At 43.1% G+C, this 125,479-nt stretch overlaps 1 protein-coding gene across 1 annotated transcript; it reads right to left on the bottom strand.

The window, feature by feature from the left end:
* Positions 1 to 69,696: 69,696 nt before the first annotated feature.
* Positions 69,697 to 121,607, bottom strand: CHRFAM7A (CHRNA7 (exons 5-10) and FAM7A (exons A-E) fusion). Its single transcript, XM_058156314.1, has 10 exons — positions 121,553 to 121,607; positions 116,117 to 116,256; positions 91,993 to 92,037; positions 87,380 to 87,489; positions 78,146 to 78,225; positions 77,367 to 77,534; positions 75,479 to 75,673; positions 72,675 to 72,761; positions 71,773 to 71,882; positions 69,697 to 70,335 (listed from the first exon to the last, which is right to left on the bottom strand). The coding sequence occupies exons 1-10, from the start codon at positions 121,605 to 121,607 to the stop codon at positions 69,820 to 69,822; spliced, it is 1,506 nt and encodes a 501-aa protein (XP_058012297.1). The 3' UTR covers positions 69,697 to 69,819.
* Positions 121,608 to 125,479: the final 3,872 nt, after the last annotated feature.

Genomic DNA, 125,479 nt, shown 5'->3' with positions numbered 1-125,479 from the left:
AGCCTGTCCTTGGTTGTGAATAACCTTTCATATTGACTCAGCCTCCTCCTGGCCCATCGATCTCTTACCCCTCCCAATTTCCTATCAATAGTTTTATTACCTTGTAAATCAGCAGAAGTGAAATTGCTCTCTTCTTGGAGGACGGCTGGGCACTGCTGTGTCCCCTTGTCAGATCCATTGCTGGATCTCAAGAACTTAATTAGCCTCTGGCTTAGAATCCAGATGTGATGGACCAGACTCCAAGGCCGACAATTATGGGTAGCCCTCAAGTTACAACAGTTTGTTTAGGGACCAAAATTACAACAGCACTGAAAAATGTGACCCATGACTATTTTTGCACACTTTGACTGTTGCAGTGTGTGATTTACATTCGGATAGGATAGGATAGGATAGGATAGGATAGGATAGGATAGGATAGGATAGGATAGGATAGGATAGGATAGGATAGGATAGAACGGAACGGAACGGAACGGAACGGAACAGAATAGAATAGAATAGAATAGAATAGAATTTTTTATTGGCCAAGTGTGATTGGACACACAAGGAATTTGTCTTGGTGCATATGCTCTCAGTATACATAAAAGAAAAGATCATCAAGAATCATGAGGTACAACACTTAATGATAGTCATAGGGTGCAAATAAGCAATCAGGAAACAATCAATATCAAAATAATTCATAAGGATACAAGCAACAAAGTTACAATCATACAATCATAAGTGGAAGGAGATGGGTTGGATAGCAATAGCAATATAATTTAGACTTCTATACCGCTTCACAGTGCTTTACAGTCCTTCTCTAAGTGGTTTACAGAGTCAGCATATATTGCCCCCAACAATCTGGACCCTCATTTTACCAACCTCGGAAGGATGGAAGGCTAAGTCAACCTGGAGCCCGTCAGGATCGAACTCCTGCCTGTGGGCAGAGTTGGTTTGCAATACTGCATTCTAACCACTGTGCACCATGGATGGATGGATGGAAGGAAGGAAGGAAGGAAGGAAGGAAGGAAGGAAGGAAGGAAGGAAGGACGATATAGCAATGACACTTAGATTTATATACCACTCCTTCTGCTTCTGCTTGCAGAGACAGTGTGAGGGCTTTCACTGAACAGGAAAAAAAAGGGAAAGGAACTAGCATTTCCAATTTCTCATTCTCACCTGGAAGAGCATGAAAACAGCTGTGATGGGCTTTTAGAGGCTGCAGAAAATGCCAGTCGCTGTTAGCATCAAGAGCCTTAGTCCTCATTATAAGGTGGAAGGAGGAGCTGTTCTAGAATCCTGGATTGTCCTCCTTTAATCTATGATTTATTTCATGGGATTTCTCCAGATTTTAGGAGGAAGGAGGAAGCAGAAGGAGGAAGGAGGAAAAGGAGGAGGAGGAAGAAGAAGGAGGAAGCAGAAGGAGGAAGCAGAAGGAGGAAGCAGAAGGAGGAAGCAGAAGGAGGAAGCAGAAGGAGGAAGCAGAAGGAGGAAGGAGGAAGGAGGAAGAAGAAGAAGAAAGGCTCAGGCTTAGAAGAACAGAACACATCCAAATCAGACCTAGTTTACCTTTATGGCGTCTGCTCTGCAGAAATAAATTAAGACATTAATCTGGGGCAACGGTTCAAGAGGAAATCCTTCAAATTCTGCCCTAATGCCTTAAGTCTCTCTGGAAGGATGTTCTAAAGCAGGGGTCTCCAACCTTGGCGACTTTAAGACCTGTGGACTTCACTCCCAGAATTCCACAAGACGTAAAGTTGACAAGGTCTTTCTAAAGATGTTGGGGGCTGACCCAGAAAATGCCGGTGGGTGAATCCTTTATTTTCACAACTGTTGTTATTAAATAAGACTGCTAGGATGGAACAGAAGACCCTTGGAGAAAGGTAGAAGCACTTCCTTCCCCTGGAAAAATAAGCATATGAATTACGACTTAATCCACCACCAACGTTCCCCAGGGACCTCTTAATGAACAGTGAAAAACTCTGTCTCCTGAGTTGGAGATTCATAATCCAGTTCTTCAGTCACCCCAGGCTACATTTTCAATTTAGCTGCTTGTTTTCTGGATGCACCAAAAAAAGAAAAGAAAAGAAAAGAAAAGAAAAAGAAAAAAGAACAGTCAAGGAATGCTTAATGGAGCCTAAGAGTATTGCTCTGTTATTTCAGCCCACCTTTAATGTAACGGAGAAGGAATAAATATAAGTCTCTTTTCCAAGAAAGCAAAGAGCCTCGGGAATGTGTTCGTTGCAACTTAAATCTAAAAATAATTGACAACGCTTATGGGTTGTGTTAATTTACAGCCCTGCTAGCTGGATTGACCTTTTCTCTGGGAAGGGAAGGCAGAGAGTCGGGCTGATGGTATTTCGTCTAATTTGGAATTTATGGCATACCTTCCAGAATGGCCATCTTCGCAAACAAGGCTCTAATGGAGAGAAACAGAAATCAAAGATACATTCAATCTCCTTCTTCCAATTTCTTTTCTTTCTTTCTTTCTTTCTTTCTTTCTTTCTTTCTTTCTTTCTTTCTTTCTTTCTTTTTTTTTTTGAGCTACTGGGCTCTCAGCTTCCCAGCATATGTATTGTGGCCCACCAGCAGAACTGGCGGAAGACTTGGACAATGAGGAGGTTGGGGAGGAATTTGGGCCAGTGCTGGAGTCTGGGGAAGGCTCTAATGGATGCTCTGCATCTGACGCAGAGATAGAGCCAGGGCCCTCCGACATTTCCCAGCCGCCAGAAAGGCAGCTGCCTTTGGGGGCTGAGATGGGTGAGGAGGAAGAACGGCTGGGGCCTGTTCCAGATGCACAAATGTGCAGAGCAGTTAGGAGAGGAGAACAAAGGCGGACAAGGAGTCGACTCGGGAAGCAAAGCACACATGGACGCTGAATGGCCCCTCCCTGGCTGGGGAATAAATAGGAGGAAAGGGGAGTTGTAGGAGACAACCGTTCGTATTTCTGAAGATTTTGCTCATTGTGTTTCGTGCCACAGAGACTGCTTGCCAGAACTTAATTTGCAGCCTTTCAGCTGGGAGTTCACAGCCTGGCAATTATCGCAAGGAACTGATAAGGTTTGTTACTGCAGTTAACTCTTTGAAGGATTATTGCCTGGATTTTTTGGTGTGTGAATGCCATTAATTCACAGGAGATAAATAAAGAGGGGGTTTTCCGGACAAGGAGTCTGTTTCTTGTTTCTGCTGAGGCTACGGTCAGAACCATACGGTAGACTGTTTGGTGATATTTGTATAAAATTAACGGGAAGTTTCTAACGTCAAAACAGCCTTCAAACCAGCCACATGCAGAAGTTCAATTCAGAGATTCAATTCACGGGTACAGATAGCCCTCGACTTACAACAGTTCATTTAGTGACCGTTCAAAGTTGCAACAGCACTGGAAAAAGTGACTTAGGACCGTTTTTCAAACTTACGACCATTACAGCATCCCCCGCGGTCACATGATCAAAATTCTGATGCTTGGCAGTTGGCATGGATTTATGACAGTTGCAGTGTCCCCCGGGGGTCCCAAAATCCCCTTTTGTGACCTTCTGAACAGCAGAGTCAACGGGGAAGCCAGATTGACTTAAGAACCGGGTTACTGACTTAACAACCTCAATGATTCACTTAATAACCATGGGCAAGAAAGGTCGTAAAATGGAGCAAAACTGACTTAATAAATGTTTCACTTAGCAAGCTAAACTTTGGGCTCAGTTGTGGTCGTATGTCAAGGACGACCTCTACTTCAATCGAATCTCTGCAACAAATTGACTTTCCACAGGGGGTTGAGCTGACTGGCAGACCCCTCCCTGGCAACACTATTCTGATCTCACCTTGTTTATAGAAACCACCCCCGGGTAGAAATCTATTGCAGCTGTTGGGATGACAAACTAGCCCTCCAGCCAAAGCAGAGAGGGGGAATCTGATGCTCCCAAGCTGCAAAAACCAGGAGGCTCGTCCTCAGAGACCTCCCAAAGTGGTTAGCCCATTACAACGGGTCTAGGGAGCAGATTGAGAAGATGATTAATTATGCAGTTGGAGGAGGATTATCATAAACAAATTAGCTGCAAATAAAATTGGAATGTAAATTAAATTTAGTTTTTGACCTGGCCCCATCTGCTAATATTGAGACTAAGGACTTCAGCATGTATCTTACAAGCCATGTGCAGCTTTCGTGCTGGGGAGAAGAAAAAAAAAAACATATGTCCCTGGGCTAAACCTATTGCAAAAATGCTGTGTGTTTAATTCTCCCTAACTCTGTAACATGTAGCAGTGAAGTAATAAGGCTATTTTGCTCTGTTGGCAAAAAAAACCCCCAAAAACAACACACAAGTGCCTTGGTTTCATGCTAAGCAACAGAGCTCCTGAAAGGTGCTGGCATTTCAACCAATCTGAAGCCATTTAGTTCTGCCCGTCTCATTATATGGGTCTGAGACATAGATATTGTTTTTAAAAAACTAACCTAAATAAATTTGATTTTTGGGGTGGGTGGGTAGCATGAGAAGAGGGGGAATTTCCCTATTGACCCATTTCTGGCTTCAAATTCTCTCTCTCTCACACACACAGTTGCTACTTGAGAATAGCAATTTATTCCAGGCTGAGCAGGTAATGGCAGGCCAGCAAAGGAATGTAAGTCAACAAAGTCCTTTGGGGAAGTAGGCTATGCCTGGTGGTTTCCTTTTCTTTTTTTTTTTTTTTATTGAAAGAGTTTTAAAAAAACAAAAACATTTTTCCCCCTTTTTTCCCCCTCCCTCCCAAAAAACAAAACAAAACACCCCCCTCCCTCCCCCACCCCCCGGCTTCCCGGGTCAATCACAAGGTAAAGTTATACATAAACCAAACATAGAATAAAATTTTCCCTTCCAATCCAAATAACCACATCCAAAGCTTTTGTCTCCCAACCTCCCATTACATAAAATAACTTTCTAATTATTCAAAGGCAATCTGATATTTCTTAATCTGATATCTGTTTTGTAGATAATCAATCCATTTTTTCCATTCAATTAAATATCTTTCCTGCGTATTGTCTTTTAAAAACGCTGAGATTTTAGCCATCTCAGCCAAATTAATAACTTTCAATATCCATTCTTCTATTGTAGGTATCTCTTCTTTCTTCCAGTATTGTCCAATCAACAGTCTTGCTGCTGTTATTAAGTGGTGGTTTCCTTTTCAACAGGAGCACACAGAAGAGGAGTTAAAATTAGTCTTTGACTTCAGAGGAGTCTGAACTTCAGAGGAGTCAAGGAAATTCAGAAGTCCAGTCTGGTTTGTCGGCCAGTCCCTGGTCAGAGTTTCAGAAGCAGGGGCTACAGGACGGACGGACACAAAAGCAGGAGATCAGCTGGTTGTTTCCAACTGAGTAGCATGGGCCAGGTCTACCTCTTTTCTTAAAAATAAGTTTTTTATGTATAACACAACACAACATAACAAACACAAAACTCCTAACGTGCATTCCCTTTTTACAGCTGTTTCGTAGCGGTGATCTCCTAATGTTTACATTTTCTCCCAATTCCCTTTTTTAATATTTATATCCTTCTTGTCCCATTTATCCCTTATTACTCTATAATTCCTATCACTTATAATATTAAATTTGTACATTTTATACACTATCTTATATACATCTTGCACTTGTTGTTTCTCCCCTTTCATCCCTATTCATTTTTTCTAGTCTCCAGCCACTTGTACCATTTATCCCATATTACATAATATTCTGTATCTTCCTTTTCTTTAATTTCTTTTGTTAATTTGTCCATCTTGGCACAATCTAAGATTTTTCTTTATCAGTTCTTCCTCTGTTGGTGTATTTCCTTTTTTCCAATTTTGTGCGTATGAAATTCTTGCGGCCGTTATGATATGTAAGATTAAGTATTTTATGTCTTTGGTATAATGTCAGGTAAATATTCCTAACAAGAATGTCTCTGGTTTCCAATCAATCGGTTGGTCCGTTATTTTTTCTAGCCATTTTTTGATTTTGGCCCAATACTTTTTTTGCGGCTAGACGTGTCCACCAAAGATGATAGTATTTAATTATCTTCAATTAAGGTGTCTTCTCCCTTGCTTGCTAAGGAGCCTCACTGACCATCTTTGCTCTGCTCTCCATTCTATTCGACGGCTCCTATGTTATAAAATATTCCAAGTCTTCTTTTTCTTTTATTTTTAGGGTTAACCTATCCATTTCTGCACATTCCAGAATTTTTTTGATTATAATGTCATCTGGAGGGGTTTCTGGATTTTGCCAGGATTGTGCATATACAATGCTGGCTGCTATTAGGATATGTCAGATTAAATATGCATTACCCTTATTATAGTTTCCTGGAAGTGTGCCCAACAAGAATGTCTCGGGTTTCAAAGCTATGTGTTGTTTTGTCATAATTTCCAATCACATGCATATTTTCTTCCAGGATTTTTTTTTTACTTTGGGACACTTCCACCACATATGATCATATGAGCCTGGTATTTGTGTGCATTTCCAACATTTAACAGATTCGACGACTCCAAGAGCTTGGAGGTCTTATCTGACCACTGTTCTGATGGTGTCTGTTTTGATCAGCCTCAAATGAGGATTAGATTAGGTTAGGTTAGATTAGATTAGGTTAGATTAGGTTAGGTTAGATTAGGTTAGATTAGATTAGATTAGATTAGATTACCGTATATACTCGAGTATAAGCCGAGTTTTTCAGCACATTTTTTGTGCTGAAAAACGTCCCCTCGGCTTATACTCGGGTCTATACGGCTTATACTCAAGTTTTTTTTTTTTTAAGCCCCTCGGCTTATACTCGAGTATATACGGCTTATACTCGAGTTTTTTCTTTTTCACATTTTACCGGACTGAAGCCCTGCGGTGCAGTGAGAGGGCGGGCGGGGAGCCGCCAGCCTTCTCAGCTGAGGGAGGAGGTTTCAACCGGTAGGTGCCTCATTTCCCACCCTCGGCTTATACTCGAGTCCCCAGTTTACCCCAGTTTTTGGGGTAAAATTGGGGACCTCGGCTTATACTCGGATCGGCTTATATTCGAGTATATACGGTAGATTAGATTAGATTAGATTAGATTAGATTAGATTAGATTAGATTAGATCAACAGAGTTGGGAGGGACTTGGTAAACCATCTAGGCCAACACACACCCCCCGCCCAAGCAGCCAGGAGACCCTACCCATGATGGGAAACCGGTGGCATGTGGAGCCATATTGGTGGGCATGTGAGCATTGCCTTAGCTCTGGCACACATGCGGGCACCGGCCAGCTGATTTTCGGGCCTTCTGGTCCCACCGGAATTTGGCAAACAGGCCGTTTCCAGCCTCCAGAGAGCCTTGGGGGTGGGGAAGGCCGTGATCGCCCTCCCCAGGCTCCAAGAAAGCCTCTGGAGCCTGGAGAGGGCGAAAAACAGGCCTCCTGGGCCCACTGTGTTATCACGTGCCAAAAGCGGAGGGAGCGCAGGTGGGTCATGCGCCCATGCGCGGGGGGGAGGGACGCATTGAATTATGGGCATGGGCACACACACACGTGAGCCCCCCGTGCTCCCCCCGCTTTTGGCACGCGATGGCAAGAAGGTTAGTCATCACTGCCCTACACCATTTCTGACAAATGGCAGCCCAATCTCCTCTTGTAAGTCTCCTTGGTGTCTCCTGAGGCTGATGTTCCACAGGTTGAGTTCGAGCAGCTTCTACAGAGTCAGGATCTGTCTGAGCCTAAGTCCTGGGCTATGACACCTACAAGGCTGATCTCCAGGATAACAGCATCTGTGTGAAATACAGTAAACAACCTACAATCGGGGATGAAACACAAAAATACAGATTAAGAAGATTTGGATGGGTCTACAAAAGAGTGACACATTGCCTCCCTTCCATAATCCTGAGGAGAAATCTCAGGTCTCATGGCACTGTTGTGCTGTAACATTTTAGCATTATAAAACTTCTTGGGGTTGCCTCAACAATAAGACCTTATATCAGAGGAAGGATAAGCGATTTGTTGCCATTATTTTCCCCACTAGAAATATGTACATTTCAAATCAGATTAGAGAAGAAAGAAAACCTGGATGGACTTTCTTCCCTTTCCACTCTAACAAACAGATAACTTCTAAATGTCCTTGTGGAGAATAACGTTCCCCTGTGTTTCATTGTAATAGGTATGCATAAAACTGCAACTTAATCTTTGGCCCCAAAATGTTATGCTGGAGTTGTTTGATATGTTAAAATCGCTCCTTTGGATTTGAATAACTCTGCTTGTCTAGTGGTCAAAATGATTTTTGAGAGAGATTAAGAAGGATGCTGGGGCTTACGGTCCTGCTTCCTCAAACTTGCCCGCCTGTTCTTTGAAACCTGCCTTTTCATCCTGTGGATGTTAAACGTTCCGGCTTTAGATATGAAAATAGAAATGGAAAGAAAACTATGCATAGCAATTTCAGGATTATTCATTAGGGCCTGCTTTTCAGCTCAGAATTGGCTGTTACAGAGTTTGAATTGACCTTCACATCACTCGACTTTATTCCTAAAATTTTCTGAACTGGAGCGTGGAGAAGAAAGTGCCTAGTTAGCAACACCCCAAACCCCAAAAGGGTAAATTTAGCCCTACAATGCCAGGAGTGCACAGGGTTAAACTAAGTGCCTCCATCAGCTAAAGCTAAGAAAAAGGACAATTGAAAACCAAATCCTCTATGACATTATTATTATTATGGGTTGTACGATCATCCAGATGTTTAGACTGGATTTGGCATTTTGTCCATCTATCAGATCGTCCCTAAGGATCAGGGAGGGCAGATGTTGTTGGATGGTGTTAAAAGGTCTTAGGTTGTAAGCTCTTCCTAGTCAAGCTGCTTTTTACAATTGACCGACAGTGATTTTGTCAATGTCGATGGTGTTCAAGTAGTGCTCCAAATATATGGTGTGTCGCACAGTCATCTAGATATTTAGACTGGATTTGGCATTTTTATTCACTTCTGTAGTCCTTTCCAAAGACCTGGGATAGCTAAGTAGACGTTGTTGTTTGAGGGTGCTATAGATATCATCACAAGATGTAAGCCGTTCCAAGCAAAGCTGCCTTTTGTAATTGACTGATGGGGATTTTGCCAATGCCCAAGGCTTCTTGCTGGATTATTTGAAGGGGGGAGCACCCTCTTCACACAGCAGCAAAAAAAAAGAAAAGAAAAAAAAGATGCATTTCTTCTTCTCATTAAAGCTACCAAGCTTTGTGCTGCCCTGAAGGCGGCTGTTGTGATATATCACAAACATCTTGACTGTGTAGTTGCATTAGTGAATGTCAGCTTTAAAGATAGAGTATCTGCTGATCAGCGGGCATCGATTATGTTAAAAGATAAGAGTTTTCAGGCTTTCGAGTTTTATACCAGAGGAATCAGGATTTCAATCAGTCAGAAAAAGTTACCAGTTTTGCTAACACAACTTTGTGGAAAGTCTGACCACTTTGTCTTTTGAGATTCCTTTGGCTTAGTGGCTCTTCACTTCACTGGGTGACTTAATATTTATCTTCTATCTAGCAAAGTCAGGGAGATCTCCCAAGAAGGAAACTGATGGGTCTCTTAACAATTCCATCATATTTTATAGCTAGCAAACTTGCAAACTTAAGAACAAATGTACAGTGTTCATTATTATTTCAAATGTGTCTATCCTGACTTATAGCCCCAGGAGACAAGTTATAACTAGTCCCTTAGGCGAGTTCCAAGTTATAACCATAAAATACACAATGCCAAAAACCATATCTGCCACTCTGCTATTTATTTTCCTGCTACAAATTCAAAGTGCTAAAAACATTGCCCATCTTTAAAATAAAGGTATCCATCTCAAGTCAATCCTAACCACATGTGATTTTGTCTGAGTGTGGAATTTTTAACACAAATTTTCTCAAGTCACACTTCCAAGCATCGTTTTGTCACTGGGGGGAAAAAACGCCTTCAGAAATCCACATATTGGGAAAACAAAAGTATAAAGAACATACATTATATCATGGGGAATAATTTGGAAAACTGCATATAAAAATACGCTCAGATATGTAACCCACCACGGGAAAAATATATATTATAACGGTGCCAATCTTCTTGTAATGTTTGCTTGAATTGCAACACTGGGAAACTAAGCAAAATCAAACTTCTGCGTAAGAAAAACAGCCAAGGGATTAAAGACCAAGCATAAAAGAAATCCAGGAAAGAAAAGGAACATTTATCAAGAATAGAGGCATAACAATTTCAGTGCAACTCATCAGTATTCAGCGATAAAAGGTTGTGTCTTCTCCATTGTCTCTAAACCATTGTCAAATGAAATTGCTCTCTATAAGAATTCTTTTGTGTATCCCTTGGGTCTCTCAATACAATAAATATACTTTTGAGAAGCTCGGAGTAATCCATACTTCTAACTCAAACAGTATGGTATCTTTCAAATTATATTCAATTACAGTAATTTAAGAAATACAGAATTTCATCTATTTTTATGGAGTGGATTATGACCTTATAACTATATATCAAAAAGGTCTCTTAGCAATTTTAGAATGTTTTTTGTTGATGAATGCTTGGAGGTTTTTTCTTTTCTTTTCTTTCCAACCACAAGTTATTCTCGAGTCTCAAATGAAGGGAAAAGTTATTTTCAAGTTTAATAGTATACAAAACTCAAAAATCAACACATGCACACACAACCCTCCACAAAGGATATCACTTTAGGAAGGTTTAAAGAATGACAAGTATGTAATAAACCTACCCTGAGTTGATAAAGTTCCACACGTTGGTCAGAAATAAGTCATTTTTGAAATATGGGGAAACATTATGGTGAGTTATAGCCGGTGTCTTTTTCTCTTATTTTTACTCTCAAAAAAATACCTGTAAACACCTGGAGAAGGATTTAATGACTACGCTAAGCAGCACTAAAGAAGAAGCCAGGTATGAATGCAAAGAAGTCTTGAGAATCTGCTGGTTACTTGTTGGGTGAATGAAGGCATCGTTTGGTCTTTTCATTTGACTTGCACTTTTGGTCCATCTGCTAGCTTAGTGTTGTGGTCCGCTAGCAGCCTGCAGAGCTGGCAGCAGAGTCGGACGGTGAGGAAGCTGGGGAGGACAATGGGCCAGTCCTGGACTCTGGGGAAGGCCCGGATGAGGGCTCTGCATCGGAGGCAGAGATGGGGCCAGGGCCATCTGGGAGTGATGCGCAGACTCTGGAGCCTCCAGAGCAGAGAGGCAGAGGAACAAGAAGTGCCTGTTCCTAGTGCATGCATGCAAAGAGCTGCCAAAAGGCAAGAGCAGCTAAAGCAAAAAGGATGACTCGGGAGTAAGGCCAGGAGATGATGCTGCTCTTAAGCCCATAGGCTTAAAAGAGCAGCAACTGCTCTTGGGCTCTTTGTAGGAAAGCAACGTTTCTACAATTGTTTCTAGCTGTCATTTCTTGTTTCTGAACTTCGTGGGGCTTTGCCAAGAAAAGCCTTTGGCAGGGTGCCAAAGAAGACAAAGGTTTGTGAGGCTGAAGGACTTTTTCTGAAGATTTGTTTAGGACTTAATTTGGACTAAGCTGAGAATGAAGCAATTCTCAGCTGTTCTAATAAAATATGTTTGTTTAGGACTGATTGTGTTTGGAAATAACTACTTGGGTCTAGGTCACAGCACTTAGAATGGTAGTATCTCTCAACAACTTTGAGATGTAGACCTGGAATTGGTTACTGAAATTCGGGAGTCAATTCTGTGTTTTCAAGGTTGGAGTCCAGCTAACTTCTGCGTCAGCTTTGGGATGGAAGTTCTGCTCTTGTGACATCCTTACATTCGGGAAAACTGTTGTGGAAGAAGAAGAAAATAAGTCTGAAGCCTACAGGCTATTATGTCCTCTCCTACTCCTTTTTATAAGAACCCACTCTAAATTTCAGTCTTTTCCCTTTCACATAAGAGACACCATTGGGCCCAACCTCCAAATGATGCTTTTCCACTTCTAAAATTTACTAATTGGAGTTACTGAACTTTTAGAGTTGAGGGACCCAAAGTTGGGTTGCCACAATCTCCATTTTTTTTACATTCATTGTACCTGAACGTAGCATGATAATCCCTCTAGTAGTTACATCAGAAATAACTCATAACTTCTGCTTTGTAACAAGCTTGTAGTTCACGCTCCCTTCCTCAAATTATGCATATAAATAATAGAACAAAAGGAAATTACCATAAGAGTGTTGTAGTTTTTTATTACAAAAAAATCAGGGTCAAGCAATTGAACATTGCTATGATGGAAGGAAATGGAATTTAGCAAAGTTATATCTGGCTGGGTTTCAAATGAGATGTCCCAGATAATTGATAGAACTGTGTGGTTCTTCTACAAGGTTAACAAACTGGGCATAAATTAATTCTGCCCCAAAGATGGAGCTGTCATTTCCAGAAGCTCAACTGAAAAAGGCTGAGATTTCAGGGCCTGTTCACAGCTTTTTGTGAGCTGAAAGAAAGAATATTTCTTTTTTTTTTTAAAGAAAGAATGAGGAGGGGTCAAGGGAGTTGAAAATCAATGTTAGTCTGAAATGACTTTTTTTTTCCCCCAGAACTGTAAAAAGAAATATTGGCTCGCATTTTCATCTTCTGTAATAACCTCTCTGAGATCGGCGTGCATACGAAATTGAAGACGTTCCTGCTAGTTGGACTTGAAACCACCCTTTATCACTAGCAGTTGAGGGAGGATGAGAGATGAAGCAAACTTCCAGAAGATTCTGGTTGTGTGGCCAGAGGAAAGGAGTGAACATTTGTGAAGATTTGAAGAGGTCCTTTGCTTCAAGGAAAGATGAAATGAAGAACCACCTCTGAATCAACATAGACCCCGGATTCTAGGAGCAAGTTGGTCCTTGTGGCTTTGTGGGTCTGCAAAAGTCATTTTTCAATGTTCCCTGGAACTTGCATGAAGTAGAGTCTTTTGTAGACCCACAAAGCCTCATATTTTTGCAAATTATGTAGAGTCTGCTTGATGAATCAATCAAGTGCCATCACTTCAATGTTGACTCTTAGTGGCCCACTGGTAGATGTTCTCCATCGTGATCTGTCCACCACCTGAGCCTTCAAACCGTTCACTGCTGTTGTAATCAAATCCCCCCACCTTGTAGGCTGGTCATTCTCTTCTTCTCTTTCCTTGATCTATAACCACCTCAACTTGGTTTGACCTGTCTCCAACCAAAACCCTAACTCTTCCACTTTTTCCAGCACTATAGATCACTCAAGAAAGTAGGGTCTTCATATAATGTATTCAAGGAATGATAGTTTGAACCTACAAATATTAAATTCCATATGGTATCCCTCCCTCCTCCTTCCCTCTCTCTCTCTTTCTCTCTCTCGCTCTTTCTCTCTCTCTCTTTCTCTTTCTCTCTTTCTCTCTCTCTTTCTCTCTCTTTCTCTCTCTCTCTCTCTCTTTCTCTCTCTCTCTCTTCTTTTTTCTTTCTTTTTCCCTCCCCTCCCAGGCCTCCATGGAAATACTTGTCATATTTTATAAGCTACTTTTATTAGATCTATTTTTAAAAGTTGGTTGGCAACGAGAGGGAGCTTTTCCTTTTCACATGCTTACATACACCCAAACTTCTTTTCAACGCCTACATTGTTTCAGGGCTCAGGCAGAGTATTAGGTGACACTGACTGACTTTTTACCAAGTGTCGTTTATAGCTTTGAAAAGTAAAAAAATAATAATCCTGAACTGAGGAGAGATGGCAACAGTAAGCTGGGTTTTTTTCCCTCCACTTGAAGAACATGAAGTTCATCTTCACACAATACATAATTAAGGATTTCACTGCCATGAGATGCGGAAACAGATGTTTGCCTGGGTGATTTTAATAAAAGCTTAAATGAATTAATTGAGGATAAGCTAAACCTATGATAACTAAAAATGGATATATATGTGTGGGAGAAACAAATCTGATTATCAAATGCCCGGGATTAAAAAAAAAACAGACCATAATCTCTGGTGACTTTCCAAGCTGTAGTTCTCTCATTAAAGTATTAAATATGAAGAACTTTTATTTAATCCAGAGAAATGTTGATTAAGGCTGAATCCTAGAGGCCAGAGTTTTTCAATCTTGGCAAGCTCAGGATGCGAGGACTTCAACTCCCAGAATTCTCCAGCCAATCTGAAATAAATTCAATTCTGCTTTCAAAAGCCAGCCGATTTTGTCTGAACGGATGAGACGGCTTCAAACAGCAAAGCAAAGGTGTTGCAGATATGAGCAGGGAGAAAAATTCCAACTGTAATCCTTTTTTTTTTTATTGTGCAATCTTCACTCTTCAAAGCCTTTTGACTACAGGAAATCAAAGCTGTGAACAGTTTGGGTGAGATTCACATGGAAAAACGGGGGAGATGAATAGCATAAGAGATGAAAAGTAGCAAATCTTGCTATTTTTTTTTCTTTTTTCTTTTTTCTTTTCTTTTTGCAGAGTTAACAGGACTGTAAACGAGAAGACCTTGAAAATGCAAATCAACGTTCCCCAGGGATTTAAAACAAATTTCTATTTGCTTACATGCCACTCCATGTCACCTGCAGGGATCCATAAAAAAGAGAACGTCTAAATGGATTCTCTTTCTAAAAACAATATTTTTCAAGTGGAGCCATGAAAATCCTCTTACTTTGAAGAGAAGGCCTTCGTGGCCAGGACTGGGGTAGGAGCAAAGGTGGGCATCACATACTGTAGCAACCGGTCCCCCCAGCACCAGAAATGTGAGTATGTACTTGTACATGCTCGCTTCTCTTACACGCACACCATCTTCGCAAGTGTGCAGCATCACAAAACACGGCAATTTGCTCACGTGCGCCATACACATATGTGAACACAGCAATATAGGACGGGATTGCACTCTGGTGAATGGGTTGCAACTACTGGTTCACCTGAACCGGTCCAAACCAGCAGCAGCCCACCACTGGGTAGGAGGGTCATCAAAAGGAAGCATGGTTAGAAATGTCTTTCTAAATTACTACATTGGAGGCGCCTTTTGCTGGAACCTAAAAACTTTTTGTCTCTGTTTTTTTCTAGACTTATTTGCTACAAGGATATTATTTATCTGTTCCTTTTGTAAGGAAGTTGTCCTCTCAAATAGCTGCTTTAAACTTTCCAAGCATGCAGATTTTTGACCAAAAGACTGAGCAAATGAATTTGGAAAGACTCAACTTAAACCCATCCCAGATCATAAGAGATAGTTATAAATATTCACTTACCTTCAGTCATATTATAAGGCTGACCAAGATCTCTAGACAAATTGTGGAAAAGGCACATTTTTCAGTTCACTGTCCAAAATAATTTAACTTGAATCTTTTTTTTTTTTTGACAATGCTCAGTGACAACGGTGGTTGTCATGTATTGTAATGGTGTCAGTATTTTCACCTCCACGCACACACCCAAAACTGTGTCGAGGTTGCATCCTGGACCAAAGAGACTAACTTTACCACAGTTGTTCTTTCACAGCTACTTTAGATACACCAAGGCCATAATTCCCTGTGGAATCAAAGGAGTAATTGCCCTCAAGGTTTACTACAACATAAATGTTTATTCCTGTATTTATGAAGCACCATCTTTATGAAGAGATGCAGATGGAGCATCTTATAGCCTGAAATTACAGCAATAAATTTATTTTCTCCACACGCACAAACCCCTACACAAAGAGAAGTCCTCCAAGAACACAGATTAATTTTCAGTTGTGTTGGCATCCCTAAAGGTCAGAATCAGTTCAGGGTTGTGTTGAGGAAGAGAAATGGTTGAACCAGATTATTACCTCTTAAGCACAGGGGAAATCCTTTGCTGGAATCCTTGACCTCGCTGTTGGACAACGAACGTCTGAAATTTATTCAAAGTGACTTTATTAAATGAATAAATTCATACTGTGTAAGATTTGCACAATGTTGCTTGGCTTGGTCCCAATGAATTGTTGTGTGCTGCAGAGGAGATGCAATTCTCCCCATCCAGGTGTTTTTTCACGGACCTCAAGGATTCTCCAATGGAACTCGGAATTTTCTTGGAAGCAACTTCTGCATAAATGTACTCACAGAAAACCATTTTCCAGTTTTGGGGGACCTAAACTGGAGGCCACAGAAGTAGATGAAGACTTAAGGTGGAGACCTCAAAAGCAGATGAACAGAAGTAGCATGGCCACTTCATTTCTCTTCCCTTCAAAGATGCGCTACCCAAACTAACAAAGCAGTTAGTTGATGGTCTTTCAGCTCTCCATTCCCTGGATTTTAAAGCAAGAAATAAAAACATGGTGCTTTCTTAAGCATCTTGCTTCAAAAATCCAGTAGATTCTTGAAGGACAAGCACCTGCTGCGGAAAAACATTTGGAAAGATCTGTAAAGTGCCCCCCCCCTCTTTAGAGTATCTATAGTAGCTCCAACCCTTACAGCTACAATTCTTGAATATATTGTCTTATAAATTGTATTGCCTGATGCCTGAGTGTTAAATCTCTTTCTCTCTCTCTCTTTCTTTGCCTTTAAGAGGTACACAGTGTTTGCCTCTCTTTTTAACAATGCCTGTTCTATGCAGAATGCTCTTTGACAAGTGGGAAAAATATTGCTTCCTGAGGTGTGCAGAACGGAGAAAAGAACATCTGATCTGTCTAAGCCAGCCTTCTTAACAGCAAATCTCTTGTTTTGATGGGCCAAGGGAAGATGATGAAAACACATTCATCACTGGAAAAAGGGAACAGCAGAAATGAATTTTGATATCCAATTAGATCTTACATTCCCACAGTTCCAATCGGCTATTATAGAGGTTGTTCTTCCATCTGGCCCTCAGATATGTTGGCTTGTGACTCTCCACCCCTTCAATTAGGGGATTTAGAGGTCTGGAGGCTAAAACATATGGAGAACGGTTGCATGAAATTCCTTGGCTTACAAAGAACGGTTTAGTTTAATGAAAAGGAGGACTAGGGGCAACATGATTGTAGTTTTCCAATATTTAAGGGATGCCCCAAAGAAGAGGGAGTCAAGCTATTCTCCAAAGCACCAGAAGGCAGGAGAAGAAGCAACGGATGGAAATTAATCAAGGAGAGAAGCAACCGGTAACCAAGGAGAAATCTCCTGACAGTAAGAACAATTCATCAATGGAATAATTGGCCTCCCAGAAGTTGTGGAGGCTCCAACAATTGAGGTTTTCAAGAAGAGATTGGATAACCATTTGTCTGAAGTGGTATAGGGTCTCCTGCTTGAACAGGGAGTTGAATTATTCTGTTAATTATTAACCAAGCAAATAAGGAGAATGAGAGATGTCAATCCCCCACTTCGAAAATGTTCTCATCCATTAAATATTCTATTGCTTTACTCTCTCCAATTCCTATCCCTCTTTCTCTCATTTCTGATCATTTACTGTCCTCTGAACCCACAATAATTCAGGTAGTTAAGAATATAAAGTGCCTTCCTAGTAGATCGAGGCAGGAATCCATCTCTTCCAAAATTTGGAGACACACATTGGCAAATTCACCCAGGAAACATACAAAATCAAATTTAAAAAAACAATTGCTACCAACCTGCCATCCATTGAATACCTGTATGCTGCATGAGTCAAAAAGAGGGCTGTGAAAATATTTACACACCCCTCACATCCTGGACATAAACTGTTTCAACTCCTACCCTCAAAACGATGCTACAGAGCACTGCACACCAGAACAACTAGACACAAAAAGAGTTTCTTCCCCAACGCCATCACTCTGCTAAACAAATAATTCCCTCAACACTGTCAAACTATTCACTAAATCTGCACTACTATTAATCTTCCCATCGTTCCCATCACCCATCGGCTCCCACTTATGACTGTATGACTGTAACTTTGTTGCTTGTATCCTTACAATTTATATTGACATTGATTGTTTCCTGATTGCTTATTTGTACCCTATGACTATCATTAAGTGTTGTATCATTAAGTGTTAAATTTGTACCCAATGACTATTATTAAGTGTTGTAAGTGTTGACCTTGATGATGGTATCTTTTCTTTTATGTACACTGAGAGCATATGCACCAAGACAAATTCCTTGTGTGTCCAATCACACTTAGCCAATAAAAAAATTCTATTCTATTCTATTAAAGTTGGCCACTCTCTTCTACCTTTGCGCCACAGGAGTGGCTATTTAAGGAGCAGAGTTTACAACTGAGGGATACACCTTCCGAAACTCATAGCCATTCCTCCACGAACTGGTCCACTCCCCACTTCAGACGGCCTGAACTGGTAGCCAACAGCTGCCGAGTTGAACTGACTCAACTTTTTCTACATTCTTCTTGTTCTGTGGCACTCAGAGTTTGACGCAGCAGCTAGATAATGCTGGATTGGTAGAAGACGATCATCTGTCATAGAGGGAGAAAAACAGCATTCAGAGAAGAAATGTACAGTTATATGTAATCACTCATTTTAATGGAATTTAAGAAATTGTCATTATTCACATGCCTGCACAGCTTTTCAAGAAATGAAGTTGAGACTCTCCCCCGATGCTTATTCATCTTCCAAGGAAGTCACAATCCAGTTGAATTTCCCCCAGATTTTTTTCAAGGTGATCATAAGTCTTATTCTTTTCCTCCCCACTAATATTTCATTGGCCCACGGTAATCAAAATCCCTTTTAAGTCACTGGTGGAGCCTACTTTTTATTTTATTTTTAAAAAATGAAATGTATTTCAGGTTTTTCTCTCCTATTTGTAACAAAAGTTGGAAAATCTAGTCTTGTTCTTACCAAAATGGAAGCAATAGGAATATCTCATCCACGGGGAGTTCTTCGTGCTCTCTGAGCTCGGTTGCTTTCTTGTAGATGTTTCATCACCCAACTAGATAACACCATCATGCTGGAAAGGAGTAGAGGAAGGAGAAGGACTGTGCAGTCCTCAGTGCTCTCCAAGCTTGGTTGTTTTCTTGCAGACATTTCATGACACAACTAGGTAACATTATCAGTGCTACAAGTGTGTGGGGTTATATTGTGTATAAACAGAGAGCAAACTCCATTCCTTTCTAGCATAATGATGTTACCTGCCACCACTGAAGAGGAGAACAGAATAACAGAGTTGGAAGGGATCTTGTAGGTCCTCTAGTCCACCCCACCCCCCAAGCAGGAGACCCTACACCATTCCTGACAGATGGCTGTCCAGGTCTCTTCTTGAAAGCCTCCAGTGATGAAGCTCCCACAACTTCCGAAGACAACTTCTGTTCCGTGGGTGGATTGTTGCCACTGTCAGGAAATTCCTCCTTATTCCCAGGTTGACTCTCTCCTTGATCAGTTTCCATCCATTATTCCTTGTCTCACCTTCAGGTGTCTTGGAAAATAGCTTGACCCCTTCCTCCCTGAGGCAGCCCCTCAAATATTGGAAGAATGCTATCCTGTCTCCCCTGGTCCTTCTCTTCACTAGACTAGCCAGGCCCAGTTCCTGCAACCGTTCATCATATGTTTTAGCTTCCATCCCCTAATCATCTATAGCAGGGCTCTCCAACCTTGGCAATTTTAAGACTTGTGGACTTCAACTCCCAGAGTTCCTCAGCCAGCAAAGCTGGAGTTGAAGTCCACAAGTCTTAAAGTTGCCAAGGTTGGAGACCCCTGATCTATAGCAGATGCTGTTAAAAGAGAGAGGGGGGAGAGAATTAAAGATTTCCCCTTCGTTGGCAACTCTTGGATGCTCCTTGAAGTATAACTGTTTGCTTCCTTCTGACGATTGCTCACCTCATAAAATCCTCCAAAACCTTGTTAGCAAGTGACAGATCAGATAAATCTTGCCAGAAAGGTCAGTGACCAAAGGAGCGCTGAGAGTAAATAAGTTTCCCTCCCAGAGGAGATACGTGGCTGGCTCATGATGAAGTTGAAGCTTTCTTCCTGCATCCTTTTGAAAGTGTAAACGCAAAGCAGGAAATAAGAAGCCAGATTTTGCTCCTCTTGAAGTGAACCAAAGAAGACTCTTTGTTGTCCCACTTTTGACTTTTACACGCCCTCTGATTCCCAGAAAAAAAAAGATGCTACACCTTTCCGCACATCAAAACTGAGGCAGTCGTATTCAAAAGGGAGGGCTAGGCTGAATAATTTTGGCTTGCACATAAAAATTGTCCGGAACTGCTCAGCTTCTGCAAAGAAATCGATAAGGAACAGTTCCATCAAGAAGCAAGTTTTTGGTAATGGGGGATTTCCCCCCCCCCCAAACCTGTGCAATACACCCAACTGTGCAATTTTTGTTTTCCTGTTGTTCTTTTTTTTTTTTTTGCCCCATTAGCTCTTTATGTTTAATCCCTTCAAAGACCAGAAAAGCTGAAGCAAAATTCCATTAAGAGAATTAAGCAATATCTTGTGAAACCATGCCAAGAATTTTCTTCCAACATCGTAGTTCAGGCTCTTTTGGGAAGGAAGACAATCTGCATCCATTCCTTGTTTCAGTTTTACCACTTTTTTTACCAAGTGGACAACCATTTGTCTGAAATAGTATAGGGTTTCCTGCCCGAGCAGGGGGTTGGACTAGAAGACCTCCAAGGTCCCTTCCAACTGTGTTATTCTATTCTATTCTATTCTATTCTATTCTATTCTATTCTATTCTATTCTACTCTACTCTACTCTACTCTACTCTACTCTACTCTACTCTACTCTACTTTACTCTACTCTACTCTACTCTACTCTACTCTACTCTACTCTACTCTACTCTACTCCACTCCACTCCGTTCCGTTCCGTTCCGTTCCGTTCCGTTCTGTTCTGTTCTGTTCTGTTCTGTTCTATTCCATTCCATTCCATTCCATTCCATTCCATTGAACTAAATTTCACACTGACACATTTGCAAGCACGAAATGGATAAAATTTCTAGTGGTATCCCACAAAGACAGTAAACAGTTTCATGCACAATGTGGCTATTTGGAGGGATAGTTTTGTGCGGTGCACAAAACCTAGTTGCTTGTGAATTATTCAGTAAAATTCAGCTAAGCGTGCCATGCCTTGGCTTGATATAGAATGGGGTTGCAAAGTCGTAAATTGTGCTTCACTAAATTTGCACCTGATGCCAAGCTAAAAGCAAGCAAACTCCATCATGCTTTCCCCGTTATGTGAACCAGGTGGCTGCCTGAATTAAAGGCTTTGTAGAAATCCATGAATGTAGCTTAATAGGATGCGTGGAGAAGAATTTATAAGCATGGATCTGGTGCCTTCTTCACTTTTTCTATCCCGCCCCCAAAATAAATTCTCACTGTGTCTTGACCTTTGTGCTTGTTAAACTCCTAATGATATTTAACGATCTTACATGGTCCTCAATCAATATATCTGACCAGAACTCTGGGGAAAAGATGCTTCTCCATTTAAAATAATTAATCCTACACACGAGTGTTTAAATTACTTAAGTGTTTGGGAGTCTGCGAACCTAGTTAATTCAATGCAGGCTCAACCCAGGCATGGCCATTGGTTCCTTGAAACAGAAACCCAGAAGTTGCACTAAATCAGTGGTGAAATCTAATTTTTTTTTACTACCGGTTCTGTGGACGTGGCTTGGTGGGCGTGGCTTGATGGGCATGGCAGGGGAAGGATACTGCAAAATCTCCATTCCCTCCCCACTCCTGGGGAAAGAATATTGCAAAATCTCCATTCCCACCCCACTCTGGGGCCAGCCAGAGGTGGCATTTGCCGGTTCTCCGAACTACTCAAAATTTCCGCTACCGGTTCTCCCGAAACTGTCAGAACCTGCTAGATTTCACCCCTGTACTAAATCCATGCCAAACATCACCTCTTGCAAGGCAAGGAAGAGGAAGATCACAAGTTAATTCAAACTTTCAGAATCCTTGCATTCAGAAATATGATGGGGTCCATCCACCCTGCTGAGTCGGCACGCTGAGATTTGTGAAAAGGTGAAGCAGGCATCACGACATCCTAAACTATAAATGCATGTTCAAGGTTGCAATGCAGTGATGAAGGGGGAAAAGTTTGGGTCATGATGCTGCAACGTAGGGTTTGCCACTTGGTGCTCCTTCCTCCACCTCATGGGCACTTATGCTCAGGGGCATCTGTGGGTTGGTTCAGAATAATCCAGACCAAAACTAGGATCACATGAACGAAGCCCTTCCTCGTTCCTCATACGTTCATTGTGTAAGATGAGGTGAGGCTTCAATGTGACACAATGGTTGTAACTAACATCTTGACCCATTCATGGAGACCTCTTCCCCAAGTTGTTACGATCATTTTACAGGAACAACTTTACCCAACTTTTCAGAAGAAAATCCAACCAAACCCGATACTTTTGTAGATGCTAAACACTTGACATGATCAGGGGAAAGGCCAGTTGGAACTTCGGAACTAGGTCATAAGTAACATTGGGGAGTTGAAGCCCGCTGTAACTTTGAATGGTTACCAAGTGACCAGTTGTAAATCCTGTTCACCTTCCAGGTTTCAGATAAAGTCCAATCTGAAATATTTTTCTTGTTGTGCAAGGCCAGCCCTTGTGGCTTATAGTCAATGAACCAAAACCCTAAATACAGTGTGTGAAGTCAGCTCTAAGGAAGCATGCTCTTTCAAGCAGGAGGAGTGAGCCTGATTGCTCTTGGTTTTCAACAAACCAATGTTACCTTGAGAATGAGCCTCATCTGTGAACATGTACAAATCAGATAAAAAAATTATTTCTGGAACTGGGTATGTCTAGTTTAATGAAAAGAAGGACTAAGGGAGACATGATAGCAGTGCTCCAATATCTCAGGGGCTGCCACAAAGAAGAGGGAGCCAAGCTATTCTCCTGCACCTGAGGGCAGGACAAGAAGCAACAGGTGGATACTCATCAAGGAGAGAAGCAACTTAGAACTAAGGAGAAATTTCTTGGCAGTGAGAACAATTAATCAGTGGAACAAGTTGCCTCCAGAAGTTGTGAATGTCCCAACACTGGAAGTTTTTAAGAAGACATTGGACAACCATTTGTCTGAAGTGGTGTAGGGTTTCCTGCCCGAGCAGGGGGTCAGACTAGAAGACCTCCAAAGACCCTTCCAACTCTGTTATTCTATTCTATTCTAAATTCTTGGTTTCTTCTTGGAAGCTGCCAATCAGAGGCTTTCTTTAAGACCTTTAAGAAATCATGGATTACTACTTTTGAGAAAGGACCTCACATCTTGGGGGGGCGGGTGAGAGGGAATATCTGGCTCTGGTATCAACAATAACAACAGTCAGATCCTTAAGTATCTCTGCATGAATGTGTAATTACTTTTGCTATTTATAAAAGAGGGAAGAGGATTTGACAGTTCAGTTTGTGACCTAAATTCAGAATTCATAATATTCTGGTATTATTTCCTAACCCACTACTATGGCAGGAAATGAAACACCTTTCCCCCTATTTTTCTCTTTCTCTCTCTCTCTCTCTCTCTCTCTCTCTCTCTCTCTCTCTCTCTTTTACTGTTTGTTTCATGCTTTTATTTAGCAGACTGGTGACACAGGAGATAATGATTGCATCCCTAGGCAGAAATAAAGCTAATGGGAAGCAAAATCTCGCTTCAGAAGATGCCCAGAGAATTCTCCATAGCTCCAATTCAAGCATACTACTATATCTGGTTTTTATTTATTCAAATTTAGCCCAGCTTTGTCGCTCCCCACCCCTCCCCCTGCCCACCATCTCTGTTTACAACCTAAAAGAACAATTTGCTTAGCTCTGGCTGGGTTGGCTACCAGGATATCCATCTTGCTAATAAATTTTAATGCTAATGTTTACAGCCTTGTTGCTGTTGTTTTTATTATTGTTTAAAAGTCTTGCAGAGAAGCAAAGCATCTATTATATTCGAATGCAAATGAGCCATCTAGAATGACAAAAAATGGGGAGGGGGCACCTTTAAAATAGCCCATTGGAGTATTCTTAAGCTTCTCCCTTCCAGCTAATTTCCTGTTCAAATCAAGCAGAGAGGTTGACAATCGTTGGAGAGAGAAAGATTGTGCCATAGAAATGAACACTTCTCTTTGGTCATCTTCAAGAGTTTTGCACCTTTCTCATGAAGGTTGCATTAAAATATTCTTCTGAAGAAGACAGAGGAAATGAGAACAGTTCTGTGTTTGCTGAGTGTGGTGGGAGTTAAATCCACATTACTTTCAATTTATTTCTTGTCTTATAGATCGGAGTGTCTTGGGATTGCCAAGATGTGACAACGAGGGCCTTGTTTCTTGTTGGGGGAGTGTCCTTGATCTGCAGTTTCTCCGTCGTTGGATTGATCTACAATAGGTTCAAGAACTCTATTGGCTTAACAATAGGAATATCTTAATTGTGGGGAAAGGATTGCTTAAGATTTGGGGGAAGAGCATAAGTAGGACATCTTGGCACTGATGATAATTATAATTTGGAAATGGTTACAATTAGTTTATTTGGGAACCACCTGTGGATCAATTTACAATACATGCAGAAGAATATCAATAGGTGTACATTTTTTTTTAAATTATTATTTGCATTTATATCCCGCCCTTCTCCGGAGACTCAGGGCAGCTAACACTATGTTAACAATAGTCTTCATTCTATTTGTATATTTATATACAAAGTCAACTTATTGCCCCCAACAATCTGGGTCCTCATTTTACCTACCTTATAAAGGATGGAAGGCTGAGTCAACCTTGGGCCTGATGGGACTAGAACCTGCAGTAATTGCAGGCAGCTGCTGTGAATAACAGACTGCATTAGCAGCCTGAGCCACAGAGGCCCTTTATTTATTTATTTATATTATTCAGAAGCTGGATTTCAAGATTCCATAATTGCGTCATGTTATGTACCCAGCACAAATACAGAATCATATCATTTGTGAATCATTTGTGAACTCGTGATACTTAGGTCCTGACCATCCCCACCTCACCCTCCTAGCAGATGGCAGTGACTTATTTTATTCCCTTCCCCTTTCCCCTTCCCCTTCCTTCTGTCCCTCCCTCCCTCCTTCCTTCCTTTCCTCCCTCCTTCCTTTCCTTCTCTCTCACCCCTTCTCCTTCCTTCCTTCCTTCCTTCCTTCCTTCCTTCCTTCCTTCCTTCCTTCCTTCCTTCCTTCCTTCCTTCTCCACACAGACACTTTCTTCCCTTCCCCTCCTCCCCTGTATCCAAACCCTCCGAACTACAGGATGAAGTGAAATGAGGGCTCTTCAATTTGCTTGTCCGAAAGATGGTCAGCATCCCTGGATAAAGATGAGTTGTATAATGTCATTTAATTCCCACCTCAAGTTCCCCCATTAGAGTTTCCTTCCCTGCCTTGGCAAATGATGAATTAGAACTGGCTCCTTTGAGCTGACAAATATTTGAAGGATTAAAAGCATTCATGTATTTATGGGCTGTCATAGCCAGAGACAACCGTAGAGCCAAAAAAAAACCTTGTTAAAATTGACAGATGCTGGGTTTTTGTTTTTATTTTGGCCAGGAGCACATTTCATAGACCCCAGGAAGGGACGGATAGGGAGAAGAAAGTGCCTTGTTCCACCACTACAAACTGCTGTTAGGAGACGAGACATGGCAAACACCGATTTCTGGGTGTCACCCATTGAAGGCAAGAATTGTTCCACTATGGGGAAGACCAAAAAGGCAAGTTTTTTTTTTTAGAATAGAATAGAATTTTTTATTGGCCAAGTGTGATTGGACACACAAGGAATTTGTCTTGGTGCATATGCTCTCAGTGTACATAAAAGAAAAGATACGTTCATCAAGGTACAACATTTACAACACAAATGATGGTCAGTATATCAACATAAATCATAAGGATTGCCAGCAACAAAGTTACAGTCATACAGTCATAAGTGGAAAGAGATTGGTGATGGGAACGATGAGAAGATTAATAGTAGTGCAGATTTAGTAAATAGTTTGACAGTGTTGAGGGAATTATTTGTTTAGCAGAGTGATGGCCTTCGGGAAAAAACTGTTCTTGTGTCTAGTTGTTCTGGTGTGCAGTGCTCTATAGCGTCGTTTTGAGGGTAGGAGTTGAAACAGTTTATGTCCAGAATGCGAGGGATCTGCAAATATTTTCACGGCCCTCTTCTTGATTCGTGCAGTATACAGGTCCTCAATGGAAGGCAAGTTGGTAGCAATTATTTTTTCTGCAGTTCTAAGTTTCGTTTATTAACATATATTTACATACTGCCCAATTCCAAGATTCCAGATAATATGGTGATAGTAAAATAGAATTTTAACGGCAAAGTAGAATGTCATATATCCGCCACCCCGATCCACGGAATGGTTTCCTGCAACAATAAATATATTCCAATGTATATGTTCTGAATGTTGTAAAGTGAACCTCTGCGGTCATTAAGGGAATCACAGGGTCAATAAGAGAATCCAGCTTTCCTCATTGACTTGGCTTGTTGGAAATCAAGCTTGCAAATGATGATCACATGACCCGGGAAAACTGCAATGTTGTGAATTGCTCTTCACTTAAATTTTGCTCATATTATAACATAACATAACAACAGAGTTGGAAGGGACCTTGGAGGCCTTCTAGTCCAACCCCCTGCCCAGGCAGGAAACCCTACACCATCTCAGTCAGATGGTTATAACCATATGACCATGGAGATGTTGCATTGGTCATAACTCCAAGAACTGGTCATAAGCCACAGTTGCTAAGCAAATGGTTGTAAGTGGAGAATTACCTGTATAAGTTGTCCTCGACTTGCGACCACAATTTCTGTTGCTAAGTGAGCCATTTGTTAAGTGAGTTTTGCCCCATGTTACGACTGTTCCTGCCACCGTTGTTCAAATGAATCACTGCAGTTGTGAAATCAGTAACACGGTCGTTAAGTGAATCCGGTTTCTCCCCCCCCTCCCCCATTGACTTGGCTTCTCGAAAGGTCGCCAAAGGGGAATCAAGTGACCCGGGACACTGCAACCGTCATAAATGTGAGTCAATCAAGCATCCAAATGTAAATCGCGTGACCATGGGGACGATGCAACGGTTGTAAGTGTGAAAAATGGTCGTAAGTCACTTTTTTCACAGCCGTTGTAACTTTGAATGGACACTAAGTGAACTGTTGTAAGTTGAGAACGACCTTTGGAAATCTGACTGTCCAGAATTTGGAGTCACCTGGTAGAAGAATTTGTTACGTAACAGGCGTGAAGTAGACCAGCAATGGAGACTCGACGTGAATATTTTCGGATTGTTTTAGAGAACACCCTGAACAATAAATGTGGTGTGTATACATAGATCATCTAGACTAATGAAGCATCAATTACCTGCAGAGCCATAATTATTTGCAATCTCTTTCTCCGGATTGCTTACAGCCAATAATGAAAACAAATGAATCCGTGGAATAGAACTTCAGGGTAAGAGCTCTTAAAAAAACAGGGAAACCATTGTTCTCGAAAAAGATGGCTGCGTCGCAGGTCAAGCAATCAGAACCAGCAGCTGATTTAAAATCCCAGGGAGAAATGAGGCCGCTATCATTTCAGTCTGGATAGCTAAACAAATCCATCCAATCATCCATTCCCAAAACGACTTCCAAACCCAAACGCAGAGGGTTACAGAGATCTGCATTTTTCAGAATTATGCCATTTAAAAATCAGAGGCACGAGCAGGAAAAATGAAAACTGCATGCACCAAGGAGGAGGCTAGTCTCGTTTTAAGAGAAATTGTCTGCAAAACACGTTAGAAAGATGCATCTAAAAAGGTTACTTTAGAGTCGTGGTGGTGCAGTGGTTAGAATGCGGTACTGCAGGCAACTTCTGCTGACTGCTGACTGCCTGCAATTTGGCAGTTCAAGTCTCACCAAGTCTCAGCCTTCCATCCTTCCAAGGTCAGTAAAATGAGGACCCAGATTGTTGGGGCCATAGGCTGACTCTGTAAACCACTTAGGGAGGGCTGTAAAAGCACTGTGAAGTGGTATATAAGTCTAAGGACTATTGCTAATATTTTATTTTCTTCCTTCCTTCCCTCCTTCCTTCCTTCCTTCCTTCCCTCCCTCCAGACAGGAAACATGACCACTTGATCGAATTCGACTTTAATACAAGGCTTCCCTCCTCCTCCTCTCCTTCCTTCCTTCCTTCCTTCCTTCCTTCCTTCCTTCCTTCCTTCCTTCCTTCCTTCCTTCCTTCCCTCCCTCCAGACAGGAAACATGACCACTTGATCGAATTCGACTTTAATACAAGGCTTCCCTCCTCCTCCTCTCCTTCCTTCCTTCCTTCCTTCCTTCCTTCCTTCCTTCCTTCCTTCCTTCCTTCCTTTCTCCCTCCCTCCCTCCCTCCCTCCCTCCCTCCCCAGTGATTAGAATGCAGCATTGAAGGCTAACTCTGTCCACTGCCAAGAGTTCAATTCTGAGTGGCTCAAGGTTGACTCAGCCTTTACCCATCCTTCCGAGGTGGGTAAAATGAGGATCCAGATTGTTGGGGGCAAGAGGCTGACTATGTAAACTGCTTAGGGAGGGCTGTAAAAGCACTGTGAAGCGGTATATAAGTCTAAGGACTATTGCTAATATTTTCCTTCCTTCCCTCCTTCCTTCCTTCCTTCCTTCCTTCCTTCCTTCCCTCCCTCCAGACAGGAAACATGACCACTTGATCAAAATCGACTTTAATACAAGGCTACATTAACAGAATCTTGCAATCCGTGGGATGCTGCAACAGCCGTTATTCTGAAGACCAGCCATTAAGCCTTTTTTCTGTCATAATTTTGGACAGCCACTAAAATGAATGATTGTAAGTCAAGGACAACCTGTAGAAGATGAATAGTTAGCAAGATAAGTGAAGATAAGTATGTAAGTTGGTAGATCTCTTTCATCTGGAAATTTTCAGAGTCTCATCCCATGGACATTGGATCCAGGTGAGCTAAGCTGAACAGCATGGTCACTTCTTCAGATGTCTCTTTCTTTCAAGCCAGCAGAAGTGGGGCAGACGCCTGGAGATTTGAAACTCTCAAAGTCAAAGAAGTGCATTGCGATGCTATTATTACGAAGCACACATATCAGAAATATATATTTCATCAGGGCCAGGATGTGTCCGTACCAGGCTTCTAAACTTCAATCATTGGCATAAAGTTGCTTATTTCTCCGTCTCACAATTTGCTTCCAACATGAATTGAGAGACTGAAAAATTCTCATTTAATCTTTTTTTTTTAAATGGACCGAACTAATGTGTGGCAAGACTGCATCAATCTTATCAAAATTATCTAGAGAGCAGGCCACCCCCCAAAAAAACCCCTGGAGATTATGTTGGGTTGTTTAAAAATACGTCCTCAAAGGAAGAAAGAGCAAATTTATTTTGTACTGTTCCCAAGAATAACCCCTCAAATATCACCCCCAGGAGTCTCTACAACTTTAGACAATGGCATATGTACTAATTGGAATCATTGGGACAGGGTTTCCCAGCCTTGAAAGCTTGACAATGAGTGGACTTCAACTCCCAGAATTCCCCAGCCAACCACGCAGACTGGGGAATTCTGGGAATTGAAGTCTACTCATCTTCAATGTCTATGGAGATTGTCAATCATCCAGGTCATGGTTGTCCCAAAGGTGCTTTTTCAAGAGGCAACTGGACTTTCTTTGTTTTTCCTTGGAGACCTTTCGCTTCTCAACCAAGAAACCTCTTCAGTTTCAGTCTTTTCAACCATGATCTGAAGCGGTATAGGGTTTCCTGCCTAAGCAGGGGGGGTTGGACTAGAAGACCTTCAAGGTCCCTTCCAACTCTGTTCTTCTATTCTAAAAGCCTTTCAGTCTTCTCAACCAAGAAGCTTCTTCAGAACTTCTTGAGTGAGAAGCGAAACATCTTCAAGGAAAAACGAAGAAAGTCCAGTTGCCTCTTGAAAAACCATCCTTGGGACACTCAATTCAAGCACCCAAGTTTGAGAAACCTTGAATTAGGAACTGACCTTGCAGTCTTTTAACTGCAATTCAGATATATTGGATTCTGTTTTTCCAAAAACTCTACACAGGCCTGTGACTGTATCTTCCTCTTAAAGACAGCTGGAGAGATCTTCAAACTATTTCAAAGAATTGGATTTTAAAAAAAGAAAATTAGAAGTATGATGCCAATCTCTTTCTGGTTTTCTTTTCTTTTTTTTTAAGTAATGGCCATTTAATGTACCCTTCGTACGAGAGCAGCAGCTCTAATGTAGTTTGCCATCATTTTAAATAATTATGATTTCAGAGTTCTCGGAACAGTATGAATCTGAGTCTCCAAATTAATCTAATTGTTGGTATCCAACTGCTGACAATTCTAATTCATTTTAAAAGGCGAAAGAGTAATAAATTGCCTTTGACAAACCTAAGTTGTTTTTCCTGTCTTATTTGTACTTTCCCTGGATGGTGGAATAATGAAGTCCTCCCGAGATGCTTTCAGGTCCATCCGATACGTTCATTTCTGCCTTCTATGAAAGGCTGAGTCCTCAGATTTGGGGGATGGGGGAGAATTAATTATGTGCATAGAAATGGATGCACTTCCAGGGAGAACTAATGGCTTTTTATAACTTGGACAAGGTCTTTTGATGGATCTATTCAACAGCGTGAAGGTGAAGTTGGATTACAAGCAAATTGAAGGTCCAGCTTTGGATTATCTAGGACTCCTTATGGTGCAAGGTCAAATAGGAATTATGGGATACTTGAGTCAGGTCTTTGGCGTTTGCCTGGAAGCAAAATAGAGATGTTTTTCTAGTGATCTCCTGCATAACTAGTAGCCAGCCTGACTTAATTTACAGAACCAAGTTGCTGAACAGGTGGATAGCGTCAAGGGGCCTTACAAACCTAATCAATAAATAGGTACATAATCTACATAAAATGTAAAGGACTTCTGCTTTAAGCAGGGGGTTGGACTAGACAATCTCCAAGGTCCCTACCAGCTCAATGAGTCTATGCCAATGGTGAAATCCAAATTTTTTTTACTACTGGTTCTATGGGCATGGCTTGGTGGGCATGGCTTGGTGGGCGTGGCAGGGGATAGATACTTCAAAATCTCCATTCCCTCCCCACTCTGGGGCAAGCCAGAGGTGGTATTTGCCGGTTCTCCGAACTACTCAAAATTTCTGCTACTGGTTCTCTGAACTACTTAAAATTTCCACTACTGGTTCTCCAGAACCTGCCAGAACCTGCTGAATTATTGAGTCTGTCATTTGCACCTCTATAACTGTCTGGTTCGGTTCTGCAACCCAACAAGAAAAACACAGACTTCAGAGGATAATTAGAACTGCAGAAAAAATAATTGCTACCAACTTGCCTTCCATTGAGGACCTGTATACTGCACGAATGAAGAAGAGGGCCGTGAAAATATTTGCAGATCCCTCGCATCCTGGACATAAACTGTTTCAACTCCTACCCTCAAAACGACGCTATAGAGCACTGCACACCAGAACAACTAGACACAAGAACAGTTTTTTCCCGAAGGCCATCACTCTGCTAAACAAATAATTCCCTCAACACTGTCAGACTATTTACTGAATCTGCACTACTATTAATCGTTTCATAGTTCCCATCACCAATCTCTTTCCACTTATGACTGTATGACTATAACTTGTTGCTGGCAATCCTTATGATTTATATTGATATATTGATCATCAATTGTGTTGTAAATGTTGTACCTTGATGAACGTATCTTTTCTTTTATGTACACTGAGAGCATATGCACCAAGACAAATTCCTTGTGTGTCCAATCACACTTGGCCAATAAAATTCTATTCTATTTCACCCCGGTCTATGCTTCTAAATCTCAAACTCATCTTATTGTGACTTTTTCCCTGCTCCAAGCTTTTTTCCATATGGGCAACTTTTAGAGGCCCATTTCTAAGTCATCCATACTAGAAAAAAAAATTTCTATTATTGTTGTTGCCTAGGTTTATCATTGCCGTGACTTTGCTGAGGTTAAGAAGAAGTAGCTTGAGATGTTGATCCTAGAAAAAAAAAAGGATCAAATTGGAAAGAAGAGTGAATGGGTCAAGAGGAGGAGGAAAAGCCCAAAGAAGACTATGGAAGAATTGAGTTGAGAAGATATCAAGAAAAGAGAGGTAAGAAGTTTGAAGAATGACGGGTCATCAAAGGTTTGTTGGAAATCAGGATGGAAGTAAGAACAGAAAAGAATAGAGAAATATATTGAGTAGCATTGACAGAACTAGTTGTGAGATCACTTTCTCTTTTTAAGTGCTTTTCATGTTCTTAGCTTCTTCTTTCTTTCTCATAATGATGGTTGAAAGGTCCTGGGTGCTCTCTGAGCTTGGTGGTTTTCTTGCAAATGTTTCATTGCCCATCTAGGTATCATCTTCCCTGCATCAGTGACAATGTTACCTAGTCGGGTCACAAAACTTCTGCAAGGGAGCAACCAAACTCAGAGAGCACCAAGGACTTCTCAATTCAACTACAAATATTCTCTTCCTCTCAATAATGTTGGTTCCTCTAAGTCGGGTGGAGATGCTTATATGCCGTTCTTAGAAAGAAAACGTCATGTCAGCTAGCAATGACAAAGATAGCATACTGGCCTATCTGATGTTCTCTTAATTGCTGCTTATTGATCTGTTTGTCTTCCATGGCGATTTAAAAAGAATTGCCATCTGTCACATGAAATCTTGGCTCGCATTTCCTGAATATCAAACTCACCCTTCTAGTCTTAAACTTACTCTTAACTAGTCAACATAGCAACTTTTAAAAAACAAATCACAGTGAAGTGATTGCTTAGATAGCTCAACCGGTTTCTTGAAAGACCCTTTTGTGATGCCCAGGTAGCTCACCTTAATTAAAACTATTAATCAAGCAGCCTCCTTGAAGTTTCTTTTCGCTCCCAAGATTCATTGATTATTTTTTTTTCATCTTGCATCTGTAGCCTGCCTACCTGACCTTCAGATGATGATTAATGAAATAAGTTGAGACTCTGGGTGCCGTCTTAGACCAGTGTTTCTCAACCACAGCAACTTTAAGCTGTGTGAACTTCAACTCCCAGAATTCCCCAGTCAGAATTCTGGGAGTTGAAGTCCACCTGTGTTGGGCTGGAGTATTCTAGGAGTTGAAGTCCACACAGCTTAAAGTTGAGAAACGCTGTCTTGGACAATGCCAGTTATTTTAATCAAGATGCCTTTTTGAAGTCAAAAGTGTATTCATTGCTGCCAATGGAGATGCTTCCTTATTCTGTAGGATAAGTTTAGGATAGGGCCCATTTCTGGCTGAGAGAAAGATGGGTCAGGATGGCCTATTGTGGAGCTTCCAACAACAGCAGTTTAACGTTGCACAAAAATGATATTCAATTTTGCAGGAAAGCAAAAGAAACAACTAAATAAATAAATAATCAACCCTTCTTCTGCAACCTCTCTATATATTTGTTTAAAAAAAACATTTCAAGGAGGTTCAAATCTATTTCATTATGATTGCAATCTTCCTTCCTTACTATTCTATGCTTGAACTCCGTTGAACGAATGGATGGGCATCTGTAATCTAGAATTATAACAAGCTGTTCTTTGGAACAGATGATGATCAGCAGTCTATTGAGTCCCACCTGTTCTCCCATTTCTTTCCTTCCCTCCAGCAGATTTCTAAAATGTTTCAGATCTTGTGTGTCCCAAAGGTGTGTTTTCAAAAGGAAACTGGACTTTCTTTGTTGTTGCTTAAAGATGTTTCACTTCTCATCTGACTTCTTCAGCTTCTTTATTTGTTCAGAACTGGAGAAACTTCTTGGATGACAAGTAAAACATCTTCAAGCAAAAACGAAGGAAGTCCAGTTGCCTTTTGAAAAGGGGCCTTTGGAACAACCAGGACCTGGAGGACTGATAATCTCCGTAGACAAATCTTGACCTGGATGACTTCTGTTGTATGTGAGTACCGAGGTGAGCAGAGAGGCTGATAATTCTAAACAAAAATAAGTAATTAGCTGGCAATGGCTGTCAATCTCCAGATTCAGACCTTGCCTTAGAAGGTGTAGAAAATGATCTGTGGACTCCCAGTTCAGGGTTTGGCCTGATGCAAATTTTCTAGTTGTGGCTTGTGATCTATTTGTGCATATTTTCACTGGGAAAATGGTTTGGAATTATCCTTTTTTTTTTTGACCTTATAAACATCTGTTAAGAACATTTTAATAGCTATATATATGATTCTTTGCACAGTCCTCAGGTAGAAGAAAGGAAATGTGACAAGTTATCAAAAAGATTATAAGAGAAGGAGGAAGGAAAAACACAGGGGAAAAAGAGGTGTTGATATTCAAAGAGATGAACCCTAATCAATATAGGTATTTTATCAAACTATCACCCTTCTTTGACCCTACTTGAAAAGGTCTGCCCCGTAGGCTGCCCAACTTTAAATTCTACAAAACCTTGATTTATGTCTTAAGATCTCTTCTTCAAGCTTTGTTTAGAGCAAAGCCAATATTTGCTTTCCTTTGTAATTTTAAAATATTTTAAAGCATTTTGACATATTCCTGAATATGCATTGAACATGTTAATGTATTCATTTTTTTCCTCCGTGTTTGTACATAAAGATCTGTCTTTTTGAAATCATCCCCTGAAGACATGCAAATAGCTGAAAACCAGATATTTCTCTTCTCTTACAAAATAACAAATTCCATGCAAACAGGCTGCTGTTTACTTCTGACAAACATTGGATACTGAATTTAAATATTTGGATATTTGGAGGCTTTAAAAGCCCTCCCTGTTACCTCTAAATCTTCTATTAGGAATGCTTAATCTTTTTTCTTTTAAAATAAAGTTACAATTAGCAGTACATGAAGTCTGTTTAAAAGTAAAACCCTGTTGCATTATTTCTTGTTAAGCAAGCATAGATTCACAACTGGAAGACTAATTGTCCGAGGTTAGAGACAGAGGATAACACAGAATAGCAGACTAACAGAATGAAAGGGATCTTGGAGGACTTCTAGTCCAACCCCTGCTCAAGCAGGAGACCTTAAACAATTTCAGACAAATGGTTGTCCAATCTCTCCTTAAAAATCTCCGATGTTGGAGCATCCATAAGTCATTCCACTGATTAATTGTCCTCATTGTCGGGATATTTCTCCTTAATTCCAGGTTGCTTCTCTTCTTGATTAGTTTCCATCCATTGCTTTTTGTTCTACTGTCAGGTGCTTTGGAGAATAGTTTGACCCCCTCTTCTTTGTGGCAGCCCCTCAAATATTGGAATACTGCTATCATGTCACCCCTAGTCCTTCTTTTCCTTAAAGTAGATAAACTTTCTGTCATCATTCTTCATATGGTTTATCCTCAGACCCCTAGTCATCTTTGTTGCTCTTCTCTGCACTCTTTCTAGAATCCCAACATTTTTTTTATGTCGGGGTGACTAAAATTGGTCGCAATATAGGAGAAAATGCCCCTTGGCATGGCACATTGATCTACAAAAACTGCAAAAATATCTCTGCAAAAGGTATTTTAGCAGAATGCAGCATCAGAACCTAGGCTAGCTCGTATGATTAATTTATAGCTGGGTATGTGGTATGAATGCGTAACGTTTGGTAAATTGAGTGAATCATAACTAACCGTGATTAAGCTTGCATGGTGTCCTTAGCCATGCTAAGCACGTCATGCAAGCCCGTTTTTAAAAGTGGGAATGGGCCTTCAGCAAAAGGTTTAAGGAACATGATCTAACTCTAAACCATGAGATTTAAAGCAAGTATGTTTAGCTTAGCAAGTGAGGTGAGCTGATGGGCAATCCAAAATCAGGCTGTTCCTTTTATTATGTGTCATTTTATTTTATTGATAAAATTTACTTGTTAAGTACATTTATATAGCTGCCCAACACATACAATGCTTATAGTAGGTGACTTTGGGCAGCTTACAAAATTTAAATTCTAGCACGGCAAATACTTGGCATAGACTTTTAAAGAGGTAAGACAGATAACACTGAATCTCTGAATTAGCAGATATAACTCCAGAAAACTTGGCCAGACAGTCTAATTGGCATGGAACCTATTGATGGGAAAGCAAGCCCAGTCTATACAGAGCTGGAAATATATACATTTTTTTAAAAAAACAACAAATTCTATTTCTCATACATGGAAATTGGCAAGAATTTATATTACAAAAACCAGCTCTTCCCTGAGTCATAAGCTGCCAAGCATCGCTTGGGAAACCATTTCATAAAAATCTGTTTTCGGTTTGGAAACAGCGTGACCCAAAAAAGAAACTGGTTCTACAAATTGTTATTCAATTATCTTCAGCAATGGAACAACACAAGGCCATTCTGCATGGATAATATTCTTGCAGATGTTCCAGCAGCGGTCCTTATTTTCAAGGGATGTGCTGAGGTTTTTCTGGTGCAAAAAAAATGCTAATTTCTACATACAGTCCTTCTGGATGAATGGCTTTTGGAGAGGATTTTGAAATGTGATGTTGCAAATCTTCGCTAGCTTTTCATCCGAGAACTGCTCTCGTTCCAGTTTTGATTTTCTTCCAAGACTTCTAGAGATTAGATCTCTTCAGGCAGGTGAATCGGTGTTTAAATGACCAGGTGCACAAAGAAGGAGTGAAACCTCCTTCTTGGCATCAACGACAGAGAAAACGAGCAGAAGGAGCAGGATCAGAATGACATTTTGCGAGAATTCAAAAGGCATCCCACAAGATTATGTAATTCTGACTTCTAGATCTTGGCACCCGTGTGAGAAAAGATGCTCCTTTGATTTGGGCTTGGCATGAGTCTTCAGCCCAACCATTATGGCTTATTAAGTGTCCAAGTATACATCGGTTAGGATAGTTTTAAGAATCCTAGCTTAGTGTGACAGGTAAACTCAACTGAAGTGAGTGAGAAACCCAAAAGATGGAAAAAGGACCGCATTTCTTGCAAAGACTTAGAAACGAGAGATTTAGAACTGGGAGCAGAGGGGATGCAGCGTGATTTTGTGAATAGACCCTGACTGATAATGTTATTCATTGGGGAAAGATAAAAAGGATAACTCACTAAGAGTTCGGTGAAGAACTGGAGCTTATAGAATTTATCTCCTGCCTTGATAAAAACACAGCCCTACTTGGATGACAGAGCTAATCATCTTGGGGCATTTGAACATCAAAGTCTTCAAAATGAGATCCTTTGTTACCGCTGAGCTTTTCATTACACCGAAAACAGAGCTCAGAGCTCGGCTACATGGAAGTGAAATACGGCAGCTATAGAAGTGGGAGACTTCAGGACAAAGGAAGGGATCTTAAAGGTCTTTTTTTCTTAGTGGCAAAGCATTGATCGCCCATCTCTTCAGCACAGCTTTCGACTTTCCAAAGAATAGAGAAAGTAAGAGCCAGGAGATCAAGCATTTGCTATATATGTTTCTTCCTTTTAACAGCTACGATCGCACACTGCTCCCAGAAGCACGAAGCTGAAGCCTGAAGATGACGAATGAGACTTCGTCGAAACGTCGCCAAGACACTTCCAATTTTACACGGGAGAAAACCCGAACAACCAAAGACCTACATACAAACACCCGTGAAAACCTCAGAAAACATATATATATAACCTCAGAAAACAAATATATATATATATATATATATATATATATATATATATATATATATATATATATATATATATATATATATATATAATGGTAGAGAACTTGAGCAGAGAGATGACTTTTTGTCCCTCTCCTGCATGACAGCTGGAAGATTACCTGAGAGCAAGAAGAAGAGCGAAAGTCTTCCAGAGGTTGGTGAACTCTAGAGCGGGATGGTAGGAACGCCAGCAACACCTGGAGGCCCACATGTTCTTCTTCACCTTCTTGCCAGCAGAAATGCAGGGAAAATAGATTTTTCAAGGTTCCTCAGATCACCGGAGGTCTTGGGAATGAGACAGAGGTGGGCTGCTGGGGGTTCACAGGGTTTTGGGAGAACTCTAGCTAAGATTCTGTGCAGTTCAGAGAACCCCCCAAATCCCACTCCTGGCTGGGCCCACTTACCCCACCCCACCCCTCCCAAGAGTCCCATGCAGCCTGTTTTGGATGCAGGTAAGTGCAGGGTGTGCACAGAGGCTTGGGGAGGACAAAAAATAGGCCTACCAGAAGTTCAGGAAGTGCCTCCAGAGCCTGGGGAGGCCATTTTCGCCCTCCCGGAGGCTCAAGGAAAGCCTCTGGAGCCCAGGGAAGGCAAAAACGCCTCCCCCCCATGCCATGGTGCAGGACGCCGACTAGGCCACACCCACCATGGTCACACCCACCTAGCAACCGGGAAGAGAACCCCTTGCTAAAAATTTTGAAGCCCACCCCTGGAATGAGACATGGAAACTCAAAGCAGATTGGAAAAAGAATGTGGTACTTGGGGTCTTTGTAGAGTGTTTCGGATCCTAAAGCTTTGTGTTTATGAAGCTGGACCATCAAAAGGCGGGAAAAGGAGTTTCGCCCCAGCCGGCGTCTGAGAAACCGATCTTAGAAGCCAAGCCCAAGTTCCCAATTGTGGAAGAATTCGTGATTTTTAAACCATATTAGGGATACATAACTTTCAGGGTCTCAAGTTCATACTGTAAGGGTAGGTCAGAGGAATTCTATGTATTCCATCTCCAGCAAATACATTTTACAGAAAAGTAGGCGGAACTTCAAAGTCGATCTTTCCTCGGATGAAGGCAGGTTCAAAGCACCTTATAGTGGGAAGAGGCCACCTTATCACAGAAAACACCGAGAAGGAGAGAGGGAGTGTATGTTGTTTTGCTTTCTAATTAAATTTTCACCAAGTTTTCCTCATCAACCACAGGCAACAGGAAGCAGGGGGCCCTCCTTCTTTCTTCCCATTGATCAAGAACAAAAAGCTCCAGAGGTCATCTAGGAGGACTGTCCTAAAGTCCTTCTAATGCATTTTAGATTAACTGGAGTTCAGCCAGAGTGATGATGTTAGAGCCACAGAAATAACAAACAGCATCATTCAAACTCAGGAGTTTGAATAAAAATGGGGGAAGGGAAGGGAAGGAAAAAGGAAGGAAGGAATAGGATAGGATGGGATGGGATGGGATGGGATGGGATGGGATGGGATGGGATGGGATGGAATGGAATGGAATGGAATGGAATAGAATAGAATAGAATAGAATAGAATAGAATAGAATAGAATAGAATAGAATAGAATTTTTTATTGGCCAAGTGTGATTGGACACACAAGGAATTTGTTCTGGTGCATATGCTCTCGGAGTACATAAAAGGAAAGATACATTCGTCAAGAATCATAAAGTACATCACTTAATGATAGTCATAGGTACAAATAAGCAACCAGGAAACAATCTATATAAACCATAAGGATACAAGCAACAAAGTTACAGTCATAAGTGGGAGGAGATGGGTGATGGGAACGATGAGAAGATTAATAGTAGTGCAGATTTAGTAAACAGTTTGACAGTGTTGAGGAAGGGAAGGGAAGGGAAGGAAGCAGGCAGGCAGGCTTCACTGGGTTGACAATCATCTGTCATAGCTTAGCATAGCATAGCATAGCTTGGAGGAAATGTACAACCCCTGCTTCAAACCATTGAGAGTTGTTCCGGAGCATTGGTTGACAATCCTGGTCTAAGTGGATCAGTGATCTTGATTGATAAAGCAGTTCCTTCTGTCCCAAACAAATCGTAGCCAAGATTCCAGATTTTTCTGTCCAATCGATGCACAACACTGTATTTAGCACACTCCGATTGCTGATGTTAAGGTGGTTGTAACCAGCATCTGCCTACCCAAACCTCCTCGGCTCATCCCAATTAATATCCTCCACCAGTCCAAACCTTTCGTGTGTCTGATGACATGAGCTCCTCACCTTCTGCCTTCCAGTACCTTCTCCTGATTTTTCTTTGCTGAGAAGACCCAAGGTCACATTTTTGGGGAAAACAGATCAGGAGGTGGCGATTAGGATGCAAATTGCTGTGTTATAAAAGACACATCTCTCCTGGGTCCCCCTTCTGTGAATTATATGGGTTTTTTTCCCCATTGACCCACCTGTGTGGCTCTTCCTTCGCTACCTGTTCTTTTGGAGAGAAAATGACGAGCTTTGTGGCACCGTTCCAGCGTGATCCTTGCCTAATTGACACCAAGCCAGGTCTCTGGTGGCAAGTGTTGCTATAGTAATAGCTGACATCTTACACTTCAGGAGCCTGAATCTTCTCCTGCTCGAGGCCACGTAGGTTCCAGTTGTCAGGAAACTGGCCAGTACTAAAATAAATCACCCATTGCAACACAAAGTCTCACTGGACTCCATTGGAGAAGGTGATAAGGTTGCTCTGTTGTGGGCCCTCTCTGTTGTGGCCTGTAGGTTGGCGGCTCCTCCAGCAGCCGAATCAGAGGAGGAGGAGGTGGTGGTGATAGTGATGTGGGAGTCAGGGTCTTAAGAGAGCTCCGAGGGAGAAGAAGGAATGGAGATGTCAAAGAGAGAGAGAGAGAGAGAGAGAGAGAGAGGCGGAGCCTGGGCCGTCTGTCAGCCCTCAGATGGAGAGTCAAAAGCCCCCAGGTCTGGAGGTGGCTGATGAGGAAGAGGAGGAACAGCTGGGTCTAGTGCCTGAGGGGCAGATGTGCAGAAGGCAAAGGAGAGGAGAGCAGTGGAAATCTATGGGACGGTCTTTGGGACGGAAGAGCCACCACTGCTAGCGAAGCCCCACCCAAGCTCTGGGGATAAAGGGCAGGGGGCGGAGATGAGTAGGTGTGGCAGACAACTACACATCTCCCTGCCGGACAGACTTGTTAGCCTGTGGAGAAAGATAAACTTTTTGCCGGGGCTGCTGGCGCTCCTAATAAAGGAATCTTTGAGTTAACTTCAGAGGGTTTATCATGTTTGGAGAGCTGGGTCAGAACACTTGGCTTCAAATGCTCTTGGGAATGACTTAGAGGTTGCCTGTCCTTTTGGACTCATGGACCCATCTGGAGCTTTGAGAGGAGATCACAGGGACCTTCACAACCTGGGCACCTTGGGGCTTTTGAATGGCCATTCACAAAAGAGCTCCTGTGGTGGTTGTGACCAGTTATGAAGCACCCACTTCCTCCAAAGATAGCTGGTGTAGTTAGAGAGCCTCCTTGGCTTGTCATGCTTGCCTTCAACTCCGAATGAAGGACATCAGAGAGAACCTGACCAACGCCAATGCTACGAAACAGGTCCTGTTGCTGGAGACATCTACCCAGCATCCCTGCTCTCTAGTTACAAAGCCACCGTTTATCTGGGGGTCCTTGTCAACCCTGACTAGCCCCTTCCCAACGCAGAACTTGCCCTTCTGCTACAAGAAATCCTCGACCTGCGACCACAATTGAGCCCAAAATTTCTGTTGCTAGGCGAGACACAGTTAATTTTGCCCCGTTTTATGTGCTTTCTTGCTGCAGTTGTTAAGTGGATCACTACAGTCCTTAAGTCGGTAAAACAAGTTGTTAAGTGAATCAGTGAATCAGTGACTTCGCTTGTCAGGAGGTTGCAAAAGGGGATGACGTGACCCACCGGACACTGCAATCGTCATAAATATGAAGCGGTTGCCAAGCGTCCGAATTTTGATCACGTGACCGAAGGGAATGCTGCAACGGTCTTAAGTGTGAAAAATGGTCATACTCTAAGTCCCCTTTTTTTTCTGTGCCAGTGTAATGTTGAAAGGTCATTAAATGAACTGTTATAACTCCCTGTGCTTCTAAGCCAGTGATGGCAAACCCATGTCATGGGTGTCAAAGGTGACACGCCACAGTTTTGGGGGTGACACGCCAACGTTCACCAACACCAACAGCTATTCTCAAAAGAGTTTGTTTCATCCATATTTCATTTTTGTCGTGGTGTGGTGTTTCCTTAGAAAATACACAGCGCCTCACATGCTTGAAATGTGGTGTTTTGTTTTTTCTTTTGCAAAAATGAACAAATACGTAAAGAATAGTTTAATTTTTGTTTTGAGGGGGTGACCAGAGTCAAGGGATTTTCTGAATTTTGAACAGGGCCGAGGCCGAAGGGTTTGCTATCGCTGTTCTGAGCTGAGCTTCTAATCACACTTTCTCCCTACAGCCACCGACAAAAATAGAAACACTCCATATTGAAGTACTAATGAGTACAATGCTGTTCAACATCCAAACCAACCCTGTTTCTTCCTGCCCTCAATCGTCTCCATCACCTGTTTTGCCAAGGAAATTCAATTTTTTTTACTTCCGGTTCTGTGGGCATGGCTTGGTGGGTATGGCAGGGGAAGGATACTGCAAAATCCCATTCCCGCCCCACTCCTGTGAGAAGGAAATTGCAAAATCTCCATTCCCACCTCACTCTGGAGCCAGCCAGAGGTGGCATTTGCCAGTTCTCCAAACTACTCAAAGTTTCCGCTACCAGTTCTCCAGAACCTGTCAGAACCTGTTGGATTTCACCCCTGGTCAGGGCAGCCATCAGGTGCCCAGAGACTCAATTCTTTTGGATCCAGAGACAATGAATACTCCGGTGAATAAAGAGAGTTTAAGCTTTATTAGCTTAAAAGCAGAGGTGGATTTCAGCAGGTTCTGACCAGTTCTGGAGAACCGGTAGCAAAAGTTTTGAGTAGTTCAGAGAAATGGTAGTAAAAATTCTGACTGGCCCCGCCCCCATCTATTCTCTGCCTCCCAAGTCCCAGCTGATGGGGAGGAAATGGAGATTTTACAGTATCCTTCCCCTGCCACATCCACCAAGCCATGCCCACAGAACCAGTAGTAAAAAAAAAATTGAAACCCACCACTGCTTAAAAACTACAGAATTAAAAGCAAAATATGAAAAGAGGATACCCAAAATTCTTGCAAGCTGCCAGGACTCATTCGCGGAATGGCTTTCCTCCAACACTGGAGATTTTTAAGAAGATATTGGACAACCATTTGTCTGAAATGGTTTAGGGTCTCGTGCTTGAGCAAGGATTGGACTGGAAGACCTCCAATGTCCCTTCCAATTCTCCGTTATGGTCAAGCGTGAACATGTTCTCCAGATCTTCAAGAATGAAGTACAGCTCAGAGGAGACCGTAGTAACTTTTATGTCGATGTCTATGGAGATTCTCCGTCATTCAGGTCATGCTTTTTCAAGAGGCATTTGGACTTCCTTGTTTCTTCTTTGAAGATGTTTTGCTTCTCATCCGAGAAGCTCCTTCAGCTCTGACTGGATGGTGGGGAATGGAAGGATTTATACACCTTGCAAACAACTGGTCATTTGCATCATTTTAGTGAGACGTTACTTGTTATGTCCCATCCATTTTGTTGTCAGGCTCCAGCCTGGCCCATGTTCTTAGTGTGATGTTTGTCACCTTTCACAGAACCTTGATTGCTAAATCACTGGGCACCCCAACTTAAAACAGCGACTAATTTTCCATTACAAGATCCAATCTTGGTCAGTCACCGAGACCAGAGGTTTACTCTTCTGAGTTTTCAGACTCGTGTCGGAACCCAACCTCAGGGAACTTCTCTCTACTGGAATATGCGCTTTGGAGTTATTCTATGCATCGTATTTATGTGTCACCTTCCTATTGGTTGATTGTTGTGTTGATGGATGGCGATTATCTGTTGTATCCTTGTGGTTGCCAAGCCCAGGGGTTCCTAAGCAGTTGATTAGCTGGTGGTAAATCAGAAGTCCTGTTGACCATTTTCCATTCTTTAAGGCAGGGGTCTCCAACGTTGGTCCCTTTAAGACTTGTGGACTTCAACTTCAGCAAAGCTGGCTGAGGGACTCTGGGAGTTGAAGTCCACAAGTCTTAAAGGGACCAACGTTGGAGACCCCTGCTTTAAGGAATGCCACTCCCCACTTTCAGAGCAGGAAGTTTCATTTTGGAACGTTTCCCTGGATGTTCCTTTTGGCTTTTTGTGACTTTCCTTTCAGCAATTCGTTGGCACCTGGGCAAAGAAGAAGCCCCAGTGCTTGGCGAACCAAATTGTGCTTAAGAAGAAATATTGAACCCATCCAGCTAAAAGTCTCCCGCCGTCTCATTTAATCAAGGCTTTTCAGCCGGTTTGACTCTCTTTTAGAATTCCACCCGGTAGAGATTTCATTTCATATTTCTAGCACGAGAATGAAAGACTCATTCGTGTTTCCTGCATATCAGATAATTCCCTGCTTCTGTGAATGGCACTGATAATTGATGGCAGCGCTGAACAAAAGAGTTAAGGCATTTCTAACTAACGAGCCGAAGAACAAGCCAAGGGTCGAGTTCAAGGATTAGTTCCTGAAATGGGGCTAGGTTGCAAGGAAGAGAAAGCAAACGAAATGCATGAAAATGGGGGATAGAATTCAGCTGTAACCTCAAGGTCGTAAATTGCTCATTTTCCCCACAGGAAGTTTGTCGACTCTGAATGGTAACTTGCAGCTGTATTTTAAAATCGATGTTGGCCAGACGGCTCTGTTTTGACCATTTTGGAAGGAAGGTTGGAGACTAAAACATATGAAGAACGGCTGCAGGTTTTGGGTCTGGCTAGTCTAAAGAAAAGAAGAATTAAAGGCAACACAATTGCAGTATTCCAGTATTTGAGGGGCTGCAACAAAGACAAGTGGGGGGTGTGAGATTATTCTCCAAAGCCGGAGAAGGCAGGACAAGAAACAATGGTTGGAAACTAATCAAGGAGAGAAGCAACCTGGAATTAAAGGAGAAACTTCCTGACAGTGAGGACAATTAACCAGTGGAACTGCTTGCCTCCAGAAATCATGGGTGCTCCATCACTGGAGGTTTTCAGGAAGAGTCTAGACAGTCACTTATCTGAAATGGTATATACAGGTTCTCCTGCTTGAGCAGAGGGCTGGACTAGAAGACCTCCAAGGTCCCTTCCAGCTCATTCGTTCCATTAAGTGTTCTATTAAGGTTTTTCCATCATAAAGTAATTTCAGGAGACTGAAACAGACCCCAAGTCGGAATATCTGCCTCCCTCCAAACCCACAAAAAAGACCCCGAAGGGGGAGACTCTCTGCAGCAACACAAACGTTCATTGTCCCAGGGGCCGTAGTTTAAGGACCCCTGATTTAGTGTAATATAAAAAATTCAAATAATGTTTCTGCGGACCACCAAAATGTTCTCGCGGATCACCGGTGGTTCACCAATCACCAGTTGATGACCGCTTCCCTAGACCATTTCAGACCAGTGACTGTCGGGTCTCTTCTTAAAAGCCTGCAGAGATGGAGCATCTAGAATTTCACAGGTTTTTGTTTCCATTCCTGAGCGATCCTGGATGCTCTGCAATTCCCATCCTGTTTTTTTAAATCTCTCTGATAAGGGGAACCCCTGACAAGTTAAATGCTTCCTTGAGTTATCTCTAGAAATCTTTCTTGGAGGAAATAATGAGGATCTTGCCCTAAAAAAGAAGAAGTGACTGCTTAAATAGCATTCCGCTAACCACAGCAATGGCACTCGTGGCATTTCTTGCATGGATGTGACATTTCAAAAAGGATGGCATATAATGAAAAGTTTCCTCAAAACCCTAACCGTGGACTATTATTAAAATGAGTGCTTTTAATCTCGCCTTTTTTTAACACGGCGTTTGACAAACTGCGTGCTAAAAAGAGAAGTAAGTGGATTTCGAAGGAGGAAACCTTGATTAAATGAGATGCAAAAATAATTCCAGGAAGGTGAGAAAGATCCTTTTTGCAGGCAGCCCCCCCCTCCCCTGTCACCCTCCGTTTAATCTAATGTGCTGAAAGATAACTCAATGAATCATTAATAAAAGATTGACACATTGTTTACTTGAAAGAAAAACAAAAACGGCCAAGAGAAAAAGCAGACATGTCACTTCGTTTCAAGAAAAATGTTTGATATGTCAAGAGAGGCTGTAATGGCTGCTTAAAAATTCAGAGATGAGCTGAAACTATGAAATATGGAACAGCCTGGATTCTGGTTTCCTTATTTTATTTTTTTTAATTTATGAAAAGTATTTATCAAAAGTTGCTCTTCAGTCAAACATTGTGGGGTCCTTGGTGCTCTCTGAGCTTGGTGGTTTTCTTGCAGACATTTCGAGACCCAACTAGGTAACATCATCAGTGCTAGAAGGGTTTGTAGGGCAGGAGGAGGAGGAGGAGGACTGTGAGGTCCTTGCTGTTCTCTGAGCTTAGTGGTTTCCTTGCAGGCATTTCATGATTTAACTAGGAAACACCATCAATGGTAGAAAAGAATGGAGTTTGCGGCGGGGGGGGGGGAAGAGGAGGAGGAGGAGGAGGAGGGGGAGATTACTCTGAGGTTCTTGGTGCTGTCAGAGCTTGGTGGTTTTCTTGCAGACGATTCATGACCCAACTAGAGAACATCATCAGTGCTAGACGGGTTTGCAGGGGGGAGGGGGGAGGAGGAGGAAGAGGAAGAGGAAGAGGAAGAGAAGGAGGAGGAGTTGGACTGTGGGGCAATGCTAATGGGGCCAAAAACCCATCTTGGACTTTATGCTGGATTGCCTTTATCTTTGACTTTTGGCACTTTAGACACACTTAATCAGAAACAGGAATTCATGCATTGATAGAAGCTGCCCAGTCTTCCTGTATGGATCTTTTCTGATGGTCATTAATGCCAAATGGCACCCAAGGTTGATCATATCAGTACCTCCATCTATTATTATTAGCAAAGGCAGCCAAATATGACTTGAGATATGGCAATTCCTCTGTAAATTGGAAGTAAAAACTGGAGAATTGGTTCCCCGCGAAGAATGCAGTAGAATATTAAAGAGATTTGCTTTTCAAGGGAGAGAGAGAGAGAGAGAGAGAGAGAGAGAGAGAGAGAGAGAGAGAGAGAGAGAGAGAGAGAGAGAGAGAGAGAGAGAAATGTGGATCTTGGTTTTCATCCCACTCTTTGCTGTCAAAACCCAAAATATATCCCACCAAGGAACAAAACCCCAAAATAACCACATTTGTGGTAAGGAGCCAGTAAAGGATTTAAGCTCATTATCTCTTGTTTACAAACTGTATTTCTCCCTCTCTTTTTCCAATTGCCTGCCAAAGAATCAGATTAGATGAATTCTCCGTTCCTGGCTAACAATACTAACAATCATGTTCTTAGTTGTGCTAGCAAAGAAGCTTTTTTTTTAAAAAAGAAAACAATTCTTTTAAACATTGCACACCTCTTCTGCACAATGACTTGATAACTTCCTCCTGTGCAAACAATCCAGCTTGGAGACCACGATGGGAGACATCTTTGAAAGAAAGTCAGATCCTGGATCTTGGGATGAATTGTTTCCCATCGTGCTTAGCAATGCAGAAGGACTGAGATGAAGGAAGCGGCTAAGATCCCAAGTCTCCAAGCGACCTCTGGGGCTCCTTCAAAAATCGTTGCCCAACTGCAATTTTTTTAAGGTGACAGAAGGAGAAAGCAATTAAAGGCATGGCTGGAGAGTAATAATATGACTTAGATTATGTAGAATTAATGGCAAATGATGGTCGAGAGACATTGGATGACGCTCGGGGGCTGTCCCCATAATCTAGCTTGGGAAGCGCAGACTCTGGTATGTGGTTCAAAAGTCCAAGGGTCGCCCTCAACCCAAAAGCATTCTGCACAGCTGTCCTACAGAAAAGTCACTTGGTGTTATCCAGTGGTGAAATCTGAACCGGTTTACTACCAGTTTGCTGGCCATGCATGGGTGCTGCGTGCCAAAGTCCACACCAAAAGGAAGCTTGGGACGGTAAGTAGAACAGTGCAGGCGGGGTGATCAGTTGTGGCGCACGACCGGGGCAACCTTTTAAAAAACTTTTTAAAAACATTTTTTACTACCGGCTCAGGCGAATAGGTACTAAAAACAATGTTTTAAAGAAGTAAAAAAAAAAGCTCCGACAATTGCACGGCACAGCTGTGATCATCGGAGCCTCTTTTCTTACTTTTTTAAAGCATTTTTTACTACTTATTTGCCTGAACCGGTAGTAAAAAAATGCCTTAAAAGTTAAAAAAAAGTTCCGACGGTCAGGTGAGCGACACGCAATCGTCGGAACATTTTTTTTAAACTTTTTAAAGCATTTTTAACTACAAGTTCCGGAAAAATGGTAGTAAAAAAATGCTAAAAAGGAAAAAAAAGTTTTGACGATTGCGCGTCACTCAGCTGATTGTGGGCCCTTTTTTTTTTTTACATTTTTACTACCGGTTCGGGTGAACCAGCTCAAACTGGTAGCATTTCACCCCTGGTGTTGTGGTCTGTCAGCTTCCGGCCCTTCCGCCTGGATGCTTTTGTACATGCTCAGAAGCATTGCGTGCATGCGCATGAGCACCCACGCACCCACGCACCCACGAGCAAACCGGTAGCAACGGGTTTTGAAACCCACCAGTGCTCTACACAAGTCTCATTATTTGCACCTTGTACAATAGAAAACACATTTTTTCTCCTTCAAGCATCAGAGATAAGAATGAAGAGGTGAGATTGTTGGTCAGTGTGTGTTCCGCAGAAAAAGCCTGGAAAAGAAGCAAGGGAGCCTGAAGCAAGAACTTGTGGCTTCAGTCCAAATCATAATCAGATCAGAAGAATTATTTCTGTTGTGTCTGCACCCCCCGAGCCGGTCCCCCTGCCAGAAAGTGACTCGGAAAGTGAGGGGGAAGGGCCATCAGGACTTACCTCGGGAGCACCGGCTTCCCTGGCTCAGCTCCAGGAGCCAGAGGCAGGCCAGGTGGAAGAGATAATGAGGCCTCCGTCCCCTGACTCTTTCCCGCCCCAGGCCACACCTCCAGACCCGGCTGATGGCAATCAGGCCTGGCTGGACCCTAGGTTTCGTAGGCAGGAGAGGCGGGAAGAACAGAAGCAGGGGTGGGGCAGGCCTAGGAAGTGCTGAGTCATGGAGCCACACCCCACAGGATATAAAAGCAGCAAGGGCTGCTATACCACTTCGTGTCGAGCAAATCAACTGCTTAGAGGGAGAGAATTAGAGCTGAAGTCCTGTTTGTTCCTGGTTTCATGGCTGACTCATTGGCATCAAGAGAGATAACAGAGACACTTGGCAGACGCTCCCTAGTTTGCTGCCAGAGCTGATAGTTGCCGGCTAATTAAGCCATCGCTCGTGTCTCCCGGACTGAGGCGGGGGACAGAACATCTTCATGGATGGATGGACAGAGAGCCTTCTCTGGAAAGGGTGTGGTAGAAAACAGCCAGGAGAATTTGAGCGAGCAGGAGGGTTGTGGAATAGACAGCAGCAGGTGCCAAGGAAAAGAAGCAATGTAAAAAAAGTGTTATTGTAAACGCAAGTGAAAGGCGGGCATGTGTGTCACCGTTTCATTGCTGCAGGGAATCTTGTGTCACAGCTTCCCTGACTCTGTTTCTTAAAAATGGCTCAAGAACAAGAAATTATATATATATATATATATATGTTTTCTATTGTAGAAAGCCATTTTTACCCAGTTCCCAGTAGAATAGCTTTCTCCTATCCTCCCTTCCCAGAGGAGCCACTTCTAGACGTTCCTCACCAACCAATAATGCAGATATGACATAGACCTTAAAATGGCCTTCTTAGAATTAGCTGCCATAATGTTCAGAATTCAGCCTTGGAGTAAAAGCCACCGAGTTGCTCTTGAAGCTGCACCTGAAGGCCAAACAAGGAGAGATTCAACCTGGAAATAAGGAGAAATTTTCTGACGGTGAGAACCATCAACCCATGGAACAGAAGTTTCCTTCAGAAGTTGTGAGAGTCTCATCACCGGAGGCTTTCAAGAAGAGAATGGATTGCCATTTGTCAGAAATGGCGTAAGGTCTGCTTGGGCGGGGAGTTGGACTACATTCGAGGTCTCTTCCAACTCTGTTAATTTGTAACCTGTATTAGCTCAAAGTGTAAGATTTTGGAGACCTCAACCCATATCTGAGTCAGCTTGAAAAAGCTGGGGTGTTGCAGAAGAGGTCCCCCACGGATGGTTCTGCACCAGATCATGAACATCGACAGCCAGGCGAACTTGAATATCTGTCCAGGAGAATGAAGAAAACCGCTTTGCTCATATAATATGTCTTTTCTCCAAGGCAGTTTTCCAGGAAATTGATTAGCCACGTAGTCTATTAATTCCCTGGGAATCCTAGACAGAGGGGCTCATTAAAACTGACAGCAGAATGAATGACTGCGTAATTTTAACTCACGCCCATTAATCTTACATCCCTTCGTAATCAATTCCACGTGTGCCCTTTTTTCTGCTTCACTAGCTGTGGTCCCTATTCAAGGACGGCATTGGGTGGTAGGATGGCTTTGCCTTCATCTTTAGAGTCCCCCCTCACACCTCTGGGCACCTGCCAAAGAAGGGGTGACCATGAGATCGATATCAGAATAGATATGGATAAACTAAATTTTCTAGAGAAGGTTTTTTCCATACTGATGTCAGGTTAGCAATATCGCAATTATGTCTCCACAATTTAGTCAGCCAGCAGCAATCTCTCTCCTCTGAAGGTCCTGCTGACCATTTTTCTTAAGGATTTCTCCTTGATGTCCCAGCTTTTATATAAATGAACAGTTATGCCTGCAGCGTATCTTGGTTAATTGTGTGCCAGAGTTGACTCTTAATCACCACAGGGATAGAACATCTCCAGAAAGTTTGGTCCCATCCGGTTGTCCAAAGGGGCTCCATCAGGGGTGAAATGTAAAATGTGTTACTACTGGTTCTCTGGGCGTGGCTTGGTGGGGGGTGTAATGTGATTGGGTGGGCGTGGCCAACTTTTTTTTTTAACTTTTAAAAACATTTTTTTACAACCTCTTCGACCAAAGAGGTTGTAGAAAAAAATGCTTTTAAAAGGTTCTGACGATCCCAGTTGAGCCGCGTGATTATCAGAGGCTTTTTTTCTTTTAAAAGCTTTTTTTTTTTTGCCATTAAAAGAAAAAAAAGCCTTTGACGATCAGGCAACTCAGCTTGTATTATCACAGCCTTTTAAAAGCATTTTTTCTAAACAAGGCTCTGACAATCAGGCAATTCAGCTGGGATCATCAGAGCCTTTTAAAAGCATTTTTTTTACAACCTCTTCAGCCGAAGAGGTTGTAGAAAAAATGCTTTTAAAAGGCTCTGATGATCCCAACTGAGCTATGGGATCATCAAAGGCTTTTTTTTTTACTTTTAAAAGCATTTTTTCAGCCAAAAAAAAAATGCTTTTAAAAATTAAAAAAAAAACCCTCTGATGATCACGTGGCTCAGCTGGGCATGGGGCTGGGAGGGGCAGGGATTTTTGCTACCGGTTCTCCGAACCACCCGCCGCCATCGCTGCCGGATCGGATGATCCGGTCCGAATTGGGAGCATTTCAACCCTGGGTTCCATCACTGCTGAAATGGAATCTGTCCACTTTGTTGTTGATTATCCTCCTCTATCCTTCCACGTGACCTTGCTCAGCATTTGGACTTCTAAACAAAATTTAGGTCTTTGCAAAATGTGTCTAAAATATAATAATTTGAGTTTGATCCTTTGTGCCTCAAGTTCATTTGTTTGCTTTTAGACTATCTATGTTCAAGCTCTCTCCCTCCCTCCCTCCCTCCCTCCCTTCATCCATCCATCCATCCATCTACCAATCAATCGATCGATCAATCAGTCAATTGATCTACCTGAGTGCTTGATATCTGAAAGCTTGCAAACTTTCTCCAAACTGTGATCCTGGGATGTGTAATAAACCTAGAAAAGAAGAAGTACATTTGCACGCTTCAGAGACCTGCTAATATAATCCATTTGTGCCATATGGCAGTTTTAACAATTGAAAAAGAATTGCTCATGGCATATCCCTACCACGTGAGCTGTCATCTTAATAATCTCCCTTGTTCATGAGTAAGTAGTTTCTAAACTGCTGATCTTTTATGCACACTGAGAGCCTATGCACCAAGACAAATTCCTTGTGTGTCCAATCACACTTGGCCAATAAAGAATTCTATTCTATTCTATTCTATTCTATTCTATTCTATTCTATTCTATTCTATTCTATTCTATTCTATTTTATTCTATTCTATTCTGTTCTATTCTATTCTAATGATTCTTAATGAATGTATCTTCTTTTATGTACACTGAGAGCATATGCACCGAAGACAAATTCCTTGTGTGTCCAATCACACTTGGTCAATAAAGAATTCTATTCTATTCTATTCTATTCTATTCTATTCTATTCTATTCTATTCTATTCTAATCTTATAACGGCATTTGCAAATGAATTCCTGGCTTATGAAAAAAATGGGCTCCAGTATACTATGATGCTGCTGGACATAATGTTTGCTTTCCATGGTTTGTTTGTTTTTTTCCAGTCTATAGGCTGCAATTATCAGAAAGGCCTTTCTCCTTATATACAACTGCCCGGGAATGGATAATTTTCCATCCATCATGAATCAGGATATGCACACACACACACACACAATCACAAAACCCTCCAGTGTTTGAAATTAGAGTCTGAAATTAGTTGTCAAATATCTAATGGACTGCTTAGACTGCCTTCTTAAGAAGCGGAGGCAGCTTAAATGCCATCCTGTGATCAGAGAAGGATGGCAATCAGATCGGGGGGGGGGGAAATGAAAGTTGGGTGCCTGTTCGTTTTAACTGTGATTTGCGTGGGAGTTATGCATATAGATTTACCAATTAAACTCGAGAAATGCTGTTTGTAAAACGGTTATAAAGTGCTGCTATTCAACCCACCCACTCACCCACCCACCTCGTTTGTCTTTCTCAGCCATTTTTTCTCATAATTCAAACGACTTGTCCTCTTCTTTTCTGGACTTTGCCAAGCTCATTTCCACCCTGAGACTAAAGTTCCCTCTGCCCACCCTCACCAGAGTCCCTCCGGTGGCCAAGAAAAATGAGTCCTTCGGAGTCGCGGATAAAAATGGAGGCAATTATAACAAGCAAAAGGGCAAAATAAATTTATAATTATGCATCTTTTAAATATGCATGGCTATGCATTTGAAGATGCTCTATAAATGCCAGCGCTGGGATGGATAATGTCCCTGTTGTGATCCGCCAGCAGCCCACAGAGCTGGCAGCGGAGTCGGACAGTGAGGAGGCGGGGGAAGACCATGGGCCAGTCCTTTAGTCAGGGGAAGGCCTGGACGAGGGCTCTGCGTTGGAGGCAGAGATGGGGTCAGGGCCATCTGGGAGCGATGCACAGACTCCGGAGCCTCCAGAGGCGGACAGCAGAGAGGCAGAGGAACAGGAGGAGCCTGTTCCTAGTGCACGTATGCGAAGAGCTGCCAGAAGGCAAGAGCAGCTAAAGCAAAAAGGACAACTCGGGAGTAAGGCCAGGAGATGATTGGCCCCTCCGATAAAGCTTAAAAGAGCAGCAATGGCTCTTGGGCTCTTTGTAGGAAAGCAACGTTGCTACAATTGTTTCTAGCCGTCATCTCTTGTTTCTGAACTTCGTGGGGCTTTGCCAAGAAAAGCCTTTGGCAGGTTGCCAAGAAGACAAAGGTTTGTGATAAGGCCAAAGGACTTTTTCTGAAGGATTTGTTTTGGAATTAATTTGGACTAAGCTGAGAATGAAGTAATTCTCAGGTGTTCTAATAAAATACATTTATTTAGGACTGATTGTGTCTGGTAATAACTAAGTGAGCCTATGTCACAATAGTCCCCTTGCTGCCACTTTTGAAAACTTTTAAAGAGTTCTCCACTCAAACCTAGAGAAACAACTTCAGTTCACGGCTGAGTTGAAATCCCCAAAGACATCCCCATCTCAACCCCGAAATGGTTCCCAAATTGTAATTTTTAATGTAACAGAACATAGAATATTTATTAATTCCATGATAGGCTTAATTGACAATAACGAATGCCACTTGTGTTTTTTTTCTTTTGAAATGATTAAAATGTGTTGCATCTACCTCTGTGTTCTGCTTTTTTTTTGGCCCCCATTTTCATCGTGCCTTTTTTTTTTTGGGACAGGAATATACCAAAAAAAAGTGTTTAAATTAAAAATATAATTCCATCTGCAGAAAAGGAAGTTGAATCTTTGTGACCTCTCCTTTTTTTTTTTCCTGGCTGAGCAATCTGCCGTTCGTCCTTTTCTCTGCTCTCCGCAAAACAGTCTAAAATTTAAAATGTCACCAAACGAATTTGGGGAGAAGATGAAGAGCAACCTGGAATCGGTTTGCATCTATCACGAAAATAACAGCCTGCTCGCTGCGTGACAAACGCAAACAAATTGAAAACCTCCTTGCCTGCTTTTGCAAAAGGTATATAATTGGTAGCTATAAAATGAAGCCAACATTTTTAAGCCTCTTTGGGGAAATACTTCCCCCCCCCCAATTCATTTAGATTTCTTTTCACTTTTTCCCCAATGGGTTTCAACGTTTCGCTAAGGATAGATTTCTTTTGCTAGGGTAACGTGGCCTGTTCAGACTGTGATCCCTAGTAGGTAGGAGTGAGACCTGTGACTAATGTTCATTTTAAGCTATTCTCTGCTTCTCTACTCTATGAGATAGGACAGGGGTCTGCAAACTTGGCTCTTTTAAGACTTGTGGACTTTAACTCCCAGAGTTGAAGTCCACAAGTCTTAAAAGAGCCAAGTTTGCAGACCCCTGAGATAGGAAAACAGGTTACAGGAGCCTCTGAGATGTGGGATCTCCAGACTGAAAGGTTTGTACAGATATCGGGGGGTTTTGGCGCAACATCAGTTAAGGATTGCCAAACTGAGAATAATGGGAGTTTAATGGTGAAGGGTCCTGTTAGTAGAGACATGTCTTAGTTATTTTTTCCTTCTCTTCCCTCTCATTTTTTATGGAAATGTCTACATCATTATTTTAAACCGACGACTCCTGGTTTTTTTTGCAAGCGATATAAATTATTTAAAACTTGATGAATTGGACTGAAGATGAAGGCATGACTAGGTCAATGAATTAAAAATGCCAGATGGTGCTGTACATCAAAATGTAAATTTCCACCAAAGGTCCCACTGCTGTGTTAATTCAAAGTTGTTTACCTTATCAAGACCTATTAAATATAATACACATCCAGAGAATGATTAATCTCTTAGAAATAGAGAGTCGGATTAACACCAGGGAGAAAATAAACATTTTTTTAAAAAAAAGATCTTCTTCTATTAAAGATTTCCCCCGGTGAATCATCTGTCTTTCAACTAATTAATTGGCATATCAATTCATTAAATAAATGGCCTTCTCTTCTAATCCTCATTCTGAGCTCCTTTTGGATATATTGAAAGACATCAAGAAGAAGACAGATATTGCTAACAAGGGAATGTGATTAAATCCATGGAGGACAATGCCAGCACCACAGATTGATGAAGACACTTATTCGGTTCAATTTTAAGGTGAAGTTAGCCGGTTCTGAACTTGCAGTTCATGAGGCTGAGACATAGATGTCCTCTCCACCTTTAGAAATCACCCCCAATCCAAAATTGGTTCAAAGCTCAATAGAACAGAACAGAACAGAACAGAATAGAATAGAATAGAATTATTGGCCAAGTGTGATTGGACACACAAGGAGTTTGTCTTGGTGCATAGGCTCTCAGTGTACATAGAAGAAAAGATACCTTCATCAAGAATCATAAGGTACAACACTTAATGATAGTCATAGGTTACAAACAAACAATCAGGAAACAATATCAATATAATTGATATTGCAATAGCAAGATGATTGAAGGTCAAGGGGGCAGGTTTGGGTTAGAGGATGGCAAGATGAAGACAATGGTTGCGGAACCAATTTGTCTTCCAAAAAGCCAGAGCTCTTATCTCCAACCTTGTTTTTAAGGAGAAACCAACTCTTTCGCTACCTAATTCTGGTGGAATCACCCACTAAAGGGAAGGGGGGAGCTAAGAAGCATGAAAGCATGGAGTTGTTCCAGGGAGGAAGGGCGAGTGAAGCTTCTAGCTACTAGTTCCCAAGGGAATGTAAGCAGCTTGGCAAGATTCTCGTAAAATAGGTGATCAACAATAAAGAAACTGCTTTGGCAATCAATTGAGTTGTTGTGTTTTCCTTGGGATGTCTATGGAGATTCTCCATCATCCAGGTCATGGTTGTCCCAAAGGTGCTTTTTTTCAAGAGGCAACTGGACTTCCTGGTTTTTTCTTTGAAGACGGTTTGCTTCTCATCGAAGAAGCTCCTGAAGCTGAAGAAGCTGAAAATAAATTGCTGTATTTTGAACACTGTGTGCGAGCAAAGTGCGTGCTCACCGAACCGGTTGTTAAACTGGTTACAGCCCACCACTGACATTTGTATATGATTCATCTCTTGTTTGACAACACACTATTGACCCAACTGTAAGGATTGCCTCTCCCTCTAGCTTAAGAAAGTAAAAACTCTTGAAACGGGGTATTTCAAAAGGAACCTTTTATTAAGCAGAAGTAACAGCAACCTAATTCAAAGCAACGTCTGAATACCCTTAGGCAACACAAGTAGGATTAAAGCAGTAGAGACCCCTCCCTTTAGCCAGAATGCAGATTTTAGCCAATACACAAGTGTGAAGATGTTTTCTGTACCAGCTTCCCTGAGAACCGGGTAAGCATGCTGTCGTGTCCCACTCCTCCTCTGACGGCCGGGTCTGGGAAGTCTGTATTAAGCGTGGCCACGAAGCCTCTGCAGCTTTGCCAAATTCCTGTCAGAGTTCTCAGGGCAGGCAGGAATCCAAGGTGTGACTTCAGCAACCAGATGAGACTTTGCCTGACTCAAGGAATGCCAGAAAGCAGATCCTTTATATAGGCCATGGGGTGTGGCTCCATGACTCAGCACTTATCCAGGCCTGCCCCTCCCTTCCTTTTGCTGACGTCACCTCTCCATTCTCCGGAAGCGGGGATCTGTCCACGTTTTGTCCTCCTGCTCAGCTGCCGGCAATTTTAGCTCGTGGCTGGCTTCTTGCTCACACGCTATAGGAGGGAGGTTTGTTTGCTCAGTCTGTCCGGGCATGGTGCCAGGGCTGGGGGTTGGAGGCATGCCAGGCCATTCTTCTTCACTATCAGTCTCTGGCTCAGATAGCAGGAGATGGGAGGGGCCCGGCTGAGGAGAGGATGGCGGGAGAGGCACAACACATGCATTCCCATTGCTATCCTCAATTATTCTTTAAAGTAAAACATCCCACATGCCGTCATAAACATTCCCCAAAGGTAAGGCGATCTCAGGGCGCTTCGGCACCAGGATATAGGTTGTAAAATATCTGTTGACACAGGCAATGCTAATAAATCGAATCCAAGGCCCCCCCTTCTCCCAACTGAATGGCAGTATCACTTTTAGGGATTTGACACCAACTGTTGTGACAAGGGATGTTTAAAGAAAACAAAACCCGACCATGTCATTATACGCCTGTGTTCTAGAAGGACGCACTGTTATTCTCCATAGATTTCCTCTTGATAGGTTTGCAAATCTTCCCTACCTTATAAGCATTCAAGGATTTACTCTCTTGTTGATTGTTGGTTGCGTGTAGAATATAGCAATATTATATTTTCAACCACTGCTGTTATTTACAAAGGTGCTTTTCTAAATCTGACGTTGATAAGAATACTGATTACAATCAAAGTGGGTTTGCACCTGTAACTGTAAATTATTATTAGTGTTCAGTGAGGAAAATTAATTCACCGAGTTTTGCCGACACTGTATGATTTCTCATTCAACCTGTTGATTATGTGATTTGGACAATAAATGCTTTCTTTACAAAGTCTATGATACTCTAAACAAGCATGTTTCTTTGGAAGAGTTTATTTATGATCCATGTCATACTAACCAACTAATTTAAATTTACAAAACGAGGAACTCACTTAAGAGTTGCAGAACTTCCCATCTCTGTGGAACACCTCATGATGTGAACATCCTATGCAAAGCTGGTGCTCAATTTTGGAGTATGTAGACCTCCAGATTGCTTAATGTGGCCATTCTTCACTCACTTTTTTGGTGTTGCCCGGGGTCGCCTCCATTGGAAGGGTCAAAACAAGTCAAGGTGTCAGCTGGAACTATGCAAAAAACTTGGCATATGTTGTGTGCATCTTAACTTTTTCAACTCGGCCTGCAAACACCCTTCATTCTCTCTTCCAATGTTATCATTAAAGCAACCTCCCCCTTTCTCAATCCCCAAAGATAAGACTGGAAAAGGAAGAGAGGAATCTTCAGTAGACTTAAATAGAAGCAGAAAAAACCCTGTACTGTCCTTTTCTCTCCTTTATTCAATGCGTTAGATATTCCCTTTCCTCCTCTGTTTCATTTTCAGTGTGTTATCGTTAATTGTTTCAATGCCTTTGGTGTACAACACACCTTTCCCCTCCCAAGGCCAAAATTTATCATAAACTGTAATTAATGTTTTATATTTTGTGCAAATTAAGCCAAGGGGAGTCTTAGAAAAGCCCAGAGGCTGTGTAGAGTCAAGTCAACAGAGGACGACCCTTTGCAGATTATGACTTTCGTGTGAATTTTCAGGGCTCGGGGCTCCCACTGGGAATTTTCACTCATTGCAAACCCCCAGAAATAAAATCAGGAAAGGTAAAAGTCTTGTGAAATGGACAACGTGGATTTGTCTTCCACATTCAGCAACCAGACGCCTCTTCTCTTCTTCATTCATGACCTAGAGGAGCTCATAGAGTTTCAAGCTATTTCTTTCTGTCATCGGGGAATTCTACTTCTGCAAGAATTCACGGGCTGTGACTGCTGGAGATAAAAGAGGGGTTGGGGAACCCAACCAGGTTGGGCAGAAATGAGACTCCATGGATCCATTTGAGGACGTGGTTTTGACAAGAAAATGTTATCCCTCAAAATAGAATCCCAACTCAATTTGTAAGCCAAAGAGAAGTACCGTATTTTTCGGAGTATAAGATGCACCGGAGTATAAGACGCGCCTTAGTTTTTGGGGAGGAAAATAAGAAAAAAGCTGATTGGCAGATGGATGGCCCTCCTGGAATACCCCCAATCAGCTGTTCCCAGAGGTGAATTTTAACAACAGGTTCCTTGGTTGTGAGCTTTGAGCCTTGTTGTTGTTTTTTGTTTTTGTTTTTGTTTTTGTTTTGTTTTGTTGCTTGCTTTTTTTTTTTTTTTTTTTGCTTTTTTTTCTGCCTCTGAAACTCCTGAAACTCGGTTTCAGAAAAAACTTTGTCCTGCTTCCGAAACAACTTCAGAAAAAAAAAGCCTCTGAAGCTCTGTTTGGGGGCTTCATTTCTGAAGCTCCGTTTCTGATGCTTTTTTCAGCCTCTGAAACCTCCGTTTGAGAAGCTGGGTGAGTATAAAGAGCACCCAGATTTTCACTCTCTTATTTTGGGGGGAAAAGGTGTGTCTTATATGTCAAAAAATACGGTAGGTGATGAGCATTGGACAGGCCTAGGACCTTCTACTCAAAGGACAACCTTTTGAAATAACAGTGATATTTCTGCCTCATTCTCCTAAGTGCGTTGATTTCTCCAAAGGAAACAAGAAGCATTCTTAAGAACTAATCTTCCTTCTTCCTATTGCTTGCTCTTTTTTTTTTCGTTCCCCCTTCCCTCCTCGAAGTCAAGCATGCAATATTTGTATTTATGCTACAAAGCATAACTACGCCAGCCCTGATGTTCTGGGTTATTAAATACCAAAGGCATCCCATATTGAATTATCTGTGACAAGACAAATAACACTATTATCGTGGGTATTTTCCAATTACAGGTATGCTTAGAGAGCCTTTCCAACACCCCAAAAGTAGAAAGGGGCGGAGATTCCTTTTTAGACACAGATAAATGTAAAATAAGCAAAGAGTGAAAAGAAATCCTGACTTTGCTATCCATTTCTCTCCCCCCACCTCCTTTTTTTTTTTTTTCCAATTTGCTCTCTGGGTCTAATTCCTTCTACCTGAACTTCCTTTTGTAAAGATTTCTCTGATGAAATTAGATAGCTGTGAGATGCAAGTAATTGTCGGTCCTTTTTAACCTTTGCATTTTGTGGAGAGAAAAAAAAAATGTGTGTTGGTCCCAAGAGGGTGCATTAATCACACATTAGGCGATGCTGTTAGGGAGTTGGTTTTTCTTTAGGTTTCAAACAAAAACGGGCGATTTATACCAAGGGTGAAATCTAATTTTTTCCCTACCGGTTCTGTGGGTGTGGCTTGGTGGGCGTGGCAGGGGAAGGAGACTGCAAAATCCCCATTCCCTCCCCACTCCTGGGGGAAGGATATTGCAAAATCTGCATTCCCTTCCCACTCCTGGAGCAAGTATACTGCAAAATTCCCATTCCCACCCCACTCCAGGGGAAGGATATTGCAGAATCTCCATTCCCACCCCACTCTGGGGCCAGCCCAAAGTGCTATTTGCCGGTTCTCCGAACTGCTCCAAATTTCCGCAGCCGGTTCTCCAGAACCTGTCAGAACCTGCTGGATTTCACCCCTGATTTATACCTCTTGTTTGAAGCCCCTCTGTTGGTCATTGTCAAGGGATGGTGGCACACTTGATCTTTCTTGCGAGATAAAACCTGACATTTTCTCTTCAAAAGAAAAGCAAGCCAACTCTCAGCTGTACTGCCGTACATGAAGTGATCCTTAACCATCCTCTGACTCTGGAAATTAAGCTTGGATCTTGACCCTCCTTGGTTTAGCATGTCATGGATGGTAACCATGGTTTCTAATCGCTTAGCATAGAAATGCTAGACCAGACCGAGAAGCGTGTAGAGACACCTCCAAGTCGTAACCCATTTGCAGATTTGAATGGAATCATTCAATCATTGAGTCAAGGAGCTATTACTTGGATGGGCATTGAAGCAGTGGTGGGATTCAGCCAGTTCGCACCACTTCGGGAGAACCGGTTGTTAACTGTCTGAGCAGTTTGGCAAACTGCTTGTTGGAAGAAATCATTAGGGCAGAGAACCGGTTGTTAAATTACTTGAATCCCACCACTGCATTGAAGGCATGGTGGGCGATCAGCGTTACTCCCTGTTGAATTCATCGGAGTGGAAAGTTGGGTTTTGTTGGTCCCATCCAGGAACCTCAAGACAAAACCCAATAGCCCATCCAAGTAATAGCTCCTTCGCTCAGTGATTTGTGTGAATGCAGCACAAGGTTGCCTCGTTCTTATGACAACTACAATCCAATCATGTATCTGGGCTCAATGTGTAACGTCTAACTGTAGGAAGTGGAATTATGATATGAAACAGCAAGGGGAATTTTTAAAAAAATGAATGCAAACCAATGGTGAAATGTAAAATTTGTTACTACCGGTTCTGTGGGTGTGGCTACGGGGGTGGGATAATGTGACTGGATGGGCGTGGCCAACTTTTTTTTTTACTTTTAAAAGCATTTTTTCTACAACCTCTTCAGCCGAAGAGGTTGTAAAAATATGCTTTTAAAAGGCTCTGATGATCCCAACTGAGTTGCCTGATCATCAGAGGCTTTTCTTTTCTTTTAAAAGCATTTTTTTTGCCTTTAAAAGAAAAGAAAAGGCTTTTTTTTTTTTGCAGGCAACTCAGCTGGGATCCCCAGAGGAGCATTTTAAAAGCATTTTTTCGGCCAAAGAAAAAAATGCTTAAAAAAAAAAAACCTTTGATGATTGTGTGGCTCAGCTGGACATGTGGAGAATGGCAGGGATTTTTGCTACCGGATTGGGTGATCCGGTCCGAACCAGGAGTATTTCACCCCTTTTTTGAATTCATAAGTATGTAGACTGTGATTATCCTGATTATAGTATCCTAAATGCCAGTAGAGTCATGTAAGGGCCTGAGATAATGGCACATATTGTGCTTTCAACATTTATCCATTATTTGAGGGTTTTGATTTTTTTTTTAAAAAGAGAAAGGATAAAAACCTTGAGAAATTGGTCCTGATCGGTGAATACATACTGCAGGAAAAGAAATTGGTTTCCAAAAAAGAGCAGTGACTGACTTTTAGCAATTTTGGCAACAAATGGATTTGAGATGAGATATATCATTCTATATCGCAACTCCTTGTTGGATTTGAAATAATAGATTGCATTAAAATGTTATGAGATTTAGATTCTAGATTCCGGTGAGTTGTTAACACACCTTTTTAAAAAATATGTTGCATTTATTTATTGGTTTATTTATTTATTTATTGGTTTATAAAGCACTTGAAAGTAGAACAAGAAGGGATGCGTGGAAGCTAAGAGAAACAACCAAGAACTAAGGAAGAATTTCCTGACAGTGAGAACAATTAATCGGTGGAAAAACTTGCCTTCAGAAGTTGTGGGTGCTCAGTCACTGGAGGTTTTCAAGAAGAGATTCAACAACCAGCGCTCTGAAATGGTGTAGGGTCTCCTGCTTGAGCAGGGTGAGGTATAGACTAGAAGACCTCCAAGGTCCCTTCCAGCTCTATTCTGATTGATTGATTGATTGATTGATCTCTAAGGAAAGGTCCAAAGAAGAGGGGGTCAACCTATTTTCCAAAGCACCAGAAAGCAGGATAAGAAGCAACGGATGTCAACTAATCACGGAGAGAAGCAACCTGGAATTAAGGAGAAACTTTCTAACAGTGAAGACAATTAACCAGTGGAACAGCTTGCCACCAGAAGTTGTGGAAGCTTCATCACTGGAAGTTTTCAAGAAGAGATTGGACAACCAGCTCTCTGAAATGATGTAGGGTCTCCTGCTTGAGCAGGGGGGAGGGTTGAACTAGAAGACCTCCAAGGTCCCTTCCAACTCTGTTATTCTGTTACTTTGTTATTTGAAAGAAGCAAACATTGATTGATGTCTAGTATTCTAATCCCAGGCAAACCTATTATTGGTTTAATCCAAATGCATTCCCGATTCAGTTATTTTTTCATGTAAGAGAGAGAGAGACGTACTGCATTAGCGCAGTTCGTATAGCAGCTGCTCCCCGGAAGAAGGATAACAATGCCTTCTAATCTTCTTAAAGAGTAATTATGAAGGACAATAACTGAACTAGGATGAATGCAACCTGCAAGCAAGAAATGATAACAAATAGAACCAATATGGCAAATGATTCCATGCTTAGTTACCCTTTAAAAATAGAAAATATTTTCCCTGTTTTGAAGGAAGGAATACATAATTTCTCCATGGGGGGTGGGGGGGAGAACTTTAAACCACACCACAGTTGATAGGCTGTTCTGGTTTTTATTAAAGGGATGTTAAATTATATGAGATAGAACTAATCCATATTGTGCTTTTGCCAAAAGTGTGCTCTGTATATAGGGGTGTTTCTTCCATTATTCTTCCCCAATTACTCTTTTCTTTGGTTCTGCAACCCAACAAGACAGACACAGACTTCAGAGGATCATTAGAACTGCAGAAGAAACAATGGCTACCAACCTGCCTTCCATTGAGGACCTGTATACTGCATGAGTCAAAAATTGGGCTGTGAAAATATGTACAGACCCCTCGCATCCTGGACATTAACTGTTTCAGCTCCTACCCTCAAAATGATGCTACAGAGCACTGCACACCAGAACAACTAGACACAAGAACAGTTTCTTCCCAAACGCCATCACTCTGCTAAACAAACAACTCCCTCAACTCTGTCAAACTATTCACTAAATCTGCACTATTAATTTTCTCATCATTCCCATCACCCATCTCCTCCCATTTATGACTGCATGACTGTAATTGTTGCTGTATCCTTACGATTAATATTGATATTGTTTCCTGATTACTTATTTGTACCCTATGACTATCATTAAGTGTTGTACCTTATGATTCTTGATGAACGTATCTCTTCTTTTATGCACCAAGACAAATTCCTTGTGTGTCCAATCACACTTGGCCAATAAAAATTCTATTCTATTCTATTCTATTCTATTCTATTCTATTCCATCCCATTCCATCCCATATTTATTATTCTATTCTATTCTGTTCTGTTCTGTTCTGTTCTCTTATTCATACTATAATAGATACATTTCCCACGTTATATGACTTTTTAAGTTGCTTTTTGATCCTTGGAAAGAATTAGAAGAAGTCCAGGTTTCAAAGATCAATCGTGTTTTGAGCAGCACTTGTTATTTTGAAAGAACAAAATGGTAAATTTGCATTCAAATTCTAATAGGATGAATTTGTCTTCCAAACCTTCCATCAACCAACCGATGGACCTTTGAGTTCATCTCTGAAAATATCTGATTAGGCTAGACAAGGCATAAAACTGTGCATTGCCATGGTATAGTAGTACAGTTATTTTTTGTTTAAAATATCTTTACCTCCCAGTCCCCCACCAAAAAAAATATATGTTGTTGGACCAATGTGCCCTTCTTACAGTCACACAAATTCTGGCCAACTGCCATGTGGACTATTATAATGTAAACATTCCCTCCCTTCCCTCCTTCCTTCCCATCCACCTTCCTTCCTTCCTTCCCTCCCGTCCATCTAACTTCCTCCCTCCCATCACTTTCTTCTTGCTTTCTTTTTTTCCCAGAAAAGTTCCAGAATACCCATCAATACCAAGATAAACCACATCCTTGTACAGTAAAGAGGAAGAAGATTGGAGAAATTAGATGAGGTTTGCGGAAATTAGCTGAAAACAGGGTCCAATTGAGACATGAAAAAGATGAAATAAATAGATTGGATAATGCTCCCTGCAATGTTTTGATTGTTCTCAGCTCACCACCAATTCAGTTTAATGGAGTCACGTGAACTTATAACGTACTTTTTTCCCCCCTTCTTGGTCTGCAAGGCAAAGGGTTAGGGTACAATTGAAATAATTTCTTGAAACTTCTTTTCAAAGTGCCATCACCGTCTTATTCTTTCTCAAGGAACACAGAGGGAAAAATGACTCACAGCTTACAACATTGGTGAACCCATCAAATTCTATAAGGCTTCCCAACGGAAGAAAAATTGCACTACATCCCATTTCCAACTAATAGGTGGTCAGTGGGAAATAGCCACCATCAATAAATGCAGTGCTTTCTTTCAAATAGTCACTGTTTCAGGAGCAGTAAAATAAAAATTTTTGCAAGGTTGGGTTTCTAACTTTCTCACTGCCACTGAAATTTGAGTGCAATTCAATGAGATCAGATGAACAAAACAAAAAAATCATTGCAGAACAATTGATGCCCAAAATACTCAACCGCAATGCCAGTAAGTAAGCTTCTTTCAAGGAAAATGCCAGTGGGAATCCAAGAAACAGTTACGGGCTTAATAAAGAAAATTCCAAGGACATATTCTTACAACAATAGGCTAGAATAGTGGTCACTATTTTCAGCTACAGCTGAGTCTTAAAAGCATGTCACTTTTTTGTTGAGGTCATTAACAGAAAATAAATTCACTCCAGAAACCGACACTTGTGTATGGTTATGTGAATGTTCAAACTTGAAAGGGCAGTTCAAAGACATTTGGATAGAAATTTCAGTCTAGTGAAAACTGGAAGGAGGAGGAGGAGAAAGAAGAAGAAAAGGAGGAGGAGGGGGGGAAGGGGAAGGGGAAGGGGAAGAGGAAGGGGAAGGAGAAGAGAAGAGAAGAGAAGAGAAGAGAAGAGAAGAGAAGAGAAGAGAAGAGGGAGGAGGAGGAGGAGGAGGAGGAGGAGGAGGAGGAGGAGGAGGAGGAGGAGGAGGAGGAGGAGGAGGAGAAGGAGAAGAAGAAGAAGAAGAAGAAGAAGAAGAAGAAGAAGAAGAAGAAGAAGAAGAAGAAGAAGAAGAAGAAGAAGAAGAAGAATCTTCTTCTTCTCAGAAAAGAAAAGGGGCTCCTCTCATTCAACAGAATAAATAGGATGGATGAAGGACAATTCATGCCCAGTTTTAATCATTAAAATTCAGCATCCTCTCCCTGACTGGACATAGCTGCCAGCTTCTCATGTGAGCATCCCAGGAAGTGCCCTTGTCCTTGGGTGAAGATGATTGAACTTGGAGAGGTAGCTAAATTGGCTTCTTTGATCAGAGGAGGGGAAAAAACAACATCTACATTTATGGTTGAATGGAAATTCCTGGTGGTCTTTTTGCATGAAACAGGAAAAAAATTGCACTGATGACTTGTGGTTTTGATGATTAGGAAAAGAAATGAGTAACAGGAAAGAAGATAGCTTCTTTTGTAACCATGGAGATAATGTTGTCATTGCACTTATGTCTGCTGCAAGGGAAATTGGAGGCTTCTTTCTATTTGTTTTTCACACTTTCTTTCTTTTTCTTTCAAATTTTCTTTTTTCATTCTGCTTAGTATCAGTGTGTATTAATTTTTATGTTCTTTATAAAGCTTTTAATTGCAGTTCTGCAACAGTCAAAATACTATATGGAGGACATTTTAAAAGGGCAGGGAGGGAGGGAGGAAGAAAAGGAGGCAGGGATGGATGGATGGAAAGAGGGAGGGAAGGAAGGAAGGAAGGAAGGGGACAGGAGGGAGGGAGGAAGAGAAGGAGGCAGGGAAGGAAGGAAGGAAGGAAGGAAGGATTTTCTCTACTTTCCAGCCTGAACAGCCTAAGCCTAGCATAATTTAAGACATAACTGGTTTTTATCCATTTCTTCCTCCACCCAATTCCACTGGTTTGCTCGTTCTATATGATATCTTTGAAAATGCACTCCTCCAACCCCCCGGACTGACCTCAAAGCATCTATGCAGAATTCAAAGGCCGCCAGCTGTTAACCAAAAGAAGAGACAATCCATGAAAGAAAATGTCTACAAGAAATATGCCTCCCTAAAGAATACTTGGCTTCCTTTGGAACATCAGTTCTCCAACCCATGGACCAATTTATGGCGCACACATGGATAATTTGCTTTAACTGTTCTTTCACTGGGTTGTTTTAAATTCCGTCTCTGCCCAATTCAATAACCATCTCCTCCCCCCCCTCTCTCATTCTCTCTCTCTCCCTCTCCCTTTTTATGGATTCTGGATGTCCTTGTTTAAGCCATATATCTTTGCTTCCTGCCTTAAGAGAAGCCAATGACCAAGACAGATTCAAAACAGGTTTACTGGCAAAAACCAGGACTTTCAACAATGAAAAGGACTGGTCTAATAAACACCAAACTTGAGACAATTTCAAGGGTGCGAGGCAAGAAATCAAGCGAATTAAGTAGACATTTTGGATTAGACCAGATCAAAGTTGATAGCAGTAGGTGAAGATTGGGTTGCTCAACCATTTAAAGAATATCAATTCTGCATTTGTACCAATCCAGTTACATGCGTACCTAAAGATATAACTCAGTAATATGCAATATAGAGAAAATATATGTAAGAAGGGTTTTGTTTTTGTTTAGATATGGATAGATGGGAGTCATTCAACACTTTTTAGGGAAAGGCGAGTGTTTCAGAATGAATATTATTTGCAGATCAATTTATATTCTGAGAGGAATCCCTGTTTAAATAGCTGGACAATATTTTCAGAAAATAAGTCTTTTTGTTTGGAAAAATGTTTATGGGGTTCTTTGTTTCTGAGAATATCTTCACAGAAAATGCAGTTAGGGAGGTCTTCCCATTTGGACCTGTGTCATCAAACTTTCCGATGGTCACGTATTAAATATTGGAGGTCAACAATCAATGTTAATTTTCTAATTTGAGCAACTTTGCAATAGATATAGGTAAAACCCCCTTTGGTTGGGTGGACAATATTAGAATCTAAATGCAGTTGAAGTCTATATCTCTGAAAACAATTATATCGGATAGAAAACTACAGAAGGTGATGTTTAATAAAAAGATTCAATCCTTTTTTTCCATGCTAAATTGGCTTTAGGGGAAACGCAATATTAAAAATTGGGGACAAGTGTTTTGGTTAAAAATAAACTTCCAAATCTCTCTGCCTTACCTCCTATGAGGTAATCAACATGGTTTAGCTAGAAAATAATGAATATTTATTTTTCCCTGCAAAGCAAAGCGCAGTCTGGGCAACCCGAAAGCAATTCAAGATTGATCAACTAATGACCTTTAATTGCAGCAAGAAGAACATATGTGGGTTTCTCTAAGCAATGGGCTTAGATTAGATTGTTCTCATTTTCTTCCCGGAGGGGTCTACAAAATTCCCCATAATGAGGAAAAAATAGATTAATTATGGGGCTGGAGGCTAAAAGGTACGAAGAAACGTTACAGGAATTGGGTATGTCTAGTCTAATGAAAAGAAGGAGTAGGGGAGACATGACAGCAGAGTACCAATATTTGTGGGGCTTCTACAAAGATGAAGGGGGTGAAATTATTTTCCAAAGCACCAAAATGCAAAACAAGAAGCAATGGTTCGAAACCGACCAAAGAGAAAAGGAAGCTGGAACTTAGGAGAAATTTCCTAATGGTGAGAGCAAACAACCAATAGAATAGCTTGCCTTCAAAAGTTATGAGGGCTCCATCACAGGTTTTCAAGAAGAGATTGAACAACCTTTCATCTGAAATGACATAGGGCCACAGGTCGCACATGGAACCATATCTGTGGGCATGCAGGTGTTGCTCTAGCTCAACTCCAGCACACATACGTGTGCCAGCCAGCTGATTTTTGAGCCTTCTGGACCCACCGGAAGTCAGGAAATGAGCCGTTTCCGGTCTCTGGGGGGAGGAGGATGTTTTTGCCCTCCCCAGGCTCCAAGAAAGACTCTGGAGCCTGGGGAGGCTGAAAAACGGGCCTACCAGGCCCACCGGTAACCTTTTTACCATTCTGTGCCAAAAGCAGGGGAAGCGTGGGGGGGGGTGTCACACGCACGTGATTGACCCCTCTGCATTCCCCTCGCTTTTGGCACGTGACGGCAAAAAGGTTCACCATCACTGACATAGGGTCTCCTGCTCGAGCAGGGGGTTGAACTAGAAGGCCCCAGAGTCTCTTCCAACTCTTTATTATTCTGTGTTCTAACAAAACAGTGAGCAGAGAAACAAACTCCACAGTTTAGCCTGGCCAAACGTTTTGCCAGAGATGGCGTTGAAACCCAGACAAATGCCAGTGGATCAAAGAATCCTTCCCCCCCCCCATCCACCCCCCAAAAAATTAATTGCTCATTTCTGCCTGTCAATGTGACTCACTGGGGTGTCAAACGGTGCGCAGCACACCCAGAGTCTGTTTTTTCTTTGAAGTTAAATTCAGAGGGCCTGTGGCATTAATAATCCAAAGTTTTGCAAAGAAATCAAAGCCAGGGCTTCTCTTCAGCTCAGGGAGATGCGCCAGAAGACATCCAGGCATCCTTAACCAGAAAAGGAAGCTTCTCATTAGGGTTCCTTCATGGAGAGGGTTTTTTAAAAAACTTCTTTATGCAAATGGTATTAGTTTAATTTGCATACAGCTGTAAATCTTGCTCGCCATTGTAAAAACACTGCACAAGCAAGTTTTAGATGCATGTACAACTTTGGCGTTGAAAAATTAAAAGAAACAACGGTAAACTTTAGGAAATGATGGCACTGATGAGAGGTCAAGAGCCTTGTGAGACAACGCCTTCTTAGCCATTTTTGGAAAGGATGCTGGGGTGGGTGTCATCTGATGTGCAGCAAGAAGCTATGGTGTTGAGTGGAGGCCACCACAGGATCTCCTGCTGGATGGGCAGGTTTCTGCTCAGAAGAGAATCTGCGAGTTGAGCCATTTAGGTCTTCCGAGTTTAAAGCCAACACTTTGAATCCTACCGTGGACCTATGGAGATGACCTTGGAGAAGGTTAGGACAATTGGTGCAGAGGAACTGAGTATTTCGTTCAGGGAGATGGGAAAGTATTTAACATAACATAACATCAGAGTTGGAAGGTACCTTGGAGGCCTTCTAGTCCAACCCCCTGCCCAGGCAGGAAACCCTACACCATCTCAGTCAGATGGTTATCCAACATTTTCTTAAAAATTTCCAGTGTTGGAGCATTCACAACTTCTGACTGACTCTCTTCTTATTTGACTGACTCTCTCCAACTCTCTGGGGGGAAGGGGAGATGGAGGAGGAGGAGATGGAGGAGGAGGAGGAGATGGAGATGGAGATGGAGATGGAGATAGAGATGGAGGAGGAGATGGAGGAGGAGGAGGAGGAGGAGATGGAGATGGAGATGGAGATGGAGGAGGAGGAGGAGGAGATGGAGGAGGAGGAGGAGGAGGAGGAGATGGAGGAGGAGATGGAGGAGGAGGAGGAGGAGGAGGAGGAGGAGAAGGCTCCTTCCTTTCTTTCTTTGTACCGCTTTCCAGTAGGAGTGACATCATTGCTTAAAGAATCATTTGGAGTTGCACTGCATCAAATCCAATCAAACACAACAAACAAATAATAAAATTATTGTTGAAAACAAAAAATATTAGAAGATGAATCAATAATACAAATGAGATGCATGTTGACTTTATTTAAAGAATTTATTCCAGACACCAAAGCTGTGAGGTCAGGTAGTGATGGAGGATCACTTATATTACCTCACTGAGGTTCTTAATTTGCCTGAACCTTCACCCTCCCCGGCCCCCCCAGGAAAGAAAAAAAAAGAGAGAGCAAAGTTTGCATCCATATATCCAATAGAATCAAGTGCCCTGAAATACATTATTGCTACATAACAGATTTTGAGAAATGGCCAGCTTTGGGGTGAGGGGCAGTCCCCAAGCGCGGGTCAAGCGAAATCTTTCGAAACCGCCTCCACAAAATTGGGTGCCGACATAAGGATGCCGATGGTGCAGATGATGGTGAAGACCGAGAAGGCCATCAAACAGAGGCGGTCCACCACGGAGGCGGCAAACTTCCACTCGTTGCAAATCGCTTGAGCCTCATCCTGGTCTCTGAAGCGGTTGGCGATGTACCGGATCTCCTCGAGGATCTTCGCTAGATCCGAGTCCGTTTCAGAGGAGTGACCGTTGTGAAGGAGGTTCTCCTCATCCGTGGGAGAACAAGCCATTCTTCCACAGATCACCCCGGAATCGGTGGTCGGGGTGCATTGGACACCTTCCAGGCCACGAAAGCCAATGTATAACATATTCCCATTGCTGGATTGCTGACCGCTGACCGTATTGATCTCCATGCTTGAAATGCTACAGCGTCGTCTGTGCTGGCAAGCCGGGCGCACTCGGCCTTCTCCGGGCCTTTTCATCCTCAGGAACCAGGCACACCAGTTGAGGAGGATAATTCTGGTCTGGAAAAAGACAGAGAAGCGTGTGGTTTTGATATATAGAGACTTTCTGTCAGCCTTCCTAGTTAGACCAGACAGAAAACACCACCAGTTGAGCTAATTCTTCTTCCTCTTACAGGCCTAAAAGTACAAATCTACTGCCTTCTCCTTTGCAGCCTGATAAGCTAAGAAGGATCCCTTTTGAGTCTCTTTCTCAGTTCTTTTATGCAGCTGAGGTCTGTGTCTCCTCTTATCTAGATGTTTCCTAGGCAGTAACTCCACACCTCATTCCCCCAAGGTCTTTCCCACATACTATTATAGGTAGTCCTCAACTTATTTTGTTTAGTGACCATTCAAAATTACAGGGGCACTAAAAACAGTCACTTATGACCATTTTCCACACTTATGACCGTGGCATCATCCCCGTGGTCACATGGCTTGCGTTCTGATGTTTGACAACTGGTTCATATTTATGACAGTTGTGGTCGCAAGTCAAGGACTACCTGTATTTAGAGAAGAGGAAAGCACAAAGTTGAGGCACATCATCTTCAGATGTTTACCTAATAAAATCGCAATCATATATTTGGGGCACAGAGCAGGAATTGGTTCCACTTACCTTTACTAGCGGTTCACAAATAGGAGTGCGCGCATGTGCATGCTATCTTCGCTCGTGCATGTGTGCTTCTGCGCATGTGCAGATTGTCCATGATGATGTCCGGGCAGGTGGGCAGAGCCTCCCACCACCCTTACTACCAGTTTGCAAGAACCGGACCGAACCGGGAGCAACCCACCACTGGCACTGAGACTCACCCATGAGTTCCACCGTTGAACATGACCCTAAACAACATTCTTGACAAGCGAAACTAATTCTACTTTGTTGTAAAGTTATGTTAACAGACTGTCTGAAAATAGAATTCTTTGAAGCTGGTAACAATAAGAGAAATAGAAGTTTTCTGGTGATGTTTGGTTGGGGGAAGAACAACCACTTTACGCTCTAATGCAAAAACTTGTAAAACTGTACGGAAAGGAAGGGAACTTGGACCGCTTCTCAGCGGTACTCCAGATGCCTCCTGAAAGTTTAAAAAACATTCGCTTATGCAGCCGAAGAATTTTCTGCCTGCTGGGGGGAAAAAGATACGTATTCCTTTATTTTCAGTGTTCTTTATTTATTGATGATGAGTTGGCTGCTTGAATGAACTTCACAGATGAAGAGGCGGAGCAACATATCTCAATAAATAAAATATACATCGCGGCAGCTCCTGATACTTGGCAGCAGGAAACGGAGAGGGAGCTACTGTCAGTTGAACTTCAGGTAGCAGAAATTGCTACGCATCGTTCTCTTCTGCCTGAAAAAAAATCTCATGTTTCCTACAAGGTGGGTAATTCACCTGCCTCTGTGGCTGGTTGGATGTTCTTAATGGAGGAAAAATAAAATTCTGCAAAAAAAACCCTGTTGCTTACCCACTTTGGCATTTTCCCACCTTCTGGGTCATGGTGATGATATTGGAGGACAATGACCGTTACCACCACCGAAAGTCCGACAATAATCATGGTACTGGCAAAATACTGAGCTAGGGAAGGAAGCGAGAAATAGATTTTTTATTAAAAAAAATAGGTGCCGTAAGACTGATAGGGAAGATCAACAGATTGCTCTATTACAGGGATGTCGATCTCAAGGCCCAGGGGCCGGATCCGGCCTGCAATTTGGTCAGATCCAGCCCGTGGGGCTGTTCTGGAAATGTAAGGGGCCGGCCCGCGTCGCTTCGGCCCAGTCTACCCAGTGCGAAGAGGAAACATGCCAGCAGTTTGGGGAGTGGGCGTCAAACTGTCCATGCCCACCCACGTCCAGTGAGCGGTGTCAAGCTGGCCATGCCCACTCAATCAGCCACGCCTGGCCGGCCTGCCAAGATCAACCACAGCCTTGATGCAGCCCTCAATAAAATTGAGTTTGACACTCCTGCTCTATTAGATACGTTTCATCTTGTTGTTGTTGTTGTTCAGTCCGTTAAGTCACGTCCAGCTCTTCACAACCCCATGGACCCAAAATAAAGGAGAATATTTGTAGCTCAGGGTTGACATGAGGGGTCCTTGGTGCTCTCTGAGCTGGCTTGTTTTCTTGCAGACGTTTCATGACCTGAACTATGTAAAGTCATCAGAGCTAACCACAGTAGCACTGATGATGTTACCTAGTTGGGTAATGAAATGCCTGCGAGAAAACAAGCAAGCTCAGAGAGCACCAAAGACCCCGGAATCTAAAATTCTGCACAACTAGAACTGCATAAGACACAGACTTCCTAAATTAGTTCTTTTTGAAACTTGTATTGCAAGACGGAAAAGAGCTCAATTCTTTGCAAGGGACTTACCAATTAACGGCACAGAATCCGATGTTGCTGGCATGATTTCGGCCACCAGGAGCATAAAAACGGTGAGGGATAACAAAACTGTGATTCCTGTAAAACAAATTATTGGGTTGGGCTCAGGGCACAGAACAGACTGAGGTTGAACAAAAGTGATTAAATATACCAAAATTCTCCACTTTGGCAATTTTCAGATGGAGCCTTCCCTTCACAATTTTCGATTTTGAGAATTGAAGTCCATATATCTGAAAGTGGCCAAGGTTAAGAAACAATGAAATAGACTCAATCCCTCTGCAGCATAGAACCCAACCTCACCCATCCCTGATACCCTTTGGACGTTCCAGGTGGCATTTCACACTTATCTAAAAGGTATCTGGCAATTGGCAAGTACCCACAAAGGATAGCCAGGAACTGATAAGAGGAAAGTTGGTGAGACCGGACGTGTTAACGTTGGATGGGAGAAGACAAAAGGAAGATTCAGATGGAGTTTGGAACAGTTGAGGTTCTCCACCAATGTCTCAAAGAAAAGAAGGAGAGAAGGCTGATGGCACTGGATGCTATGTTTTTAGAAGGTGACACCTCTTGATGATAAAAGACTTTGTAGAGAGATAATTCCAGCTGGGAGTGTCTTTGGCAGCCTACCATGGTCTTCTTTCTATCACCTTTTATACACTCCATTTTTCATGTTTGTCTACTCTACACAACCACCTACAAGGTTGGTGAAATCTTAAATTCCTTGCAAGAATGCTCTCAGGAGAACCAAGACCCACCCTCCCTCTCTCACAGAGTGTGATCCTTGTAGGCCCCTGGCAATACCAGCCCTATGTATATTTAGCAGGCATATTGCTGCGCATTTTCCCATCCTTCTGGCTTTGCTGCACTGCTGAGTAACCAAATATAAAATATTTAGTAGCTGTCCTTTGAATCTTGTTCGTGTTGTGGAAAACAAGAGGATGGAGGAAAGGAAGAGAGAGAGAGAGAGAGAGAGAAGACGCTATATGCCATGCAATATGAACTTGGAAAAAGTTCATAGATGATGATGGTGGCAATGATGAGGATGATGGGTTGCAAATGGTATCCTTTGATTCCACATTGTTCATCTGTTGGACAGAGAAGCTGGCCAAACTGGAGTGCCAAAATGAATCATCCTTATGCTCTTTTTCCCCCCCAACGATTGCTACAAACATACATTAAGTCAAGATGTTTTGTCCACTTTGAGATGAGGATGTAAAACCAGGGATGTGTCTGTACTCTTAACCAGTGAAACTCTAACAAGGAGGCAGTTGCAGTCCTGTTTGGGAGCCATCCTCATTGAGTAAAATGGAACTTGCTCGTGAGTAGGTCCATGGGGTTGCAAACATGCCTGGTCTGAAACTCATTTGCAGCCGCGCGGGTGATAGAGGGAGCCACTCGTGGCTCCCATATAGCACCGATCCTGCGCAGGCTGCACTGGCTACCTGTGGTTTTCGGAGTGCACTTCAAGGTGTTGGTTACCACCTTTAAAGCGCTCCATGGCATAGGACTGGGATATCTTCGGGACCGCCTTCTGCTACCACATGCCTCCCACCGGCTCCCATAGAGAGGGTCTTCTCAGGGTGCCATAGAGAGGGTCTTCTCAGGGTGCCATAGAGAGGGTCTTCTCAGGGTGCCGTCAGCCAAACAGTGTAGGCTGGCGACCCCCAGGGGGAGAGCCTTCTCGGTGGGGACACCTACCCTCTGGAATGAGCTTCCCCCAGGACTTCGACAACTTCCTGACCTCCGGACCTTTCGCCGCGAGCTGAAGACGTATCTATTCTTCCGAGCAGGACTGGAATAGGGTTTTTAAATATGGATTTTATTGGGGTTTATTTTATATTTTGTATTGTATTTTAAATTTTAGGCTATATTGAATAAGTTTTTTAAAGAGTGTTTTTATTGTAATATATTGTATTATTTTATCTGCCTGTTCAGCGCCCTGAGTCCTTCGGGAGAAGGGCGGTATAAAAATTAAATTATTATTATTATTATTATTTATTTCTGCTGTCAACACAGGGGCATCTCTGACAAAGTTATTTTCTCTTGCCCATGTCCGCCCACCAGCACCCTGGAAACCAGAATGTTTAACTCCATTGTTCCAGTTTCGAACTGCTGAATTCATTCTGCTAATGGCAAGACTAGGGCTTGATTACCATATCTGGCTCCAAAAATCAAGATGAACGTTGGGTTACAGCAGTGGGGAAATCCAATTTTTTTTTACTACTGGTTCTGTGGGCGTGGCTTGGTGGGCGTGGCAGGGGAAGGATACTGCAAAATCTCCATTCCCACCCCACTCTGGGGCCAGCCATAGGTGGTATTTGCCGGTTCTCCGAACTGCTCAAAATTTCCACTACCGGTTCTCCAGAACCTGTCAGAACCTGCTGGATTTCACCCCTGGGTTACAGCAAATAATTAAGGGAAACTCTTCACTGCACCTAAATGTTCATCTAGATTTTTACAGTTGGATTTAGCAACAACTGTAAACAACTTCCAGTTTAACAATTGGAAGCAGAAACTCAATTCTCTTCTTTGCCAGATAGCAAATGAAGCAGATCTGGTCACCAACATTACTAAAACAACCAATGAATTTTTTAAAAAAGTTTCAAGGTTATAAAAGTTATATGGGCTGCAGTTTCCTCAGCTGTTGGTTTGACTTCCTTCACTCCCCGTTCCTGATCCAATTCTTCTATGATTTCATGGAAATTTCTTTCTACCTGCTTTCCACATGCTTAAAGCTGGAGGTGACCCGTCAGTGAGAAAAACTTGCTTCAAAGCAAGCAGAACCATCTCTTTACCAAGTGAAATTTTCTCTCCAGAGTCAGCTGGAAGCAGGAAAACCAGAAGGGCAAGTGCTGAGATCAAGACACACGGGATGAGAAGATTAAGTCCATAATACAATGTTCTCCGTCGCATTGTGATTGTAAAGGTCACATCTGGATAGGGCTCTTTGCAACAGTCATAGAAGGATTCTGTCCTCTTGCCTGGAACTCCTGTGTGGGAAGAACAAAAATTCAGACGGATCAGCCATTGGGGGATGGGAGGAGAAGATATGGAGGAGGAGGAGGAGGAGGAGGAGGAGGAGGAGGAGGAGGAGGAGGAGGAGGAGGAGGAGGAGGAGGAGGAAAAAGAAACGAGTTGCCATATTCAGCAAATGTAGAAGAGTGGACCAATGGGAAGATAAAAACATTTCAAAATATCTGACTCTCATAAAAACAATCATACCACTCATGTCTGTCATGAATCAGCTACAAAGTTTGTAAAAGTATTCCCCGGTCTCTTATTTTGTTATTATCTCTCATCAGAGAAGACTGACAAAGTGGCCCATTTTTAATCTTCCAACTTAATAATTTACAACTATATGTAGGCATCGGAGAGACCTCCAGCGAAATTACCAAACACTTCCTGCCCGAGTTGGCAGCCTCACAAAATTTGGGCTGCTTTTAATGAATGATCAGGAATATGGACAATTAAGAAGTATCGAATTGTGATCGCAGCCCACCCCCCAGCTGTCCTGTTTTTTATAATGGGGCAATAAAACCACAACTTTTTTACACAGGGTGCAGTAAAGCAGCATCTGTGAGCTTTCTCACTGCCATAACAATTCTCCCAGGTAGGATAACACTATTGAGAGGTTTTGGTTTCATGCCCATCCTCAATCTTAGTCATTTGTTTGAAGGACCTTTCAAAGCAGACTTGACCCCCAGGGTGGAGGAGGAGGCTGAGTACCAGATGCTAGATCTTGGCCATTATGACCACCACACCATCACCGGCCCATTTGGATTCATCTCCATTGCGGTGTTGCTGGCCGCCGAGAAGGTGATCCATGCATCACCATCCATGAAGCCAATCCACACCTACTAGACACCTTCTGAGTAGCCTCCTTCCCCGTTACTGGCCACCCTCTGGGTGGATTGCTCTCTTGGCCTGCTCTTGGTACCCCTTGGAGCTGTAGATCCCTGAAGAGTCTTAAAGAGAAGTCTTCTTCAATACTTGGTGAGATTATGGACACGTTGGGATTTATTTTAGCAATTATATCCAATAGTTTTCTCTATTGACTCTCGTCTTTAGCCCTCAGATGTCCTGGGGCAGGGAGCCCACTGGTCATAAAGAGTCAACTGGGATCTATAAGAAGGCATCCCCCTTCCTTCCTTCCTTCCTTCCTTCCTTCCTTCCTTCCTTCCTTCCTTCTTTTTCCCTTTTTTATCTTCCTTCCTTCCTTCCTCCCTTCCCTTTGCCTTTTCCCTTTCCATCCTTCTTTCCTTCCTTCTTTCCTTCCTTCCTTCCTTCCTTCCTTCTTTTTCCCTTTTTTATCTTCCTTTCTTCCTCCCTTCCCTTTGCCTTTTCCCTTTCCATCCTTCCTTCCTTCCTTCCTTTTCTTTCCCTTTCCCCTTCCTTCCTTCCTTCTTTCGTTCTCTTTCCCTTTTCTTCTTCCTTCCTTCTTTTTCTTTCCCTTTTCCCCTTTTCTCCTTCCTTCTCTTTGCCTTTTCCCCTTCCTTTCCTTTCCCTTTTCTCCTTCCTTCCTTCTTCCGTTTTCTTTCTTTCTTTCTTTTTCTTTCTTTTTTTCTCTTTCTTTCTTCTTTGGTTTATTTTTTTTTTACATGCTGTTAGTTTTACACCAGTCTGAGCCACCCACTCTTCCCCTGGGGCTCCTGTTTGTAAAGAAGATCCACGGATTTCACTTACCAACTAAGTCCCACTCGCCATTTGAAATGTATCCGGAGATTTCGGCTGTTTCCATCTGGAGGTCCAGAGACCAGCCTCCATAAGTCCATGATCCAAACTTCAATTTGCAGTTCTGGACATCAAAAGGAAACCAGCGGACATCGATGGAGCAAGAACTCTTGAAAATCCCTGGATTGAAGTGGAAAGAAAGAAAGAAGGAAGAAAGGAAGGGGTATGTCAACCATTCACTTTTTTTAAAAAAAAATACGGAATGCAAAACTTCTGTCCTTCCAAATTTACAACTGGTTTGTTTAAAAATATTGTTATTGTGTGTTCCCTGCCAAATAACACAAGCCATTAACATTGCTAGTAGTATCACATTGATTCTTTTCTGTACCAGTTGCTTTTTCTTCCTTCCTGTAACTATTGTTTTATTTTTCATTTTATTTCTGTGATTTTTGTTTGTTTGCTTTGTTTACATATTTCCAGCTAGATTCTTCCTTGTATTTTTGATCTGAGAAAATGACTTCATGTTCCTTTTCTATCAATATATCTAAAAGTTAATCCTGCCATGGCTATCTCTGCATCTCTATCAGTTTGAGGGACCTCTGACCTATAAATATGTTTTTATCTATAGCCATTATCATACTAAAACAACAGCAGGAAATAGCTGATTTATATATATATATTTTAAAAAAAGAGCTCATTTAACTTTTCTAAAAATCCTATCTCGTTGTTGGAAGCATGCCAGGATTTCCTGAGACAGGTGTTAATTTTCCCAGTTTTCCCATAATTCATACCTGGAGGAAGATACTGACAGTATCCTGAAGAGTTGACCAAAACATTTGTTTGGAAAGTAGCATCAAAACGTTCATCAGCACTGGGGAAAATAAACAAAGAAAAGAGAAATGATTTTTATTAGAATTACACCCGACAAACGAAAAAGAACCGTGTTTGGTCAAAATATCCAGTATTTTGGTTTTGATATTCCAGACTAAGAAGTCCGTTTCCTTCTACCTTGGACACCAATTTTTTACAACTTTCCTTAGAAATGTCCTCTTCTCCTGCATTTCTGGAATAGCACGTGACTTACAACCTCAACTGAGCTGAAAATTTCTGTTGCTAAGTGAGACAGTTGTTATGTGAGTTTTGCCCCCTTTTAACAATCATTCTTGCTACAGCTGTTGAGTACATCACTGCAGTTGTGAAGTTAGTCACACGGCCATTAAGCGTCGTCTGGCTTCCCCATTGACTTTGCTGGCCAGATGGTCGTAAAAGAGGATCACGTGATCCCAGGATAATGCAACTGTCATAAATATGAGTCAGTTGACAAGCGTCTGAATTTAGATTATGTGACCATGGGATGCTACAATGGTCATAAGTGTGAAAAACGGCCACGAGGCACTTTTTTCAGCGCCGTTGTAATTTTGAAGGGACACTCAATGAACTGTTGTAAATTGAGGAGTACCTGTGCACAGTGGGTGGCATAGCTGGGTCCAAGCAACCACCCAAAGACCATTTTCTGCTGAAAAGAAGTTCTCAGAGAGAAAGCTGTAATTTTAGGTCCTTCCTTGAAGATGGCCTCTTTGAGAAGATGCTGGCTGCCTTCTCCTTTTGCTCTTCTCTGCCAATGGAGGACAAAATCTAAAGGTTTGCTCTAACTTCTCCCACTCACAGGATGAGTTTGGGTAGAGAGTAGAGACCCTGTCTGTGGTTGAGGGACAGCATGGGGTTGGTGTTGATGGCCTCATCAATCAGCGGTCTCTTGCAGTCTCTTCCATGCGCTGCACATGGCCATCACAGAAATAGGTGCGAGCATATGGAGGGAACGAAATTAGGTGTATCACCCTGTCTCCCGGTGAATTAGGAACCTTGTCACTGCTTTCTGAAAGGAAATCCATCACAATCCGGGTCAGAAGACACAACGTCTCTACTTTCCTACAACGCTACTTAACAGACTTTGACAAATTGACAACTGAATGGGTTGAAAAATGAAGGCTGCCAAAAGAAGTTGCCTGAGCATATGTTTAGCCAGAATCCACCGATGCTCTTTTGCAGGTCTCCCACGAGATGCGTCTCAGCTCTTATGAAAGCTACTTCATCTTGGTCCTCAATAGAATGAAGCTTCTCCACACACTTTGAACAGCGTGAATTGGACATTCCAAGCTCACAAATAGCAACTTTTCCAGGAGGACAGTTGCTAAGGAGCCACGCATCAGAGAATCACAGAAACCCAAATTGCAAGGGGGATTGGAGGTCTTCTAGTCCAACCCCTTGCTCAAGCAGGAGACACTATAACATTTCAGACAAATGTAAACCTGGGTGCAATTTACTCAACAACTGCCTTGCTTAGCAATGAAAGTATTGGAGTCAATTGTGGTTGTAAGTTAAGGATTACCTGTATACCTCTAAGCCCAACAAATAGGGATGAATGCATTACTTCATATTCCTTTTGAAGACAAGATCTGTAGCTCAGGACTAAATTATAGAGTTCTTGGTGCTCTCTGAGCTTGGTAATTCTTGTTGTTGTTTTATAGACCTTTCATTACCCAACTAGGTAACCTCATCAGTTCAGGACAATTTGGAAAAACCGAGGTTGAACCAGGGTCTTTAGCCAAACCCAACAGAACCAACCGCTGAACTTTCTGACTTTTCTCCAGTACTTAAGGAAACCCCATTTCCAACAAGGATTTAAAAAATGCATTGCACAGAAATGAATGTCGAACAACAACACTTGTTCTGAGCATGTCTTGAGCTCTTTTCCCACAAGGAAGTCTTCATAAGCCTTTTAGTGTTTTTCCTTCCCTCCAAGGCTAATAACATATGCTCATCTCCAGCTCTTGCTTAAACACTGGCGCCAGAACCAATTATTCCTCTTGACAGATGGAACTGGTAGAGCGTGTTTTGGAGCAAGTTTCATCCAAGATTATTTAAACAAGAAAGAGATGCATGAGAAGAAGGGAAAAAAAGAGACTCGCTTGGATCCTGAAGTAAACAAAATGAAGTTGTCAGGCCTGAAAGAAGGTCTTGGTTGATTGACGGGAGAAAGTGTCTTCTCTAGCAGACCACTAGACTAAGACGATATCGTGAGTTCACACTAGCGTCTAATTGCGATGCCAATCCTCAAGTGGGCCAGAAAGAACGCCTCCATGATTGACAGTGGCAGCTCTAAATTGGAGCAAAATTAACCAAGCATCAAAGCCATTTGAGAAAGGAGACAAGGCACTTTCTTGATACTTAAACCAGGATGTGTCCAATCCATAGATGCATGGCCAAAGAACAGAACTGAGTACTCATCGGTGGGTAATAAGCATATTAAGTCACTCACACAGGGGCTAAAAATGAACAAAGACCTTACACCTGGAGAACACCATCACTTCAAAGGTATTCTAGATGTTCCAAACATGATCTGGATGTCCCACTTCTTTCATCCTTTGAGATGAGGCACATATGCTAGGATGATCAAGTCACCCTGAAAAACATTGAGTGACAACAAAGGGATTGCAGAAAACTAACTTTGGTGGCACCTAGTGATCCTGTTTGCTGGTTGACAAATTCTGGGAGTTGAAGTCCACACGTCTTGAAGTGATCATGGTTGATAAACACTGGCCTAATCCTTTGAGCCTGAATAACTTATTCTCCAAAGCACCTGAAGGCAGGAGAAGAAGTGATGGATGGAAACTAATCAAGGAGAGAACCAACCTAGAAATAGGGAGAAATTTTCTGACTGTGAGAACAATTCATTGGTGGAATAAGTTACCTTCAGAAGTTGTGGGTGCTACACCCCTGGAGTTTTTAAAGAAGGGATTAGACCACCATTTGTCCAGAATGGTTTAGACTTAGGGTCTCCTGCTAAGGCAGGAGGTTGGACTAGAAGATCTCCAAGGTACCTTCCAACTTGGTTATTCTGTTAACCAACTATGGCCATGTAACACTCATCCACACACATGGTTTTAATCCCTTGTTTGACTCTGATACAAATCCCCAAAGTCTATGGATCCTTTCCAAGACATTGTTGTTCTTGTTGTTGTCGCGATTCAGGTGATGGAGCAGCCAATTCACATTCTTTGTCTGACTGATTTAGCTTGGTAGCCAAAGTTTTTTGAACCGTCTCCATTGTTGTTTTGGTTGTTGTTTAGGTTGTTGTTTTGTTTTCACTTTCAGGGCTCACTGTTCCTTTGCAGTTACAGAAAGGCGCAGTCTTAATTGCTGCTTGTAAAGCCACCATCATGTACAATGTGAATTTTTGCCAGGGCTTGTAAAATAGTCGATCTCCCCGCCATCCGAAACCAAATTTCTTGGTTTGATTTTCCTTTAAATCTTCCGCAAGAATGTTGTCTTCAAGTGGACCAGATGTCTGGCTCAGATGAACATTTGGGGGGACTGGGAATAACAAAGTAAAATCCAATCGTTCCTCTAAAGCAGGGGTCTCCAACCGTGGTCCCTTTAAGACTTGTGGACTTCAACTCCCAGACTCTGGGAGTTGAAGTCCACAAGTCTTAAAGGGACCAAGGTTGGAGACCCCTGCTCTAAAGCAGGGGTCTTAAACTCCATTTCATGGAGAGCCGCATGAGGGCTGTGGTTGACCTTAAGGGGCTGGGTGAATGGGCGTGGTCAACTGGGTGGGCGTGGCTGACTGAGTGGGTGTGGCCAGTTTGACGCCACTCCCCAAACTGCTGGCATGTTTCCTCTTTGCATTGGGTAGACTGGGCCTAAGCCACTGTTGTGTCTTGTCCGCTCTCACCGCAGCGGGGGTCTGCTTATCTGCTCCCGAACATGGAGGAATGTATGCCTCCCGGCCCCAGTCCTGGCTCCATGCCCAGACAAGCTGCAGAGGAGGGGGCACCTCCCGGTCCCAGCCCTGGCTCCATGCCCAAGCAGGCTGCAGAGGAGGGAGCATCCTGCCCCAGCCCTGGCTCCATGCCCAGGCAAACGGAGCAGCTAGACCCCTCCCCCTCCTCCACAGCATGTGAGCCTGAGGAAAGTTTACTTCCAACAGCTGATTGGAGTGACCCTCGCATCAGAAGATTGGATAGGCGGAGGCAACAGAAGGAAGGGAGGGGCAGGCCTTAATGAGTGCTGAGTCATGGAGCCACACCCCATGGCCTATATAAAGGATCTGCTTTCTGGCAGTCTCTGAGTCAGGCAAAGTCGAACTTATCTTGCTGAAGTCACTTACTGGTCTCCTGCCTGCTCTGAGGACTTTGCTAGGACTTTGGGCAGAGCTGCAGAGGCAAGCCTGATTCGGATTTCCCTGACCCGGCTGTCAGCGGAGGAGTGGGACACGACAGCCACGCTGGCCACAGGGGTGGTATTCATTTACCTTCACTAGCAGTTCACAAATGTGACACATGTGCCCCCTCCACACATGTGCAGAGCCTTCCGCGCATGTGCAGAGTGTCAAAAACGGGACGTAATGACATCTGGGCAGGTGGGCGGAGTCTCCCACAAACTGCTGCTACCAGTTTGCCCGAACCAGATAGAATCAGCTGAATACCACCACTGGCTGGCCTGATCTTTCCTCTTCCAGGACGGCCTCATGGGCCAGATCTGACCACACCAAGGGCTGGATCTGGCCTGCGGGTCTTGAGTTTGGCTACCCAAAACCGCAGTGCTTAGTCAGCTACCTGGATCCAACGTAAAAAGTGTTATTATCGGATATATTTCACTCCCACCCATTTTCCATCTTGCCCTGGAAGCAGCGAGGTGAGACAGAACTTCAGATATGCCTCTGAGAGCGCTCAACCTTCAGTCCAGCTCTCTCAAAAAAGGCAGCCTTTAGATGAAAATGCTTGCAAGAAAAGCCCAGCTTTCGGCTGACGATCAAACGCCTAGCCAGGAAACAGTGTCAGCACAGCACAGGGCAAGGCAAGAGATCTTTGGCCTAATTTCAAAAGCCCTTCAGAAGATTTGCTGCTCGTGTTTGGCCCAGCCATGGCAGCTTTGATGGGCTGCAAAGAGGCCCTTCAGCCTCTTCTCGGCTTATGATAATGTGCACAAAAGCTGAGAGAGGCTTTCAATCCATGTCTCTCTCTCTTTCTCTCTCAAATGTCAGAGGAGGCAAAGTAGCATGAAGATATGTGGACACTTTGCTTCGCTGGGAGAAAACAGGAAGATGTGCCCTGCACAGGGCTTTTCTAAAGAGGGTTTGCAAGAGGGTTTTGCTCGATATTTTTTTTTACTGAAGGGTTAGGGTTTCCTTGGAAATCTAGCCAGACTCTGACATCTCTGAAACCATTCTCTTTTGCTTCCCTGCAACTAGAGAGACAACAGAGGAGAGAAAAGGAGGAGGAGGAGGAGGAGGAGGAGGAGGAGGAGGGGGGAGGAGGAGGAGGAGGGGAGGAGGAGGAGGAGGAGGAGGAAGAAGAAGAAGAAGAAGAAGAAGAAGAAGAAGAAGAAGAAGAAGAAGAAGAAGAAGAAGAAGAAGAAGAAGAAGAAGAAGAAGAAGAAGAAGAAGAAGAAGAGGAAGAGGAAGAGGAAAAGGCTCATACTTCCTCTTTCTTTTATGGAGGGAGAGGAGGAGAAAGAGATGATGATCAGATTCCAAACAAGGATCTTCAACTGTTTGTAAAGCAAAAAAAAAAAAAACTAACCAAGATTAAAACTAATTGAGTTTATCAGGCTACATGAAGTCAGGTTTGAACTAGCTTGGAGATGCATATTGTGTTGAACTGCCCAAAACGTGTGTGTCTTTGAAAACTGGTCAAAAAAGAAAATGCTCCATGGGCTTAGAGACATCTTTTGTCTCTAAGAAGATCCGCTAAAAAAATCTTGCCACGAGAGTGTAGGCACCAAGCAGAGAGCTCTTATCTGCTGATGCACAATGTTCATTGGCAATCCAATCCTGAAAGGACCCAGGAAGAGAGATCTGTCCATTTTGGATCTCCTGTGAAAACAGAAGCAGGCATCTTAAGCACTTCTATTTTTATCTGTGAAATATTGGCGAGATGGCTGATTGATGTGTTTCTTTCAGCCAAAGAGCCTTCAGATTTTGGTGGCCACCCATCTGCAGAGGCAGCCAAGAATTTAGTTCTACAGGGTTTTTTTTAAAGACCAGCGAGGGAGTCGGGCGAAGGCTGAGCAGAAGCCAGCAAAACAAAGCATAACACGACAAAACTCCCTGGGAACATTTAAATCCGCTCTCCGGCTTAATCCCTTCTCTCTGTGGCATTCAACAAGCAGGCTTTTCTATCTGGTGCATAAATACGACTCGCCCTGCATAGAGAGGGTAGCTTAGCAGGATGAATGGACAGAGACGGACAGGAATGCACTCAGAAAGGGCAATGTGTGAGCAGAACAGCCAGAGGGGAGAATTTTAAGAGGCTATTTCTGTAGCTGAACTGCCCAGGAAGAATGTTTAAGGGAGTGCAAAGGGTTTTATGCTGAACCCCAAATCTTAGCTTGCGCAATATTCTCAATATTCTCACAAGACGTTCTGTCTCCGTCCCCACTTTGGAGTGGGGACGGAGCCACAACACAAGCCCAGCTCAGTTATTGACCAAGATGGACTTGAAACACACCATCGCAGCAATGGTGAGACCGGTAGGAACATTTAAATCGGTTAGAACTCCAGGAATATCAACCCACCCAACCAGCAACTTCCAACTGGGAACTAGAGAGACAACGGTAGAGAGAAAAAGAGGAGGAAGAGAAGGAGAAGGAGAAGGAGAAGGAGAAGGAGAAGGAGAAGGAGAAGGAGAAGGAGAAGGGGATGGGGATGGGGATGGGGATGGGGATGGGGATGGGGATGGGGATGGGGATGGGGATGGGGATGGGGATGGGGATGGGGATGGGGATGGGGAAGGGAAGGGAAGGGAAGAGGAAGGGGGAGAAGAAGAAGGAGAAGGAAAAAAGGAAAGGAAAATGGGGGAGGGGGAGGGGTAGGAGGAGGAGGAGGAGGAGGAGAGAAGGAGGAGGAGGAGAGGAGGAGGAGGAGGAGAACTCCCAATCTAAGCTCTCTGAATTTGCAATCAAGATCTCATCGCCTTAAGAGAATACCTCACAAGGTTCCCGGTAGATGTTTCTTCAGCTTTACCTGAAGATGCTGTGAAATGAATCTGAGAGGTAAAGGTGTGCTAAAACCACTAAGCTATGGTCCTGGTTTAAGTCCCAGTTCCTCTTGTTCAGTTTTACCTGTTCGGACTGTTTTTTACAACTTCAATTGCAACTTGATCTCCTGAAACCCAGGCGATGGAGATCAAACTTCCGATGCCTGCCTTGAAGAAGATGCCCTACATGGACCTGTGACCCTCTCTCATAACTTACAATTGCTCTAATATCGTACAGACAGCGGTGTGGAAATGTCTGGGCAAGGAGCATTGTGAAGTGCTCGTGCGATTTGCTCATTTCCAAACGAGCAACCTGTTTATTATTCAGCCGTAAGCCTCTGCAGACAACTGCTGATGTCCTACTAAAGAAGCTGAGAATTGCTCGAATTCCTCTGAACTACAAGTTGAATCAAAATTTACTGCTCCCGTCTCCCCTTCCTCTAGCTCCATAATGAAATATGACTTTGTAATTAAGCCGGTGATGAAAGCATAATTATAGCAGCAACAATATTGTGCAGCTAAGTGACAACTTTGTACAATTTGCCGGTGTCACTGTTAATGTATGCATTTATACAAATGTATCTTAAGAAATGCCTTCTTGCCAGACAGCTACAAGATATTATTTATAACCTCAGCCGTTCAAGGCATCTCCAAAAAAAAACTGGTTCAATCTTTCTCAGAAATCTGGTTTCTTAGGCTGAGAGTTTCAGCGGATCGTTTCACAGATGGTTGAGATATTTATACACATGTGTGACACCCTCCAGCTATATTCCAATCTGGGTTTTGTTTGGGTTTTGTTTTTGTTTTTTTGGACCATCTGCCACTCCATAGTTGCAGATATCACGTGGCCAAAGGGGTCACCCCTCTCTGGGCTCCCCAAGTTGATTTGAAATTCTCCAAAACTCATCTGGGTGGAAATGCTGCCATCTGGAACAGGGGTCTACAACCTTAACAACTTTAAGCCTGGAGGACTTCAACTCCCAGAATTCCCCAGCCAGCTTTCTGGGAGTTGAAGTCCTCCAGGCTTAAAACTGCCAAGGTTGGAGACCCCTGATCTGGAAGATCTTTCTGCTGAAGCCTAAGTAGATGCAAGGTGATTCTTCAGATGTTCTCTAGATGGGAACCAGAAGAACAGTGAGAAGACACCCCATTGCTCTTCCTTGGGGCAGCATCTTCTTCCTCTGTTTCACGAATAATGTCCCCAGCCCCCCCCCCCCCGGTCAAGAACCTACTCAAGATTTTGGAGACACCTCCTAACAGGCACATTCAATCTCCATTGCCCTTGAAGTGAAATTCTTGTCAGCCCTGGAGACCATCTTTTTCTTTGGATCTTCAGGGCTGCCACACTTAGTGCTGTGGGAAACTGTGGGGAGGGGGATTTCCTGGGGTGGTGGAGATATCTAGCCATCATAAGATTCTCTTCTCTGAGAGTCAAGGGCATCCTGCCCTGCATCTAGAGTAGGGTGACTGGGAGGCATCTCCAGTCGGGACGGTGCAACAATTGGACCATGTGATGGACATGTGGGTGCAGGCAGTGGTGGCTTTCACTTATTTCTACCACTGGTTCACTGCACGTGCGCACGCTCACTTTGTGCATGTGTGCATCTCCCGTGCATGTGCCTAGCCTTCCGTGCATGCGCTTTGCTCGCATGTGTGCCTTCTGCGCATGCGCCTGGCCTCAAAAATGTGGCTAAATAGGACAGCATAGTGTCGGGGCAGGTTGGCGGGCCAACCCGTCATCTCCACTACCGGTTCACCTGAACCGGCTGAATACCATCTCTGGGTGCAGGGGAAGGGGCTTGGACTTTCTTTTGGGTGGGAAAAACTTGGAAGCTTTCAGATTCGGGTTTCCCCAGATGTGCCAATATGACAAATCCCGTAAAATAGAACTTTGAGGAACTTCTGACCTCGGAGTCTTCTTCCGTTGGGGGTGTTACTTGGAACCTGGACAATTTTCTTCCTTCTTTTAGCATCCACCATTCCTACCTGTTATACAGAAGGATGTCTGGCTTCCATATCTGTCCCGCAGGAAAGCGAACATTCTTCACTCCAGGATACTCAGACATGTTCCATTGTAGATAATAATCCTTCCAATACTTGAAAATTAAAAAGAAGAAAAAGGAAAACTGGAGCCAACAGCCAGAAGCTAATTTACTTTTCCATTAGCACCAACTTGCTGCCTTAGGACTCTGGATCCCTACAGGGGCAAGGGATGTCAAATGGATCACAGCCTCGTTGCAAATATAAAGCAAATTATGTCATTGGCACCTGTCACGGTTTTATGCTCAAAGGATGCAAATTATGGGATGGTGCCATGGAGCCGGAGGCATCCCTATGGCTCATCCCAGATGCAAATTTATGGAATTCAATATCCCCCATGTGAAGACCACTCTGTATCCCCCAAAAAACCAACGTTTTGTTGGTAAATATAAACTCATGTTTTAGGTCACCCCATTGCACTCAACTACCTCTAAAAGAAACTTCAGCACCCAGCAAGCCATCTCAAGCAGAAAATTAGAATATTACAGAAACACACACACCTCTTATATCCCAATTAATTTTCTCTTTAGAGCCTTGACTAGCATAGCTCCTTAAAGCTGAAAAGAAGAAGACCCAAATAACCAATTAGAAGTCATTAGCGAGACCGCTAAACCTCTCTAAAGGAGTATATTTGTAGCTCAGGGTTGAAATGAGGGGCCCTTGGTGCTCGCTGATCTTGGTGGTTTTCCTGCAGATGTTTCATGACTCAACTAGGTAACATCATCAGTGCTAGAAGGGAGTGGGATTTGCAGAGTGAAGGAGAAGAAGGAGGAGAAGGAGAAGAGGAGGAGGAGAAAGAGGAAGAGGGGGAGAAAGAGGAAGAGGAGGAATGTGGGGGCCTTGGTGTTCTCTGAGCTTGGTGGTTTTCTTGCAGATGTTTCATTACCCAACTAGGTAACATCATCAGTGCTAGAAGGGAGTGGGATTTGCAGAGTGAAGGATGATGTGGAGGAGAAAGAGGAGGAGAAGGAAGAGTAGTAGAAAGAAGAAAAGGAGGAGGAGGAGGAGGAAGAGGAGGAGGAGGAGGAAGATTGTGGGGTCCTTGGTGTTCTCTCTTGCAACTGTTTCATTACCTAACCAGATAACATCATCAGTGCTGCTGATGTTACCTAGTTTGGGTAATGAAACATCTTCAAGGAAACAAGCAAGCTCAGCGACCACCAGGGACCCTTCAAAAACTTCTCTGTTGACCCTGTTGAGAAAGCTGCTTTCTCTCCCTGCTTTGTTCCTGGAGAAATTGTTCCTGGTTATATAAACAGAAACTTCCCATGTTTTCCTTTTATTAAAAATGAATTCTTTAAAAGTCTTCTGATCTTCTGAGGGCAGCTCAGGGATGATGGTGAGGGAGTCTTTTCTCCCAAGGATGGTTCAGAATCCACTCTTTCCCCTCTTCTAATTTGCAATGTTCCCCGTAATGAATCAGAAGTTCTGAAAGGAGATTCATCCAAAGAAGCTACAGAAATCAAAGGAATTCAAATCTGAAATCTCAGAAAAGAGATGGCAGCCTCATCGGTCCGACTGTGGCTTCCAAATTTCCTAAATTAAAGTAACCCCTTTGAAATCAATAGGGATTCTAGCTCTGATGTGGTGGGATCAACCTGGATCCAAATTTTGCCTTCCAAAATACAGCAAAGAACATGAAAGTTACCCCTAAAGTCTTTCAGAGTGACTCTCCCACCTCCCTTTTTTTTTTTTAATTAAAACTTCCTTTAGTAGCCAGTTCAAAGAGAAAAGGATGAAGAATCAGGGGTCGCTAAATATGGTTCATGGATTTGAATCCATCCAGAGGATTTCAAGTCAAAAACATCTCGTGTGGGTTCCTTTCAAATTTGCAGCACTCTCTCGGTCATTCGTTTTACCTTCTCAAAGTCACACACTTCTCACCAAATAATTGTTTTGCGCTCCGCAAGGCTGTGTCCCTGGTTACGCTGACCTGCTGCGGAGGTGATCATTAACTTTCTTCCTTACAATCCTGTCAGTCAATGGGGGTTGCTCTCTATGGATATACAAGTGGCCTTCCCTGTCAGTGTTGGTGGGCGTGTTCTTGGTAGTTCCTTGATTAAGCGGCTGCTTACAGTTAGCTTGTTTGGTCTGAGTTAGTAGTTCCTTGATTGTTGTTCTGGTCTGCCAGCAGCCTGTGGAGCTGGCAATGGAGTCAGACAGTGAGGAAGAACATGGACCAGTCCTGGAGTCAAGGGAAGGCCCGGATGAGGGTTCTGCGTCGGAGGCAGAGATGGGACCAGGGCCATCTGCGAGCGATGCGCGGACTCCGGAGCCTCCAGAGGCGGACAGCAGAGAGGCAGAGGAACAGGAGGAGCCTGTTCCTAGTGTACGCATGAGAAGAGCTGCCAGAAGGCAAGAGTAGCTGAAGTAACTCTGTAAACTGCTTAGAGAGGGCTGTAAAGAGGTATATAAGTCTAAGTTCTATTCCTTCCTTCCTTCCTTCCTTCCTTCCTTCCTTGGTGTTACAGTAGTTAGAATGCAGTATTGCAGGCTGATTCTGCACACTGCAAGCAGTTTGATCCTGACCAGCTCAAAGTTGACTCCGCTTTCCATCCTTCCGAGGTGGGTAAAATGAGGACCCAGATTGTTGGGGGCAAGAGGCTGACACTGTGAACCACTTAGAGACAGCTGTAAAGCACTGTAAAGCAATATATAAGTCTAAGTGCTATTGCTATTTCTATTATTTCTGGGATATTTTCAACCACACTTCAAACACGTGCCTACCAACTTTAGAATCCAGAATAGTTTAGTCTTGCTGCCTATTTTCTGACGTTTAGCCACCAAGTTCTTTCTCTTCCCTCCTGAAATCTCTGCACTTGGAATTAATCTGTCTTCAAAGCAAAGCAAGGATTTGAATATCTGGAACTGCCACACCTCAGCATCGAAAGCCAAGGGGAGCTTAAAAGTCAATTTGGCAGAGAGACAAAAGCAGTGGCAAAAATCAATCCCAGGCAAGTGTTTTGCATGGAAAAAAGGTTGATTCCGGGCCAACGTAGGAGATAATTAGAGCAACTTCTTTAATGAGACCATTTTGTCGACACTGGGCTTTTTGCACTTGGAAATCAATATCACACAACTATCCTCCCCATCCTTCCGTTCCTCCATCTCCAAGGTTCTCGGTGAATTCTGGATTTGCTGTTCTTTTGGGGGGGGGGAATGTAAACAACATAGAAATTCGGGTGGTTTTGCCAATGATAGCATGTATGACAAATTGAATTAGCATCCCTTCTCTGCGAGTTTCTCGCTGTGCCTTTTTTTTGCAGAGGCTATGACAGCAGCTGTCATGTCGGCACTCGTAGCCACCGTTCAAAAGAATGGCGATAGACCAAAAAGAGGCCAGAAGGAGCTGCTCTCCTGCGATAAATCTTGCCTCTGGAAGGGCTGCCTGGAGAAGTGGTGGGAAGCGCTTGGTTTTCAAGCCTGCCCCATCGCATCCAAGGAGCCGCAAGACGGCGCAAATATTATCGGACAGGTTTTAATATCATTTTATGTATTCGTGGGTTTGTTTTACCGTCTTGCCTTCGAGCCCCAGTTCCCTAACAATGATAGCCTTCGGGAGCGAACTTTTAGCCGGGTTTTGATTACCTTGGAATGAAGTCACTGTAGAATTGGAAAGCAAAATGGAAATTCTTCAAATTAGATTTCTCACCTGGGCAAAACCAAAGATCGTCAAGCTTATCGATAAAGCCATTCGATCCACCCTATCTACATGAGATTAGAATAGAATAACAGAGTTGGAAGGGACCTTGGAGGTCATCTAGCCCAAACCCCACAACTTCCGAAGGCAACTTCTGTTCCATTGGTTGATTGTTCTCACTGTCAGAAAATTCCTTCTTATTTCTAGTTTAAATCTCTCCTTGATCAGTTTCCATCCATTGCTGATTAGGGTTCATTGCCGAGGGGTTGGGTTTATTTAAACACGTGACTGTACATTAGCTCAATATATTGTTTCAGTTTTCTTCTGTTTTAGCCTGTTGAAGCCGCATCTTGATTTAATATGATCATTTGACTTAACAGTCATTGAACCCGTTGAATATATTGAATTGTATAAGATATGATATGGCCAATACTCTGTTCATAAACCATGTATGTGTATAGTGGGGGAAATTAAATTAAAAAAATCAATAAAAACTTGTTTAAAAAGTCAACCCAAACTACTATAGACTCCTGACCTGTATCTAATTCTTCGATATTTGATATTCTAAAGAAGGCGTTCAACATTTCCAGCAGGTGACAGCGGCCGTGGCCCAAAACCAAGCATTGTTAAAACCCCGCCTGGTGTGACAGACAACTTCGAGACTTTTTTTTCTACTTGACAGCTGATGCATGACAGCAGTTAATATTTGACAGGATCTCATTCAGGGTTTCCGATAGAATTCTCTCCTCTCCATTCACCAGATTCATTCATTAACTCCGTCGCGGGGAGCTAAGGTTGAGCTAGCTTTGAAACCAAAACCCGTTTAACAGTCCCACTTTTTGCTGCTGCTTCTCCTTGGCTGCGGGAAGCAATTACCCAGCCACCTTTTCTGAAGGAACTTCTGCTCTCTCAAACTTACCATGTGCAGCCAAACGTTCGTGGTTAATACTTGGTTCTTTTCATCCTGCAAAGCCAAGGAAAGAAATAGACCAAGTCAGATATCTTTAGAAGGATACATTATAGATGGAAAACCTTTCCTGCTTTCCTTCCCACAGGATCTTTTTTTTAAAAAAAAAAAAAAACCCTAAAAATAAGGAGCTTCTCCAGAAAGGATGTAGAGAATCAACATAACAGAATTACAGAGTTGGAAGGGACCTTGGAGGTCTTCTAGTTCAACCCCCTGCCCAAGCAAGAGACCCTGTACTACTATCTCTAAAGGGAACAGCTTCAAAGGTTGCATTATCTACTGACTAGTTGGAGGCACTACATACATCTCATCCTTACTGGGTCTCCTTAGGTGTAGACATCCTCCAAAGGAGATTGTCGTGTCCCACTCCTCCGCTGACGGCCAGGTCAGGGAAATCCGAATCAGGCGTGCCTCTGCAGCTCTGCCCAAAGTCCTAGCAAAGTCCTCAGAGCAGGCAGGAGACCAGTAAGTGACTTCAGCAAGATAAGTTCGACTTTGCCTGACTCAGAGACTGCCAGAAAGCAGATCCTTTATATAGGCCATGGGGTGTGGCTCCATGACTCAGCACTCATTAAGGCCTGCCCCTCCCTTCCTTCTGTTGCCTCCGCCTATCCAGTCTTCTGATGCGAGGGTCACTCCAATCAGCAGCTGTTGGAAATAAACTTTCCTCAGGCTCACATGCTGTGGAGGAGGGGGAGGGGTCTAGCTGCTCCGTTTGCCTGGGCATGGAGCCAGGGCTGGGGCCGGGGGATGCTCTCTCCTCTGCAGCCTGCTTGGGCATGGAGCCAGGGCTGGGACCGGGAGGTGCCCCCTCCTCTGCAGCTTGTCTGGGCATGGAGCCAGAACTGGGGCCGGGAGGCATACATTCCTCTGTGTTCGGGAGCAGATAAGCAGACCCTGGCTGCGGTGAGAGCGGACAAGACACAACAGAGATGTTCTAAGTTCAATCCTTTAACAGGATTTGAACCAAAGATGTAAGGATGAATAAGGAGGAACCCATCTGTGTAGTGCATCCTTTTGTGTTTGTGCATGTGTATGGGTGTGTAAGTGCACACCTTTGAGTCAGTGCTGACTCCTGGCAACTGCCTGGACTAGTCCCTACAGGTTTCTTTGCAAGATTTGCAGAAGTGGTTTGCCGTTGCTTTCTTCCTGGGGCTGAGAGAGCGAGAGAGAGTTCAGTCCAAGGTCACACAGTGTTGTGGCCTGCAGGCAGCCAGCAAATCTGGCAGCAGAGTCAGACAGTGAGGAGATTGGGGAGGAACATGGGCCAGTCCTGGGAGCTAGGGAAAGCTCAAACGAGGGCTCTGCGTCAGAGACAGAGAGGGAGATAGATAGCAGCGAGGCAGAGGAACAGCTGGAGCCCATTCCCAGTGTATGCATGCGCAGAGCTGCCAGAAGACAGGAACAACTCAGAAAGCAGGGTTTACTTGGGAGTAAAGCCACACCTTGGAGATGATTGGCCCCTCCCATAGGAAACAAAAGAGGAGTGAATGGGGAGGGGGCTTTTGCAGGAAACAATTTGTTTGTTTGGTAATTTCAAGAGTGGAAAGTTCTGTTCGTGACTCTAAGAGACTCTGTGCCAAGTTTTGCCTTGTCCTGCATTTGGAAACAAGTTACGTGGCAGCTTGCCAAGCAAGATAAGGTGTGTTGGTAAATATTCCTTTGAAAAACTGTTTGCACAAGCCTTGCTGACTGCGAATGAAAGTAATTCACAGTCGTGTAAATAAAAGAGGTTTTGCAGGGACCAATTCCTGCTTCCTGCTTTTTAAGGAAGCCTAGGTGAGAACACCCAGCTGGCTTTGTGCCTAAGGTGGGATTAGAACTCACAGTCTCCTGGTTTCCAAGCTGAGCCCTTAACCACTATCCCAAACTGGGTCTCAGCAATGGATGAGGAAGGAAGGTTGTGCTACTGCAACTGGTTGGTGGGTTCTATGCCTTCACTCACCTCTTCCAGGGCTGTTCCTAGCAAAAGGGGAAACTGATCCAGACCAAAGTCCAGTAAAATTCGGCCAAACGGTTATTAAGGATGGAGATGGACCTGTTTGGCCACAAACTTCCTCATCCAAGCCACAGAGATATAATTTGTTGGTCATGATCAGTGCAGTTTCCGGAGAGTTTTTATTAATAATGGCTTCATAAGGTGTTGGTCATTATCACAACACTTCTGAGTGACGCCTCATCAGCTTTAATGGGCAACATGTTTGCTTCCAAGCAACGCAAACATTTGGGAAACACATCGGACAAAGAGCAGCCTATTAGAAAACCCCAAAGGAAGGAAAATTCCGCTTTCTGCAGCCATAAATCCACAATTAAGCCTTAAATTTACATTTTCCTGCAGAATGCCTCCCACCGACCCGTACGCTCTCACAGAGAGGGACTTCTCAGGGTGCCGTCCGCCAAACAATGTCGGCTGGCGGCCCCCAGAGGAAGGGCCTTCTCTGTGGGGGCTCCCACACTTTGGAACGAACTTCCCCCAGGCTTACGTCAAATACCTGACCTTCGGACTTTCCGCCGCGAACTGAAGACATACCATTTTATTCGCGCGGGGCTGGCCTAAATTTTAAATTTTACATTTTAAATTTTAAATTTTAAACTACATAAATTTTATCGATTTTAAATTTTCTACCAATTTTAAATGGGGTTTTGGTTTTATAAATTTTAAGGTTCTAGGCTAATTATAATAAGTTTTTTAACTCGTATTTTAAATTGTATATTGTGGTGTTTGTATTTTATTGTAGCCTGTACACCGCCCTGAGTCCTTCGGGAGAAGGGCGGTATAAAAATCAAATCAAATCAAATAAATAAAATAAATAAATAAACCACACAGAGACACACAAAGCCTCACTAGTGTGTGTGTGTGTGTGTGTGGGAGGGGGAGAACTACAAGTAGTCTTCGGCTTATGACCTCAATTGAACCCGACATTTCTGTTGCTGGGACAGTTGTTAAGTGAATTTTGCCTCATTTTAGGACATTCCTTGCCACAGTTGCTAAGTGAGTTATTGAGCTAATCAGGTTTCCCATTGAAGTGGCTTGTCAGAAGGTCACAAAAGGAGGTCACGTGATCCCCGGGTACTGCAACCATCGTAAATACGAGTCAGTGGCCAAGCGTTTTGATAGCAATAGCAATAGCACTTAGACTTATATACCGCTTCATAGTGCTTTACAGTCCCTCTCTAAGTGGTTTATAGAGTCAGCCTCTTGACCCCGACAATCTACGTCCGGCTTTTTTTTACCGACTTTGGAAGGAAGGAAGGCAGGCTGAGTCAATCCTGAGCTGGTCAGGACTGAACTGTTAGCAGTGTGCAGAGCTAGCCTGCAATGCTGCATTGTAACCACTGGGAGGGAGGGAAGGAAGGAAGGAAGGAAGGAAGGAAGGAAGGAAGGAAGGAAGGAAGGAAGGAAGGAAGGAAGGAAGGAAGGAAGGAAGGTATAGCAACATCACTTAGACTTATATACTGCTTCGTAGTGCTTTACAGTCCTCTCTAAGAGGTTTACAGAGTCAGCCTCTTGCCTCCAACAATCTGGCTCCTCGTTTTACCCACCTCAGAAGGACGGAAGGCTGAGTCAACCTGGAGCCAGTCAGGATTTGAACTGCTGGCATTGGGCAGAGTCAGCCTGCAATGCTGCATTCTAACTATGGATGGATGGATGGATGGAAGGAAGGAAAGAAGGAAGGAAAATAGCAATAGCACTTAGACTTATATACCGCTTCACAGTGCTTTCCAGCCCTCTCTAAGAGTCAGCCTCTTGCCCCCAGCAATCTGGGTCCTCATTTTAACAACCTCGGAAGGCTGAGTCAATCTGGAGCCTGGTGAGATTCGAACTGCCAAATTGCAGGCGGAGGGCAGTCAGCAGAAGCAGCCTGCAGTACCGCACTCTAACCACTGCGCCACTGTGGCTCTTATCCCGTGACCATGGAGATACCGTAATGTCCTGAAGTGTGAAAAGCAGTCGCAAAGTCACTTTTTTTCAGTGCCCTTGTAAGTTCGAACGGTCACTAAACAAACTGCTGCAAGTCAAGGACTTCCTGTATTTGAAGACCCCTCCAAATATTAATTTCGGTGCTTCCTGTTCTGCGGATACTCTGCTTAGCAGCATAAAAGATTTTCTTGATGCAAAAGGCTTGGCTTTGTTTTTTAATCTCTTTCCTCCTCCCCCCTCCCCCCCACCAGAATTGACGTCCTGTTTTTATGAAGCTCGCTTTTCTTTTCCCAAAGGTGTCCTTATGTTTCCATTCCTTTCAGGCCTCTTAATAACGATTGTTTTAAGTACAAGCTTCGCAAGTCTATATTTTCACCGTTCTTAAACAAGCGGCTTCCAGCTGAAGACTGGGATACAAACCTAATTACTGCCATAATTGAATGAACAAAACGAACGCCCAAATGTCAAGATTATTATTATTATTTTTCTCCCTCCCAATTCATCTCAGAGAACGATGCCTAAGTTTTGCACGGCTTTTAACAGCTGTTCTAATCAAATGTCAAGAGTTGTCTTTGTGAAAAAAAGACAACCCCCCCCCAAAAAAAAAACAAAAAAACCAGGGAGTGAAAAACCGCAGAGATGCTTCTCTTCCTGCATTGCTAATTTGCAAAGTTTGGCAAAGCACTTAGCGCAGAGTTAGCAAAAGAAAAAAAACAAAATTTTATGAAGAGCTCTTCCTGCAGGAACAGCACTTGACTTTAAAAATTCAGAATGCATGCGAGAGCATTTCTAGACGCAATCACTTCCTTTCTGATTATTGCATTGAAGATTTGTCACTCTAAATTCCTTTTCCAGGAATGTTACCCAGCTATAAAAGTACACTCACATTCTGAGGCTGGGCCAGGAGTATTTTTTTTATATTTTATTTTTTGCAGCAAACCAAATTATTCTGCAGGCTTTTTGAGCAGATATTTTGGCTGTTTGGTTTCAAACAATTTTATTTGGAAACCAAAGGACAGGTGACCAACGCCAAACGCCTCAGCGACAATGGAAACAGGGGTCTGGTTTGCAGAGCTTCCTCGCAATTTGATAAATCAATAAATTGCATTTTCCAACAGCTAAGCTGATCCCGATTTCTTAGCAAGTGAAGAGCTTGGAAAAGTCATTCCCTAAATGTTAACTGAAACATTGGACGGGGTTGATTTCCGTTCTTATTTTTCTTAGGCTCCATAAAACAACTGCAGCAATTTGGCCTCTGCGGGAGAAGTTTAACGTATTTCTTAAATCTGGGGTAGAGACTCACTATTCTTGCTCTTTGCAAAACTAAGTCCTTCGTCTTATTAAGAGATCTGCTCCCCTTCACACAAAATACATATATCAGATTTTGCCAAGTCCGCTCGCAAGAGATTAAAATCAAAGAAACTCTTAATGCGTGCAGCAAAAGACAATGATTATAATTCAAAATAACTCTGCTGTACCCGTTCCACGTCTTATGCCACTGCTAAATTCACACAGCGCAGCAATAGCCTATAGTAAAAACACAGTCCCGGTTCCCCAAGCTGTTGTAAAAATTGTCATTCTGGGTTGGTTACTATTCTACTGACCATGCATAATTCAGAATTCCCCGCAGGCGAACAGTGTAATCTGGAAAGAAGGAAAGGAGGCTAAAACCTAAGAATCAACTGCTTTGTGTACAAGGACCTTCATTCAGAGGTGAAATCATGCAGGTTCTGACAGGTTCTGGAGAACCGGTAGCGAAATTTTGAGTAGTTTGGAGAGCCGGCAAATACCATCTCTGGCTGGTCCCAGAGTGGGATGGGAATGTAAATTTTGCAGTATCCTTCTGCTGGAATGGGTGGGAATAGAGATTTTGCAGTATCCTTCCCCTGCCACGCCCATCAAGCCATACTACACCCACCAAGCCACGCTCACAGAACCAGTAGTAAAAATAATTGGATTTCACCACTGCCTTCATTATACTGAATAACATACTGAACCAGTAACATTGGGAGCAAACCTGACTGTCAGCAACATCCCATAATCTCGGCGGTAGATCCCTCTCTGGCACAGGCAGGAAATGGACTAGTTTCTTAAACTTTAAGAAGTTTGGGGGGGGGGGATGCTCTCTTTATGCCACATGCTAAGAAATATTCCCCATTCAAGCTCCCAAAGGATGGACCTCAATAATTATTTCAATAATAATTTTTACCACCACGAGTAAATAACGTATTTTCAAAATTGTTAAATTATAGGCAGCCATGATCAACTATTGGAAATGGATTGGAAAGGTGGAAATTGGTATCACCCAATTATAAATAGCCTGTCCAACTTTTTTATTTTTTTAATTTATTAATCCAATTTCTGTACCGCCCTTTTCCTGAAGGACTCAGGGCGGTTTACAGCCATATTAAAAATACAAAAATACACATAATATAAATAACAAATTTAAAAAACATTTAAAATGAATATATTAATTGGCCAGATTGCTAAAACGATCAAAGCCAACATAAAACCCTTTAAAATTTAAAAGTTATAATTACAATACATTTAAAATACATTTAGGCTAGTCCCGCACAATTAAATAATAAAGTTTTTAATTCCCGCTTGAAGGTTCGGAGGTCAGGGAGTTGGCGTAACAGAGGTAACTCATTCCAAAGAGCCGGTGCTGCCACAGAGAAGGGGGCCTGGGGGCCTCCAACCGACATTGTTTGGTCGACGGCACCCTGAGCAGGCCCACTCTGTGGGAGCGCACAGGTCGTTGGGAGGCTATCGGTGGCAGAAGGCGGTCTCGTAGCACAAAGAATCAGAGCCATTTGTAAAGTTGGAGCATAGAAGTTTTGTGCTCGTGAATCTGGTCAGCTAAAGTTCAGCACTAAATTGGAGCCGGATAAGGGGCAACGGTATTCAGGAGAGGCTGGACTTGGAGCACTGATGGGAACTCAATGGTTCTAAACTGCTGACTTGCTTAACGTCACCTCCCCAGCTATGCCTGCTCTTCTCCTACATTAGAAGAACTGAGGAATGCAAGAATTTTTGTGGGAGATTGTGAGTCTAGTCCCATCTTGGGCACAACTGGGTGGGCTGGTTGATTTGAGGTTGTGGTTGCTCTGAGTGGAAGGGGAGACTCGTTAGCTTTCGGTTCCCAACAACATTTCTTGGATTTTATTCCATTCCTCAGCTCTTCTAATGTAGGAGAAAAGCAGGAACAGCTGGGGAGGCGGAGTTAAGCATGTCATCAGTTTAGAGTCATTGCGTTCCCAGTCTAACCTCTCCTGAATTCCGTTGACTCTAATCTGGCACCAATTTAGGGTTGACCTTTAGTCGACCAGATTCCTGTGTACAAGCTTGAATAAATCTTCTATGCTGCAACCTTACAAATAGCCCTAATTCTTTGCACCAATTTGACAGTTGTCCGCTCTGGTCAGGAAAGCCATTTATAATCACCATGACCTTTATTATCATCATTGCCATTATTATTATTATTAATGGACACGGGAAGCCATTGAGAAATTATTGGTTGACTGGGGCAGTTTTTAATTGATTTTTATATTAAAATTGCATTTTCCAACAGCTAAGCTGATCCCGATTTCTTAGCAAGTGAAGAGCTTGGAAAAGTCATTCCCTAAATGTTAACTGAAACATTGGACGGGGTTGATTTCCGTTCTTATTTTTCTTAGGCTCCATAAAACAACTGCAGCAATTTGGCCTCTGCGGGAGAAGTTTAACGTATTTCTTAAATCTGGGGTAGAGACTCACTATTCTTGCTCTTTGCAAAACTAAGTCCTTCGTCTTATTAAGAGATCTGCTCCCCTTCACACAAAATACATATATCAGATTTTGCCAAGTCCGCTCGCAAGAGATTAAAATCAAAGAAACTCTTAATGCGTGCAGCAAAAGACAATGATTATAATTCAAAATAACTCTGCTGTACCCGTTCCACGTCTTATGCCACTGCTAAATTCACACAGCGCAGCAATAGCCTATAGTAAAAACACAGTCCCGGTTCCCCAAGCTGTTGTAAAAATTGTCATTCTGGGTTAGTTTACTATTCTACTGACCATGCATAATTCAGAATTCCCCGCAGGCGAACAGTGTAATCTGGAAAGAAGGAAAGGAGGCTAAAACCTAAGAATCAACTGCTTTGTGTACAAGGACCTTCATTCAGAGGTGAAATTCAGCAGGTTCTGACAGGTTCTGGAGAACCGGCTGCGGAAATTTTGAGTAGTTCAGAGAACAGGCAAATACCACTTGTGGCTGGTCCCAGAGTGGGATGGGAATGGAGATTTTGCAGTATACTTCTGCTGGAGTGGGATGGGAATGGAGATTTTGCAGTATCCTTCCCCTGCCATGCCCACCAAGCCATACTACACCCACCAAGCCACGCTCAAGAACCAGTAGTAAAAATAATTGGATTTCACCACTGCCTTCATTATACTGAATAACATACTGAACCAGTAACATTGGGAGCAAACCTGACTGTCAGCAACATCCCATAATCTCGGCGGTAGATCCCTCTCTGGCACAGGCAGGAAATGGACTAGTTTCTTAAACTTTAAGAAGTTTGGGGGGGGGGGATGCTCTCTTTATGCCACATGCTAAGAAATATTCCCCATTCAAGCTCCCAAAGGATGGACCTCAATAATTATTTCAATAATAATTTTTACCACCACGAGTAAATAACGTATTTTCAAAATTGTTAAATTATAGGCAGCCATGATCAACTATTGGAAATGGATTGGAAAGGTGGAAATTGGTATCACCCAATTATAAATAGCCTGTCCAACTTTTTTATTTTTTTAATTTATTAATCCAATTTCTGTACCGCCCTTTTCCTGAAGGACTCAGGGCGGTTTACAGCCATATTAAAAATACAAAATACATAATATAAATAACAAATTTAAAAAACATTTAAAATGAATATATTAATTGGCCAGATTGCTAAAACGATCAAAGCCAACATAAAACACTTTAAAATTTAAAAGTTATAATTACAATACATTTAAAATACATTTAGGCTAGTCCCGCACAATTAAATAATAAAGTTTTAATTCCCGCTTGAAGGTTCGGAGGTCAGGAGTTGGCGTAACAGAGGTAACTCATTCCAAAGAGCCGGTGCTGCCACAGAGAAGGGGCCTGGGGCCTCCAACCGACATTGTTTGGTCGACGGCACCTGAGCAGGCCCACTCTGTGGGAGCGCACAGGTCGTTGGGAGGCTATCGGTGGCAGAAGGCGGTCTCGTAGCACAAAGAATCAGAGCCATTTGTAAAGTTGGAGCATAGAAGTTTTGTGCTCGTGAATCTGGTCAGCTAAAGTTCAGCACTAAATTGGAGCCGGATAAGGGGCAACGGTATTCAGGAGAGGCTGGACTTGGAGCACTGATGGGAACTCAATGGTTCTAAACTGCTGACTTGCTTAACGTCACCTCCCCAGCTATGCCTGCTCTTCTCCTACATTAGAAGAACTGAGGAATGCAAGAATTTTTGTGGGAGATTGTGAGTCTAGTCCCATCTTGGGCACAACTGGGTGGGCTGGTTGATTTGAGGTTGTGGTTGCTCTGAGTGGAAGGGGAGACTCGTTAGCTTTCGGTTCCCAACAACATTTCTTGGATTTTATTCCATTCCTCAGCTCTTCTAATGTAGGAGAAAAGCAGGAACAGCTGGGGAGGCGGAGTTAAGCATGTCATCAGTTTAGAGTCATTGCGTTCCCAGTCTAACCTCTCCTGAATTCCGTTGACTCTAATCTGGCACCAATTTAGGGTTGACCTTTAGTCGACCAGATTCCTGTGTACAAGCTTGAATAAATCTTCTATGCTGCAACCTTACAAATAGCCCTAATTCTTTGCACCAATTTGACAGTTGTCCGCTCTGGTCAGGAAAGCCATTTATAATCACCATGACCTTTATTATCATCATTGCCATTATTATTATTATTAATGGACACGGGAAGCCATTGAGAAATTATTGGTTGACTGGGGCAGTTTTTAATTGATTTTTTTATATTAAAAAAATGCATTTCCCCAACATTAGCTAGAGGCGTACAGTCACTTTCTCCTCCATCCACTGTTGACCTGCTAATGAGTCTTCCACTACAGAGGTTATGTTGCCATTCATTTACTTGCAATAACAAGTTAAGTTCAAGTAATTAATGAAGAGATTGTCAGTGAGGTCCAACGAGTATGCCAAGCTATAAATTTCTGTCCAACGAGGGCAGAAGCGTCAACATTATTATCCCTTCCCCTTCAGACAATAAAAGAAACTTCCTTCACATCCTCTGGAGGAAACAAAGTCGTTAAACATTAAACAGAGAGGGCTCCTGCAGAGACACTCTCGTAACCTGCTTTAATTTTGCCAGCATTTTTTAAAACACTTATAATTATAATGCTTCTTTCCAGTGAAAACTTCACCGTTCCATAATGAAAGCATTTCCAATACACTCTTCCTTTACACCCGAGGTCTTCAAACTTGGCAGCTTTAAGACTTGTGGACTTCAACTCCCAGAATTCTCCAGCCAGCTATGCTCCAGCTATGCTGGCTGGTGAATTCTGGGAGCTGAAGTCCACAAGTCTTAAAGCTGCCACATTTGGGGACCCCTGCTTTACACCCTCAAACGTCTGAGTGCAGTCTAGCAAAATGGACTTCCTTGAAGGCGCACAATTTCTGCTCTTCAGAAATGTTATGTATATTTGTAAAACAAAAAACAGGCATTCTGCAAGCTCCGGAACTAAAATAATTAAAATTTTATTCTACTAAGCTTTCGTCAGCCATCTGCTGACATCGTGAGAGTATTAAACTACCATTGCAGAGATCTCTGCCTTTATATGCCATTAATCAATTTGGCCATTGCGTGTGTAATAGGCCCCTATATATATATATTTCCCCAGTAGATACTTTCAGGAGTTTACTATTTCTCTTCTTCGATCTCTGTCCCCAGATAAAGTCATAACAATTACTTTCCCACTGAAAACAACAAACTGATGAAGAATCCTTCAGATTTATCCAATTACAGTCATGGCTGAAATTGTTTGCACCCTAGAAATTTTTCCAGAAAATCAAGTATTTCTCACAGAAAAGTATTGCAGTAACACATGTTTTGCTATACACATGTTTATTCCCTTTGTGTGTATTGGAACAAAACAAAAAAAGGGAGGTATATTGAAGTCAGCCCATTTCTACTGTTATCAGCATCTGCAATGTTGAACCGAACTAAAGGAAGTGGAGAGGCTGAGGAGCAAAGAGGAAGATTCCCCAGACTAAGAAGACAGTAGGCAGCGAACAGATGGGCTGATCGATGGGACCCCATCCAACAAAACGAATGTTTTCATTGGGACAAACACACCCCTCCCCTAGTTCTAGAGATGGTGGCATCTGGCAAGGGTTTCTAGGACAGTTTCAACCTTCAGCTCCTCCGTTGTTGGAATCAACTGGCAACAGAAAGCTTGGCTACGATTCTGGTGTAATGTAAGGCATCTTCTTCCAGCAAAATCCTTTATTTCCACAGCAACAAACCATAAGGAGAGCAAAGCAAATGGTTTCTTTGCAAAGTCAGAAAAAGACAAACAGTCCAAGCTCTTTTCTCTCTCTCTCTCTCTCTCTCTCCCTCCCTCCCTCCCTCTTTCTTTCCTTCTCCCTTCCAAGGAGCTGCTGGTATTTACATTTTTTTTCCTGTTTACAATTAGGACCATAATCAGAGCATTTTCTATGAGCTGGAGTACATCGTACAATATGTTGGTTTGCTTTACACCAGAACGATCCAACCTTGACAACTTGAAGACCCCTGGACTTCAATTCCCAGAATTCCCCATGTATTCTCACAAGCTTAACACATCACTGCATCAGTTTTAAACCCAAACTGTTACGCAATAACATCTAGAGCCTAATTTACTAGCAGCTAGAAAAAGGTCTTTCAACTAGTTAACTCTGTAGCAGATATTAGCTCCAAACTTTCTTTCTTAGATAGGGTCATTTACAATTAGAGGTTTCATGCAGCAGAGGTGGGTTTCAGCAGGTTCTGACCAGTTCTGGAGAACCGGTAGCAGAAATTTTGAGTAGTTCGGAGAACCGGTAGTAAAAATTCTGACTGGCCCCGCCCCCATTTATTCTCTGTCTCCCGAGTCCCAGCTGATTGGGAGGAAATGGGATTTTGCAGTAACCTCCCCCCTGGAGTGGGGAGGGAATGGAGATTTTACAGTATCCTTCCCCTGCCACGCCCACCAAGCCATGCCACACCCACTAAGCCACACCCACAGAACCGGTAGTAAAAAAAATTTGAAACCCACCACTGCCAGGCAGCTCCCCCTTATCTGAATGTGCAACATTAGTCTTAAGAATGAAACAGACCGTGTTGAATGAAACACTTTTTCTAAGTGTTTGGAGTGCTTAGAAAAACATTTTCAAGATAGTTGCCTTTCACACTCAAAACAAGGGTTCTGACCTGAAAGGGAGCCTGCTTTGAATTCAAAACGAGACCCTTCCCATTCAGAGCGGCTTAATTCAAAACATTTCGCACCCTCCTAGATAGCATCGCGATGATAAATGTAAATTTGGAAATGTCACTTTCAAAGTAATTGAAGCAAGCACAGCTCTTCCTGAAGTGGGGCGAAAACTGTTTCTTATACTTGCTGGGTTAAATTCCTTTTCAGTCCGAAAAATATTGGCGACACAATTGCAACATCCGATCCAAATATTCCTAATTGCAGAAGGCTTGGTTCCACAATTCGCTGTTCGCAAGATTGCAAGGAAGCCTTTTGGTAGCCAATGATTGTGATTCCATGGATCCTCAGTATTTAACAATCGCCCACACTCTCTCGGAGACCGTAGTTGATACAACTTAATCAGATAAAAGGCACTGCTGTGTCCACATCCTAATTGGATCTTTTTTTTTTTTTACTGATGCAAGGCAAATTACTTTTCTTATTAAGTAATAAAAGTCCTAACACAGATCTGTAGAAATCGCATTTCCACTTCTCCCAAAATGAAATCTGAAGAAGCTATTAAGTAGGCGAGTGTATTTCTTCCATATCAAATGGAGGAAAAATTCCAATAATTACAAATTGACAGAGATATTGAAGGTGTTTAAAAGTGATGAGGTTAGAAAACTTAGCAAAACCTATAATATGTTTTTGAGCAGCACTTGCAGTATAGTCGTGTAGAACAGGGGTCTCCAACCTTGGCAGCTTTAAGACTTGTGGACTTCATCTCCCAGGAGTCCACAAGTCTTAAAGTTGCAAAGGTTGGAGACCCCTGGCATAGAAAACACTTCTCCCTTTAGATCTGCCAAGGCGGGTTGAGCATAATTTTGATTTAATGAGATGGTCCGTTAATAGAATACATGGAATAATGCAGACATGGAGCTAATTTGAGGAGCCCTGCTTGGGATAATGGGAATGTAATGGAGCTTTACATAAACCCAGCTTAATTTCAGAATTGAGACAGCGTATGAAATGCCAAATACTTGCACTGTTTGGTCCAAATAAGCATTGATGTACACACCCAGCATACTATTCCGTTTTGGGATAATAAATAGTATACAAAACACACACACAAAGTGTAGCAAAAGGAGAAGAAAAGAAAATACAGCTAACACTGCGAGAAGAGTCACATGGTTGAGTTAGGAGGCTCCAGAAATTTGAATGAATGAATCAATGAAAGAAAGAATGAATGAATGAATGAATGAATGAATGAATGAATGAATGAATGAATGAACGAATGAAGCCCATTCACTATACCTCTCCATAGTTTTCTGCTGTTGAAATAATTCTTGGTTCTATCACTTCACTGTCACTGTTGTGTTGGCCCCTGTTTATTTTTGCCTCTTTGTCCTTCATCACCTTGGCTAATTATTTGGGCTACATTTAATTGGGCTCTTTTACTAGTGATTTCTTTTTAACTGTCTGAATCACAGATCTCTTTTTTCCGATACAAGGATGTCTGAGTTTGATGGGAATTTTCTAAGCCCTGGAATGCTTAGAAACAGTTTGACACTGAGAGCAAACCTATAAAAAGGCAGTTAATCTGTCCTGGAGAGAGAGAGACGACTTCCGGTATCCAGCGGCAACGGACGTCTGGAAGGCTTCTCCTGCCTCCAGCGCCCGAATCCGGCCGCCGCCGAGGCCCTCAGGGGCCAGGTGTTCCGAAAAGGACACCTGCCGCACGGACGGCTCGCCAGGGGTCTCCCAGCCGACATACAGGACTGTGGGGACCGATGCTGGCGCGTCCTAGGCTCGGCGGGGTTCGGAGGCCACAGGCATGACCATTATTTTGGTCGTCGCCTGGGCCGCTGTGCCCGTGACACGGGGCATTGGATTATAACTGCAGCAGCCTGGTGGTGAACAGGGCACGGAGAAGAATTGAGGAGGAGAAGGGAAGGGAATATCGGTGGCGTGGTGGACTGCTCCGGTGCGGGGGTTTTCTCCCCTGCGGTTGGAAGAGCACGAGTTATTCTGGAGAGGAGAACTTAAAATAAGAAGATTACGGTTTTGTGGAGCTCTGGAGAAGAGGTGATGGAGAAATTTAGGAGGGAAGGTTTGAGGCCCCCTCCTTCTGGGGAACAGTGGTGGCGTCCAGCTTCCGCCTTCACTATGAGAATTTTGATGACATCACTTCCCTTGACTTCCTGGTTGACTAACTGTACTCTGGACTCGTTGCTCCTGTGAGTGCCCCTGGTGGATCCGGAGGAAATTACAAGGATACTGTGCCTGCCTGAGGATTTTGTATTTTTTTTCCTTAATGGCAAAGGTCAGAGACCAACTGCTGGAGAGATGGAAGAATTTTGGAAAAGTTATCTAATATGGACAAGAAATTGGATGAAATAAGAGCAGAAATTGTGACTATCCAAAAGGATTTAAAGGATACTCAACAAGTTTCAGCAGAAAACAAGCAGAAAGTGGAAGGTTTGGAGGGTGAGATGCGGGCAGTGCAGAAAAGAGAGGAGGCGACAGGCAATGCTGTGCTTGGACTACAGATGGATAAAATGTCTTATTTCCTTAGGTTTCAAAATTTGGAAGAAGTGGACCAAGAAGACTTGAGAGATGTTGTGACTAAATTGTTGGGAGAATTTCTTGGGAGAGGTGTTGATTTCATGAATTGGGATGTGGATCGAGTTTATAGAGTTAATTAGCAATATGCACGCATGCAGTTCCCAGAGAGGTTCATGTCAAATTTGTGAGAAGAGGCGAGATGAAATTCTTAGAAAACATAGGAGTGGGGCACTGATTTACAGGGGCAGGAGATAGCCATTCTGAGGCAGATTCCCAGACAGGTACGTGAAAAAGAAAGAAATATTATTTTTGTCAAGCAAATTGTACCAGAAGGAGTGGGCTTCAGATGGCTGATGCCAGAGGATTGATGATTTTCCGGGAGGGCATTACGAAAAAAATCAGTACAATTGCGGAGGCTACGGCCTATGTGGAGGAACACAAAGCCTTCCTGGAATCAGATGACCCAGGAATTGAAGAAGGGAAGGTTATAGAACATGGGGCTGAAGCGGCTGCCGCTGGTGCGGCCCTGGAGTTGGGTCAGGCTGAACCCAGAGTTCTGAGATCCAAAACTAGGAAGTGATAAAGATATTTGGGATTGTGTTGGTTTTCCTTATTCTCTTTTGTACGATATTCTGTTTATTCTTGACTCTTCTTTATTACGTATTTAAAATTTGCAAACTTAGCTACTTCGTGTCACCTGCTTGCCTTATGGCTGTTGTATGTGTTAAAAAATTTGAGTAAAATTCTTATTTTAGATAAGAAAAATGAAAATTTACCATACCTGATATGTATTTGTATAAACCTTTTTTGACTAATAAAAAACTTTTTGAATAAAAGAGAGAGACATGGCCCATCTGTGCATTTGTCCAGAGTGTTAAGAAAGCTGATCAATCAAGTTGTCGGATGGAGCACCTTTTAAAGCCAGGGTGAGAACACCACAAATGGAGCTTGAATCATAGGAGAAAGACCTTCTCCTAAACTTGCCTGGAAAGGCAAACTTCTTATCGGTTCAAGGCGTTCCTTCCAATTTTGAATTTGATCTCCTTCTGAGTAAGGGGAAAGGCTGGAGACATGGACCATTCAAGTGAGGGGGTCAACATTTTGAAACGGGGGGGGTGATGACTTCATGGATTGACTGACGCAGACTAAACGCTTGCAATACGATCAAGACATTCTGTAAGGAGCATCCCTTCAGGACCCTGGACAGAGTCAGGAATGAAAGACTTGGGTCGAGGAACAAAGAAATGATCAGACATTATTAGCTTAGCGATCATCAGATCTCTCTGCTGGACACATGATGTTCATCGCATAGCGAAGAAAACTTGTTTTTTTGATGCAGCACAGAGTTAAATCTCTCTCTACTTGAAGTTCAGGAATAGAGAGATGGGGGGGAGGGGATGACAGTGCTTCTCAGTTTGGGTTCATCCCTTTGGAACAAGGTACAATGGAGCTCCAGATGTTGTTTTTTTATGGCATCTAGGAGCACCACAAAAACAGAAGGATTTTGTCGATGCTTAAATCTAGATAGTAGCTGGGATTTGGGACTGGCTTGTTTTTAATGGCTTTGATTGTTGCTTTTATGGTTCAATATAGTAGCATCCCTAGGGGACCACAATGTTGTCCAAACACTGATGGTGGCATCATCTCATCAATGCTGTAGTTACATCCTGACCTCTGATGCAAATATGCCGGTTGTGATATCATCAAGGTGTGTTGGGATTTTGCCTCTGGCTCTTGGGTCACTGCCTTTGATTGATTGACTGGTTGGTAATATGCTATCAGTTGGCATTGCCTGTTAGCAAAGACATACATTTTCTCCATGGGGGATTGTCTCCAACCTTCAGGTCTTTAACAGTATATCTATTATCACTATAATTTAATCCGTCCATTTGCTGTTGATCGTTCCTTTCCTTTGTTTCCTTTCCCAGCACTACAGAATGCTCAAGAGATGGGGTCACCATGGATACCCATAATTTTAAATGAAGATATTGTAAACTCTCAGGTGCCCATGTGGAGTTGAAAGCACAGGAATATAATAATTAATAAATACGTTCTTTGATTTGGGACTCTCCACCCCTCCAGTTGACAAGACTGTCTCTGCTGCCATCTCTTCTTCACTGTCCCTTTATTCATGGAAATGATGCACTATAAATTCATTAAAAAAAGGGGGAAGTCTGCTGCCAACCATCCTCCACTTAGGAATCTACTATGCAAATTTCTCTGCAACCGAAAACATTTGTTCTAGCCCCTGCGCTTACATAAAATTCAAAACAACACAAGGCAAGGACACTTGAACCGTGCACAGCTGAGGCATAAACATTACGAGCAAGGACGTAATTCTATTGCATTAACTGCTTAATGGTGATCATAACTATCTCACGACATCTGGATTTGCTGATCCTGTTGTTTTAGGAGCGAAAGGAAGCTTTATATCTCAGCCCTAGTCATCCAAAGCAATCCATCACATACCAGCTATCCTCTAGGATTCCAGTCATTTTTCCCAGGCCTCCTTAATCACAGCTGACTCATTACTAAATGCCCAATTTACAGGCGTATAAAAATATCTTTGGAATTCATGATGCCTCCATACCTATCTCAGAACTGCAAACACCAGCAATTTAGTTTTCTCTTTTGCCCAGACCCGATTGTTCCTTCGCTTTATGCAAATTGCTCTTATTTTGGCAGCAATTGGAGGCAGCCTTTTTCTCTCAGAAAGAAGGGAGAAAAAAGGAGATGTTACACAGATGTGTGGCACTCTGCACAGAAACAGAATGGTTTTTAAGAGGCTGAAGAGGTAGCTTGGGGAACAGGTTGAAACCCTGCTGAGATGGAAGGAGGAGGAGGAGGAGGAGGAGGAGGAGGAGGAGGAGGAGAAGAAGAAGAAGAAGAAGAAGAAGAAGAAGAAGAAGAAGAAGAAGAAGAAGAAGAAGAAGAAGAAGAAGAAGAAGAAGAAGACAAAGAAGAGGAGGAGGGAGGAGGAGGAGGGGAAGAAGAAGGAGAAGGAGGAGAAGGAGAAGGAGAAGGAGAAGGAGAAGGAGAAGGAGAAGAAGAAGAAGAAGAAGAAGAAGAAGAAGAAGAAGAAGAAGAAGAAGAAGAAGAAGAAGAAGAAGAAGAAGAAAAAGAAGATGAGGAGGGAGGAGGAGGAGGAGGGGAAGAAGAAGAAGAAGGAGAAGGAGAAGGAGAAGGAGAAGGAGAAGGAGAAGGAGAAGGAGAAGGAGAAGGAGAAGAAGAAGAAGAAGAAGAAGAAGAAGAAGAAGAAGAAGAAGAAGAAGAAGAAGAAGAAGAAGAAGAAGAAGAAGAAGAAGAAGAAGAAGAAGCTAGATAGTTGGACTTCATTAGGGGGCAATGGGGACACCATTGGAAGATCCGAAGGATTATATGAGGGACAGATCTTCAAGGAGAAATGATGAGTGGTTGCTAAGAGTCAACAATGCCTTGATGGCACATCACCTACCAATTAGAGCCATATATCTACAGGTAGTCCTCCACTTACAACAGTTTGTTCAGTGTCCATTTGAAGTAACAATGGCTACACTGAAAAAAGGAACTTACAAACGTTTGTCACACTTATGACTGTTGGGCAGCCCCATGGTCACGTGATCAAAATTAAAGAACTTAGCAAATGACATGTGCTTATGACGGTTGCGGTTTCCTGGGGTCACTTGATCCTCTTTTGCGACCTTCTGACAATGAGGAAGCGAGATTCACTTAACAACCATGTGACTAACTTAACAACTGCAACAATTCACTTAACAACTGTGGCAAGAAAGGTCATAAAATGGGGCAAAACTCACTTGACAAATGTCTATGGAGATTCTCCATCCTCCAGGTCCTGGTTGTCCCAAAGAGGCTTTTTCAAGAGGCAACTGGACTTCCTGGTTTTTCTGCGAAGACGTTTTGCTTCTCATCCTAGAAGCTTCTTTCCCTCTGAAGAAAGAAGCTGAAGAAGCTTCTTGGATGAGAAGCAAAATGTCTTCAAAGAAAAACCAGAAAGTCCAGTTGCCTCTTGAAAAAGCCCCTTTGGGTCACTGAACCAATGTCTCACTTTGCAACAGAAAATTTGGGTTCAATTGTGGTCATAAGTCAAGGACTACCTGCATGTAGCCATTGCTCAAGATCATGGGGAGGGATCCTTGCTCTCCTATCCGGTTTCTGGATCTCCCCTTGGAATCTGGAAAGAAAAGACTGAACTTCCGATCCATTTAAGCCTGGCCCAAAATTGCTCTCCTTACATTTTTTCAATTTGGATTAATTCACTCCTTCCTGCTATTTGGGTAGCTGAAATATTCCACTAATCAGCTACTGAAACTGCTTTTATTCTGTTTGAATAATATGATTATCTTAATGGCTCAGTGGCCGCTGTTCAAAATCTTTCCAAAAAAAAGAAAAAGAAAGAAAAGAAAGAAAAACCCAAATGGTTTATTTTATTTTATTTTTAAAAGAAACTTGGTCCAAAAGCCTTGTGTTTCAGTCCACCCTTAATGGTCTGATGGTGGCTTTCAGCACTTAGCCAGATTGGGAAATAAGTAAACCAGGATATAAAAGCTAGAGCAGCATTTCTCCATTTCTGTAATGATTTTGTGGGCGGGGGGGCTAATAAGGAAAGTCAATCCTAACATCGAAGCCGTGAATGGAAATCCTGAAGGCAGATATTTGGCCTCCCCCCAAAATTTGGGGTTTGGAGTTTATATAAGCATTTTATTAAAATGATCATAAGGTACAGGGACATGGTGACTCAATGGCTAAGACACTGAGCTTGTCGATCAGGAGGTCGGCAGTTCAGCGGTTCGAATCCCTAGTGCTGCCGTGTAACGGGGTGAGCTCCCATGACTTGTCCCAGCTTCTGCCAACCTAGCAGTTTCAAAAGCATGTAAAAAATGCAAGTAGGAAAAATAGGGACCACCTTAGGTGGGAAGGTAACAGCGTTGCGTGTGCCTTTGGCATTGAGTCATGCCAGCCACATGACCACAGAGACGTCTTCGGACAGCGCTGGCTCTTCGGCTTTGAAACGGAGATGAGCACCGCCCCCTAGAGTCGGGAACGACTAGCACATAAGTGCGAGGGGAATGTTTACCTTTACCTTTAATAAGGAAAGTTAATCCTAACATCGAAGCCGTGACTGGAGATCCTGAAGGCAGATATTTGGGCTCCCCCCAAAATTTGGGGTTTGGGGTTTATATAAGCATTTTATTAAAATGATCATAAGGTACAGGGACATGGTGACTCAGTGGCTAAGACATTGAGCTTGTCGATCAGAAGGTCGGCAGTTCAGCGGTTCGAATCCCTAGTGCTGCCGTGTAACGGGGTGAGCTCCCATGACTTGTCCCAGCTTCTGCCAACCTAGCAGTTTCAAAAGCATGTAAAAAATGCAAGTAGGAAAAATAGGGACCACCTTAGGTGGGAAGGTAACAGCGTTGCGTGTGCCTTTGGCATTGAGTCATGCCAGCCACATGACCACAGAGACGTCTTCGGACAGCGCTGGCTCTTCGGCTTTGAAACGGAGATGAGCACCGCCCCCTAGAGTCGGGAACGACTAGCACATAAGTGCGAGGGGAATGTTTACCTTTACCTTTAATAAGGAAAGTTAATCCTAACATCGAAGCCGTGACTGGAGATCCTGAAGGCAGATATTTGGGCTCCCCCCAAAATTTGGGGTTTGGGGTTTATATAAGCATTTTATTAAAATGATCATAAGGTACAGGGACATGGTGACTCAGTGGCTAAGACATTGAGCTTGTCGATCAGAAGGTCGGCAGTTCAGCGGTTCGAATCCCTAGTGCTGCCGTGTAACGGGGTGAGCTCCCGTTGCTTGTCCCAGCTCCTGCCAACCTAGCAGTTTCAAAAGCACGTAAAAAATGCAAGTAGGAAAAATAGGGACCACCTTTGGTGGGAAGGTAACAGCGTTGCGTGTGCCTTTGGCATTGAGTCATGCAGGCCACATGACCACAGAGACGTCTTCGGACAGCGCTGGCTCTTCGGCTTTGAAACGGAGATGAGCACCGCCCCCTAGAGTCGGGAACGACTAGCACATAAGTGCGAGGGGAATGTTTACCTTTACCTTTAATAAGGAAAGTTAATCCTAACATCGAAGCCGTGACTGGAGATCCTGAAGGCAGATATTTGGGCTCCCCCCAAAATTTTGGAGTTTGGGTTTCTGTCTGCTGGGGAAGAATTGGACTGTGATCTCTTTTTTATTTATATAAGCATTTTATTAAGACGATCATAAGATAAAATACAGATGAATATAAAGATTGGAAAACAGAAGGTGGGGGAGGTGTAGATACAAAGGAAAGGGGGGAAAAATTATAGCCTTCCAACTTTTTTCCCTACAACAAAGTACAAAATACTTTAACCTCAACTTTGTACTTTACCAACTGAATAAATACTCGCCATTTCTGTAGCAACCAATTATATTCATCTTAACTCCTGGCCTCTTAACAGCTCTAGTATCCACTGCAGGTAGTCCTCCTCGACTTATAACCACAACGGAGCACCACATTTCTGTTGCTAAATGAGACTTTGGTTAAGTGAGCTTTGTCCCGTTTTGTGACCTTTCTTGCCACCGTTGTTAAGTAAGTCACTGCCGTTGTCAGGCTAGGAACATGATTGTTAAGTGAATCTGGCTTCCCCATTGACTTTATTTATTTATTTATTTTTATTTATTTTATTTGCATTTATATCCCGCCCTTCTCCGAAGACTCAGGGCGGCTTACACTATGTCAAGCAATAGTCTTCATCCATTTGTATATTATGTACAAAGTCAACTTAATTGCCCCCCAACAATCTGGGTCCTCATTTTACCTACCTTATAAAGGATGGAAGGGCTGAGTCAACTTTGGGCCTGGTGGGACTTGAACCTGCAGTAATTGCAAGCAGCTGCTGTTAATAACAGACTGTCTTACCAGTCTGAGCCACCAGAGGCCCTTTGCTTGTCAGAAGGCTGCAAAAGGGGGTCACATGACCCTGGGACACGGCGACCGTCATAAATACGAGTCAATTGCCAAGCATCCCAATTTTGATCACCTGGGGATGCTGCAACGGTCGTAAGTGTGAAAAACGGTCATAAGTCACTTTCTTCAGTGCCGTTGTAACTTCAAACGGTCACTAAATGAATTGTTGTAAGTGGAGAACTATCTGTACCTAGAATCATATCTACAAAGCACATAGTCTTATATATTTGTGTGTGTGTGTGTGTGTTGGCGCAACTTCAGAGCAGGGTGAGAGTTTGCCGCAGAACCGAACGATGGAAATTTTTCAAGGCGTTGGAAATCTTACAAACCTCTGAGTTCGGACTAGGAAGTGGAGCATGTCTGTAAAATGCTTTTTTGATTATTATGTCACTGCATCCGTCCCCCCCACCTTTCTTCCCCCCCCCCAAATAAAAGAACAAAGAAAGATATCTAGAACTTCTCTCCTAAGCACTTAAAAGCTTTTTAGTGGTGTTTTTTTTTCACTCAAAATGCCTAGGAGCAAATTCTAAACAGGAGAAAAGTAGAAAGCAAAGTTCCTACCAACCTGCCTTCAAAAGACAAAACAATTAAAAGCCCAAAACCAGCCGGAGTAACATCTCCAAGGATAAGTGAAGGTAACAGAGCCAACTGGGGTTTGGGAAGAAAGTTATCGGTCTTCCAGCTCTCAGTTCTGAATGAGATTCCAAAGGTTTGTTTAGCAGCCCTGGGATCTGTTTCTGCAGCTTTAATTCTTTTCAACTTAATTTTTGAAATCTGGTTTCTCTTTCATTCTTTTTTTTTTTAAGAGGCGTTGTTTGCATTTTCAAAGATCTTTGCAAACTTCTGCAAGGATAACTGGTAAAATTCATTCTGCCAGAACCAAAAAGATCAGCTTGCTTCTGGCATTTGTTTTCTCACCCGGCCTACCTCGAAGGGGTGTATAGTGACCCACAGGCACAAAAGCCTCCTTGGATTTGAGAAACAGAGACGGAAGTTGAGATTTGATCTACCCCAGTTCACCGGGGTGAAAGAGGGAGTCAGTTTGGTGCGATGGTTAAGACAACTGTTTAGAAACCAGGTGACTGTGAGTTCTAGTCTTGCCTTGGGCAGAAAGCAGGGTGACCTTGGTCCAGTCCCTCCGTCTCAGCCCTTGGAAGGAGGCAATGGCCAATCATGTCTGAAAAACCTTGCCAGGAAAACTGCAGGGACTTATATAAGCAGTTGGACATGAGTCAATGAAAAGGAAAAAAAGGGAGGGAGGGAGGGGGGGAGGGAGGGAGGGAGAAGGCGATGAAGGGAGGATGGAAGGAAGGAAGGAAGGAAGGAAGGAGGGAAGGAAGAAAGGAAGGAAGGAAGGAAGGAAGGAAGGAAGATGAGAAAGGAAGAAGGAAGGATGAGAAAGGGAGAAGGAAGGAAGGAGGGAAGAAGGGAGGGAGGGAGGAAGGAAGGATGGAAGGAAGGATGGAAGGAAGATGAGAAGGAGAAGGAGGGAGGGAGGGAAGGAAGGAAGGAAGGAAGGAAGGAAGGAAGGAAGGAAGGAAGGAAGATGAGAAAGGGAGAAGGAAGGATGAGAAAGGGAGAAGGAAGGAAGGAGAGAAGAAGGGAGGGAGGGAAGGAGGGAGGAAGGATGGAAGGAAGGAAGGAAGATGAGAAGGAGAAGGAGGGAGGGAGGGAGGGAAGGAAGGAAGGAAGGAAGGAAGGAAGGAAGGAAGAAGGAAGGAAGGAAGGAAGGAAGGACCCAATCTGTACTGATGCCAATGAAGTAGAATTCCAGTCAGCCCCGAAAGGTTCGTTTGCCAACTTCAAAGAGCTGACATGACCGAATTCAAAAGCTGTAACTGGCAACCTCCAATGGCCTGCTAAATAAACGTATAACAGCTGGCTCTGCCCATCCGCTGCCATCCCTGAGCCACATTGCAAGTCACCCCAAAGCTGATCGGCCCTCTAGGCATTGTGGCTCAGCGCTGCTCTCAACCAGCTGTCAAGATGCCTAAAAATTTCACAACTGGCTCTCACATTAAAACAATCGACTCTTGCATACAAGGCCCAATATATTACTGGCAATATTTGATTAGGACCCACTAAACCGGGATAGAGGAAGATACAGATCTGATGAATTCTAGGTGCCTCATGGCTATTGCCAATTGTCCTGCCCCCCAAATGGAGAAACTGGATGTTTGTAATGTGGGCAGAGGAAGACGAGGCATTCCACAAACGAAGAAAACTTACCACATCCATAATTTGCCGGAGGCTAAGGCTGAAAGAGACAGTGAGGGGCTGAGAATCGTTCGCCACCGGCCTTTCCAAGGGGTTGTAATTCTTCAACAGCTCTCGGTAAAGTTTTCGCTGGTATTCTCCTTGCAGGCTCACTGGAAGAGAAGAAAGAGGCGTCATCGGAAGCGTCCAAAGTCAGGATCGTCTGGCGCATCTTCTCAAACTGGCTTCCTTTAAGCAACGTTCCTCAACCTTGGCGACTTCAAGATGGGCAGACTTCAACGCCCAGAATATCCCAGCCAGCACAGGTGGACTTCAACTCCCAGAATTGTGGATAGGGAATTCTGGGAGATGAAGTCCATCCACTGACCAAGCAATCACTTCTTTCTTTCTTAATTCTTTGGACCTCTCTTCCCTTGGGCCCTTGGTCCAAAGATAAGCATCGACAGAGAAATTAAGAAGGAAGTCTATTGGTCTGTCCATGATCCAGCTGTGGGCTAAGTTGTCTCTTATCTCATCATTCCCGAGGCAGCATCTCTTTCTTCCTCCTGTCTCCCAAGGCCTTTCTCACAAACCATTATTGAGTTTGTCATCTGCACCTCTATAATTGTCTGGTTCGGTTCCTCAACCCAACAAGACAGACACTGACTTCAGAGGATCGTTAGAACTGCAGAAAAAACAATGGCTACCAACCTGCCTTCCATTGAGGACCTGTATACTGCATGAGTCAAAAAGAGGGCTGTGAAAATATTTGCAGATCCCTCGCATCCTGGACATAAACTGTCCAGGACTCCTACCCTCAAAACAACACTATAGAGCATTACACACCAGAACAACTAGACACAAGAACAGTTTTTTCCCGAAGGCCATCACTCTGCTAAACAAATAATTTCCTCAACACTGTCAAACTATTTACTAAGTCTGCATTAATATTAATCTCCTCATCGTTCCTATCAGCCATCTCCTTCCACTAATGACTATATGACTTAACTTTGTTGCTTGTATCCTTACAATTTATATTGATTGTTTCCTAGTATGATTCGAGATCAAGCAAAGAGGACGACTCGGGAGTAGACCCAAGAGATGATTGGCCCCTCCCATAAGGTTTAAAAGACCCACAACGGCGTTTGGGATCTTTGCTGGAAAACAGTGTTGATAGCTTTGTCGTGTTGCAATTGTTTTCTATCAGTGTCTTCTGAACTTTTGCCAAGAAAGGCCTTTGGCAGTTTATCTAATTGGACCAAGGTTGGTGATAGGACAGGAATTTGAGTTGGGAGGAATTTGCTTTAGTTTAGTTGAACTACGCTGAGAATGAGAATTCTCAGCTGTTATAATAAAGTTTGTTTGTTTTTACTCTGACTGAGTTTCCTACTACCTACTTGGGCCTGGGTCACAACACACTGCTCTAATGTGTGTGTGTGTGTGTGTGTGTGTTTTATGGACAGGTGTCTTCTTTAAACTAAATAAATAGATTTGCTCGGCGCATAACTCTCTGCTCAATGAAATAGTTATTCTGCTCTCAAATTTTATCTCTTTCTTTATCTCTCCTGGTCTACATCATCTGCAGTATTTATGTTCCATATTCTTTTCAGGCAACTGTAAAACTCATATGGAACCAATGCCAGGTACTGAATAAACATCTGTTGGGTGGGTTCTCTTGTCACGCTAAGCCATCATAGTTTACCCACCACCCTGTCTGCATTCAGCAATCCCTTTAATTGTAAGATCCGCCTGATTCAAAACATTTATAAATTAAAAACAAAACAAAACTACAGCAACAATTGTCCAACAAGAAGTGACACAGTAGACTTGGCAGTGTGCTAAATTGAAGCCAAACAAGCTACATTACAGCTAAAAGCAATCATTTAAAAGCCTTTTAAGTAGCTGAGAAATGCAGAGGGTTGTTTGAATTGCTACAAACACACTTCTCACCTGTTCTAAATATGGATTTTTTTTTGTACATCCAAGTCAAAAAGAGAGAGAACCTGAGGAGGAACCAAAATCCCCAACCATGCAAAAATTAATAAATAAAAATTCTGTAACATGGAACAAAACTTTGTCTCAACCCATATAGAAGCACTTGGCCAATCTTGTCCGGGATCAGAAGCAAAACAAAACCAGAGTCTTTAGTTTGGGATGGGAGACCACCAGGAAATTTTAGAGCTGCATAGATAGTCCTCAACCTGCGACCACAAACAGGACCAGAATTTCTGTTGCTAAGCGAGACGGTTGTTTAAGTAAGTTGCACCCAATTTTTTAAGGCGCCTAACTTCTTAAAGACTCCTTTGAAACAGAAAAAAAAAATGAACGTATGATTTATGCTTCAGAGAGATTATGGAAAGAAGAGAGTCATGTAGAGCAAACGGTAAACCTACCTCTAACTGTTCTAAAGACAATTGGAGTCTGCTTTTTTTCTTCTTCTTCTTCTCTTACACCTTTAGTTTTCTCTTTAATTTCTTCCTTTATTTCTTCCTTTACATCACCTTGACATAGTTTTTATCTCCCTTTTTAAAATCTTTAATCAAATTTGTGTGTGTGTGTGTGTGTGTGTATGTATGTATATGTAAAACAAAAAACAGACATTCTGCAAGCTCCGGAACTAAAATAATTAAAATTTTATTCTACTAAGCTTTTAATTATTTTCGTTCCAGAGGTCACAGAATGTCTGTTTTTTGTTTTACAAATATACCTGGAACTCATATTTTTAGAATAGTTTGTAATATATATACATATACACATATATACACACACACATATATATAACAGAGAAGGGACCTTGGAGGTCTTCTAGTCCAACCCCCTGCCCAGGCATATATATTTAAATATATATTTAAATAGTGTAAATTAGAGCCAGGGTATCAAATTCGATTTCATTGAGGGCCGCATCAGGGTTACGTTTGACCTCGTGGGAGGGCCAGAGGGTGCGGTCAAGGTGGGCATGGCCAGGTCAATGTAATTCATGTCGTGGGGCACCTGTGGCGGCCTGAGTGCTCTGCCAGCAAAAATGGGCCCCCAAGCTCCGTTTCAGCCGCAACGGCCTTCTGCAACCCTCTTCCAGCGAAAACAGAGCTTGGAAGGGCCTTGAATTTGACAACCCTGGGTTAGAGCCTCGCCTTCAATCTGGGAGTCCAGGATTCAAATCCTGGCTGATATCCACCTTACTAGTTGGGGTCTCTGGACAAAGTCCCCCTGCTTACTCCAAAATATGAGAATGTCTGTCTGTCTGTCTGTCTGTCTGTCTGTCTGTCTATCCATCCATCCATCCATCCATCCATCCATCTATCTATCATCTATCTATCTGTCAGTCAATCTGTCTGTCTGTCTATCTATCCATCCATCCATCCATCCATCCATCCATCCATCCATCTTTAGCTATCTATCCATCCATCCATCCATATCTATCTATCTATCTAGCTATCTAGCTATCTATCATATATATATAAATCAGGGGTACTAAAAAAGCTGCCACAATGGAGCCAGATTAGCAGAAATTAAAACGAACACACAGTACTTTTCCCACCATAAAAACTTACTGGAAACTCTTTGCAAATCATTTCTGAAAATTGGCTTGATGGGATACTTTTTTTTTAAAAAAAGCAATTCCTTTATTCTTTCTAATTAACTTAAGAGCCATAAGCCTAACGGTGGTGTTTTTTTTGCAAGCCAACTCAGAAGCCCTGGTGAGTTCAAAGCGAGTTACGTAAGCAGGCATAAAACCACAGCAGCTGCTGGACTCCTATATGCCGTCCCACCCCAGCCTGGCTTTGCTTGTGAGTGAATCAAACTTTAAGCATCTGGTGGATGGAAAAGATTTGCAAATCTCCCAATTTATCCAGGTAAGCCAGAGGGACTTGCCAAGTTTCACAGCACAACTGCCTACCTCCCAGGAATTAGACCCACGATTTCTAGGCATAGTTTAAATTCCTAGGTTCTATCATATCGCAAGATCTAAAATGGACAGCTAACATCAAAAACATCATCAAAAAAGGACAGCAAAGAATGTTCTTTCTGCGCCAACTCAGGAAGCTCAAACTGCCCAAGGAGCTGCTGATCCAGTTCTACAGAGGAATTATTGAGTCTGTCATTTGCACCTCTATAACTGTCTGGTTCGGTTCTGCAACCCAACAAGAAAAACACAGACTTCAGAGGATAATTAGAACTGCAGAAAAAATAATTGCTACCAACCTGCCTTCTATTGAGGACCTGTATACTGCACGAATCAAGAAGAGGGCCGTGAAAATATTTACAGATCCCTCGCATCCTGAACATAAACTGTTTCAGCTCCTACCCTCAAAACGCTATAGAGCACTGCACACCAGAACAACCAGACACAAGAACAGGTTTTTCCCGAAGGCCATCACTCTGCTAAACAAATAATTCCATCAACACTGTCAAACTATTTACTGAATCTGCATTACTATTAATCTTCTCATAGTTCCCATCACCAATCTCTTTCCATTTATGACTGTATGACTATAACTTGTTGCTGGCAATCCTTATGATTTATATTGATATATTGACCATCAGTTGTGTTGTAAATGTTGTACCTTGATGAACGTATCTTTTCTTTTATGTACACTGAGAGCATATGCACCAAGACAAATTCCTTGTGTGTCCAATCACACTTGGCCAATAAAAAATTCTATTCTATTCTATTCTATTACTTCCCCAGTATTAGTAAATAGGAACGTCTGGGCATGTAGGAGTTATAATATTAGGAAAACAACACCTTTGAAAGTTTGGAAGCTAAGCACGTTTTCTTGGGATTATGCACATATAGACTTGAATATCTAATCAACCCCAAATTGAATTCAGTTTTCTGGATTTTGTATGCTTCCCCCCCCACCTCGCCAGCCCCACCTTTCAGATCTCTGTATTCTGGAGTCTCTGTGTTAAAACTGCTTGTTGAATCAACTGCAAGTTGCGGGATTCACATAACTTCAAGCAGGTTGGCCAAACCCAGTGAGCTGAGTTTGTGCAGCAGGCTAAGCTGAGACCACATGATGGCAGCGTGCGAACTCCATTGGTGGGTCCCCCCCCCAATGCTCAGGGGGGCTTGTGGGGAGGGAACCCCCGCTAGAGAAAGCCAATCGACACAAAACAAGCAACACTTTGGTTCTTCTTGGTCTCTTGTGAGTTGTTCCTCCTTTCTTATCACCATGCCGATTTTAGAGGGTTGATCCCTCACGAAGGGTCGGGTTACCTGCTTCCCTGGAAATCCTACCTGAATCAAGCGCCTTAGATCAGCGTGAAGACCCTCCCTCCAAATGCTCAAGTCGTTAAACAGCCCCTTTAAAAAAAACCAAGAAGGGGGAAACGGGGCACTCTGGACATGCTCAGAGGCTCTCTTCCCCCCTGCTCTGCCTCCTCCCTCGCCCTTGGGGGTGGGGGAAGCGAGGCTGCGATCTCAGCCGAGTCCAGACGAGCGAGCTCCCGAAGCCCCCCACTCACCGCGCACGAGTCCTCCGGCGAGGATCAGCACCACGGACAGCTCCCGGAGCCCCATCGCGCCGCTCGGCCAGCCGGACGGGCGAGGCGCAAAGTTGGCGAGGCGCAAGGCCGGCGGGGAAGCTCCGGGGGATCCCGCGCAACCGGGAAGCCCCGCGGGGTGGAAGGTCTTCTTCTTTTCTTCTTCTTCTTCTTCTTCTGCCTCCTCCTCCTCCTCCTCGGAGCCTGCCGGAGCCAGACGCCGCCTGGCCCGCCTCTCTGCCCGGCTCCCTCCCTCCCTCCCTCGTCCGTCCGTCCGCCCACCTGCCCGCCGCCCGCTCGCTCGGTCGCTCGTTCGCCGCCGCCGCCGCTGGTCGGCTGGGCTCCGCTCTGCCTTTCCCACGTGACGGGCTTCCCTTCTTCCCCGCGTCAGGAGCTGAGCGGCAGCTGCTGCTGATGCTACCAGCGACTGCAGCTCCCGGACCCAGCACGCTTTATGTATAGCAGCGGGACCCCCTTCCTCCTCCTCCCCACTTCCCCCTCCTTCTTCTCCCCCTCCCCCTCCTCTTCCTCCTCCTCCTCCTCTTTCCCTCCTCCCTCCCTCCTCTCTTCCTCTTCCTCCTCTCCTCCTCCCTCTCCTCCTCTCCTCCTCTCCTCCTCTTCCTCCTCCCTCTCCTCCTCCACTCCTCCTCTTCTTCCTCCTCTCCTCCTCCTCCTCCCTCTTGGCTCAGCGGCGGGCCCAGCCTTGCTCCGTCCCGACCCGGAGAGCGCCAGCCAGGTGGCAGGAGACGGCGATCCCCCCCACATCCCGCCGCCTGCTCGCGAGAAAGCGCTTTCCAACGCGCTCTGGCGTCGGGAGGGCAAGAAGAGCAAAGACCAGGCTCACTTGTAAGAAAGGGGGCCCGGACGATCGACTCTAGGCGGTCGGGAGGTGGGGTGGGCTACACCCCTAAGCTTCCCCCCCCCCGGTTTTGTTTGTTTGTTTGTTTGTTTGTTTGAAACCAGGGTTGGTGGAGGAAATCAACCAGCCTGATTCTGATGCCACACAATTCCTTCCTCCGCCCCCCACCAACAAGGCATGGACTTGTTGTCCATCCTGGGTCTAGAAGGCCGTCCGTGTGCTCAGAGGCACTCTTGGCAGTTGGTATCCGGTGTTTCCCCCTTGGAGATATGGAAGATGTGATGGATGGACCCCCCACAAGCCAACCCTGGTTTGTAAGGGTTAACCTTACTCTTGTCTGTTTAAGAAGCAGCCGCTGCCACCCAGTAGTTTTGAAGGGCTTGGAAGACGCCTGCTGGATCTGATCAAAGGCCTCCAAAATTCGAATTCTGGTTTGCACAACCACAAATTCACACAAAGAGAAGAGACCAACAACTCTCAAATAGGACAAAGAATGACTAGTAACGATGGATATTCTCTTCCCTGTTCTGGAACAGAGTTATGTGCAAGAGAAGTGTTCTATTCAGATCAACCAGATCTAATTAGTTAGAACAATTAATAAGTGGAACGACTTGCCTTCAGAAGTTGTGAATGCTCCAACACTGGAAATTTTTAAGAAAATGTTGGATAACCATCTGACTGAGATGGTGTAGGGTTTCCTGCCTGGGCAGGGGATTGGACTAGAAGGCCTCCAAGGTCCCTTCCAACTCTGTTGTTATGGTATGTTATGTTAATTCCGCTGACCGATTTGATCCAGTCTGGGTTCTGGAACTGATTCCAAAAAGGCTTTTTTTTTTCTCAGAAGCTTGGCAAATCCAGGCCCATCCATCCCTCTTCCTAGAATCCAATTTCATGACAGATATCCATGGCTTCTTTCTTTACACCCAACTCCTTCTGGGCCTAATACCCAACTCCAGCTGACGTCGTTCTGTCCTATCTTTGCAGATCGAGGATCCATTTAGGAGAATCCATTTAGACTTCCAGAGACAGCTACCTCCTCTTCTCCCTCCCACAAATTTGACCTTGGCTCTTTCAAAGCCTTCCAGGCAGGAGGTCATCTCTACTTCTGGTGGGAGTGAATTCTTCATAATGATCATGATATAGATGAATAATAATGGAAGAAGGTGGAGGATCTGATTTTTCCTGCTTTCGGCCGTCAACTGGATGTTCCCAATTTGGTCCAGTGGTCAAGGTGCGGGACTAGGAGCATGGAAAGTTGAGTTCTAGTCAGAGGTGGGTTTCAGCAGGTTCTGACCAGTTCTGGAGAACCGGTAGCAGAAATTTTGAGTAGTTTGGAGAACCGGTAGTAAAAATTCTGACTGGCCCCGCCCCCACCTATTCTCTGCCTCCTGAGTCCCAGCTGATCGGGAGGAAATGGGGATTTTGCAGTAACCTTCCCCTGGATTGGGGAGAGAATAGAGATTTTACAGTATCCTTCCCCTGCCACGCCCACCAAGCCACGCCCACCAAGCCACACTATGCCCACCAAGCCACGCCCACAGAACCGGTAACAAAAAAATTTAAACCCACCACTGGTTCTAGTCCTACCTTGGGCACCAAACCAGCTGAGTGACTTTGGGCCAACCACTGTCTCTCAACCCTGGGAGTTGAGAGCCTGTATTAGAAAAACTCTTCAGAAAACATAGCCAAAGCACCAGATGTTGTGAGTGCTCCAAGACTGGAAGTTTTTAAGAAGAGATTGGACAACCATTTTGATTGAAATGATACAGGGTTTCCTTTCTGAGCACGGGGTTGGACTAGAAGACCTCCAAGGTCCCTTCCAACTCTGTAATTCTGTTATTTATTCTAGTCAGCAGGCACCAGGATGACTCACCAACACAATAACAACAAATGCAGGTGGAATTTTAAAAAAATGGACAGAACCTTCTTCTCTCAAGACCATGAAGGATTAACACCACTTCATCTCCCCTCTTAACACCCCCTCATTTTCAGCCTTGATGTTTTGGGGGCTACCAAGGATTGGTAAAAGGATGCAGTGGTTCAGTGCCTAAGACGCTGAGCTTGTCGATCAAAAGGTCAGCAGTTCAGCGGTTTGAATCCCTAGTGCCACGTAACTGGGTGAGCTCCCGTTCCTTGTCCCAACTTCTGCCAACCTAGCCATTCGAAAGCATGTCGAAAATGCAAGTAGAAAAATAGGGACCACCTATTCCGCATTGAGTCATCCTGGACGCATGACCATGGAGACGTCTTTGGACAGCACTGGCTCTTCGGCTTTGAAATGGAGATGAGTACCGCCCCCTAGAGTCAGGAACGACTAGCACGTATGTGCAAGGGGAACCTTTACCTTTAAGGACTGGTAGCATTTTTAGGAGGGTCAGAACCTGGCCTCCTCTTGCCCACCCAGACAAGTTTCTGCCCTTCACCATCAAAGGAGGGTCATGGCCGCCGTTCTGTGCTTCGAAAAAGAACATCTTCATCTAATGTTCTATTAAATAATCCAAAGAGATGGCTTCATTTATCCTTAAAATGTAGCCAGGCTTGGAGACCGTTGGGAGGGGGATGACTACGGGCATCAGGAAGCGTGCCCGCCGACCGATTCCGAGACATAGATCTTGCTTAAAGCAACTGTCAAGGCCAGGTTTAGGAAGCAGGGGGAATCTTTTATTCATTCAAATTAGCATCTGTGGGATATTTTACAGTTCACTAGGCTGCAACATAGAGGAGAGCCACATTTCCAGCGAAACAATTAGGCTGTCATCTTTAAATCATAAATTCCAAGTAATTAGTGCTCAAAAACAAAGGGGGAAAACTTGGGACTGTTGACGGAAGCTGTTCTTAAGGTGATGGTTGGTTTAACTATTGGCGGATAAAAGTCGAACGGGAGGGGGGGAATGGATGCGCTAGCCACAGCTGGGTTTAGAAGCGATTTTTGGATGTTCTTATTCTTCTCCTTTGGAGTTTCTCTGAAGCTTTTAAGAAGAGACTGGACAGCCGTTTGTCTGAAATGGTAGAGGGTCTCCTGCTTGAGCAGACGGTTGAAGACCTCCAAG

This window comes from Ahaetulla prasina, chromosome 13, assembly GCF_028640845.1.
Source record: "Ahaetulla prasina isolate Xishuangbanna chromosome 13, ASM2864084v1, whole genome shotgun sequence".
In the NCBI taxonomy this organism is placed as follows: domain Eukaryota; kingdom Metazoa; phylum Chordata; class Lepidosauria; order Squamata; family Colubridae; genus Ahaetulla; species Ahaetulla prasina.
This window is presented reverse-complemented; position numbering and strand designations above follow the sequence as displayed.

Excerpts from the sequence above, each read along its gene's own strand:
- CHRFAM7A (XM_058156314.1), bottom strand. The coding sequence starts at position 121,607 with ATGGGGCTCCGGGAGCTGTCCGTGGTGCTGATCCTCGCCGGAGGACTC. Across the intron at positions 116,257-121,552 it reads CGCCGGAGGACTCGTGCGCG|TGAGCCTGCAAGGAGAATAC; the intron begins GTGAGTGGGGGG and ends CTTCTCTTCCAG. Across the intron at positions 70,336-71,772 it reads GTGGGAAAATGCCAAAGTGG|ACCAGAATTATCCTCCTCAA; the intron begins GTAAGCAACAGG and ends GTCTTTTTCCAG.